This window comes from Cnephaeus nilssonii (assembly GCF_951640355.1).
Source record: "Cnephaeus nilssonii genome assembly, chromosome: 10".
Lineage (NCBI taxonomy): Eukaryota > Metazoa > Chordata > Mammalia > Chiroptera > Vespertilionidae > Cnephaeus > Cnephaeus nilssonii.
Genome location: NC_137081.1, coordinates 63,479,193 through 63,623,371, shown reverse-complemented (window position 1 = coordinate 63,623,371; position 144,179 = coordinate 63,479,193). Strand labels below are relative to the sequence as shown.

At 41.7% G+C, this 144,179-nt stretch overlaps 1 protein-coding gene across 3 annotated transcripts; it reads left to right on the top strand.

Annotated features, from left to right (window-relative positions):
- The first annotated feature begins 24,260 nt into the window (after positions 1 to 24,260).
- LYPD6 (LY6/PLAUR domain containing 6) lies at positions 24,261 to 138,459 on the top strand. Of its 3 annotated transcripts, XM_079783008.1 has the most exons (6): positions 24,266 to 24,383; positions 37,592 to 37,682; positions 114,272 to 114,460; positions 121,479 to 121,577; positions 133,657 to 133,811; positions 135,640 to 138,459. In XM_079783008.1, the coding sequence occupies exons 3-6, from the start codon at positions 114,343 to 114,345 to the stop codon at positions 135,805 to 135,807; spliced, it is 540 nt and encodes a 179-aa protein (XP_079639134.1). In that variant the 5' UTR covers positions 24,266 to 24,383; positions 37,592 to 37,682; positions 114,272 to 114,342; the 3' UTR covers positions 135,808 to 138,459. The 3 variants fall into 3 exon arrangements, with proteins under 3 accessions (XP_079639133.1, XP_079639134.1, XP_079639135.1); XM_079783007.1 differs by lacking the exon at positions 37,592 to 37,682 and having other exon boundaries at positions 24,261 to 24,383; XM_079783009.1 differs by lacking the exons at positions 24,266 to 24,383; positions 37,592 to 37,682 and having other exon boundaries at positions 114,321 to 114,460; positions 133,657 to 133,787.
- The last annotated feature ends 5,720 nt before the right edge of the window (positions 138,460 to 144,179 follow it).

The following is a 144,179-nucleotide window of genomic DNA, read 5'->3' as shown; positions in this document are numbered from 1 at the left end:
TAAATAAATCAAGAAAAGGGAATATGCAGATATCTCCCAGGATTTGTAGTTTAGCCCATCATGCCATTCTCTGGTAGATCTGAGTTCTGAGTTGAAAACAAAGCAAACCACTTGCTTGCCTGAAGACCTTTCTTCCTGCCCTCTCCTCACTCTTTATTTCTTACTGTCTTTTTGTGCACCAGTTATTGTATGCATTTTCTCCTTGTGTTTTTATGGCTGCGGGTTGCTTTCAGAGGGATACCTTAAGAGTGGGGAAATTAATGCATCAAAGGGCCTCAAGCAGAAAAATCCATCTGACCTGGTGACAGTTGGTAAGCATTAGAGAAAATCTCATTTATTTGAAAACCATAAGTTTGGCAATTTCATTTCGGCTTAACTTCGCTGTCCTTCCCGGGTTCAATCAAAGAGAGGAGGAAAAAGCAACTTCACTGAATTTGGTCAGAGAGAAACTTTGAAGCTCACAGCAAGGTTGTTTATGTAAGAAAAATATCTCATTGTTGGTCCAAATCCGACTGCCTGATGCCCTGTTGCATTTTAATGAAAACTTGAAGCCATGCCGCAGATTTTCCTTTGCAGCTGATGGATGGGGAGTGTGGCTCCATAAGAAGGCACACATTTTTTTCCGCCCTTTTCTACTTCTGGCTGCTTTATTGGGTGCTTTATCTCAACCACTTATAATTGTTTTATGATGAAGGCTGCATTCCAGCTCATCTCGAAGTAGAATGCGCTCTTCCACAGGGGCAGGGCCCAGGAAGAATGTCTTTCTCGCAGAAGGAAAAGGGGAATTTGTCAGTGATGCAAACCAGACAGGAAGGGAAGGACGGGAACTCTGGCTGTTCACAAAAGGATCCTAAGACACTGACTGAAGAGTGAGCCTGACAGATTCCATCAGCGACTGAGGCCATCTGCCTGCAATTCAGTGATCTTGTCTCTAATCACCGAGTAGATAGGCCCCGGCCAGCATGGGGCTGTGCACCCTGGGCTTTGAAGGTAGTGACAGACACTGAGGGTTTCACCAGGCAGAGTGATGGCGCCGCTTTCCTGGGAAGACCTTTGACCTGGGTCATGTTCTTTGTATCTTCAATCTCCCATCTGCCCCAAATTTAACTCTTCCAGACACGCCAGAGCAAAGATTCCATCCTGGTTAATCTAATCGATCCAGTTTCAGAACTCAGACTAGAACTAAAACATTCCATTTCTATAAGAAAGTCCATTTTAGCTTTGCTCATCTATGATGTCACCATCTTCATGGGGTATTGTATTTTCCTGAGCAGTGTTTTCTACAAAAGATTTCTAAAAGAAAAAAAAGAAAAGAAAAGATTTTGTAATAAATAAGTAAATAATCTATTGTGCAGTATCTCTGAGGCTAGATTTAATTGGAGGGAAGGGGTAAGAAATAGCCCAGTTTTATTTATTGTTAATGTCTGGTTTAAACCTAAGAGTCAATTAATTATCAATTGTAAAATTGTGTAGCTATAAGATACTTAGGCCTCATTTAGTATTTATGGTGTGCCAAAGAGTTTCAATACTTTTTTGTTCACAAAATGTTTAAAATTTGTTTGGGGAAACAAAACAATCTCAAATAGCAATTAGTGAGAAGACAATGTGATAATTAACTATATTTTATACTGTCAAAATAAAGTGCTGAAGAGTCAAGTACTCTAGAGAACAGAGCCTAGTAGAATGAGGTGTTAATTGCATGGTATAGATTAAAAAGCAGAAGCAGTTCCAGAGAGTTGACTATAGTGCAGTTTTGTTAGGAAACCATTGAGGCGGCAGTTCATGCAGCCATTTAAAACATCTTTTTCTTGGTTATATTGCATTGTTCTGAGAGTAGTTTATGATTCTTGATATCAGATCCTCTTAGTTACCCTAATGACTGGAAGAAAAGGCCTATGCTAATACGTCTACTGGTATGTGTTAGACTGAATTTGAGTGTTACTGGGTAGGTTTACCATGGGAAAAGAGGTGCTCATTTAAGCTTTTACCAGATAGCTTTTAAACCATGAACTAAACTCACTTTTCTTTTAAAAATGTTTCCTAGCTTTTCCTAAAATATCTAGCGAAGTTTATGAGAACTAGAGACAGGGAGCTTTCAAAAGAAGTAGATTTTATTTCATGGTTTCCTTTACCATCAACCACATTTCTCCTTTAAGTGGCATAAAGCTGGGATCTTCATTGCACACACTTAAAGCCCTGAGGTGTGTTAACATTTCCTCTGAGTAATAAGGATTCTTCTTCACTCCAGAGTGTTTTGGACTTGACTTTGAGGAAGTGGAAGAAAACAATGATGGCATTCTGAGTGATATCGCTTCAGGAGATCTTCCAGACCTTTGGGAGACTTCTCATTAGCGAATGCTCAGTGCTACCAACAGGACCACCAAGGACTTATAAATCTTATAATCGTCTTTTCTTAGACTATGTTGCAACTCATTCCTTTTGTCATCTATTTGATCAGGGGTTTCTTAGTAAGCTTGGGTTCGTTGTAAAGAATCTATGGTATTTCTGTAAAAGTCTTAATTAACCTTACATTTTCAACTTGTGATATGGGTGGGAACAAAGCTTCTTGGATGCTTTTCCTGATCTGAAACTGTTAAAGCACGTGCGGATTATTTGATGGGCTAACAGGGACCACCAACGTTCTTTGGATCCCACTACGAGAACTACGGCTCTAGGTCCATCAAAGGAATAGGCTGCCACGCCTGAAAGAGAACAAGATGGGGAATTGCTGCTCTGTGGATGGAAGAAGAATGAAGCCTGGCCATGGCGTGTGGTCAGTTTTCCTGAAACTGGGCAAAGGAATGAGGTGGTGGCAATACAACTATCTAGAGATGGCAGAGCCCCGGAAGGGAACGATTGTGCTGTGGAACTAGGAGCCAAGCAGCAGAGACTTGGGGGCCTCAGTAAATTTCCCTTAGCTGAGCTTGGAAAGGGTGTGAAGGATTATTCAAGGGCCTGTAAACAGTACTAATTTTTAAAAACCCCTAAAAGTCTGTGAAACAAGGAAAAACTCCATTTTCCTGGATGACAAAGATTTCATAACAAATAAATAATCTATTGTGCGGTACCTCTGAGGCTAGATCTAATTGGAGGGGAGAGAGAACTAAGAAATAGCCCAGTTTTATTTATTTTTAATGTGTTGCTTGGGGTTCTGGTAATATCCAAGAGTTGTGATGGAGCCCTGATAATCAAACTTCTCATCAACCTTGTGAAGGAGTGTTAGAAGAAAATTTCATTTTATTTCAAAAAATTATGAAACAGAAATGCTGTTGCATTCCAGAAGTCATAGCAGTTCAGATCTGTTAACAAGTCTTCAACAGATCACTGCAAAAAGACTTACTTCTGTTGGGATGTAGATTTCTCTGATCTTGAGAGTTGGCTTAACAGACAAAGCAAATGCTTGTTTTTAACCCTCACCCAAGGACATACTTGTGGATTTTAGAGAGTGGAAGGGGGAGAGAGAAGCATCGATGTGAGAGAGAAACATCTATTGTGGTTGCCTCTCAGACATTACCCAACTAGGGGCCAAACCCCCAACGTAGGTATGTGCCCTGACCAGGAATTTGAACCCGCAAACTTTTGGTACATGGGAGGACACTCAACCAAGTGAGCCATACTGACCAGTCCAGGCAAAGCAAATTTAACAAACATAAATGCAGGCCAATTAGGGATTACATAAGCCAGAGTCCCATTTGGTAAGATGGAAAAAGAAAACCTTAACTATCTAGTAAAGGTGTATTTAGTGGAACTCATCGCTATTTCTAAGCAAAGGTGACCATCAACACTGACTACATCTCTGCATTTTCAATAACTGAAAATCCAGAGAAGTAGTACACCTGAGGACTCTTGTGGATTTCCCACTTACGTTATCAATCATATTAAAATGAGCTGACAACCCACATTTAATTAAGTGCATACAGAGATATGAGTTGAGTTGTAGTCACAGGTTCCCATGTAGCATTTTAAAAAACATTAGTTTTAATTTTGTGATTATCTTTGTTAATATTTGGAACCAACCGATTCCCTTTTCCGTATCTCACATATTTCCACAGGCCCTGGGAAATCTTGAAGGCCCCGGGTGATGGTACCTCTGGTGCCTAATGGATTGAAGGCTCTGCCCAGGTGAAGAATGAGTGATCGGAGAATGCTTCCTGAGCCAACTGACTTGTCCTCCCGCTCCTCAGAAAACAGCAGGGAGGTGACCTTAAGCCAGTGTCAGAGTCTGTCACTTAACATGACACAACCCGTTCCTTTCCAGGTGAACTACAAACATATTTCATTCTAGTGGAAGGAATGTAAGCAATTTTGTTCCTAAAATATCTATAAAATGGTTAAAAAGCTTTTTTATAATGGTACAAATAAATCAAACCAGTGACTTTTTTATGGCTTCAAATGCAAAGGCATTCTTATTTGATCAGGTATATTTTATATGAATATGAAATTTCTCCTTTTATTATTATCATTTTTTAATCCTAACCCAAGGATATTTTTTTTTCAGAGAGTGAAAGGAAGAGAGGGGAGAGGGAAGGAGAGAGAGAGAGAGAGAGAGAGAGAGAGAGAGAGAGACTGATGTGAGAGAGACACATCGATTGGTTGCCTCCTGACTGTGGCCAAGGATCGACCCTGCAACCCAGGTACGTGCCCTTGACCAGAAATCGAACCCAGGACTCTTTGGTGCATAGGCCAACACTCTAACCACAGAGCACACTGGTCAGGGCTGAAATTGTTCCTTTTAATTGGCAGGTTTGAGGTTGCTTGAAATAGTGAAATACTGGCAAGAATACTGGACATGTGACGGAAAATGAATTGTGTTTTATTTCTCACACAAAGGAATTATATGAGCTTCACTGCATCTCTTGCAATCAAGTCCCCAGTTTCTTCTGTTGTGAGGTGAATGATTTGTAATGGACAGATATTTTTCTAAACTTCAGACATTCCAAAGCACTTTCATGATTTTTTTGGCCATGATTACATGATAGTAAGCCAAAAAGTTTGTGATACTTTTCTTTATATAAATTCCATTTTTATTTTAAAGATGTATTTGAGGAGACTTCTGTTTCTGGTGGAGATGGAATAACAGGAAACAGATTTACCCTCCCATCTGAAACAACTGAATACATAAACAAGTTATAGGAAGCTGACATTTTCAAGACATTGAACATCAGGGAATGAAGGCCAGTGATATCTGAGAGAGATGATATAAGTGAGGTTAGCCCTACAATTGTCCCAGGTTATTGCCTAGAAGTGTTTTCAGATGTGGCACCGGGAGGGCGAACCCTGGCAGAGCCACGTAGTCTCTCTGAGTTGAGCCAGAGGAGGCCAGCAGACTGGAGAGGAAACAGCTGCACAGAGTAAACGGGAGACGTCAGAAGTTTCCCTCCAGTATTCAGCTTAGCAGTAATTGGTGCATGCATGTGAGAAAACTACTTGAAGCTGAGAAAAGAACCATCTGGAAGTATTAGAATGAATGATCAATAAGGATCATAAAGTGCTGGGAATAGTGCCTCTTCTCACCAGTCAGACCTCATAATTCTGAAGAATCAGGTATTCAGAAGGGTATTGCCTCAGTCATGGGAAAGTTGGCCCTACATTAAACTCCACTGTGGTCTCACCTGAAAAAGCTTAAAAGCAAAACCTGATAGGATCAAACTGTACCAGGTCACTTAACTGTGTGTCCCAGAGCAAAGTTAAAGAGCTTTTATTTTAAAAATATATCCCTGCTGGTGTGACTCAGTTGGTTGGTCATTGTCCTGCGCACCAGAAGGTTGAGGGTTCAATTCTCAGTCAAGGGCAGGTGCCCAAGTTTTGGATTCGATTCCTGGTAGGGAGTGTGCAGGAGGCAGCTGTTATATCAATCTTTCACTCTCACATCCATGTTTCTCTCTCTCTCTCTCTCTCTCTCTCTCTCTCTCTCTCTCTCTCTCCATCTCTTTTCCTTTCTTTCTAAAAATCAATACATTATTATTTAAAAAATAATATCTAACACCAAACAAAATAAAATTTCCAAATCTGGTATCCATTCAAAAATTACCAGGCATTCAAAGAGGGATAACGAGAAGGGGAAAAAATAATCAAAACAACCCCAAAATGACACAGAATTTAGAATTTATAGACAAGGACATTAATCAGCTATTATAGCTATAATCCACATATTCAAAATGGTAGAGGAAAGACTAAATATTGTTAGCAGAAAAATGAAAGATATGAAAAATATGCAAATTGAATTTCTAGAGATGAAAACTAGAATGTTTGAGGTGAGAAATACACAGGGTAGAACCAATGGCAGATTAGACATTACAGAAGAAAAGATTGATGAATCTGAAGACATAGGAATAGAAACTATTCTAGCTGGAACATAGAGGAGAAAAAAAGGAAGTAATGAACAAAGTTTCAGAGGGTTATGGAAAAACTTCAAACAGTCTAATATATGTGAAAGCTGATCTGCCCAACCATTCTGGCTCAGGGGTTGAGTGTCAGCCCATGAGCCACGAGGTTACTGGTTCAATTCCCAGTCAGGGCTCATGACTGGGTTGTGGGCTCAATCCCCAGTAGGGGGCATGCAGGAGGCAGCCTATCGATAATGTTTCTCTCTCATTGATGTTTCTAACTCTCTATACTTCTCCTTTCCTCTCTCTCTAAAAATCAATAACAAATTTAAAAAAGAAAGCTGATCAAGTTGTACTAATATTAGACAAAATAGGTATTACAACAAAGAATATTACCGAGGATTTTAAAAAGTCCATTTCTTAATGATAAAAGGGTCAATTCAACAAGAGAATATATCAATCCTAAACATTTATACACCTAACTAGAGGCCCAGTGCATGATTGAATCATGCACGTGTAGGGTCCCCTACACGCTTTTGCTTTCAATCACGGGGGGAGCTGGGTGCCTGTCCGCTGGTGCACCAGGCCTTTCAGAAGCCTCCGGCGCGGTGGAGGCTTCTGAAAGGCCTGGTGCCTGAGCGGACAGGCACCCAGCTCCCATGCTTTTGCTTTTGATCACTGGTGCCTGAGTGGACAGGCACCCAGCTCCCACACTTTTGCTTTCGATCGCAGGGGAGCTGGGTGCCTGAGCGGACAGGCACCCAGCTCCCCCACTTTTGATGGTCCGCGGTGGGACGTGAGCTCACTGCCCCAGAGGCCCCTTCTGTGCCGCAGCACAGCCATGGCGCAGTCGCTGAGCTCGAGCCGCCGCTGGCGACGTGAGCTCAGTGTCCCGCCAGCCCTATCGGCCACCCCGGCCACCCTGAGTCCCGCCCCCCCGCGCCTCCTGGCCAATCGCGGGCATAGCGAAGGTACGGTCAATTTGCATATTTGTCTGTTATTAGGTAGGATAACAGAACTTCCTTCAAAATATATGAAGCCAAAACATAGAACTTTAAGAAGAAATAGACAAACCCACAATTATGGTTGCAGATTTCACCACCCTTCTCTCAATAATTGATAGATCAAGTGGGCAGAAAATCAACAAGAAAACTTACTACCACACCAAACTCACTTGACCTGATGGAGACTTATAGAACATTCCATCCATCCATTGCAGAATATACATTCTTCTCAAGGGCACCCAGAACATTTGCCAAGAGAGACCATATTCTGGGCAATAAAACAAGTCTCAATAAATTAAAAAGGATTCTGACCACAAAGGAATTAAAATAAAAATCAATAACAGGTTGATGTTTGGACAATTTCCAAATATTTGGAAAATAAATAACATTCTTCTACATTACCCATGGGCCAAAGAAGAATTCCGAAGAAAAATAAGAACGTGTTTTGACCTGAATGAAATGAAAACACAACATATTAGAAGAAATGTATAGCACTAAACCCCTACAGAAGAATAGAAGAAAGATCTCAAACAAATGACTTCAGCTTCTACCTAAGAAACTAGAAAAGGAAGATGGAATTAAACTCAGAACAAGCTAAAGAAACGATCGTGTTTTATCCTGGTAACAGTTAGCTGTGTGACCTGGGGAAGCATTTTTCCCTAGAGCTGCCTGGTTTCATCGTTTGAAAAATGAGGACGGTAAACAATATCACGGCTTACCAAAGGCTGGGTCTGCAGCACAGGAGTCACCAAGGAGCTTATGAGAAACACTAATTTCTAAGTCCTGACCCAGATCTAGGGAATCCAAATTTCTGGGCAGAGCCTAAGCACCTTTAAAACACAGAAGTGATACGATGGTTCCGAGAGCGGCAAAACCAGTGCCCTCATTGCTGTCATGCTGCTTAATGACATGAATTCTGAGGGGATGCACGCTAGGAAGGCTCAGCCTTTGACAGGAGGGCCCTCAGCTTCAGGGTGATCCCTACTCCCTGTAACTCAATTAACCAAGTCATTGTGGGAGACTGCAGGCCGTGGACACTGAGGATCTTAGCAGTGAGCAGGGTGGACTAACGATAGGGATCTTCCATTCATCGTATAATGTTACAGAAGCCGCAGGGATTTTTGGTTGCTTTCCTAGTAGGTGAGGGAGTTGACTATGACCGAGGTTGGATTCCCAGCCCTTCTAGCAACATGGGAACTCAGGCAGTGGTTTAATTTGTTTCATTTTCATTTCACTTCTGCCTATTTCTGTTCCCTAATTTACTCCCTTAATCATAAATGTCTTTATGTTTCTCTTGGAACAACGTCAACAAATTTATGCTGGCATCTTTTCGGACTGCCCTCTAAAATGAGTTTCATTTGGAGTGAATTATTCTTCCAGTCTTTTGTTTCTTGGCTGTCCTTCCAGAAATTAGTCCTTCTTCCTATGCTTTTGAATTTTGGTTTGCAAACTCATTTCTGGTATCCCCTCCAAACATTTCCCTCCCTCCCAGTTTGGTGGTTCTCTCTACCTAACCCAGCCCTTCCACTCTTAAACCAGAACTGGGTTTTACAATTCAGCTGGGATGTACTGTCGCTAGGGTCCTTTTACAGAGAGCCAGTTGGCCCAGTTCCTGTAGCATTTAGGCTTTTTCCATTGTCTCCCGAGGCTCACAGCTTCACCTGAAGTCCTAGCCCCAGTAGAGTGGAGAACCCTGTCTGCCTCTGGCATCAAACAGGAAGCCTGGCTCTGCTCCAAGTCTCATTCACATTTAGAACTCCTTGTTGTTCCACAGGGACCAACCTCCCAGTCACAGGTGCCTACTGCCAGGCCCAGACAACCCACAATTTACATCTTCCTTTTCTATCTGGTCCATAGAGATTTTATCTTATACCAGAGCCTGGTAGCATCTTCTTGGTTTTCTTTCCTTCTTTTCGTTCTTCCTCTCTCCCCGTCCCTCCCTCTCTCCCTCTCTCTTCCTGCCTTTTAAATATTTCATCTGTCACTGCTATGTGTTCAGAGCAGAAAGGTGAACTCACAGCCTTTTGATCATTATAAAAGTCTGAATTCATTTGAAATGGTAAACAAATGACATTCCTTCCAACCCCCAGTCTCAGGAGTAAGATCTACATCCTCTGCCATGATTGATTTTCATTGTTCCTCCACCTGACAGAGCCTGAGCATTTATGTCTCCTATTAACACTGTGGTATGTTTTACAAGTTGGTACTTATTGATTTGTTGGAAATGTTATGTGTATATGTTTTCCAAGATAATCTGCTAACTGCTTAAAAGCAGGGATCATTACGTATCATTAAAATATTCCCCAAATGACACATTATCTGGTAGCCAAACACCAAAAGCCTCAATAACTATGAATTATCAGATTAATTTACTCCTCCCATCTCAAATTTCCTTGATTCCTCCATCAAGTGTCCTATTAATATTAATAAAAATATTTATAAAACTATTTATATACCAAAATGTAATGTTGAAATATAAAAATGGACAGCTATATACAATTTACAAATATGTACACATTTGACATTTTTTCGGGCTCTTTTCTTTTCCTGCTATGTGCTTTGAGTATTAGTGCCTACTGACCTTTCAATTTGAGAGATATTGTACAGTTGTCTTCTATCCATTTCCCAGTGATATGAGAGAGAAATTCCCCATGGAAGGGCCTCCAGTCCTGCCCATCAGGAAGTCAGCTACCTGTGACCAGACAGCCAGTACATTCTTTCTCTGAGCAGGTGTTAACCCAGCCCAGCTAGTTAAGAGCCTGCAGGTCTCTAGTTTTGGGAGTCAAAGAGGCAGCCTGTGTGGGGTCCCTTCTCCTCCCTGACAGACCCATTTGTTGCTGGGGATACACGCCCTCCAGGAATCTTTCAGTGTTCTTCAAACAGTGGGCAGGCACAATGCACCTGACCTTGTTCAAAGGCAGGGGCTCACTGCCCCAGGCAGAGAGTGCAGAAATACAGACAATTACATCTTTCTCCAGGCTTTTTCACTTCCTTGCATGGAAAGGCTCCTATATCTGTCGACCAAAACACTTACTAGTTCTCCCCTTTTTCTCTTCACTTCAGTAAATTAACTAATATACACCATCGGTTCTTAATGATTCAGCAACAAGAATCTTCGCTTTGATAAGAGGCAGCCAGTGGGGAAAATGCAAAATTTTGTATTCTTTATACCTTAGATCATTTATTTACCTCAGAGAAGAATGTTTTCCATGCCCCCTCACTGAATCAGGAATGGACTTTGTGCAAAGCATGTTTGATCCTGCAGAAAGGCTCTTTGGAGAGTGGCATTTGTTCAAAGGGAACTAATGCCTGCAGGGTATTCTCACTGAGGTGGAGGTGGCTGGTGACAAGATGTGACATCTGTAGAAGAAATATAGTCAAGCATTTTAGCCGCCTAATACTTCTCAATAGACACAGGACTCACTCACAAAAGCAATAGTAGAGAAACTTGGCTCATGTTCAAAAAGCTATTTACTCAGAACTCTACCCAACCAATGGTACTTGCATTTTAATTATAAAATGGAGAGAGAGAGAGATGTGAAATCTGTGTGAGGCCACTTCTGCCACCACATACTCATGCACACACATGAAATTCCTAGCCTAGCGTGGCAAAGACGATCATGAAAGAAATCCATGATAAGACAAGTGTGTCCATTTGTGTGAGTAAATGAAGGATACTTTACAAAAAAAAAGGTAATTTGCTAAGTAATTGGAATGTTATCTTTAGACTCTAGGTTTCCTTTCATGTTTCAGCATAGGCTTATAAAGACAAACTAAAAAGTGACTACATTCCTAAATCCCTGTAAAATGGACTTAAAAACCGATTGGCACATTTTAACGACTTTTGTGAGTTGGGGGTGGGACAGTAGGACATGTTTTAATGTTTTTTTTCAAGTGCATACTCAAAGGTGAAAGATAGTAATGTGTTCGAAAGTAGTTGTAGAAAAGAGTACTGTTGAATATGTTTGCCAGAAGATTTCAATTCTAAAAGTGGAAAACTTGAAAGGCAGGGCCAGGGCTGCCTGACTTGGGAGGGGCCTAGAAGAATTCAGGGAAGCCCACCACCCCTCCTCCTAGTACAGGGAGTGTTAATGGGTTGAAAACATAAGAAGTTCTGTCTCCTGAGACCCCAGAATGTGGCCTTATTTGGAATTAAGGTCCTTATAATTAGTTAGAATGAGTCCATACTGGATCAGGATGAGCCCTAATCCAGTGACTGGTGTCCTGTCTTTCTAAGAAGAGAAAACAGAGGAGACGGAAGACACATGGAGGAAGCCATCGACAAGCCCAGGAACGGTAAGGTTTGCTGGCAATCACCAGAAACTAGGAGGGAGACAGGAGACGTGGAATGGACTCTCCTCTCCGAGGAGGCCTTGATTTTGGACTTCTACCTTCTGTGAGAGAGTAAGTTTCTATTGTTTTAAGCCAAGGAATTTGGAGTATTTCATTATGGAAGCCTGAGCAAACCCATGTGAGGTAACATGTCTACTAGGCTTGTGATATGTGAGTGGGGAAAAGGGCTGAGGTCTTGGCTTTAGAATGGGAGTCACTGAGCCCCTTGTTTTCAGCGTAACAGAGTTTGCTTTTTGGGTTGCAGGTTCGATTCCTTGTCAGGACATGGGCCTGGGCCTGGGTTGCAGGTTCAATCCCTGGTTGATGGTGTCAGTGAAAAGGAATTTTTGGACTGGAACCCGGATTCTTTGTCGGCCAGAATCGAAGAATGAATCCATGGACAGAAAGTGGGATAGCAAAGGTGGAGATTTATTGAAGAGCAAGTACAGACTCCCACATGGGGAGAGGGAAAGAGTCCCACAGAATGGACTCCCACGTGGGGAGGGGGAAAAGGGTTCCACTGAGTTCCTTTTCCCTACGGCTTATAAAGGCTGCAGATCCTGGTGCCTTGATATCCCCTCTGATTGGTCACTATTCCCTTAGACTGGTTACTATAGTAACTCCTGGGCTCAAAGGTAGAACCCCAACCCCTTCCTCATTGTTTTCCTATTCCCTTTGGGCTTTCTTTTCCTTCTGGATGAAGGGCTTCCTTCTCTTTATTTTGTAAATATAGACCTTTTGCTGTTCCCAGCTCCCTCATTCTATGGAAATGTACCTGTTGCAGCTTTTCAGCTTCCCCTGTTCTATGAAAATATACCTTCTGCTGCTCTGCAGCCCTGTGCTTCCTCCATGGTCCCCTTAATTTCCAAAATTCCCTAAACCTGTCCTATTTTACCCCTAAAATTCTTGTTTCGTCAGGATGCATGCAGGAGGTAACTAATCAATGTTTCTCTCACATCAATGTTTCTCTCTCTCCCTTCTTCTCTCAAAAAAATCAATTTAAAAAACTAAAAATGAAAGAAGATAACAATTTAAATAACTTTCTCTAACTTTGACAAGTATTTAAACGTGAAAGTATTCATTAAAGTTGGGTACCTGCTGGGTTTTGTGTTTAAACCTGTAATATTTAACATTGGCTACTTTCCTCCATTGGCCTCTGTACCCAGTCTTGGGTCTCTGTACAATGATTTATTTGAAGTGCTTTTAAGATAACATAGCTAACTTGACATCTTTCCAGGAATTTATGTTTATTTTCTGGATTTTTCTAGGCCTTGTCATGGTTTTTTCATCCATCTGTCACATTAATATTTTTTAGTATCTCCTTGGAATGTGAATTATTTTTGTTCTTTCTTTTAAGTTACTTCATTTCAAGGTCATTAGGGTTTTCATTTGAGTTTGTGAAAATAATATTTTTAATCCTTTGGGTGACTTGGGCAAATTGATGAAGTAAGCACAGTTTCAGTTTGTTTTTCTCTATATTCCTCCTAAATTACATTTTTAAAAACACGTTCAACCACAGGTTTCGTGGCTTCTACCAACCTCAGATTTAGGTAAAACTTGGCCTAAATTCTGCTTCTAAGAATGTACAATTACACCTTGGTGAGTTGTACTGACTTGGGTGAAGCCAGCCACTACTTTCTCTGGTAAGAAGATTGGACTGCATCAAACACCCATTTCCCCCCTTACTCACAGGACTGCTGCGCATTTCCTTCCACCAAGAAATGTCAAACCTTACCTCAAACTGGGAATAATGGGAAAAGGCAGCACATCCTCCCAGGGCCACACGGGGTAAAGCCACCCAAAGATTATCTGAGGAAATATACTTAGTTGCACTTAGCATTTATTATTGATTAAAGGCCTCATGTTAACTTATGGATTTTGCTGGTAGAAATATGAATAGTTTCTGTCCAGTGAAAAAGATAACCCTTAATTTATAGTTTATGGTTTATGAACCAGTTTTTTATCCAGCTAACTTATTCTAATATTTCTTTATTAAATTGCACACATAAACACACACACACACACTCCCACTTCTCAAATGCTCTTTGGGTTACTTTTACTGTCTTATTGGTTCCTTATTTGTTCCTTAGCAGGAATCTACAATGCCTGCACCAAAGAGGATCTCAGTGAGCTACTTTCAGGAGGCCAAGGCCTCAAGTTTGCTGGGTACAACAAGGATTTTATGAACTGAACCACCTCCTCCTAAAGGGCTTTAGGGAAAGAGTGATATTAAAGAGAGAGAGATAAAGACATCCATAGAGCCACTGTCATTTAAAAGGCCAAGTCTTCAAGTACTTCCATATGTGGACCAGGGGCTGATTAAGTGCAGTTTCCAACTTCCCATACAAATTCACTTCTGAGTTACCTGATCCTTTAGTAGGGAATTTTATGCACAACTATCAAAGCCCTTTTATTTTTTTCTGATGTTTAATGGTTATATAGTGGCCCTATCTATACCCTCTCCCACCAACAGACACACACATTGTGGAGGCTCTAGGTGAGACAAGGCTAGAGAGACAACCCCACACCCACCCCATATTGATAGCCAGAGACACAGCTGGCTATCATTAAGCAGTATAGAAGCCCTGAACCAAGACCTTTGAACTAAGTTCCCTGGTTGTCATCAAAGTTAGCAAGGACAAGATTACCTGTCACACTTGGGATCCTTAGAGATTTGGAAGGGGCACAAGGAGAGCTGACACAGCAGTCTTTTATCATCTATGTCATAGACCCTGCTCATCACCCTCTCCCACTTGCAAAAGCCTCACACATAACCCTTCCTGCTGCATACTTCCTGGAAGTAGGGTCTAGCCCTTGCTTCTACAGACTTTTCCACAGAGCAGCAATACCACCTGGCACGTCCCCATGAAAATCTGGCAAATAACATTTCCTTCATTTCATCAAACCTTATAAAGCTCCATGGAGTTGATGTAGGTTTACTGCAAAGACAGAAAAACGCATTTGAATAGAAGGGCAAGAAGCAACCCGGGGAAGGAGTGAGCTGGGCCAGTGAAACCCACAAGAGGATTGCTGGGGTATAAGAATCAGAGGACTTGGGAGGGGGAAGGCACCCTGCCTGCCAGTTAGGAGTGTTGGGCATTTGACGAGCATTTCCCAGTCCCTGGAGCCAACTGAGTACACTTGAGGGTATACCAAGCACCAAAGCCTGCAGTGTGGCTCAGCCCTCCCTACATAATGCCTAGGGAGCTCTTATAGTTATTCCCCCAGGGAACAGAAACATCTAGAGTATGTTTCCATTGGGGAATCTTTATGTAATGACTTTACTAGTACTGCTCTAAGCTGTTCTTGTATATAAATCCTGGGGATAACATGTAAACGTCTATTTAGTTGATTTAGTTTCAAAGCAGTTTTCTCATCTATTATCTCATTTAATCTTTACACCACCCTATGGTATAGGCACCTTGTTTAGTACCATTTTATAGGGGAAGAAATTAAAGTTTAGAGAAGTTAAATTACTTCCACAAATTCCAGGTGGGAGAGTTGGAGGCTTGAACTAAGACTTCCTGACCTATTTTTATTTATTATTTATGCATAATTACATACATTATATCATATATTACTTATTCATATTTTATTCAACTAGTTATCATATTTTGCTACTATTTATTTTAATGTTCAAATTGTCCCAACTTTAGCCAGTGGCAGCTCCTTTAAGCTCCTGTGTCTTTTTTGACATGTCTCTTTTCTTCTTTCAGTCTTCCTATACTTTCTATCACAACATGATGTTCCAGGCTCTTCATGTCCTTTCCATGCCCCAGCCCAGGAGCCAGCCATTTTTCTAAGGAGCCATGGGCACTTTTGTGCAGGATGGAATTTAGAAATCAAGATCTGGTGCTAGTTGTGCTGAGTGTACTTGGATGTGATTGCTTCCAGGCTATCTCAGTGAATAGAACTAAAGGGAAAAGTCTATAAGATTGGTATGAATATTTGCATCTATATCTGTATATAAAAACAAATGTATAGTCATATGCATATGTATACTTTTTATATATCTATCTAAATTTAAAAATGAGCTCATATCAATGCCACATATGCTATTTAATTACTTCAGAGTCCATTCTAGTTAATATGTTCGTTAATGTTTCCTGTCCTTTGTGGTCTGATGTTCAGTATCTTGAAAATCATTGCTTCATACAGTTAGTGTCTATTGTCTATTCCAGGGAGAGGGTAAACTCAGTCTCTTTTGTTCCATCTTAGCTGGAAGCAGAGATCTACTATTGCTTTTTTTGTTGTTGTCGTTAATCCTCACTGGAGGATATTTTTTTCCATTGATTTTTGTTTTATTATTTTTTCCCACATATTTTTTTAGAGAGGGGAAGGAGGAGGGAGAAAGCAAGGAAAGAGAGAGAGAGAGAGAGAGAGAGAGAGAGAGAGAGAGAGGCAACAATACATCAATGTGAGAGAGACACATAGATTGGTTGCTTGCCTCCCACATGTACTCAGACTGGGCCGGGGATCAAACCTGCAATCTAGGTACATGCCCTTGACTGGGAATCAAATCTGTGACCCTTCAGTGCTCATGCTGAGGCTATAACCATTGATAAATACCAGCCAGGGCTACTATTGCTTTTTGATGTGTTTTCTAATGTCTTTTTATGGATACCTTCTGCATGGGCATATTATATCATAAAGTGAGTTTGGTGTTTAATCCCTCAAGCATTCCTTTTGAAACCTCCCAAATTCCCCTGCCAACACTCTCATATTTCATATTTACTTGTTAGATTATTGATCAATGACTTTGTCCCTCACTAGACTGAAAGCTCAATGAGACATGGCATCAGCTATGTTTTTTGTTTTGCACATCATTGTCTTTCAAGCTTCTAGTATGTACCGTTTGTCCAACGGGTATTTAGTAAATGAATGAATTTGCTCTGTCAGCAAAACTCATTGCTATTCTTTTAACACAGAATTCCAGGGAACTTTCACACTTCCATATTTGATTTTTCTAGGCACTGTTACAGTGTCAGTCCTATGACACGTCTACATTTGCTCAATCTATCAGACATGGAGAATGTTGGCAAAGGAGCACTTTTGTGCTAGATTTGCAAGATTGTGACTTATGCCTTCCACTGAAGAAGAAGGACTGGCTGCTGGATCCTGGCAGCTAGGCTCCAGGTCCCTGTGACAATCAAGGATCTCCCAAGGTGGGGCAGCCAGGCCCTGCACAGAGGACACTGGGCAGCGATGTACTGCTGAAGAATTGTACAATTTTATTGGGAAATCCTGTTTTCTTGTTGAAAGTGATTTCTCACTGGGAAAAAGAGGAAGACAGGTAGTTATGACAACATCCACACGTAGTACTAGGAATGGACTATTCACAGTTGACTCTTCAAAAGACCACCAGAAAAACCTGAAGATCAAGCACAGATAAATTTATTTGTTCTATGGCAATACAGACAACACCTTCTGGACAGAATCTTAGTAGAAACTTAAAACTGGAAATTTAGGGTAGCGTATGAGATACTGAACATACAAATGGACAATGGCCAGATCATATATAACAATAGAATCCTGACCCACAACCTCTGCAGCAACCAACCCAGGAGGCCAAACCACAACCTCTGTAGCAATTGGTCCAAAATGGTCAGGACTGGTCAATGATGACAACTCCTCTAATCTTACCCTATCCCCTACAACTCTGGACCAGATGGAGAAAGCCAAAGATGCTCCTTAAACCAATCCTACAGGATGCCCTGCTTCTAGTTAGCCCACCTCCAACATCTCCATGACAACTTCCGATCAGAGCATACCCAAAGCTTTCCTTTTTATTTTTTTAATTATAAAACATTATCATTCCTCTGTCTGTACTTAGTCTCTGACAAATGCAACTGACTGGCTGACTCCCTTGCTATATAGCAAGATTTGAATAAATAGCTTCTGTTCTCATCTAGGTTCCCTTCATTTATTTCCATAGGCATTTCTGAGTTTTTTAGAGCCTGGTCTGGAATTTCAAGGCAAGTTTTGAAAGGCAGGGGCTGGTTGGAATAGGCAGAGTTTATGACATAATAGTCTTGGAAGGCACAGTGAAGTGAGATCTTGAAGTACTCACTTGATGAGAAGTTAGCCTTGAATGCAGGCAGTTGAATAGGCTCACAGTCTTGTTTTCCAGGAGCAGGGATTCCTTGGAGCAAAGAGCTAGGCTAGTTTTGTTTGCTCTCGGTGATATTTAACAGAGGGAGAGAAAGGCATGCCTAGTACCAGAATCGGTAAACACAAGGACAGGGAATTTTGTTGGTTTCAGTTCTTGGGATTGATGAGGAACAAAGTTCATTTTGAAGTCTATCCTTGCTTTTCTTATTCTTTACTCAACCTAGACAACATGGTCAGTCACTTGAATGACATTCTTGCTAGCATAAAACCTTCCTTAGCTACTGTCCTGTTATACCAGCCCTCAGAGTGCTAAATCTGGATTAATCCTACAATTTGTGATGAAATTGTTTTTCATCTTTTCTTTCAACAATTGTCTGCTGGTTGGTGGCTGTAGGACAGTGGTTGGCAAACTGCGGCTCTGTTGACTAATGAGTTTGCCGACCACTGCTGTAGGAGAAGTGAATTTAGAAGGGTGCTGAGGCCAAGTCAGGGCTCAGAAAAAAACAAGCACATGACCATTCACAATGTCTGCTATGGGCACAACTGGAGAGTGGTGAAAGTTTAACTTTTATACTTAAGTCTTTTTTTCTTTAAATATATTTTTATTGATTTCAGAGAGGAAGGGGGAGGGAGAGATAGAAACATCAATGATGAGAGAAAATCATTGATAGGCTGCCTCCTGCATGCCCATCACGGGATCAAGCCCACAACCTGGGCACGTGCCCTGACCAGGAATCGAACCATGACTTCCTGGTTCATAGGCAGACGCTCAACTGCTGAACCACACTGGCTGGGCTGTATTAAGTCTTAAACATTTATATCTCTGTTGAGTTTTGTATCCGCATATCCAACTACCCACTGGGTAACCTTATCTGGATATTCTACAACCTTCTCAATCTGCACATGTCTAAACTTAAATTGTAATTGCTCTCCTTCACTAAAGTTTATTAATCGATCCATCAGACGGGCCTGATGATTCTTGTCAGCAGTGTTCGAGGCAGCATTACCATGGTTTAGCTTAGCACTCAACTCAAGAAAAACCCTCTTTGCAACCTGGCTAAGGAAATTTGTCCTAATTGTGGAATTACAGGCATCAGCAATGGGGATAAGATGATGGAAATCTGACCTCCTAAGATCTTATTCATTTCACCTTTCTTGGCCGAGTACAGACATGAGATCAGAGGCAAAAATTTAACCGGTACTTGTTTATCTCAGGTACAGTCATAGAAGGAAATAAAACTTTGAAAACTTTTGGATTCATAATTTACAATATCCTATTTAGGTTTCATATATCTGCACATATCCCTCGACTTCCTCTCTTTCACTTCCAACATTTTCATTGTCTGATGGTCACTAGGAGATGGTCACACCTTACTTATGTGAAGAAGTACAGTGTCAATTCCAGGCAGGATGGTATCTGACTTTATGCAAAAAATGCTCCCTGATAGAAACAAGGTATAAAGCTGTCTTAACACAAGTGATGGGTCTCTACTGGCAGCCAGGATTACTGTTTTCTAGTAGAAAAAAATGGTAGGGAAAATTGAGTTCTTACAATAAATTTCATAACAGCAGCTTAGCTGTAAATGATTTTTTAAAAGTCACTTGACTGTGCAAACTAGTTAGAGCAGAAATATTTTAATGATATTTCAAGAGCTTAATGTCAACCATCAGTGCCCAATAAATGAAAATTACTTTTAGTGATACATCTGGAAATATGATGGTTTTTTGAGCCCAAATCCCTTAAGCTCTGCAAAATCTGAATTTTTATTTTTACCATGTGCTTGTTATATAAAATTCTGATATTTGTGATGGAGGAAAAGAAAATGAATTAGATAGTACTTGAGATGTTGAAAAATGAGTAAAATATTAAGCCGTTACATTTATTGTTTACTCATTGAGAGAAAGTTAATAATTTATTTAAGGGAAACAATTTTACTTAAGGAAAAGATAATATTTTAATAATCAAAAAGGGGAAAGAGGATATATTTTGAAATAGAAGCAGGATCACTGGAATGAAAAATGTAATGTGCCAAAGTAGCTACTTTGAAGGGGAAAACACTCATCTGAGTGGAAAATTTCTTTACATTTCTGTAAAATCCCAACGTTATCTTCATTCTCATCTGTTTATTCATTTAACTAATATTTATTGAGTACCCCCTCTGTGTATCGCATTGTATGAGGCATTGGCAATATGTCACAGCTTCTTCTTTCATGAACATTTAGTCAAATTGTCATTAAATTGATTAATTCATGCATTCATTATATTAGGTAAAATGAGTTTAGCTCTGGACAGGAAACTTGAAATGACAAGAGTTCAAACAATTGCCTCATGTAAATATAGATCATTCAGACCTCAAACTGTGACTCCATCATCCTGAAAATCCTTAAGTTCTTTTACCTTGCTGCTCTGCTGTTCATATTTTTTTAGGTTATTTCATACACTTAAGTTTCATAAAGTTCTAAATATATAGAATCATTACCTATATACATTAAGTAAATGCTTTGCTGTTCTTAACTAATGTATGCATTTAGCTTTTTGAGTCTGTTTCCTTTCATTTAGCATAATGCATTGAAACACATAATGTTTGTATCAACAGCTCATTCCTTTTATCTTTGAGTAGCATTCCATTTTATGGATGTACTCAGTTTGTTCATTTATTCCCCAGTGGAGAGATTTTGGGGTTTTTCAAGATTTTATTTATAAAGTTGCTATAAATATTTGTTAACAGGTTTTTGAATGAACATAGGCCTTTTATTTCACTTGGGTCAATATCTAGGCGTGGGAATATTGGACCATATGGTTAAGTGTATGTTGAAATTTATAGAAGCTGTGAAATTATTTTTAGAGTGGCTGTTCCATTTTGCATTCCCACCAGCAATGTATGAGAGTTATGGATGCACTGCATTCTCAACAGTATTTGGTATTATCATTATTTAGCCATTCTATTAAGTGTATCTCATTGTAGTTTAATTAGAATTTCATTAATTATTAATGATAATGAGCATTTTTTTCTTGTGCTATTTGTAATCTGTATATCTTTTTCGGTAACATGTTCAAATCTTTTGCTCATTGAAAAATTGTTGTCATTTGTTTTCTTATTGTTGAGTTTTGAAAGTTCTTTATACATATAGGCTATAAGTCCTATGTCAGATATATGGTTTGCAAATATTTTCTTCTAGTCTATGTTTTTCTTTTCATTCGCTCAACAATGTTTTTTACAGAGTAAACATTTTTAGTTTTGATAAAGTCCATTTTGTATATTCTTTTATGGACAGTGCTTTCTGTCTTAAAATTTGATTTTCACATGTTAAAAACTAAATTTATTTTTAAAAGAATAAATTTCTCCTAGCAACAATAGATTGTCTACAAATAGTACCTTAGCTATATTTCATAAATGTGACATCAAACAAGAAATTAGACAAAAGAACCAAATTAGTGTTATAAGGATCTAATGATATTAATTTTTAAAACATAGAACTAAATTGTTTTAGATTTTATACAACAGTAGCATGTTAATACATAAAATAAAATGCTTCAAGAGCATTTCAAATGCCCATTCATTTATTCATCTATTATTTTAAAAATTTTATTGAGCACCTACTATGAACCAGGTACTGTGTTTTAGATGGGGTACACAGATAAACATGACGGAATACAGAACTTTGGACAAGTAAATCAACAGATTATAACATAATATGATAAGAACTATGGCTGGCATATGTTCAAAGTAAACCATGCTTTTCCCATATGTAGTGGTTTCATCACACTTATCTCTGTTTACAATTATTTGGTTGTGTGATTTGATTTAATATTTGTCTCTCCCATGGTGTGCTTTAGAAATATAAATACGGTATGTTTTCTTCATTGTGGTTGGCACGTAATAGGAGTTGGGTCAATAATCGATGAATAAATGAAATGCTTGCTACTGGAGTACAGAGAGGAGGAGTTGCTAATTTTGGCCCTGTCAGTTTTGAAGACTTCATTACGAAGGTGATATTTTGCGTGAGTCTTAAGCAAAGGTGGAAATTGCTGGTAGAGTGGAACCAGTGAGGAAGAAAAGGGTGGCATCCCATTACTCTACAGTTTTAGCCCTGGAGGTGTGAAGTCACATAACTCATGTGCAAAGGACAAAGTTGCAGTGGGGAGGAAAGTGTGAAGGCAGGGGATGAAGCCAAGAGGGAAGGCTGTGGTGAGGCTGGGAAGGGAAGGGCTTGCCAACCAGGCACCAGGTTTGAACTTCATAGCAATGGAGTTGGGGGGATTGAAAGATTTTAAGCGTATACGTGCCATAACCACCTGTCATTCTTAAGGAGATACGGCAGCATTGTGGCTGACTAGACAGAAGAATGGTCAAGGCTGTTGCTGAAACCTGGGTAAGATGATGAAATGGAGGCAGTGACAGTACAGGTGTTGAGGAGGGAGAGATCTGAAAGCTATTGTAGGAGACAGAATTCAAGGGACAGAGTGGCTGATAAGATGTGAAGGGTAAAAGAGAAGGGGGATTTAATATTTTAGCTCCTCTGATGGATGCCTGAAGAGTATTGTATGTTTGGAGTGAACAGATTTTTAAAAAATTTCCTGAATAATAAGTGTTACATGTCCTTTAGAAAATATGGTAAAGAATAAAGAAGAAAACAAAAAAAATCATATTATCCTGCCACACAGAGATAATGCCTGCCAATATTTTGAGTGTATATCTTTAAAAAAAAATACATTCTTAAAAAAGAGATCCTAAGGATTCTATCTCCATTAGGAACTGAGCTTGATAAACTGCAGTAATATATTGAACTTCCTTTTGAAGCCAAATATTAAGTTTTTACTAAACTATGAGCTGAGCCAATGTAAAAAAATAAAATAATAAAATAAAGTGAACTAGGTACAAAGACAGAACTTCAGAAGAACAAATGTCTTCCGTGGCAGCAATGACACCCAGGACTGCCGCAGAGTCACTGAGAGACAGTTCCAGGTTCTGTTTGATAGATTCATGTTCAATTCCTTTAGCCCCGCAGGGAGACAGCCCCCACAGTGGTCCCCGCGTGTGTCCAAAGGTCTAAAGGAGTGTTGATTATTTTTCCCACTTGAACCCTGAGCTTGTGTAAACCTGTGCAGAGAAACCAAGTAAGAGAAAAACTTCCTGAGGTCCAGAGCTCTTCGCCAAAACTATGTTATCCGAAGCCCTTCCAAGCAGAGAGAATGGAAAGGCTTCTGTATTAATTTTAGTGCTTTCTTTGTGTGTGTGTGTGTGTGTGTGTGTGTGTGTGTGTGTGTGTGTAATGCCTTTATGTTGAGATGGAGTAGATTATGGGGAAGAGCAGAGGCAGGAAGTTTCAGAGGAGCCTTGCCCTAAAAGAAGCTCAAAGAATACAAAGTCCAAGGAGGAGACTGAGGAGCTTCCAAGATGGATAATCGTAGCCACTGGGGCGACCGTCCTAGCAAAGGCAGCCAGCCCTGCAGGCCAGGTACCTGGTGCAGGTGGGGCGGTCCCCAGTTCCTGATTCCCAGGGCACCCATGAAATCCTTCCTCTAGACCTTCCTGGGGACCTTCCCTAGTCACCCCACTCCCCGCCAACCCTGGGCAGTGCTCAGAGGGCAGTGGGTTAGGGCCATGCTCCGCTTCCCCTCTGAGGCTCTGGGTTGAAAAGTCCAGGAGAGTCCAACATGATTTACAACAAGAGAAAAATCAATGCCACATGAGAGGCTGGGAGGAGGAGAGGGCTTTACTCGGGGAAAGGGTACGGCAGAGGGTGGGGGAATTTCGTCCACCAGAACCCACAACCGATCCCCACTTCCTCACGAAGACTTGCCTCGAGCACTCTCATTCCCCTTCATGAGTCCTCTATTGCAAACCTCAGAATGGTCTAGGTCTGAGCCGGGTGCGGAGCTCCATTTGCTTCTCAGCCCCGATTCTTCAGGGCTACGGGTTTCGTGCGGCCCAGGGGGCGGCGAGGAGTAAGGTTTGGCTGGGCCATTTCCCACGGCCAGGCTTTCCGTCACTCATCTGCTAGCCCGGGTGAGACCGGCAGCGCAGGGATCGCTCACAGGAAGGAATCGCTGCAACCTGAGCAAACACTGTTCGTTTTGAACGCTCCTGGGGAACGGGATGCACGGGCAGGTCTCCAGTCCTCCGGGTTCCGCCCGCCGGACTCGGCTCCCTTACCCTGCCAGCCCGCGCGCGGAGCCGGGCGCCCCACGGGTGCCTGGCCGGCCGGTCCCGCGGGCGGGAGTTTGCAGACTTGGGGCTCCGGCGGACACTCCCGGAGTTGGGCCCCGCGCGCCGGGCCAATGAGCGTACCCCGCGGAGGGCTCGGCTCCCCCCGCGCGCGCTGATTGGTCCTTCGGCCCGTGAGACCGGGCTGGCCGGCAGCGGCCGGAGGTGGCAGCGAGTGCCCGGCGCGAGTGGGAGTGGCGCGCGCGCCCCTCGCCGCCCCCCGCCCCTCCCCGCTGCGGTCTCTCCCCCTCCTCCCTCCTCCCTCCCTGCCTCCCTCCCCGCACTCCCGGCTCCGGCCGCGCGCTGGCGGGGCTCCGCATTGCACGCTCCGTGGGCGCCGCAGTGATCGTGGGATGGGGCAGCGGGCTGCCGCTGGCGGCCGGAATCCGCACGCAGCCCGGGTGAGTAGAGGCGGGCTTCCCGGGAGAGCACAAAGGGACACGGGGTTGGTGCCAGCGGCCCGGGCTAAAGCGGAGCCGGGGCCGAGGGGGAGTGGGCTGGTCCCTGAAGCTGCCCGGTGCTAAGAACCGCCGCCCGGGACCCGCGGAGCTGGGGTCCTCGCCTCTGCCTCCTGCTCCGGCGTGTGCCCGGGAGTGGGCAGCCCGCACTGCGCGCAGCTTGGACAGGTCCAGAGGGGCGTGTGTGCGCGCGCGCGTGTGTAGTGCTGGGGCTGGGATGGAAATGTCAGGAGCTACCAAGTTCAACGCCGGAGAAATCTTCCCCCAGAGTAATTCAGCCCCTTCCCTGGGCCAAGCGTGTGTCTTCCAGGAACTCCAGCCGGAGGGAGTTCCCGGGCGGCCGAGGGGCAGCGCCCCACATGTTGCTGCCGGGCTGGCGGGGGTAGGGGTGTCGGGGCGGCGGCCGTGGCCTGGCTGAACCCACCCAGAGCCTCTGCCCAAGGTGCTGTGAGCTGGGGCGCCTCCAGCCATTGCTAGGACTGGCCTGGCCCTCGGACCACCCACCCAGGCGACTCCGCGAGGGGCAGTCCACCCAGTCAGCCAGGGCTGCGCCTGGGCTTGACTTGGCGACTTGCTTTTCTCTTCCCGAACAGCAGTCCGGTTGATTTCCATTCGGCGAAACAGTCCATTTTAGCCTAAAGCTCTCCGATGGTGTTTCTGACTCGCTCTGACTCCCACCAGTCTCATCACCTCTCCTCTCCTCCCCACTCTCCGCCCCCCAGTATCCACTCTGCTCCTCACTTCGCGATTCAAAACTTGATGTTTGAACATGATTATTCAGTCAGGTCCCTGGCATCTTAAGTATCACAATCATTTTTCATGTCCTCGGGGACTAAAGGACTTGTTTCAATTTTTTTGGTGGGGGTGGGTGGGTGGGTGAGGAGTCGAGGCGGGGAGCAGATCTTTGGTAGCGATTTGTTGGTAGAATAGCATTGACCTCCCTAAGCATATGACAAAAAGAACGTTAAGCTTCTCCCTCTGGTAACCTACCCAAGGTGTGACCTCCAAAATTCAATTTTCTTTGTGGGAGGCTAGGGAGTTCAGATTCTCCAGGGGCAAGCTTATTTCTTGTTAAATTGACTTACTGTGACATATGCTCGGTCTTGCCCTGCTCTGGCCAGCCATTGCAGATGCCATGATATTATTAGAGCAATTCCCTTAAAGCCATTACATTTTCTTTCGAGTGAAAGGACTCGAGGTAGGTGCTTAAATTTTTGGATCTGCACCTTATTTCTCTAGAAGACATTAATGGTTACTGTATATGTGCTCACGTGTACCAAGTTTGCAAAAGATATTTGTGCAATCGTCCATGAAATAGCTCAATGCACATTTATGTTAAACCCATTTAAATGTAAAACATCTATCTGTTTTCAATTTTAGTTTCCACCTTGACCAAAGGCACCAGACTGAAACAGGACTTGAAAGAGGCTTTCTTGTTTAAACAGGGGTTTTCACAGAACTTTAGGCCGGAGAGCACGCAGTAAGCTTTCTGAGCTTGCATGCACACAAAGGCTGTTAAATTTGTGAATTGGTTCTTTGGGTTAAACATATTGGAAATGCTTCCAGACAAGAAAGGTAGGTAAGATTCATAGGGCTATATTTTGAAGCTGTTGACAGTCTTTGTAAGATGAATGTTTATGTCACAGAATGCAGATAATTCCAAGCAAAACAGCATACTATATATAGTTGCATTATGCTGTACAATTTACATGGTACATTGAGATCTGCTACTAAAGTGTCTTAAGAAATCATGTTTTATCAACCCCATTTTACAGGTGGAGCAACTGAGGCTCTCAGATATTAAGTGACTTTTCAAAAGTGAATAGCAGAGTTCCAGTCAAGTTTTTTTTTCCAATTTCTTCTCTCCCTTCCTCTTCGCTCCTTCCCTTCCTTCCCTTCCTTCCTTTAGGCTGGGCTACATTGTTAGTGTCTTTCTACTTCTAATTTCTGCACCACTTTTTATTATTTAACCCATGGCTTCAGGACCATTATGTGCCATTCCCACTAAGGTGTGAGCTAATAAAGACTTAAGGAGAAAGCTAATAATGGTTTTAAGGAACTACCCTTTTCAAAGGGGTATATTATTTTCATCAATGAGTTGTTAAATATATAATTAATCAAAACACTAAAGAATGATGTATTAATGGCAGTGTTTCAGGAAATCAGGTGACTAGCAGTGGCAGAGAAGTTTGAGAAACATGTAAGTCTCCCACTTTATAAGCAGATTACTCATAAACTCTATTGACAATTATAATGAAGCCCCAACAAATGCTTATTTTATTAGGGCCATTCTTATTTTAAAAAGAATTGTCAAAACAGATTACTTAAATAAACCCAGAACTGCTCTGGGGAAAAAAAAACATACACACACCACACCCACTTATTAAAAGTCCTGAAATCCTCGTTACCTAGTGTACAAATGCAACGGAAAACATTGATTAAAGAGCAATCATGTTTTTACTTGCACAGATGGCAAGGAGCCTACAGATATCTGTCTGATTACAGTAGTTCCCCCTTATCTGCAGGGTATATGTTCCAGGACCCCCAGTGGATGCCCGAAACCACGGATAGTACTGAACCCAATATACACTATGTTTTTTTCTAAAATACATTCCTGTGATAAAGTTTAATATAGATATTAGGCATAGTAAAAGATTAACAACAATAACTAATAATAAAATAGAACAATTGTAACAATACTATATTAAAAGTTATGTGAATGGCTTTGGGACCATTATTATGCAAAGTAAGGGTTACTTGAATACATGTATCAAAGCAGTCAATTGATCTGATAATGGAGGAAACTACTAAGTGACTAATAGGCAGGGAGTATATACAGTGTGTATACACTGGACAAAGGGATGATTCATGTCCCGGGAGGGACAGTGCAGGACTGTGAGAGTTTTCATCACACTATTCAGGATGGCGCACAATTTAAAACTTATGAAATGTTTATTTATGGAATTTTCTATTTAATATTTTCCAACTGTGTTTGACCATGGGTAACTGAAACCGAGAAGAGTGAAACTGCAGATGCAGGGGAGGGGTACTGTATTTGTTCAAAACTCATCTCTTGCACATCTTTTCTTAGAAAATCATTGCTCACAGTATTTATTATTGACATTGCATATTATTTATTAAGATGATTAGAATTAATTTTGTTTGCATTAAAATAGGTGGGTATTGAGTTTACTAGTAATAAGTTCTGACTTAGTATGTGGGCTTGGGCCAAATCCTGGCTTCACATATACTAACCATGGGACTTCAGAAAGTGATTGAACCTCTCTGTGCTTCAGTTTCCTTATGTGTAAAGCATGAATAATAATGGCACATAACTCATGCAGATTTCCAATTTCTCCATGCAGCAATATTTAGTGAGCACCTGCTGTATGCCAGCATTGCTCTAGGTACTAGGAATACATAGACAAACTCTTAAGTACTGTGAAATGAGAATTGTATAAGCACTTGGCTTACATCGTGCCAAACATATACTCAGAGATAAAAAGAATATACAGTGTAAATGAATTCTGTGCTTCTGATTTTGCTGAGTAATGGCTCTACACCCAGACTTTCTCATTCAATAAACACACTGGAGGTAATAGATGAAGAAATGGCAAATGCTCAGGATATTCCAGACCTAATCAACAGACTCGAAGCAGATAAATCACCAAGACTAGATGGCAATCACCCAAGTGTGTTGAAGATACTTAGTGTGTATGTAGGTGACAGCTCTCTGGGGCATTGGCTGGCATCCTTGGGGGCTCCTGTTAGGTAAGCCTTTCAGGGAGGACCTGGAACCGTCAAACCAAATCCACCTCCCTGTGGACAGTTGGGAGATCAGTATTCAAAGCAGCATAGGTTACAGCAAATACAACTTATTTTGTAGAAAAGGGGAATAATGTATTACAGTTAAAGAAGGAAATATGTTTGAGGCTACAAAAAAAATGTGATATTTTTTAACTTTCAAAAAGTTTGACCAGGTTTCAAACCCCAGTTCTTACCATGTTAATGACCTTTTTGTCTGGCAGAGAAAGAAGAAACAAAGACTGGGAATAAATAAACACTTTCTATGTGGACAAATAGGCTCTTCCAGGAAGTAGTTAGGGAATGGTTTTCATGTAATTTTATAAAAGTTTACAGAAGATGTGCAGTTCTTATTCATAAGTGAAAACAAGGCTGATAAAGTTGAACCACCAGTATAACTTAAAAGACAACCCAAATGGGAAGAAAATTAAAGTCAAAATGGAAGATTGAAGATAAGTATACTTGGGAAAAGCAATGTCAAGCACATTTGTAGGAGATGGTTTTAAATTCTATTTCCATCAGCAGGCAACATGGCTGGATAATATTCTCTCAGTTCTCTAAATAAAAGTGTGTCTGCAAGTTAAAGTCAATATTAAGAAAAGAGTAGGATATAAAATTCTATACTAGTGTGATGCCATTTTAAAGATGAGTAATTGATCTCTACTTATCAGTACATCTATATAGAAAGAAAAGTCTACATATTAGCAGTGACTATCTCTAGGTATTATGGGATTGCAAATGTTTTTCTTGTCTTACTACCGTATTTTCCAAATTTCCTACAATGAACATGTATTGCTCTTATAAGAAAAAGCGCTATGAAAATAAGATGTATTATAACTTCTGATTTGATATAGTCTAACTATAAGAAAAGCTCATTTGCTTATCATTTCTATGCCTTCTACAAAGCTGTAGTTGAAAATGTGCTGTGTTTCCCCCTGAATTACCTATATGTAAAAGGCAGCATGTTTAAATACTTTTTATTGTATTAGGTATTAGGAAAAGGCATGCTTTCTTTAGATAGTAAGAACTGAGAAATGGAAAGGTGTTTATTTTTTCCATAGCTCTCAGAATATGAAGTGCCAAGTTAATGGAAAGATTGCTGAGTTCTTTCTATTGTATAAGCTCCATGAGGTCAGGGGCCAAATCTGTTTCTTTCCTTTCTGACTCCATAAAGCTTGCCTTGGTGCCTGGCACATAGGAGTCTCCCAATACATGCGTTGAATGTTTTTGAATTGAACGAAAGGGCTGAAAGCTCCCATAGACTTACAGAGATTTGAAATAAGAAGAGACCCTAGGGCCCATTTTATCTTCTGAAGTCCTATGGTTCACTCAGGTCTTAATTAGTTGTGATCTGTAAGTCATTGTGCCATTCCTTGTGCCACGGTAGCTGCTAGGCCACAGAAGTGGTTTGTGTTGGTCACCTAGGATCCTCTAGCTTATTCTCCAGTTTTGATCCAGGTCCTGCCACTTGATTCTATCTCTTATTTCATGTCCTTATGTTTTTGGACTGGTATATGCATACTAGTAAATGATTAACACATAATGGGTTGTTAGGTGAAATGAAAGTATTGGGTGTGAAATCTTCATCTTTTGATAGACTTTAAGAAGTCATAGATGTAAGAATTCATAAACCCAAGATTATCTTTCTATCTCTGCCATTTTTTTGAAATCATGATTTTTACTTGAATTATCAAAACAAATGCCTTCAAGTATTCTAAATGATTAAATAACAATATGGTTAATGTGTTTGAGTGGTAGGATTTTGGGTGAACATTCAAAAATATACTTCTCAATATTTTTATAACCTATAAAGCAGGAGAAATAAAGATTGGATTATTTTCATTTAATTTGTTTTCTAATTTTCCCAGTAGCAAATAGTATAATAAATTAGCAAATATATACATTATTTAAGTTTCCATCGAGACATCTAGAAATAACAGTTCCTTTCTGCTATTCAAGCAATTTAGATAATGTATATACTTACTTGCACTTATAATAATAGCATTTATTACCCTCTACTTTTATATTTATGGATTTTCATATTCTAAGGGACTCTACCTGCTTGTGAGGGATTCTGTTAATTTTTCATTGGCAGAGAGGAAATGTAGAATAAAACTTAAAAACCTGGATATCCTGGGTTGCAATTCTGGCCCCACCAGTTGCCAACTGTGTGACCTTGGACAAGTTATTTAGTTTCTTTCAGTTTAACTGGTTACCATTAACTAGCTGGGTGACCTTTAGCAAATCAATCACCCACTGTCTGGGCTTCATTTGCTTGAACTATAAAATCACGGGGTTGCCCTAATTAAACTTTAAATTCCCAGATGAATTGGAACCAATATATATTTTTTGACATTTAAAACTGCCCATTAATACTGATCTAATAAAATAGTTTTGAGCAACTGAAAGTGTGGCATAATATTGGTATTTAGACCAAACCAAGTTAAACCGACAGTGTTCTTGGCTTCTAAGACCATGAGATCTGTAATAAAAGATCTAGCACCTCTCACTAAAATTTGTTCTTGCTAAGCTGTTCTTTGACTTAATTCTCCATGCAGAACACATTTAATTTCTTAGAAGTTTTACATCTTGAAGATGCAAAAATTTACTTTCAAGTGTATAAAAATATTACCACTTAAAAATACTGACTTTAGCAGAAGCAATATTCTGTATTTATGCAGTGTCTTTTCATACAGGATCAAAGGAATAGTATTGGAAGTACATGTCTTCTCTTTTATGTATAACTTCATAGAAGGATTTGCTTTTATGGAGTTCTTATAACTCATATTCCCAGTAACCCACCCAAATGAGTTCACAGGAACTTTTGCAGCAATTCTGGCTTGGTCTTGGTCAAACGTGTCCTTGGCCAGGAGTGTCTTTCTATCTATTATTTCTCAATTGGCAATCCTTTTTATTCTTCAAGACCTAGTTCAAATGCAATTTCCCCAAAGAAGCCCTTTCTCCTGATTCCCCCATCAGTGTAAATTTTATTCGTTTACTTATACCTATATTTTGAACTGACATAATGTCTTTTTAAGTCTAGCTTATTTCTTATATGATATCTTATTTCTCTTGAATGCCAGCATGAGCATATTGTCTTGCACAGAGTAAGCCCTCATTAAATATATCGAATAGAATCACAACTTTCATAGAGAAAAAAAGATTGTAAAGATTGAGGAGAAGGGAGGGATCACAAAAGACTGGTTTAAATGAAAGGAATAGCTTTTGTATTTTATGACAACTGCCACATAATTTGAGTCTCTAGATGTCCACAAAGAACAAACAAATACCACAAGCTGGGACCATTTTCTCCAAGGCACTGCCCTGCTGTTGTTTCTTAGGAATAGAATCTCTTCTAGGTAAACCATTAATCACCATGACCTAGGACTTGGGAAAGTTAGGAATGCCATCTTCACAGGTAGAAATCAAAAGCAGGCTTCTTTACACTTTCATACTAAATGGCATGTGCTTTTAAAAGTGAATAGGTAGTTTCTACGTAGTTAGGGCTGGCGCTTTCTAAACTGAGAACTACACAAGGCTAGGTCTGCTTAATCTCTAATAGCCGGTGTTGTTCTTCCTGTGCTGCAGTCATAGATTGGAATCACAGCCAGCTGACTTGCAATGTTGTTTTGAGGAGCACCAGGTGAGATGTGACTGGCTCAGCATCGACTCCACCCAGTTCTGAGAAACAACTCAGGGTTCATGTTCTACTGTTGCCAGCGTGGTTATTCTTAGGTGTAGGCAAGCCTGGCAAGCGGAAGTCAACAGGATGAAAAAGATATTTTTCCCAGCAAAGCTACTCCAGAGGCTCAACTTCCTAAAGGGAGGATAATACATATCATATAATGGAATAGCATTTTAAAGAAAGGTACTCTTTGTAATGGTGCTTTCTTCTTGACTTGGGAACTATATAGGAGAGACCTTTGCTAGAAGGGGTAATTTTCAGCGAGGCTACACAAATTGCAGAAGTGTGGAGTGCTATAGCACCCAGAAGGCATTGAAGACAGGCAGGTAAACTCATTTCTTACAGCTTCTGAGCAGTGGTGACCTTGCATGAAGGTTTCAGATCTCTCCAGGAGAAGAGTGTACTGAATAAGTTTGAGCATGGAAAATGGCAAAGGAAAGAGAGAAGACAAGAAGGAGCAAAAAGACTTAAAATAAAGAAAAGATCACCACTTTATAATTGGGTTAAGAAAACTTTCTGATCCTGCTTCTGATCTTATCTGTGAAGCCCTAAAATAAACAGAAATACATTTGAAGAGAACTACCAGTCTCTATCTACCTTAATTATGGGCTGTGTTCCTGCCATGGCCTCCACTAAAGCCACTCCCTTGGTAAGTCATTGTCTCACTTTTAGAGTCGAAAGATCACAGGTTTCCCAGAGGGGATGGACATGCTGGCTAGTGAATGAATCCAGGCTGGTTTCATATATGTAGCTACATATATTGGTCAAGTAGGCAAGAAGGTTGAAGAATATAAGAATCCAAGGGGACTGAGACAGACACAGAGGAGGCAACTATGTTGTAGTGAGGTAAGGGTAGAAAGGAAAGATGTTGGGGTATTTGCTTATTTTTATTTCCCACTTTTAGTTTAAACTCTCATCATGCTATTCTTTGAACATCAGTTTCCTCATTTATAAAATGATTGTACAAGCTCAGCATCTCTAGAGCAGGATCTTCCAAAAGAGACACTGTTCTGTGAGATGATGAAGGAAAAAAATGTACGGTTGTCAAATATATCTGGAAATAATGGGTTAAATAATATTTTTTATTGCAAGACTTTTCAGGTCTTTTAGTACCTGAGAGATCACTCTAAACATCTGAAAGGAGGTGCACCATTCAGTGAATCCCAACCTGTTTGACAATGGAACCCATTTTGAAGGTCAAGTGTCCTGTGCAACACCAAATATCGGACGAGCTTGTGTGAGGTCCTTCTGGGTTTGAAGTTATGTGAATCCACAATTAGACCATTTGTCTGTCCCCCTGTATCTTTTCTAGCTAGCCTTGCCTCTTCTCTAGAAGAGTTTGTGTTATATATAAACCTTTCAATCAAAAATGTGCTCTGTTAGAAAATTTCTGCATCTACATTAAGAGAACAGCACTGTTGAGATAATGCAAACCTGCAAGCTATGCATTTTCCCCTCTACTTTTATATTTATTTAGATTATGCAAAGTCACATGCAGTCAAAACACAAATAATGGATTCCCAAACACACACACACACACACACACACACACACACACACACACACAATATTGAAACATTTATATTAGTAGAGGGGATAATATTTCAGAAAAGAGCAGTTTATAAAAGACCCAGATTTTATTCTGACAGGCATTCCTGAGCAAAGCAATGCAATTAATCACAGAGCTGTAACATAAAGATGAAAAGATGAATACTGAACACATACAAGTGTGCACTGTTCTTCCCTTCATCTTCAGGATTACAGATATTTTCACACCTCGCCCCACCGATACTGATCTTTGGCGCCTGCCAGATTCACCCTTTGCTCAAAGAGGAGCTGGTGTAAGCTGGGGTGTTCTGGGGAAGGGAGTGGAGGCCTGTGTAGAGGTCCAGGGCATGGCATGGCTAGGACTGGATTATGCCTCCTTCTACTGAAACAGCTTCATTTCCAGAGGCTGTTAAGGTGGGAGAATACACCGTGGTCCTCGGTAATTTTTTTTGTGTTAGAAAGAGTAAGAATTCACAATGGCTCTTTTTCATATTGTAATCATTGTAGTTTGTGAATTTTCTAAAATTAGAGTAATTGGAATCTATAGCTAACATATAGGTAATCTACAGTAGACAATTTACAGTGGACTATGGTTTGGTTTCCTTTATATGTTTTTAAGAAATAGTTTATTAGGTAAGCTTAAGATACAAAAGCCAAAATTGGAGACTAATTTCCCTTTACAAGTACATTACATTTACATATTGCTCTATGTCTAAGGTTTGGTTGTCTATCCTCCACCTATATTTAAAATATTTAAGAATCTTTGTCAACAGTTCTGTTATTTGAATCAAGGTTATTTCTGATGAGACATCAATTTTCCTATTTAGGTTTTCTTGTCTTGTTAAAAAATTGGAATTAGCTGTATACATTTATTTTATTTTTAAACCCTGAATTGAGTTTTGAAATTTGGTGGACAATTGATAGCTATTCTCCGCCCCCCCCGCCCCCCCCCCCCACTCCCCCCCCCCGTGATAAAGGACAGTGTTGGCTTGCTTCAGAAGTCTCGTTTCTCACCTCCTTGGGTTGTCTCAGTGAGGGTTCCACGCCATGCTGTGCTCGGGTTTTAATTCAGCTCTCTCATTTTTAGAGGCCACCTTTCCTACTCCCTTAAACATGTGACCAGTGCACGAGTTCACTCACTGCAAACCCTGGCATAGCCATTGCTCAGACTTACTCAGAAGTACGTTTTCCTAGTTAAAGACTAGTTGTTTGAGAGATGACAGGGGAGGGGAAAGGCTCCTCTTTTCTGTTGTATTCCCCCAATTTCCATAATTTCCTAACAATTTGTCTAGGTCCTCACCAACATTACAGCTTGTCAACCTATTGGCACAAGAACCCAAATGACTTGTTTTGTGGCTTGGCATTGACATTGATTCTATTTGCTGTAATTCACCCACCTGACAGTATTAAAGTTTCCTTTCCCATCTTTTTTGGGTAGATACTTATGTCATTTTGGGGGGAACACTTAAGAAATTGCCTCTTGGTGATTTTGAGAATTGTTCATACTTGAATAGAGATCATGAGCTTAAGTTTAGTTTTGAAATGCTTTAAAAATAGTTACATATTTTAATATTGCATCAACACTGTCTACATTTAGCATGTCCAACCGTCTGAATGACCTAATATTTTACATTTGCCAATGCAAACATGGCATTAATCAGGCAACAATTACTTTCTTTCTGGGACCTACCCAATGGCATAAAAAGGAAGGATAAGACACGGCATCTGTTCTTATGGAACTTGGAATTGGCTTCTCTCTCCTTAAATGTTTGAGGACCAACTCGTGCAAATCACATTTTAAGGTGGAAACACAGAAGTGAATGAAACAGGCAAAAATATCTGGAGATAAAGCAGTGAATAAAACTCACAAAAATCATAGAGGGGTGGAGGCAGAAAATAAGGAAATAAATAAGAAAATATGCAGTGCCCTGGCTGGTGTGATTCAGTTGGTTGGAGCATTATCCCAGGCACTGAAAGGCTGTGGGTTTGATTCCAGTCAGGGCACATACCTAGGTTGCAGGTTTGATCCCCGGTCAGGGGATTAATAGAGGCAACCCATTGCTGTTTCTCTCTCTCTCTTTCCCTTCCTCTCTCTCGCAAGTCAGTAAGCACGTCCTTGGCCGAGGATTTTAAAAAAAAAGAAAAAATGCAGTGTTAGGCGGTAATATGTGCTATGAGAAACTGAAGTGGGGAAGAGGGAGAGGGAATGTCAGAGGGGATGGGAGCCAGTTGGTAACTTTAAATGTGGTCATGGAAGACCCTACTGTGAAGGTGCCACGTGAGCACCTGGACCAGGTAAGGGAGAGAGCCATGGGGACCTCTGCAGGAAGAGCCTTCCGGGGAGACATGCAAAGGTGCGGTGGTGGCGTCATGTCTGGCTTGCTCTCAAAACAGCGAGGAGACCAGTGGCAGGAGTGGAATAAGCCAGGGGGAGAGTAGCAAAAGGTCATAAGGAGGCAGGCCACCCATCATATCAGCCTTAGAGGTTATTACAAATACCATTTCTTCTTCCCTTTCTCCATCCCTCCCTCCCTCCCTCCCTCCCTCCCTCCCTCCCTCCCTCCCTCCCTCCCTCTCCCCTTCATCTCTCCCCCCCCCCTCCTCCTCTTTCCCTCCTGCCTGCCTGCCTTTCTTCAAGTGAGTTGGGGAGCCATTGAAATAATTTGTACTGAGGAATGACATGATAAAATGTATGATTTAAAAGATCACTGGCTACTGTGAGAATAAATAATAGGAGGGAAGGGGCAAGGTTGGAAGGAGGCTGTTGCCATAATCCGGATGATGTTGGCTTAGATTGAGGGGGTGAAATGGGGCATTCCTTGTTGACTTGGAAAGAGTGGAGGAGACAGGATTTACCAAAGGGCAGGAGATGGGGCATGAATGAGAAAGCAGAGTCCAAGATGGTTTCAAGTGTTAGGGTCCCATAACGGGAAGGGTTGGTTGTCATTTACAGAGATGGAAAGGCTGAGTGGGGGCAGATGTGGAAGAGGAGCAGCTCAGCTTCAGACACCTGACATTTGAGATTAGGCTTCCAAATGGAGCTATGGAGTAGGTGGTTGGAAATATGTATGGAGTTTAGGGAGGGGATCTGGGCTGATATATAATTTTGGGAGCTTCATTATGTCTGTACAGGCCATGAAACAGGAGCCAATCCACAGGCAGGAGGAGAGGAGGTGATGGGCAGAGCAGAGGGAGGACAATTACGTGGCAGTTGTGTGGTCCTTGAACGTTTCTATAAGTGCAAAGAAGTGGGGATTTGTGGGCTAGAAGTGATGGAGCAACTTTCATGGAACTGGTCCTTGCAGGTGGGTAATATTTGGAGGGTATAGAAATAATGAGGGGAGGGCATTTGGGTTAAAGGGTACCAGGATTAAACGCTCTGCAGTCCCTTAGTAGGAAGGTAGTAGGGAAGACGTAACAAGATCCTGGTAGGTTTCTCACATGTGGAAGAGATAGGACATCTAGTCTCTGTTCATTCTGTTTCCTAGGATCGTGATACGCAAATGGTAGTGAGACTTGGGTCCCATTAAAATCTCGAACATTTTCCAACACTTTGCTAACAGCTTTTCCTCCTAATCCTTGCAGCTGGTGCTGCCTTAAATTTTGTAGTAACTTGAAACTGACATGTGGGGAATTTTAAATACATATGTTATCAAAACAGATGTTTTGCAGACTTTATAGACGATCAAGAGGTCATCTCATCTTTCAGAAAGCAGCCTGGAATTTGAATTTAGTTCTTCCCATAATTTTATGTTCTCCAAAGTAACTCTGTGGGAAATGTAAAATTTATTAGCAACTTTCTCTTACTCTTGGATTTTAGAGAAATGGCTACTTCAGTAAACCTGAGCAAAATTATATGCTGTGTTACCTACAGGCAGATTACTGAATAGCTTTACTTGTCTGGTGATAAATCTAAGGTTAATTAGTGTCCTATCCCTGGAACTCTGGGGTTATATTTCATTTTTAAAAAAACCCACTGCATTTTTTCCCCCTGAAGTCAAGTGATAATTAAAGCAAAAATGAACTTCATAAAATAATACAAAGGATGCCAACTTCAGAACAAATAGAGAAATGTTGCCTCTTGTTCCCTCTCCCCCTATTATTTTTTTACTAGATTCTAGATGAGAATCAAGTCCTGCTTTTATTCTGTGTAAAAGTTTCTCATGGAGTTGCAAAAGCCGTGGACTTTGGCAGAACTCCCTGAGGTAAGAGCAAATCATATATTTCCTTGTTCCCTTTACTTAAAGAATGCCTTTAAAACAATGTGGTGTTGATTGTTTGGCATAACCAGGTGTGACAGTTGCCCGTCCCCATTTTTTCTCTGGGTTTCAAGGAGCTACCGAGAGCAACCCCGAGGCCTCGGCAGTTTGGGGTGAGGCCCGCTAGGTGTGGGGTGGAAAGAAGTATGGTGAGCCCCATAGCACTGTCAGTAAGACTTTCTAGTCTCCTCTGTGGTGACAGAAACATTCTCTATCTGCACTGGCCAGTGTGGTGGGTATCAGCTGCATGTGGCTGCTGTGTTCTTCAAATGTGGCCAGTAAAGTTAGGGAACTGGATTTTTAATTTCATTTAATTTTAATTTACTTACATTTAAGTGGTGACATGTGACTAGTGCCCGCTGTATTGGACAGTGTGGTTTGAGCCAATGGCTTACCTTGGATTTTCTGGGACATGAGGAGGGCAGATGCCCACCCTGCCCTTACTGGGGTCTCCCCACCACACTGGTAAGCGTCCACAAACATATCCTTCATGTACAGACACAAGGCCTAAGCTGCACTATGCAATTGGAGATAAACAGGACTTTATGAAATTCCTCTCTCCTGCCCTTCACGCTATTGGGGGAAGACAACAGAAAAAGGTGGAATGATGACAAATGAGATGGAGTAATCGCTATGGCCTTAAAGACTTTTTATATTAAATAAGCATGATATTCAAAATAGACAGTTTAAATATTTGAATATTTTATTACTGACTAGCGTTCCCGTTGCAGGAAAAATCCTGCAATAGGGTTTCCTGCTGCACTCTACCCCACCCTGCCTGCTCTCCTCCCTTGTCCCCCGCCCCACGTTCTCCGCCAGCCCCCCTGCTTTTCTCCCTTCTCCACCAGCCCGCTCTCCTTCTCCCCTGGCCCCGCCTCCACTCCTCCCTGCCTCGCCTTCTCCGACAGCCTGCCCGCTCTCCTTCCTTCTCCCCCAGCCCCGCCTCTGCTCCTCCCTTCTCCCCCGGCCCCGCCTCCGCTCCTCCCTTCTCCTCCCCCTGGCTTGCTTGCTTCTCCGCAGCTTTGCTCCCTTCTGTAGCTCTTGGCTTCTTTCTACGCTGTCTTGATATGCAAATTAGCCGCCATCTTTGTTGGTGTAATCTGCATATTCATCCTGATTGGCTGGTGGGCGTGGCTTGGGCATAGTGAAGGTGCGGTCAATTTGCATATTTGTTTATTATTAGATAGGATTACAAAAGAGAATTATCCTGAGGAGTAAACTTTAGAGGCAACATTTTGTGATACTCATTTTACTAGTGTCTTGAAAGTAGGAATTCTGTGAGAGACCAATGTCTGACCCTGAGGAGGATTGCTTATTTATAAGGAGCACTCTTCAGGTTTTTATTAATTTTTGAAATTTAAGAGTGGATTATTGAAGGCCTACTGTGTGCTTTCACATAAATACCAATGGGGTGTGTGGCACTGTGCTCCAGGGAGGGGACTGTTAAGGAGAGGGACACTTAGCATGGGATATTAAAATGGCTATGATAAGGACGCTGAAAGGCAAGGAGGAAGGTTGAGGGTGTGACAGGGACAGATCATGGGCCCAGCCTCAGAATTCTCAGTTGGAATGTTGGTGTTATGGAGAATGCCACAGGCGATCAGTTTTACACCTGCAGGAGTTTGACACACTAGCAGTCTCACTGGTACTGTGAGGAACTATCCACCTCCTGAATCAGCAATGGTCCCCCTTGAACTCGCAGAGAAGGATGTTAAAAAAGATTGATATTTCTGAGGTCCTTCTGCCACTCTCAACCATAAACCTGAATGGAGCTTATGTGCCAGTGCCTCTGCCTCACTTGCCATCTACTAGTAAATGAGGAGGAAAATACTGTGCACATGGAAGAAGAAAACTAACAATAAAAAGTGCTACGAGATCTCAGATGAGTGGTGCAGACAGGAAATGTCATATCCCGCAGTTGTCTTCAAAGACATACAGGGCCGTCAGGAGGAAGGGCCATTGTACTTACTATCTGGAGCTCCAGAAGGCAAAACTGGTGGTGTTTTCTGTACTTAAAGAAATGGTCTTTGTAGGCCCATGTATGCAGAGCACTCTGGGGAGCGACAGTGATTTAGGAGAGGACCCGGTGTGCGGAAGATGAAGATGTGAGAGTGCTGGCAAGCTACTGGGAGATGCATTTCAGTGTAAAGGAGGGAAAGCTTCAGAAAACAGAAGAGGCTGCTAGGAGGGGGCTAGCCCCCTCACTGGAGTTTTCCCAGAGAGACTCCCAGGTCACTGAATGGGGAAGGGGGGACACATGCAAAGAGGGCAAGGGTCAGCAAATTGCTGATCATGGGCCCCATCCAGCTTTCTGCTTCCTTTTATAAATAAAGTTTTATTAGAATCCAGCCGTGCCTATTTCTTTAAACCTCATGAGTGGCTGCTTTCACACTACAATGGCAGAGGTGAGCAGTTGTGACAGACCCTAGGGCCAACTAAGCCTAACTTATTTACTCTCTGGCCCTTCATAGAAAAAGTATGCTGGGTCCTACAGAAGGTTGGACCCAGTGATATATAAAATCCTTTCTAGTTCTCTGAATGCAAGGGATTCAGAAGAGAAAACAGCTTCTGCTAGGAGCGGGTCATTCTACATGACAACTTGGGCATATCTCAGGGGATTAAGTCAGTGTTTCTGAATGCAGTGTACAGATTCATTCATTCATTCATTGATACTTTATGCCTCCAGCATATCGTTGGCTGATGTAGATTGTAATCCAAAACACTTCTCTGCCTGCTTTTGGTAAAGTAAGTGCAAACTCTGGAATGAGTTGTTGGCATTCTGATAATAACTTTGCTACTATGGAAATGCTCATTAAGTTCACTGTTTATAATTAAGTTTTATGGAGTTATTTTATTTTAAGTATAATGGTCTCACCTAGACACAACTTAGAATTTGTTCATGTGTTCGGCTTAATTGTCGGATGTAAGAAATGATTGTTCCAAAATGAAAACCTGGCTATATTGGCAGGAGAGGCAGCTCGCAACGTTAAGGATGGGGATGCACATTACTATTCATGCCTTTTTAATTGATTAGCCTTTAAGGCTTCTGAAAGCCTCTAAGAGTTGTTTTGTCAACATTAGACCAGCTGCTGTGTAATTATGGGAGCTCTTCTTGCAGTTAAATTCTTTTAATAACGTGTTCAATCTGCCGATGCCAAAGTGCTTTGAACCTGTGATATATATTCTACAGAGAGCTTTTGTTTTTACTTACAGATGGTTGGTGCCGTTTTCTGGGCAACTCTGTAGAATTTTCACAGAAATTTTAAAGACAAATTACTTCAAAAGGGGAGGAAAATGTATTTGAACATCAGGTTTCTCCTCCCCCTATAACATGTGACTTGAATTTTGAACTTGACTCATAGCAACCTAAATATGCTCATTAAAAAAAGAATTCTCCACCTTGAAGCCTTTTTAAGGTGCTTTTATCTGACTCTAGCTTGTAAATGAAAACTTTTTGGCCCCAGTCAGATGATGGAGAAAGCAGTGGGCTTGTGATAAAGATCACTGCTTAACCTGGTGTCAGGCTCAGAGGAGCCAGGCTCAGTGGTTTTGCCTTCTGTGCAGGGGGCTGAAGCTGTGCTTAGACACTGGAATGCCACTTTAGAGTGTGTTTTGCTTTCTTCCAAAGGGGTTTTATCCTAAGTCTGGCATGAGAAGGTGTAACTAGGGGTGGGGACTGGTGTCAGAAAGATGCAAACAGAATATCCTAGGCTTCTTCTCTCTGGTCCCCACGGCTCCCATCTCCCCCACCCGCCTAGTGCAGTATTACTGTGGACCGGTTGCACTGGTACTTAAGGCAGGTAACGAGGAGGGCGGTGGTGATGGTCGCTGTGGAGGTTGCTCCTGCTAGCTCAGGCCATCTAAGTAACTTCTTTCCTGTAGCATTTTAAGAAAGAAAGACAAAACCATTTGAACTAGAGGCACAGATCTTCCGCATCAGAGGAACAGGAGACTAGATGGGCTGCAGCTGGCTCTTTCTGGCCCCTTTCTTCAGTTTGTGTTAAGGAATGCATCTAGGTCAGTGGTCGGCAAACTCATTAGTCAACAGAGCCAAATACCAACAGTACAACGATTGAAATTTCTTTTGAGAGCCAAAAACCGACTTCTGCGCATGGGCCACGAAGTTTCAATCGCACTGTACGTGCGCGCCCGCACGTGGTATTTTGTGGAAGAACCACACTCAAGGGGCCAAAGAGCCGCATGTGGCTCGCGAGCCGCAGTTTGCCGACCACTGATCTATGTTATTGGGAAACTGAGAAGTGAGTCCCTCAACCACCTGTACTCTTCTTTTCTCTCCACTCGGTAGTGTAAGGAGGCTTGGGGAGAAATTGACCTTTAACTGTATGAAAAAGCCAGCATGCTTCATAAAAACAGGAGTATGAGTGATCTGAAAAATCTGGAGAAGGAGCTGACCCTGACAGTTAAGGCTTATATCACGGCCCGGCTAGCTGACAGTTGTGCTTCTGTGCTCACTCACTTGGATGTGCAGATTTCTTTACATGACATTCTTTACATGAGCCCTGAGAATTGAAGCATTTGGGAGGTTTGAGGGAGCATGGATATATATGTATCTTGTGTGTTATGAAGTAACCGATGCTGGTATAAAAAGAACTAGAATTTATTTAATGGAAAGTTGCCTACATTAATTATGTTTTTTTTCTTGTGGGATAAAACTTGTTCCTAGTAAATAAATTCATCATTTTAAAGTTATATTAAATATCAATTCAGAGTATTTTTAATATTTCAAGTTGGTAGAATAATCTACCCATGTGTGACCAAGAAAACTAGCTGAATCTTAGTGTTCTGTCACTAAATATCAAAACTTAATATCACTATACATTTTTTTGGTGACATCACCTTTTGCTAAGTTACATAGTTTACATTGATATGATCGTAATTAAATCTGCCTTCAAGTGTCAATTCTAATTTCTTGCATGATACCTGGTCTTCTAATTAATTTTACCATGTAAATGTTTCATATATAATGTTTATCACATTAGCATTTGATATGCTTTCTTGCAGATACTTTTAGAAAATTATAAACTTTCAAAATTTTTCTGAAGGATGCAAAATTGTTTTTGTTACTCTCCCATAATTTCACATTATCTTGAGATTACATTGAATCAGGGGGAGAAGATGTGACTTTAACCTCTGGAGCTAAGAAAAGCCCTGATATTCTTAAACCTACATACATATGTATGTATATATATCCATACATACGAGTTGTCAGTTCTCAAAGAACCCCACTATCAGCAAGACAAAGGACTTGTGCACACTTAGATGGCCAAAGGGTTATGGAGGTCTTTGTTTTTCAAATTAATCATCCTTCTAAGTCTTCTATTATATTCAAAGATACTCAGGTAAATTTTTTCTTTTTTAAATAAATATATTTTATTGATTTTTTACAGAGAGGAAGGGAGAGGGATAGAGAGTTAGAAACATCGATGAGAGAGAAACATCGATCAGTTTCCTCCTGCATACTTTCTACTGGGTATGTGCCCGCAACCAAGGTACATGCCCTTGACCGAAATCGAACCTGGGACCCTTGAGTCTGCAGGCCGACACTCTATCCACTGAACCAAACCGGTCAGGGCTAAATTTGTTCTTAAGAAATATTTAGATTCCTGTACATGTACAGCAAAAACCACACACAAATTAACTTAGGAAAATTTATTTTTAAAAGAATTATTATGCATGGAGCAGAATGGATCTTTATCTTGCCTTTAACTTATTTTTTTTAGACTCTTTAAGGATTGGCCTTTGCACTCTGGGTCTGTGTGCTAAACTCACAGGACTGCACCGCTTCTCCTGTACATGATTAAGTGTAGAGTAATTGAGGGAAGAGTCAGGCAGTGAAACTGTAGGAAGACCAGGGCTATAGCTGGGCCTTGAATGCATTTAATACTCTCTTCATCTCAATTTTTCTGAACTTGTCGGTTTCATTCTTTCTCGCTGCAACCAGGTACAGAGAAGGTGGGAAAGATAACCTCGATGTTTCTGAGATGTACACATCTTGTAGGTAGTGTGTGCATGCTACCATGTCGGATTGGCTCATGCTCTCTTTGGTCCCAGAGTCAACAATCCTGGGAAAGAGAGCTTATTGGCCCAGCTTGGGACAAATATCAACTTGAACCAATCAACTGAAGCTGAGGGTAGGACCACATTGTACTTGTCATTGGTGGCCCCTTTCCTTAGTATGAGGAGAATCAATGTGAGCTGGAAAAACTTAATTCATATGAGATGTTTTCCTTCTCTATACACGGACGGACACATCACCTTTCTCTTCCCAACCATGACTACCTGACCTCATCCAGATACCTTCTTTTTTCCTTTTACCTCTGCCTTGCATGCCATTACTTTTCATAGTTTGGTAAAGAACACAGGGCAAGACACAGTGTAGACAGGGGGGAGTTCCTGGGTCAGTGATGTAGAGCAGACCTCTTCTGGACTTTTCCCTGGAGCCCCAGAGATGCTCATCTTCCTTTTCATAATGCAGGGAGAAGTGGCAGCTTGGGAGAAGGCAAATGAAAAGGTCAAATGATGAAGCTCAAATCTGCTTTTCGCCCAGGAGACAATGCCCTTTTCTAAAGGCTAAATGTTTTCTCAGGATGAATGGGTCAGTCATGAGTCCAAAATTTCATGACCACCTTAGGAGATATTTGATTCTTTATTGGATGTGTAATATGGATAAGAGTTGAAGAAAATGTACTTTTGATTTTTCTTCATTTCCTAATTTGTTTTCATCTTCCAAATTCATTTGCACATACTTTTTAGTCTAAGGAAGTTTTCCAAACCCATTTAACTTCAAAAATGTACTGGGTTTCTACGTGTGTTCACTTAAGTAGGAGTCATTCTTTTCCCTCCAAGTTAATGGTGCTAACTCACTTATGTTCTGCTTCTGACAGCCATTCAGTAGTAATGCATCCCCAAAGGAATTGCAGTTGATTTCTAAATCTTGTATTTTCAGCTGCTGCCTACTTATCCGACTCTGATTGGCATTTAACCATTGAATTATATTTTTCTGCTATTAAAGAGAGCTTTATGAGCTTTAACTTCAAGTGCCTGTATCACAGTCTGACACCGAGTAAGCACTTTTTGCTGGAAAAGGCATTGTGTCCTAGGATCGAGGGAGGATTTGGATACACAGTTACCTGACACTCTTTCTCAGGGTTCAGTGTAGTGTGCTTTTGGGTGGCTCTGTAGGTGAACACATTATTAATGATCTCACCTGGCACATGCTAACATGCTGGCTTTATTCTTGCCATCAGTAGTGATCATATTCCCTGAGAGCTGTTTCCCTGGGCCTGTTAACTGACATGGCAATAAATACATCCCTGAAGGGTAAAACTGTAGCTGTTCCAGCACAGGTAGAACAAAGATAAATATTTCACCGTTTCATTATTACAAATTATAATCTCATGGCAGCATGTAATTCAAGGTGGTCATAGCTCAATTCTACCTTTTTTTTTTTTTTTTTTTACATGATGACCGAATAAGTAGAATTTTAAACATTTTAATCCAACAAATTTTGCGGACTATGTTCTGTGCATGGTTCATTCTTTGCCCCCTAAATCATGGAGTGCATCATATCTTAAAAACAACATTTACCTTAAGAAGTTCTTATCTTCAGTTATTGACAGTACATAAACAAAAACTGTTTTCTGGACCCATAAATGGGATTTTGAGGACAGGAATATATCTTTGCCTTAGAGAGACCAAATAATGCACTTGCTATTTCTTCTCCTTCTTTTATCATATTCATTCAGTCCACATACATCAGTTATGTACCTGGTCTGTTCTACCTCTGGAAAGTTCAAAGTTAGTAGGGATATTTCCAGTAAGGAGTTGTAGAAATCATGATAGAAGACATAGCAGGACATGAAGGAGGCAGAGGTCTATTCAGATTAGGGGAGGCTTTAACTAAAGATGACAGCTGCCGTGGGCTATCTGAGCAAGGTGGGTATACCTTGTCGGGCAAGAAGGAAGAGGAAAGAGGGTGAACCAAGTCTCAGAGCATAAAGCAGCATGGGCAATTGCAGGAAATCGTGAGTTTGAATAAGATTAAGATGAAGGCTATAATGTTTGTATAACTAGAAGTGGGTAGAATATGGGCCTAACGATATATGATATATACCATATATATATATTTTAGTTACACACACACATGTATATGTATATATACGTACACATACATATGTACATATATATACATAGGTGTGTATATGTATATGTGTATCCAATTAAGGAATATTTTATTTTAGATGCCCGTATCTTTTAGTCTTTTTGTTATTCATTCCTAAGTTTAAGAGGAGGATGAATACTCCTGTGATTCATTCTGAAGTCTAAGAATCTTGTGGGGTGGAGGAAAGGGGTGTATTAATAATCTGAAAAATGTACTAGATGATTATGCTAAGTCTCTATGTCTGCCCCACTGAGAATTACAGCTAAACTGAAAGTCTCTAAAGAGGCTTATATTATCTTCTAATATCAATGACTTCGTTAGAGTACTATCTCAATTCACTCTTCTTTAAATAAAACACTCTAAAAATTACTGACTTGCCTCCTCTCTGCCTAGGCTCTCATGATCCCCCATGTAATTTTTCACTACTGAATAAGAAAATTCATTTGTTGCCTAGTTGGCACGAACAGGTTTTAAAGTCTAATAGGAAAGGAGTATTTGGGGACAGAACATTAAAAAAGCAGCAGTTGAAACAGGAAATGGCAGATATTATCTATGGCTTCACATCTTTGATTTTCATGATACAGGTCATTTCCATGACCGGATGAGGGTGTCCAGCCAAGGGGAGGACAGTGGAGGAAGGTGTTGCTGGCGTTGTGCAGAGATTGTTAGTACCCTGTCCTCCCCTCTAAGGCTCTAGCCCTTGACAGTCAGAACCCATCAGGTTTTCTGCAGTGGCTAATGCCGAGAGTGACTGGGAGAAGGGGTTGAAACTGAGAAGAAAATAATGACTCAGATATGAATCCCATATAAGGTTAGAATGAGAAGGGAATTTAATGATTATCTAATACTTCTCACCTCACAGATAGGGAAACCATGGCACTGAGAGATTGAACAACTTGTCCAAAAGTCGCAAAGCTATTCTTCATCAGAAAAGGATGAGAGCCCAGGTCCTCTGACTTCAGATACTAGATTTTTCCAAATTCACAGACATGTTGATGTCATTTCTCATGCTTTTTTTCATTTGGCTAAACAATCAGAGTTAGCCCCATTGGAAGTTCTCATCAGCTCATCTGAAATGTATCTCTCCATGAACTGCCACCTCTTCCTGTTTTTTGGATCACTTAGTGGAATCAACATCTAGTTACTTCTAGCATCACTTTTGTCTCCCTCTTGTATTCCGTTGGCCCCTTGGTCCTGTCCATCTCACTTTAGAAGTGTGTCTGAAATCCATCTTTGTTTTCATTCCCTGCATTCCTTCCTTCACTTTGTATTTTTCCCTTTTTCTCTAGACTATTGATGTAGCTTTTGAATTAGGGTCTGCCTTCTACAATCCTTTCTCTTCATTGCCTCTGGAGTTTTCTTTGTAAAACATACACTGAGTGGCCAGATTATTATGATCTCTGAACGCATAATAATCTGGTCACTCAGTGTATATCCTATATAATAAAAGGCTAATATGAAAATTGTCCCCTCGACCAGGAGTTTGACCAGCAGGCAGGCCGGCCAACCACCCATGTCCCCTCCCCCTGGCCAGGCTGGCCAGACACCACCCATGCACGAATTCATGCACCGGGCCTCTAATACACACACATACACACACACACACACACACACACACACACACACACACACACATATATATGTATATATGTATATATGTATATATGTATATATGTATATACACACACTGAGTGGCCAGATTATTATGCGTTCAGAGATCATAATAATCTGGCCACTCAGTGTAAATCTGAATGACGGGTTCAGCAGCCTTCAGTGACTTTTCTTTCTCTAAAGTTCCCGTGCTGTAATGTGGCCCTTCATGGTATAGCCTTAATGTTCCTCTTCAATATTTTCTTACGTCTGTTTTCTCCTCCCTTTATCCCCCAGGCTCCAGTCACACCAGCCCATTCAATATTCCTAACTTTTCCATGTATTTTCCTTGGAATCCCTTATCGCCACAAGTTTAAGTATATATCATTACCCAATTCTATGTACATATCACTTTATCATGAGGCCTTCTCTTCTCTTCTTGGTTGAGATAAATATCTCTGTCCTCTGTTGCCCCAGAACACTTTGTTTATCTTCTCTAACAGCCCTGTGCTGTGTAGTCTGATGTGCACTCGCATTCATTTTCTTTTCTTTTTTTAATGTCTGCTTTACTTAATAGTCTGTGATCTCCTTGAGCTATGCAGTTGGATCAAATTCATTCTTGTATTCTTGGCACCTGTGATAGACTGAATAATGGTCCCTCAAAAGTGTCCACCCCTTAATCCCTGGAACCTGTTAATATTACCTTATATGGCAAATGGGATTAACTTAAGTATCCTGAGATAGGGTGATTATCCTGATTATCGTGGTGGGCATAATCCTATATAATAAAACCCTAATATGCAAATTGACCTAACGGTGGAACAACCAGTCGCTGTGACACGCACTGACCATCAGGGGGCAGACGCTTAACTCAGGAGCTGCCCCCAGCCCGCAGGCCCTGACCAGCGGCAGTGGTGTCCGCCAGTTGCCCCACAGATTGGCCCTGATCACTGGCCAGGCCTAGGGACCCTACCAGTGCACGAATTTCATGCGCCGGGCCTCTAGTGTAATTATAGGGTGCTTATAAAAGGGAGGCAAAAGGATGAGGGACAGGGAATGTGATATGATGAGGGAAATGGGAGAAAAGAAGGAATAATCAACAGAAACAGACATTGGAATGATGCTCTTTGAAGATGGAGGAAGGGTCCACAAGCCAAGGAATGCAGGTAGCCAGTGGAAGCTAGAAAAGTCAAGGAAATGGATTCTCTCCTAGAGCCTCTGGAAGGAATGCAGCTCTGCCAATGCTTGGTTTTAGCTCAGTGAGACCATTTCAGACTCTGACCTCCAGAACTGTGAGACCATAAGTTTGTGTCATTTTAAACTACTCAGTTTGTGGTAATTTTTTTTCCATTTTAATAAATCTTTATTGTTCAGATTATTACAGTTATTTCTCTTTTTCCCCCCATAACTCCCCTCCACCCGGTTCCCACCCCACCCTTTGCCCTTACCCCCCCACACTGTCCTCATCCATAGGTGTACGATTTTTGTCCAGTCTCTTCCCACACCCCCCACACCCCTTTCCCCCTGAGAATTGTCAGTCCACTCCCTTTCTATGCCCATGATCCTATTATATTCACCAGTTTATTCTGTTCATCAGACTTGTTATTCACTTGAGTTTTAGATTCACTTGTTGATAGATATGTATTTGTTGTTCATAATTTTTATCTTTACCTTTTTCTTCTTCTTCCTCTTCTTAAAGAATACCTTTCAGCAGTTCATATAATACTGGTTTGGTGGTGATGAACTCCTTTAGCTTTTTCTTATCTGTGAAGCTCTTTTTCTGACCTTCAATTCTGAATGATAGCTTTTCTGGGTAGAGTAATCTTGGTTGTAGGTTCTTGCTATTCATCACTTTGAATATTTCTTGCCACTCCCATCTGGCCTGCATAGTTTCTGTTGAGAAATCAGCTGACAGTAACCTTGTAGGTAACTAACTGTTTTTCTCTTGCTGCTTTTAATATTCTCTCTTTGTCTTTTGTCCTTTGTATTTTAATTATGATGTGTCTTGGTGTGGTCCTCTTTGGATTCCTTTGATTTGGGGTTCTCTGCACTTCCTGGACTTGTAAGTCTACTTCTTTCACCAGGTAGGGGATGTTTTCTGTCATTATTTCTTCAAATAGGTTTTCAGTATCTTGCTCTCTCTCTTCTTCTGGCACCTCCATAATTCAGATGTTGGTATGCTTGAAGTTGTCCCAGAGGCTCCTTAGTTTGTGGTAATTTGTTATAGCAACAATAGGAAACTAATACAGCAACTAACACAGACCTGGCAGGCAGAAGGACTCAGTCTATTTGCATCTTTAAAAAAAATGTTTTTATTGATTTTTAGGGAGAGGGATAGAGAGATAGAGACATTGATGAGAGAGGAACATTGATCAGCTGCCTCCAGCATGTCCCCTACCAGGGATGGAGCCCAGGCATATGCTTTGATCAGGAATCAAACTGGTGACCTCTGGGTTCATGGGTCGATGCTCAACCACTGAGCCACCCAGGCTGGGCTATTTGCATCTTATCTTGATTAAGCAGAGAATTGTTCCTGATCCTCAATCACTGGCTCTCCTAATTATGGTAGGTAACATTTATTGAACCTTTTGCTGTGTACCATTCACTGGGCTCAGCACTTTATACATGATCCTTAAAATCACCCTATGGTTAAGTGTTATTATTATCCCACTTGGCAGATGATACACAGAGTGTATTAATAATTTACCCAAATTAACACTACCCATAGGTGATGGCTCTGGGACTTAAGGTGAGTGTGTGGCTTCTGGGTCTTGCTTCCACCCCTTTATCTTTTCTAATCATGTACTTGTGTCACATATATAGAATTTATATATGCTATCCTAGGGTGATAATGGTGGAAAGAAACCTGGAAGAGCTAGCTTTGAGTATTGATATTTTCAATAATTAATTGGATCTGTAAATGTGGGCAAATCAGCTAACCTAGATCTGGGTGTTCATCTTTGTTGAATATGTCTTTTTCTGTTTAACTTATGAGGTTAATGTGAGGATTGAGTCATAAATCATATGTGAATGTGCTTTGAGAAGGACCAGGCAATACACATATGCTATTTATCACTATATATTTGGTTTTATGTGTATCGTCCACAGATTCCCCTGTACCAGGGTTACCTGGCTGGTTAGCTATGATGTCTGACTCATTTGGTAAGCGGATGCTTGATAGTACTTGGTAAATGCATTTGATAAAAAAAGCTCTTTTGCTTCCTTGATTATCATTCTCACATTTTGGATCAATGATACTAAAAACCTAAGAGCTCACAATTTAGTCTTCTGCATAGAATTTCACTTAAAAATATTTTTATTGATTTCAGAGAGGAAGGGAGAGAGAGAGAAAGATAGAAACATCAATGATGAGAGAGAATTATTGATTGACTGCCTCCTGAATGCCCTACACTAGAGATGGAGCCTGCAACCTGGGTATGTGTCCTGACCAGGAATTGAACCAATACCTCCTAGTTCATAGGTCAAAACTCAACCACTGAACCACGCCAGCCACACAGAGCTTCTTTTTTTTTCTTTCTTTTAAAGCTGAATCCTTCTGATTGCACTCCTGAGAGAATGTTTGTATCTTATAACCCACAGGAAAGTAAGATTTATAGAAGACTTGCAGTGAATTCAGCAGCTTTTCAGTGGTTTGGGGAGAATAAGGGAACAATTAATCCCTAGAGAATGCTTGTCATTTGTGGTGGAGAATCCTAGCTGGTGATGAGTTGCAAATCATGGAGCGTCCTGACTCAAGAAGATTGTGAGTTTTAAAAGAAAGCCCGTAAAGTGAACTTATTCTCTTTTCCAGTGTGCTGCCTTAGCCTGCAACATTACCTGTTCCTTTAAGATGCTTTAATTGCTAATTGCTTGCCATTTGATTTTGAGATTAGCGGAGATCACCAGGATAGTGGAAAGCTAAGGACTGACCTGACCAGACCTGCACTGAGTGGCAGGGTCTCAACTTTTTGAAATATTAATGAGCTGTAGGGCAGCTGGTTTTGCTCGAGATGACACCTGAGTTTTTACACCTTGTTTTGATTTATTATTTCTTTTGTTTTCCTGTTAGGTATTCCTACCCGTAACATGGGGTCTACAGAGCACAAGTGTTTTATGCAGGTTTGAAGCAACTCAAGCTGTTATCCATGGTATATGGAGGATGCCCAAACATACTAGTAAAATCATACTGTGATAGGCGGCATCCTTATGTATACATTTTTGTTCTTCTCTTTGATATTTTCCTTGGTATGGGTTCATACCCGGTAGAATCATTCAACCAAGGGTATGAACTTAAAAAAAATTAAAACTAAACTAAACAAAAATTTTTGATACATATTGACAGATTGCTTTCTCTAAAGACTATACTCTTTACACTCCCACCGGTAGTGTATGAGAATGCTGATTTCATTGCAACCTTGTGTGCTCCCTTATCTGATGCATATTTGTGGAGTTCTCCCAATCTTCCAGGGTCAGGCATTTTTCAAAGGTGCAAAAATGGCCCAAGCTGAGCATCGACCTATGAACCAAGAGGTCATGGTTCGATTCCTGGTTGGAGCACATGCCCAGGTTGCAGGCTCGATCCCCAGTGTGGGGCATGCAGGAGGCAGCTGATCAATGATTGTCTCTCATCATTGATGTTTCTATCTCTCTCTTCCTCTCTGAAATCAATAAAAATATATTTATTTTTAAAAAGTGCAAAAGTACCCCCAGTGATTCCAGGACCACTGGTTTAGTTGATGGGAGAAAGATAAGTAATTTTTTAAATATATATTTTTATGATTTTAGAGAGAGAGGAAGAGGGGGAGAGATAGATAGCTAAACATCTATCCATTGTTCCACTTATTTATGTCTTCATTAGTTGTTTCTTGTATGTGCCCTGACCAGGGATGGAACCTGCAACCTTGGCGCATAGGGGTGATGCTGTAACCAATTAAGCTGCCTGGCCAGTGCCAATGTTTTCTCTCATCACTTCTCTGTGGGCTGAATATCTCCTACTAACCCCTTAAAATAGGCTGGATCACTCTCATTGGATCATTCCTATGTTGTTGGCTTGTGTGTGTGTGTGTGTGTGTGTGTGTTTTACATAGTACTTGCTATTCCTAACTAGCAGCCTCTTCACACTCAGTCAAACACCATCTTGAAGCAATAATTCAGAGTAGTGTCAACTCTAGGCTTATCAATACAATCCTCTACCATGCGAGCGCTCTCCAGCATTCAAATAATTATGCTGATGGTGTTGCCTTTCTACTGAACAGGGAAGTGTTGTATGAATATTATCTCATTTAACTGCAATAATCATGTGAATCTGACATTTTAATTCTTTTTACAGAAAAGGAAAAGAATTCAAATAATAAGTCACTTTTACTCAAGGTGGCATAAATAGTAATTAAGTGTTAGGAGCTGACTCAACACAGGTCTTCTGACTTCAAGGTCAAAGTTTCTAATGCTGTGTTACAACCTGCCTTTGGGATTTCTCTAGTTCTGCTCCTGTTTTAATACACAAATGGATGCAGTGACTAGATTTTATTAGGGTTATTTCCTTTAGTGTCTGCAGGTTTTACCCTGCCCTCCTTATGCTCATTTTCTTCCCTATTTGCTCATCTAGAATTCTAGGCATCTCGAGTGGTGTTCCTCAACTTTTTCCATTGTGTCCCTTCACCCAGAGAAAAAATTTTAATTTAAATTCTTCCTAATGAGAGAAATTAAATCTAAGGAATAAGATCCTGTTGAGTAGGATTGAGTTTTGGTCGGCCACAAACTATTGTAATGTGTATAGTTATTTGCCTCTTAACAATCAACTTTTATTTTCATGGAGGGCTCGAAAATGCTGTTAATGGGCAAACCAAGTTAGATAACCTTAATGCTGGTTGCCAGAGAAAGTTGTAGGACTTACAGATGGAGCTGGCATATACAGGGTGTCCAAAAAAGTGTATACAGACTTTGAATGATTAAAAGGCAGTATTTATTAAAATACATTTTATTTTCAGCTGTTAAAGTGTGTATACTGGTACATTTTTTGGGACACCCTGTATGTTTAGCTAGTGGGGCAGGTACGAAACTGACGTTACTCTTTAGCTAGAGGCTATTTGGAAATCTACGAACCAGCCAGTTACTTAAAAGGAAGCGGTGCTTTAGGGAAAATTGCTAATTATTTAAAAATGCATTCTGCATGATCAAACCACCTGGAATTTCCAAACTTGCCTTTGTTTTCCATATACATATATGTCATGTAGATTCTGTCTCCCCCTCCACCCACTGCCTGCTTTTTATGAGTTCTGTATGGGCTCTTGTCTACTTGTTGTCACAGCTCCAGGCTGAACTTTTAGATTTATTAGTTTCAGATTTGTGGCAGTTACATATGTTTCCAGTGATAATTTTAAAGAAATAAATGCTGTCATGTTCAAAAACACTGCATTGGTAGATAAGGGACGCCTAATGCTGGGCTTGACTGGCTGCCACCAACTCTGACATCCTCTGACCCTTGGCATGGAAAGAATGTAAATGAGTGGGAATCAAAGGCCCCAGGTAGCTTCTGTTTGTTTTTGCAAGAGAACCAGATCTGAGTGATTTGAGTGGCTGCCAGATTTATAAACTGCAGAGCCAAGGAAAAGAACAAGGTTGGCAGGGAGGGGCCCAGGAATTGGGGGAGGTGTACTTGCAGGGGAGCAGGCCGTGGTGGAAAATGAGGCTCTCATTCATTTCTCTGGGTAGGGTTTTTTAAGATTAACATGCTAATTTCTTTAGTGAAGTCAAGCAAGATTTGAAGTCGTTTATCAAGGCTCATAGAGCGCCTATTTATAGAAGTCAGAATAAAACCAAATGAACCACGAATGCTAACATGCATCTAGCAAATGTAATAAGATTTAAAAGTTAAATAAACCAACGGGCCTCCAGTTTTCTCCAGAGCCCCTTTACAAGTTTTAACCATGTTTCCTTTCCTTCCCCTTTCATTTTACACAGTGTCTTGGGTGGATTCCTTTAGCCTCAGCTTTTAGAATACTAAAATGGTTTAAAATCTTGTGTTTAGAAGGTGTTTCATTTTTAGTTAAACATTTAGTGGATGGTGGCTTTCTTGTTTTAAATCTTCTGGAAAATGGAAGGTTTTTGTGTTCTGGGTAGCAAGGCTTTCAGTGGGGAGAAAGCAGATTGCATTAGTTATCTTTTGTTGCATAACATTCTGCTCCAAGTGGGTGACTTAAACCTGCAGGTATTTATTATCTCACACCGTCTGTAGGGTATGGCTTGGGTGGGTTTTTGTTTCAGTCTCTTCCAAGGCTGCCATCAATTGTTAGCCAGGGCTGGGATCTCATGGGAAGGCTCAGCTGGGGTAGGACCCACTTCCCAGCACAGGTGGTTGTTGAATACTTCAGTTTTTGGACGGAGGGCCTCAGTTCCTAGCTGCTTTGGAGGCTGCCCTCAATTCTTTATTATGTGGGCCTCCCCAACTTTGCAACTTGCTTCATCCAATCCATTAAGGGGTACAGTCAGCTATGAAGAGATCCCATCACCTTTGCCATCTTTTATTGGTTAGAAGCAAGTCACATGACCAGCTTACACTGAAAAGGGAGGAGTCAGCACAGGGCATTAATACCGGAAGGGGCCACTTGGAATCCTCTGCCAAAGAGATACAGGGCTCCATTCCAACCAGCCTTAGGGCCTTGTGTTCTTTGAGGGAAGGGACCTTGTCTTTTCTGAATTAAACTATTTCCAGAGCCTTTGCCAGTACTTTCCACTGAACTGGGTTCTGCAGCCCTGAGCCAGCACTGCTGGGAGCATGACAAAGCCACTCTGGAAGTAAGGACACAGAGAACCACCTCCTCCAGCTACCTCAAGCAAGAGAAAGCAAAAGCCTCAGCGCTCTATCAAAACAATGGTGGAAACACACCCTCACCTTTTCCTTTTCAAAGCTGGAACAGAAGGAAAATAATGTATTCTGGGTCAGGACAGTCTCACTTTTCTTCTCTCATTCATGTCCTGCTGGACTCTCCAGGACAAGATATCCAGAAAGCCTGCTTTGAACGGCAGGCTTTATGAATAAAAATCCAAGAAAGGCATACTTTCTTCCCTGAAGGAACTTACAGACTTGTGGAAGAGACACAGATGGAAGTGGCTGATTATGAAATGGCATCAAAGGCCTGTGATATAGTTATACAAGGGGGACTGTGAGAATAGAGACGGTAAGCCTAAAGTGTAGGTGAGTGAGCCTTAGGTGACATTCAAGGAAGGCTTCCTGGAAGAGGTGATACTGAGTTGAATTAGTTGAGTTAACCTTTGAAGAAATGTGGGCAGGCCCTGCAGAGAGGGTGGGGCATCAGGTGTAAAGGCTCATGGGCAGGGGGAAGTTTGGGATCTTAGGACACTGCAAGTTGTTTGATGTGGACAGAATTTCCAGGCCCACGGCAAGGTGGTGAAAGATGCGGCTGGCAAGGAGGCAGGAGTCTAATCATGACCAGAGTTCTTGGGTACTGTTCCAAGGAATTTGGCCTTTACCTTGAAAGAATCAGGGGATAATTAACCAGTTTTATGTTTTAGAGAGGGGTGTTAGGAGATCAGAAGGCCAAGTAGGATGAAGTGATGGGGTCTCAAATACAATGAAGTCAGAATGGAGAGGAGATGATGCATTTAAGAAATCCTAAGGGTACAGAATCATGAAGACGTGGAGACTGAATGGTCTGTGGAGGGTGTGGAGGAGGAAGAAGTGAAGCTTGCCTCAGATGTCTGACTTAGGTGACCTGGTGGGTGGTGGGGTCATTCATCAGTCTACAAAGTATTGGAAAAGCAATACATTTGAATTCAGGTTTGTAATTAGTAATTTTTAGGGACTTGTGGGACATCCAGGCAGAGATGAACAGTGTTCAGGGTGTACTGGTCAGTAGCTCTGAAAAGCGGTCTGGTCCAGTGACTTAAATTTCAGAGTGATCCTTCCAGAGGTGGCAGTTACAGCTGGGTTCATGGAGGATACCAAGAAAGAATATACAGGCTCGGGAAAGATAAGAGCTAGGGGTGGGGTCCCATGATACCTGCATTTTGGGGGGGAAGAGTAAACCTTAAGAGAAGAGGAGAAGGATGGGGTGTAGTAATCAACGTTCCTGTGGGTGCAGGCCACAGAAACCCACACAGCTGGCTCAAACAGGAAAATAAGTTTCTAGGGTTTATCAGAAGGCTGAGGAGGTATCTGAGTGCACTCGAGACTCTGGATCTAGGGACCCCAGGATGACTACGAGCAGCAAGAATCTGTCATTCTCAGTTTGTCCTATCTCAGCAAGCCTGTGTCTTTGTATCCAAATGCCATCCCTTTCTGCTGCTCTGTGCAAGTGACACACCCCATAGCTCCTGAGTTTGAACCTCCCTCAATGACATCACCAATCTGATTGGTTGCCCCTCAACCTTGGGAGAGTTATTTTAGTTTTTCTGTCTTGGGCAGGTGCCCATGAGGCCTTGCAGTACCAATATGGCTAACAAAAGCCCTCTCCTGCCAGGGTCAGCCTCTAGAGAAAGAGGCTGTGGAAAGAATCACACATACTGTGATCTGCCCCAAAGACAGCACAACTAGTAGAGACTGGGGTCAGGAGGGACAGACAAGGAGGGAGTTCCAAGGAGGAGGAAGTGGTCCATGGTGTTAGATGCCAGTGACCTCACAGAGTGGTCGAGTTTAAGAAGATTTGATGACTGAGTTGGCTAGTTATGTGAAAATAAAAGGGGAATCTTTCAGTTGGTTTTTATTTAGATTGGGAAGGCATAGATATGCTTATCTGTAGAGGAAAAGGAAGAAAGCCATTCAGTTGTTATTGAGGGATGAGTTCCTGAGGGTGTGGGAGGGGTTGCAGGTGGAGGGATGAGCCCAGAGGGGAATGGGGTCATCGCTCTCACCAAGATAGGAAGGAAAGAGGTTACAGTGTAGATCATTTGGATGGTGAGTAAAGAGGATGAGCAGCCAAGAAATTAAGTCCAGGTCCCTGTACCAGGGATGATTTATATTCTACAAAACCCCAGCTTCTTCTCTCACTCCTTAAGTATATTGAATGTCTTTGCCAACAACAGTATTTGGTATTCCATACACTAGGGGATTGACACGGAGAGCTGCAGCCAGGACGGAGTATCTTTATAGGACTCCCCACTAGGACCCAGTGTCCCTGTCCAATGCTAATGCCTCCATGTTCCTAAGTAAGAGCATCCTGTGAAGAGCAAACACTCAAAAAATGTGAGTGCAGCTAACGAAAATATGGATCAAGGGCTGGTTGCAATTGTACAGGTTAAGAAACTTGCCTTCTCCTATCTCTTCACCATGATCTTCCTCCTCACTGGGCTGACTCTTGGCTGCAAGGTTGGGATCCTATCTTAGGTGGGTTTACGGCAAGTTCCACAAGTCATTGCTACAGAACATAGCTGAGGATGCCTGGCCCTACCTGGGGCTTGCACTCCCAACCGTTGAGTTATTCACCAGAGGATCTGGAAGGTTTTCCCATGCATCTTAAGCCAGGCTAAATAAAATTTACTACCACATGAGTCAAGGGAAATTTAAATACAGCAAGGAAGAGAAAGTTGGATTTATGTCATATGTCAATCCATATTCTAAAGACATACATATTTTTTCTTCTAGGTAGTACTGTGGCTTAGTTCATCAAAAAGGATGGGTGTTGGTGATTTTACTCAAATTACTTTCTTATCCTCTGCTTCCCTCCACTCTCCTGACACTTCAGACTGCAAAGAAAGCAATTCTGTTTCTCTTTTATGTTTAGGAAGCAAAACTGGTTGTGGGAATTCCTTCATGGGAACAGTCACCAATGTTTTTTGAGTGTCTTCCATGTGCCAGGACTCGTTCCACTGAAAGTCATGCCTGCCACTTGGCTGGCATCAGCAGGTCTCACCAGCTGATAAGCTCAGCAGATGTCTAACTGGTGCCAAAGGGTGCAGAGCCCAAGACCCTCCAGTAGAGGGATGCTTGGCAAGACATTAATTTTTCCAGGCCAAGTCTCCAAGATACTCTCAGTGAATCCTAATTTTAGCTTTAGGATTTCTCTTCTTGATCCTAAGGAGAGGTATTGGACCATCAAGGAAGCAAAAACAAGTCCCTGGGCCTTTTTTCTGTTCCCTCTCCTCCCTCCCCTCACAAGCTTCAGAAATTCCAAACCCTGGGAGAGGTCTCTTTGCAGTTCAGCAAGAGGCATAATAAACTCTCAGGAGATGCATTCCAGGGGCTTGGCTTCCCTATGCTGTTTATTGGAATTGGCCCTTATTCTGGACAGAGGGACAAGACCTGGGACTGCACCTTGAAAGTAGAGATTTGATAGCCTTCCTCCAGGGTGGAATTTTAATGGTGAATGGGTGCAGGTGAGGCTTTATTTGGCTTTAAGCTGCCCCACCACAGCCCATCCTCCTTAATTCCTAATACTTGGAACACAACTCTCCCAGTAAGACCTTGAGCCTAATAAAGTCCCATTCATCTGTTTAGATTGTAACTGTACCCTTTGCTCATGTGTCACATTTTTATCACTTTGAAGTCTCCGTTTGAATGGAAAGCGTTTGAATGGAAAGAGTTCTTCCTTTGACTGAATTTGCCTAGCAGATTAGTTGTCCAGACTGGCTCAAAGCCCAAGAGTAGAAGTAGTAGTCCCTGTGTCATCCTAAGTATTGAGGGACAATTCATGGGACCAGCTTAATCTGGAGTGCTACGTGGATTTCATTCTCACTTGTTAATTAACAAGCTCTTTGGGGGAGTTGAGACCCTAGAGCTAACACCTGACTCCAGGTGACTTCAGGATGTTATTGTCTTAAAGCTGATTGAATCATTAATTTACAGGAGATTTTGAAGAGTTTAGTTAACAAATTTCATCTTTATTAACCAATTTATATGATGTTTAAGAAGAGCCCAAACTAATCCATTGTAACGAAGGCCAGAATCATGGTCACCACTGCAGAGGGTGGGGACAGAACAGGGACCTGAGTTTTCTGGAGTGTTGGGAATGTTCTGTGTCTTGCTCTGGGTGGTAGTTACACAGGGACATACATATGTAAACATTCATCAGTGAAAAAGAAAACAAATATTCGCATCTAGGAGGTATGCCATCATTCTCCAAGGTCATAGACTTTGTCATAGATCCTCCGTGCAAACCTTTGGAAGGTTGTAATATTGCGCAGTTACACGATCAGATTTGTTCTTTGAAGAGCTCCCTCTGCTTATTGCTGGAGAAAGGATGGGAAGGGACAAAAGTGAAAGCAGTGACAATGGTTTGAGACCATTGATGCAGTTCAGCAAGAGACTGTGGGCTGTTGGATTAGGTGGTGGTGGGAGAGAGAAGGAGACAGAGCGATGAGTGGGCTGCGAGAGAAGGAGGTGTTGAGGATGACTCCCAAGATTCAGGAGCAGTAGGATGGATGGAGGGCCATTGCCTGGAGATGAAGAATTCAACTGGAGACATGTTAAGTCTCAGATGCCTGTGAGCCAGCCTTATAGATGACAAGTAGGTAATTAAATAAATGCCTCTGGAGTCAGAAAATAGGTCTGGGCTGAAGTTATAAATGTGAGCATTGCTGCTGTAGGATAGCAATGGGAATGCATGAGATCACTTTGCAGACAGCGTAGAGTTGGAAGAAGAGATTCCAGGACTCTGCCCTGGGGAATTGCCACTTGTAGAGGTCAGGCAGGGGAGGAGTCAGGGCCAGAGGCTAAAATGGTGAGGCAGAAGGATAGTAAGGAGACTGCGATGCAGTGCATGGCATTTGAGGGAAGAGTGTGTCCAGAAGCTAAGGGAGGTCAACTGGATGATGTTGAAAGCCAAGTAAGTTGAGGACTGAAATTCTCATTTGGATTTAGTAGCACGGAGGCCATTAGGTCCCCTCAGATGAATAGTTTATGTGGAGCTGGGTTGGTAGAAACCACACTAGAGTGAGGCAAAGATGGATTTTTCCCCCTTGCAGCATATTTATTGCTTTAGCTGTATATTCAAAACATCAATCGTCTATGTAACATTTAATTGTGCAATAACAATTAAGTAGAAGTTTAATTCTACAGTGCAATGTAAAGGGGACTAATTGGGGCCCCAGTTTCTTAGTTGTTGTAGTCAAAGAAATTGAATTTAGAAAGTGCTATGGGAAGTTATTTTCAAGTCCATATGTTTACTCAGTAAGATTTTTAAAGAGATCATTTTCACGGTCCATTCCTGCCCCCATGCAGAAATGAACTGCATGAGGCTTGATTCATATTGCTTTAAAGGGCAAAGTACTGAGTGAACTTTCTTGGGAAATTTAGATTTTCTCCACCTGATATTGAAGCTAAGTATCCCCCTGGGCTAAATGACCAGCATCTTTTCTTAAACTTATTTCAGAAGTCTCGGTAATGGAAAGAATCCAGGGAGTCAGCGTTCATGCCGCATTATTTCAGAAGTCAAACATACTGTTTTGTTGACCTAAATGCATAGTTGAAAAAGACAGGAGAAAAATTATTATGTCCTGGTCTTCAGCGTAGGGAGTGTTTTATGAGTATGACTAAAGGCCTGGTGCATGAAAATTCGTGCACTGGAGGGGGGCGTCCCTCAGCCTGGCCTGCCCCCTCTCACAGTCCAGGAGCCCTCAGGGGCAGGAGGCGATCTGGCGATCAGGGGGAGGTGGCTTCCCCATCACTCAGCTGGCCCTGGTTACCTGAGCCTCCAGCGGCCCTGGGTGGCTGGGCAGCCACCATCCAAGGCTTGCCTGTGCTTTGGGCCGGCCCTGGGTGGCTGAGGAGCTGAGGGAACTGGGCACCACCATCTTGTGGCTGTGGGCGCTGCCATCTTTGAGGACATGGCAGTCAATTAGCATATTCCCTCCTTATTGGCTGTGGGTGCTGCCATCTTTGAGGGCGGGCAGTCAATTAGCATATTCCCTCCTTATTGGCTGTGGGCACCACCATCTTTGAGGGTGGGACTGTCAATTAGCATATTCCCTCCTTATTGGCTGTGGGTGCTGCCATCTTTAAGGGCGGGACAGTCAATTAGCATATTCCCCCCTATTGGCTGTGGGTGCTGCCATCTTTGAGGGTGGGACAGTCAATTAGCATATTCTCCTTATTGGCTGTGGGCACCATCATCTTTGCGATGGCGTGAGGGTCAAATAGCATATTACCTCTTTATTAAATAGGATGTGTTCTATTGCTTTGGTCAATAACTTTGACAAGTGCAGGGTAGAAGTGACTCTAACATCCTTGTGAGTCATGGTGACACCTGGCCTTAGACCTGCGTGCTCCACAATCCTGGGAATGGTGGCAATGATTTGAACATTACCTTGAGCCCAGGAAATAGTGGATGCCCAGGGGATATTAAACGTTGAATAATATTACACTGAATGGAAAATATGTCCCTGACAATCTCCTTTCTCTTGCTTTTCTTTCTGAGTCTCAGGCTCTTAAGAGAAATGACCTGTATTAAATTTCATATTATTCAACTGCTGAGAATTGCAAAGTCAAATCTATAGTGAGGTTCTTTATATACTAATATATATATATATATATATAGTACTGGTGTTGAGGGGGAAAGAGTTAACATCCTGCTTAATGGGAAGGTGGCTTTCACTAGATGTGGTTAATATTTTTAGGACAAATTTGATTTTACAGCATAGTCATATTTACAAAGTATTATATGTAACATATATTACACTATATATTTTTTTATTTTTTGCATGCAAGAAAATGTGCTGCAATGACCTAGGGGAGAAAATATTGAAAGAAAGCACCTCATTTCCACTATTTTCACACTTAATTAGTTTTGGCACTGTGCCAAGGTTTCAAGGGAAGTTGGTGTCCATCTTGGTCCAGGTGAACTTGAGTCTTCAAGGGTATAGGGAAACGTAGGGGTGCTTCCATGACCCATCAGAAGAGCTATTTCACACACCTCCGGGTTTGCTTTAGATTAGAATCACAAGGCCTTTGCACATCCTTCTTAGATGGGGATGGAGTTGTTGTGGATTCATTTTGGCAGTGGCCTAAACAAGACTTGCCTTCATTTGTTAAGGATTTTTCATCAGCATGAACGAGCCCTACAAGTAAGTACCCGTGTGTGGCACTGTGAATTTTGACATACAGGTAGCATCAAACCAAATTATTCTGGGATTTGTAGAGACTGAGACATGAAGCTGTTTGGATGCACATATAGGGGTGAGTGGGGAGAAACTTGAGTGAGAGGTTTCTTTTCTTCTGAAGGTAAGTTGATGAGAATGATGTCTCCTGCTTTTTGATTACCTGCTAAAGATGGGGTCCTGCTCCCTGTCTTGGTGTGATAAAAGTAAAGCCCAGGAAATTCATGTGTTCTTGGACCCTGGGGTTGCAATGATCTCAGGCAAGGTTTAGAAAGTACCTTTTCCTAAACAGAATCAGGAAAGTGGAGTTCTGCTCTTGCTATTTGCACACTCTTGTTTCCCTGCCCCTTCCATCATGCTTTCTTAAGGCCCATTGCTATAACTGGTACCAAGACAGTAGAAATTCCTTCTACTGCCATTGTTGTTCTTTAGTATTGTAGAGAGGCAAGGAGTTTGACAGATCGAGTGGGGGGCACTCCAACAAGAGAGTGTGGCTGGGATGGAGGGGAGCCCTAGGACTGAGATGTGAAAGAGTTATACAGGATATTACTAAAGAGAACAATGTCATAAATATGCAAAGCATATGGAATTGGGCATCTAGTTCCAGAAACGCTACCACTGCAAAATTACAACTGCAGCATTTTTCTCAGCACATAAGCCAAGTGTTATTTTAGCAGGAGCGGAGGCAGCTGAACTGGAGATAGTGAACACACCTAAACAAACGTGGCTCAGGATAGAGCTGCAAAAACACAAAAGGGCTGCATGCTGGCATGGAAACTGCCGCGGGGCTGAAACAACAGAAGCTGGAGTCCAGTAGTGTCTGCCTGAAATGTGTGGTTTGCTCTGGGTCTGTTTTGGAGACCCTGGAAAACAGCCCAGCAGATAAACTCTTCAGATTCCCAATCTAAAACGGGTACAAAAGAAACATCTCTCTAACTTGGCAATATGGAAGCGCTTTCTGCCTGTTGACTCACATTATGCAATCTATTTGTGTGCCCCGAAGTTCATCTGAAGACTGTTAAAATAAATAGATAGCAGTCCCTCACCCACCACCCCGACCTGGCACTTTTTTCTTCATTGCTTAGTAGGTGGGGCCCTTCTAATCTGGAAAACCCACTGGAGGGATGGTTAAGAGCACAGGCTGGAACCAGATATATCTGAACCCCCATCTGAAAAATTCTGCTAATAATAACTACTTGGCAGGGTTGTTATGATAATTAACTGCAATTAATTGTATTATTTAAATGTAATGCAAAAATGTGTTCTCATTAGATGCCATGTATCTGTAAAAGATCTAATAATAATACATTGCCAGGTGCTCACCATGTTCTCCTCCCCTTCCCCCCACGGCCCTGCTCGCTTTCTGTGCAATATCTCATTTGGGATAAGCAACTTAATCCAAGACCACACAGCTCACAGGAAGCAGAAGTGATATCTGAAATCCTTAGAAATGACAGCAGAGCCCCCGTGTAACTGTTGCTACTGCCCCTCACTTTAACTCCATTTAATTAATACAGAACAGTACCAAGTTGCCTGCTCTCTCTGGGTTCTGTACAGATTGTCCACAGTGCAGTCCCCCAACACTGGGCCTAACTGTCTCCTTTGTCCCTCTGGTGCCAGGAGACGCCGTGAAATCAGACTTCTGCTGCACCTGGTCATGCCTATACGAGCCATCCACTGCAGGATCCCACTGTCTTACTGGGTTTAGGCGGCTGCTGCTAAGAAACCTGATGATCCCTGGTTTAGGACTTTGTCTGCAAAAACGCTGAAGTCTCTTCTACTTTGAATTAAGCAACTGATTTTTTTCCTGTGGCAAAGCAGATAACCTTTTTTTTCTTCCTTTTTTTGGGAAACATGCCGAATAATGTGGCCTCTTGGGTGAGTTGGCAGGTTTTGGTGCAAGGAGACCATGCAGGAGTCTGCCTGCTTTGCTTAATGACGTGAGAAAACAGTCCTTGCCGAACAGGTCCCAGGTGGCGGGGGACGCCGTGCACAGGAGCTGCTGAATCAGATTGGGAGGGGTGCAGCCGGAGACCAGAGCTCTCCTCCCAGACGTGGGCTCTGACCTGGCGATGGCTCAGTGACTCTCACAGGCCCCGTGATAATGTACGTGTAGAAAGGCAAAGCCAGGGAAACTATGTGGGGGCCCCTCTGATCCTTTCAGTCTTGTATCATCATCTTTGTTCACTGGCTTTCTCATTGTTCTTGCCCTGGAGCCTCCCTCAGCCTCTACATTCATTCATCACACAGGCACCAAGTGTCTCCCATGCACCACACCCCAGGGCCTTACCCTGGGAATCCAGCAAACACAGTTCATTGACATTTTGCCTCTTTTTGTTATGTATCTTCTGGAGCTAGTGATGCCTAGTTTTACCTGTTCTCAGGAATGACTCTCCTAGCTATAGCTAATTCATAGTAAGAGTCAACGGAGTTTACATGATCAAATTTTTAATAACAGTATTTGTCCTGTCACTTCAATTAAGTGCTCTTGTTTTTAAGTGGTCAATTTAGCAGCAATATTTTAACTTATTGTAATATTCATTAATTTATTAACAAATATTTTAAGGTATAATATGGTTCCTGTTATCTGCAAGGTATAATATGATTCCTGCTTTTGATGAGTTTTGTGTGTTTTTTTTTGCACAGATTTTAAGTGAGAGTTTGCAGAAATTACAAGGGAAGTCTTACACTCAGCAATTTACCTTGCATTTAATGAGCCTTATTTCTTCTCCTCCAATGACATAGCCTCTTAGGTCACACTGCAGTTGCCGCATGAAACCTCCTCTGACAGCGGTGCAGTAGCCGTCTCCATCACCCAAGCCCACTCTTCCTGTTTCCAGGGCATTTCTCGCCCACCTTTACAGTGTGTTTTGTCTTGCAATGTATGTCTTACTGCCCCACCCAGGAATCTCGTGCCTACATCTCTGTTTTCTCAGCAGTGTTTTGCAAAGTGTCTTGCAGAGAATATAAATACTCAAAAAGTACTGACTGCATGATTAACTGAATTTTGTCAGAGAGTGATCCTATTTGAGGATACTGAGTATTAGCAAAAATTTTAATGGTCATCTTGGTCCAGTTGAAGAAGATATTCATTCAGAAACCTGCTCTCTAAGGGACTCTTGGGTGTTTTATGAACCAGTTTGGGTTGGTTGAGCAACCAGGAGGGTGTGTCTGTGTGGTAGAGGGGCTCCCTCAACTTGGGGCATAAGAGACGTCATCAGAGAGTAAATTCAGGCCACAGCCGGTTTGGTACCAGATGAGCAGCTGTAAATTGGGAGCCAGTGGGAGCTGAAGGACTTGCGCCCAAGAACAGGAGGAAAGTAGCTAAAGCGGAGCCTGTCAGCCACCACCCGGACCTATGCATCAGCATCTGCCTCTGGCCTTTTGTTCAAAACTGGAAGACCATTGAGAGCCCGATCCTTACAAACCACACCTTAAATGTTTGATGGTAAAGTGATGGGGATAAAATGTATCTTACCAAAGGATGCTTCATGGAGTGGAATAGGTCTCCATTTAATAATTAGTATTTGAAAAAATTCTGGATCAACCTTCTATGAGGTTCAACCAAAATCAGCAGCAGGGGAATTGATTCCCATTGATTCTCCTGCCTGGATACAGCTCACGGTGCTTCAGGTCTGTCTTCCATTTCAGGAGCGGCCCGGAGCAGGAGCCCTGCGCTGAGCTCAGCTGTGCTCCAGGCCAGCTCTGTTCCTTTAGATTTGAGGTGTGTCGTGGCCCTTTTGGGGTCAGTTGTGTTTTAGAAAAAGGGACGCTGTCTTCTTACCTACTTCAAAGTAAGGGATGACTAGATCTCTGAGATCCTTTATGACTAATTCCATAATTAATTCATTATAATTTATTAATGAGTGACTATAATTCAATTCATTAGTTCAGCAAATATTTATCAAGCATAACCTACTAAGTGCCAGGAATGCAAGCAGGGAGCAGCAAACAGAACCCCACCCTTGGGAAGCCTACCTCTACGGGATCGGGGGAGATAGACAGCAAGCAAAAGAAATGATAATGTGTAGTAGGTGAAAAGTAAGTACTGTACAGAATTACTTAGAAATAAAGCAGAGCAGGCGGATGGGGAGAGATTTGCTGTTTTCCATAAGGTCAGGGAAGGCTTTACCAGAAAGGTGGCTTTGAACAAAAACTTGATAGAAGTGAGGAAGCAAACCATATGGGTCTCAGAAAAGAGCATTCCTGACAGAGGAAGGAACAAGTACAAATGCCCGAGGCAGGAGCTTGTCACATTTGAGAAATAGCAAGAAGTGGACAGAAAGATCATGGGGGCTGCATTGTATGGTGTGGTGGAGGCCTTTGTAAGGTCTCTGGGTTTCATTCTGAGTGAGAGAAAGAGACACAGGAGTGTTATAAGCAGAGGAAAGCCATTAATTGATATCTCTTTAAAAAGAATCACTGACTGCTGTGCTGAGAAGAGACTGTAGAGGGGCAAAGTGTGGAGGCAGGGAGACCAGGTGGGATGGTATCACAGTAGTCTAGTTAAGAGGTGATGGGGCAGTGGAGTGGTGAGAAGAGGTTGGAATATAGATATCTTTTAACTATTTGAGAATGTGTAAAGTATATGTGTGAGACCAACAGTGGAGTCAAGGGTACTCCAAGCATTTTGACCTGAAAGACTGGAGAGGTGGAGAATTGATTAACAGAGGTAGGGTCCCCTTACGCTTGGAGACAGCTCAGTAATTCTGTGTTGGACCTTTTAAGTTTTCTATGTGCATTAGAACTTCACGAGGAAATGCTGAGTAGACAGTTGGATCAGATGTGTGTAGCTCAGGGGAGAGAGCTAGGCTTAAAACACAGATAGACAGTATTTAAAACCATCAGACTGGAAGAGATCAGCAAAGGATGGATGAGGATTAGGAAAGAAAAGAGGCCTAGGGACTGATCTTTGGGACTCTGAATATCATGAGTATGGGCATGAGGAGGAAACAGCAAAGGAAAGGCAAAAACACCAGCCATCAGAAAGTAAAGAAAAGCAGAACAAAGAGGTGTCCCAGCTCCAAGTAAAGAAAAGCTTATGAAGATGACGTGATGAGTTATGTCAGATGCTGGGAGTAGATCAATATGATGGCTGAGAATTGGCCATTGCATTCAGCAGCCTGGAGGTCATAGGTGGCCTCCATGATAATTGTTTTGGTGGAATAATGGAGAAAATGCTTGTTTGGAGTTTAAAACAAAGTGGAACTGCAGACAAGTATAAATGACTCTTGAAGAATTTTTGGTGTGCCGAAACCGGTTTGGCTCAGTGGATAGAGCGTCGGCCTGTTGACTGAAAGGTCCCAGGTTCGATTCCGGTCAAGGGTATGTACCTTCGTTGCGGGCACATCCCCAGTAGGGGGTGTGCAAGAGGCAGCTGATGGATGTTTCTCTCTCATCGATGTTTCTAACTCTCTATCCCTCTCTCTTCCTCTCTGTAAAAAAATCAATAAAATATTTTTTTTAAAAAAAGAATTTTTGGTGCAAAATGAAGATAAATAGGGGAACTGGAGTCAAGAGGACTCTTGGGTTATTGTTTTTGTTTCTAGTTTTAGATGGGTGAAACAGCAGTATCTTTTCTGCTGGTACTGATCTGGTAGAGCAAAAAATGAATGATACTGAGAGAATTGCTTGCATGTTATGCAGGTGGGAAAAGAGGACCTGCAGGAGAGGTTGCCCTGTTTTATGCACAGGGACATTCCATCCCTGTAGCAGAAGGAAGGCCAAGTGGACACAGATTCTGGCAGGTGGGTAGAGATGGTAGTGAGAGCATGTGGAAGTTGTTTTTTGATTTCTTCTAATTTCTCAGAAAACTGAGAGAACGGTCTCCAACAGACAGTGACACTAGTGTAGAGAATGGCAGATGCTTGAGGAAGTAGAACATTGAAGAGAAAAAAGATATAACATTACCATTCAGGAGAACAGGACCATGAATGGACTGATGTCTAATGTTGTGGATGAATTTCTAATCCTGGTAGTGGGTGTTATTATCAGTATTAACGTATATTTCTAATCCTGGTAGTGGGTGTTATTATCAGTATTAACGTATATTTATCAGTACGATTCTATTTACCAAGTGTTTTCTCATATGCTGATTATCCCAACAACACAATGGGGGGGTGGCCAAGTTGGGTGTTCTAAAATCACACAATTTGGCCCTGGCCAGTATTGCTCAGCTGGTTGGAGTGTCTTCCCATACATCGGAAGGTGGTGGGTTTGATCCTGGTCAGGCATATACCCAGGTTGCAAGTTCAATCCTTGGTTGGGGTGCATGTGGAAGGCAAGCAAATTTTTTTTCTTACATGAATGTTTCTCTTTCTCTCTCTGTTTCTCTGTTTCTTTGTCTCTCTCTTTAAAAATCAATAAAAAATTAAATCACAGTTTGAAGTCAAAGTGTGGGATTCAAATCTAGGTCTTCTGAATGGCAGTCTAGAATTCTTTTCTTCTATTAAGCTTCTCTTTTTAAATGAGTGGTAATTAGTGATGATTTTCAGGTATGACAGTACTTCACCAAATCTCTATTTATTTTTTGATGTTTTACTGCTCTGAATAGTACTGGAGAGAAAAGATCAGATTAAATATTCTTTGTCCATAACTAGTTTCATCATCTTCAATCCTAGTCCAATGTACAGCAAGTTTAATGGTGAGAAAATTCTTGCAGAACTTAAAAATTAAATTGACTTAACTTAATAGGAAAAACATAGTTTTGTTAATGGAAATTCTGGCTGCTTTCCAGATCATAAATACATCTTAAAAATACTTTTGTTAACTTGGCGAAGTTATAATTTCCTTAAGTGCAAAGTATTATTATAAATAGGAGAGAGGTGTGAAAGTATTCGTTTTACTCTGTAGTTGCATCTCATAAGATACTAATTGTGCCATGTGCATAAGAAATATTGGGATAATATATCTCTTATTTTCCTTTAAGTATCATTAGAATTTCTAAGGTAGAATTGATTATTTTCCTATTGTTATTTGTTATATTATTTCTTATTGTTATACACAATTCCTGGAGTTATGTTCCTATTGTACTTATTAGAAGTTGGTTTAATAAATTTCAACTGTTACATCTCCTTCTCAAAATGCTGACTCTTATACAACTCTTCAACATACACTACCTTCTGGATATTTGCTTACTTCTTTTTACTCACTTTTACCAGTAGACCCGATTCTGCGACCCTAAATCACTTTTATGACACTCACATTGACATTAGTCAGCATCTCATTTTGGTGTTACTGACTATATCATGAATCACTGTAGTTTCTAAATCTTCCAACAGTTTGATTCTGATCTTGTATAAGATTTAGTTAGTGTCAGAACAACTTAACTATGCACAAAATTTAGTCAGACATAAAAACTTAAAAATTGAAGTAATTTATGAATGTCTATGGAAGAGTAGTAACTACTCAAGTTGATAGCATGTTTTAATAATGTTACTTCATTAATTTAAGAAAAGGTTATGAAAATATTGTGGACTAATCTCCCTCTGGAATTCTTTAAGATAGATGAGGTTTTCTTATATTGTTAAAACTTTACACATGGTTTTTCCTGGTACATATGGCAATAACTAGAGAATTGCTGGTGATCTTTTAAAATATTCCCTAAGGAAAATGGTGAGAATAAATAACTCTGAATATCAATATCTGTTTTATAAAGACAATGTGACAATGGGTGCTCTTATGTTTTATTTTGGTAAAACATACATAACGTAAAATTGACCATTTTAAACTGTATAATTCAATGGCATTCATTATTTCCACAGTGCTGTCAAACCATCACTACTATTATGCTTCTGAAACTTTCCCATTATTCTAAGCCCGATAAGTGTTTTTTAAATTACATGAAAATATTAAGTTTTCTGTATCAGATGACTCATCTTGAATAATGCCTCAGGGTTTAGGAGGTCAGTAAATGTGTTTAGGGTAAGAAACTATCCGATATGGGTGTTTATCTGATAGCGTGCTCATTTGTCACTAGGCTGAACTCAGCCATATCTTTGGCCTCATTAATTATTGTTATAATTCAGTTTTTCAGGTAAGGTGATTGCTTTCATGAGCCTTCCCTTAAGTTTAACATCAGAGAGACTTGAGATTATGTATGTTGCCACATGTGCAGTCCTAAGATTAAAGTAAGCTCATTCTAAAGAGACCCCAAAGAAAGATGACTAGAGGAAGAAGTATAAGGAAACTAGAATGAGAGAAGCATTTGTCTTGCTCAGTCAGTATGGGTCATGGCCTTCCATGAACTATGTCAATACCATAGGAAGAATCCTGTTTGGTAAAAATACAATAAACTGAATATACATGGAGCGAATTTACAACTTTTCATTTTAAAGCATTGATGCATTTGTTTTTAGATAACAGTGGTGATGATTTCCTAGTGGATGACATAGGCCAGTAAGTAATACAACTGAGTTTCCCCACGAAGGTGTGCTTACTATGACCTACACTTCTTTCTCCAACTGTAAAACATGTATTCATCCTTAAGGATCTAAATTAAGTGTCATTTCTTTTCCGAAGCCTTCCCTAACTTCCATAGACAGTCATTGAATCTTCCTTCATGGTCCAATAGTGCTCTTCAAAAAATCCATACTGTAGTAAGCATCACATTAAATGCTCATTTTCTCCACGCTGCAAGTTTCTCGGGTGTGAGGGCTATCTCCTATTCCTACTTGTGTTACCACCACTGTTCATAGCACACAGTAGAAACCCATTAAATATTTGTTGACTGACTGAATGCAGGAGCTACTCAATCTAAGCATTCATAGTGAGGTTTTCATTTTCTGACAGCATCTCAATTATAAGATGTTCATATTTTATTTACTAAGGAAATAGGCAAAATATATAGGGTCCGGTTTTATGTGTTGAGGTAGAGAGACATTTCCATTTGCGATATACTGGTAAATGGAAGGCCAAGTATTCTGATCACCAATTCCTAGACATTTGCCTGTGACTTAGAAAACTCAACGTGGCATCCATTATAGAAATTCTTGGACGACCGTGTTGGTTTGTCATGAGAATTGAGAAAGCAGTTCTAAGGGATGTGTCTCCTTCATGTCCTCTCTGGTAGGTATGGCATCACCATTATCTGCTTTGTTCCTGTGGAAAGGCCCGACACTGGTCCCCGTCTTGGGCACTGGTCAGGGCAACATTCCACTTGACATGGAGCTTCCCACAGTTGGGTGCTGGTGTTGGTGTTGCAGCTGGCACCACAGAGGAAGTAGCCCAAAGGGAATAGCCTGTCTCGAGATAGCACCATGGTTGTCTGTGACTAGACCATGAGATATCTCTCACTCCCCACGGAGCTCTGTCCAGATGCAAACACAGCATCCCTCTACCTTCAAGTGGCTTCAGGGAACCTATTCATTCATTTTCTCTCCCTCCCCCTTGCTTCACTTTGGGTCCCTCCTTCTCCCTGAAGGGGGAGCTCATGAAGTTCTAGGAGGCAGAGTGTGACTAAGTGAGGTTGGCTATTCATAGGTGCCTCATGTTATTCACTGTGCATAAACCCAGCTGACCAACCTCACGGGCCCTCTCTGCTTGCAACTTTCAGAGCAAGACACATCTGAAAGGCACACGTCTTCTGCTCAGCCCCCAGGAAGGACACACTGAATTTATCGGAGTTTAACAGTATTAACCAGAAATAAGCCCTAGTTTGCAAAAGAAACTGGCAATTTGGATAACCAGCAACAGAGTCCTAATATCGGTCACATCTGCCTAGGGCTACCTTAGTGAGCTTCCTGTTAGAATTCAAGGACTTAAACTGGTCTTTTCAGCCAGGCAATTGGGGCGATTGATTTTCTTATACTGAAATGACCAGTGAATTCAGTGAAAGCAATTGCACTGCTTTTGTATAGATATGGAATTTTTTCTTTCCCCATGATTACTAAAGATAGAAGTCAAGCCTTCATTGTTTGTGCTCTTTACAAAACAGAAGAACTACGGGGAAGTGGGAGGGAGAGGGGGTTGATTTTTATTTGGCACTAAAAAGAAATTGTACATTTGTCTTTATGTATATGGAGCGAGAGCACGAGTAAGAGAGAAAACATGAGAAATACCTGCTTTGGAGACTGGGGTGGGGTGGGGACTTCCTTTGGACAGTTAGGGCAGCACTTGGTTCTAGAACATTGGCCACTGTTCCCAAATCCTCTATTCCCCAGGCACAACTAAATAAATACATCTTGGCAACACAGCAAGAATTTCCCCCAAAACATGTAATTAACTATTATAATTGCCTTATGTTTTCCAAAATGAAAATGTCCTTAAAACCTAAGCCATATATTTTAACCTTTTGAATCTTCTGTAAAAAGATAAATAGCATGTGGGGGAAGTTACCCCTGTGTGAAGAATGAGGACTAACCTGAACTTAGTTATAATTACAAGGAAAGGACCATCTTCAGAACAGTAATGGCAGGGTAATCGGTTTTGTTTCCGATTGCACTTACTAGTAGATTTAGAGCATTTTTGTTTCCATTACAGATGCCTAGGAATGTGCCCCTCTTCGTGAGATGGTTTCCAGATTCCTCATCTGCTGTGAGCTTTAAATTTTAATAATACTTATTGACATGGAAGGTCCTGATTGTCTGCTTCTCATTGATAACATCCTCTTGCCTTCAGCTGTGAGAAACTGTTCTCCCCAAAAGAAGCCTGATTGCAGAGTGCAGCCTTGAGGGTGGAAACAGATCTTTTATTATCAGCCTCAGAGTGGGGATTTGAATACCTGCTTCCCAGAGGGAAATTATGGCCCTTGCTTATGGACATATTCCCACCTGCTGAAAACAAGGAGGCGGGTAGCACAGGATGATGCTGGCAGTACGAAGAACCATGCCTTCTCATTTAGCAAAGAGCAATGACTCAGAAAATAGGCATTTTAGAACAGATCTGAAGGCTAATGGAATTTCTGAAAAGGGAGAGAATGGATGTAAGGCGTGCGGTCGTCAGCACTGGATGGGCGGTTCTGGCAGAACAAAACTAACATCCCTCTCTGGGTGGCAGCTGGCCGCCAGGCAGCAGATGGCTGCCTGCGATCCTCATGCACACTGGCTACCTGTTGAGTATAAACAATGACATACTGGTACATTGAGAACATGGGGAGATATATTTGTGGAGACTGGGAGTCTCTTCCAATCACCTTTGCATGTAGTCACAAAAAGGAAGGCTGATCCACCAGCATGCTGCTCCCCGTTATGAAAATATAGCACTCTGCCCCACCCCCATCAGAACTGCAGGACCATATGTCCGGGAAAGGCGAGGGGTTTCTCTGGCAATTGGCAAGACCGAAAGGTGAAACTATCGGTGCACCAGCCATGACAGTGACACTGTCCCCCCAGCAAAGCTGAGGTGCTCTTCCCGAAAGCCAGCGCCTTCCTTAGATTGAGCTTCTCTATAATTGTATTAACTCTCAGTCCCCATATGAACATCTGAACAAAATGTGTCTTCGAAATGAGTAAAATCAAGGGCAGCTTCTGTGATTGAGTGTGGATAGTAGGAGAGGGAAGCAAATGTTTTCATACTTTTAGTCTTGTGAATTGAGTCCTCTTCATGGCTCTCTCAGGCTAATGCATTCTGAGTCGTAATGGTGGCTTAGGCTTTTATATATATATAGATTTTCCATATGAACAATTGTAAACCTCCCTTTGCCCTACCCTGTATTTGATAGAGGCATTGAAGGATTTGAAGTTGAGAATCACATGTTCCTATTTTTGTTTTGGAAGGTGTTCAGTTACAAGTGGCTGAACCTAACTTAAATTACCTGATGCCAAAGAGGACTTTTCCCCTCTCACACAAGTGGGAGCTCTGAGGGGTTTGGGCTTCGGGTGCAGTGGAATCAGGGGTTAAAGTGGCATCATCAGGACTCGGTTCTCTCCTACTCTTTGTGTCTTACTCTCTCCCGTTATAAATGTCTCCCTGTGCCATTCTCTCTACGAGCCTGTGCTATTCTGCTAGATTTTCTTTCAGAACCTCTTTTATATGAATTGGCTTGATTTGCAGGAGGCCTGCTTCACATGTTCAGGGACTTCCTCAGAGTTATGTATAGATGGTAACAATATAGGGGAAAGACCTTTGAGGCAAAAGTGCTGGGGTGTTCGCTGGTTGGCTTTGGTTGGTTTGAAAGGTTTGACATGCCCTTTCCTGAGCCAACATTTGAAGCTGAGGTGAGACATGTTCCATGTAGGTCTGGGTCCGGTGCCACCCTCTTTACAGTTAACCTCCCTAAAGCTACTTGAGATAGACTTCCTGCTTGGCCCAGGAAAAAGGCAATGGGAATGTAGCAAAAATTTCTAGCTTCCACCTCCTCTACAGTATCCAGGGGAAAACAGGGAAAAGAGTAAAACTGAAATTCTCTCTTCCTTCTAAATGTTTCTACACAATGACTTCAGTTTTATTTAAATAATTAAACATGTTGAACAACCTTTCTCTCACCTTATTTTTTTCTAAAGCTGATCTACAAAGACCAAGGAGATTAAAGGTTTGAGTGAGTCTGTATGGAAATAGAGGATAGTGTAAATTGATGCTCACGGTGTACCACAGTACACAAAGGATTAACCTTGTACAGCTTCCTGAAGCATTCATTCCACAGGAATTCAGAAAACATATTGTTTTATCTGAAAACAGATGAATATGTTATGGAATACAATTGATATTTAAAAAAATAAAACATGAATCATCAAGGGAATTTCTGTTTTCTACCTTGGGCTGAATCCCAAGCTCTCTTGAATAGGTATTTGCTCTTCTTTGAAATTGGTGGGTGGCTGAAGGTTGAGAAGTACTGGGCTCCATCTTCCTGAATTCAGGAGAGCCACACATAAGGAAGTCCTTTTACATAATTGTTGTGTCAGAAGAACATATCTGGGGATTGTTTAATGCTCATGGAATTTTCACAACTCAACAGCAGGGGCGAGGGGATGGGGGCGGTGGAGGAGGCAGAGATGTGATGGGAGGGAGAAGTGAAGAAGAGTCAGGTAATTCTTGCGGAATGCTTGGGTTTCTTTTTATAAAATGATTATTAGCTGGATTTGAAATCTGTTCTTTCCATATTCTTAGCTTCACTGAGTCAAATAACTTTTCTCCTTCTTTATGTTGTTGTTTTATGAGCTGCTCAACTAAACCTGTTTTCAATAGCATACAAGTTAATGGTACCATGACTTACATTAAAAGGAAGATTAAAAATTCTCAACAACCTGGTGAACTTAATCCTTGCTAACACTAGGATTATCTCTCATCTCTCCTGGAAGGACTGCGAAAGTTCTAGAAAGTTCCTTGTCCAACAGAATGGGCTGGTACTGTACTGCACACTTTGTTAAGGTTTACAGTGGGCATTGCCAGATCAAGTTACAGCAAAGGACTTAAATGTCAGCTGTGCATTATTTTAGGAGGAGAGGAGAGTGGCTAGGAGGTAAAAAATATCCTAAGCCTCAGCTTTTAAAGACTTATGAAATTGTAGTTGCTTTGTGACATCGCATCCATCACTGTTCTTAACTTCCACTCTGATCACAATCTCCCTAACCTTTTCCTAGGAAGATCTTTCATGGCAGAAACACTGTCCTGGGTATAATAGAGAGACCAGGCCAGTTCTACAGGGTGGGGAGCAGAAGTAGGGATGGGAGGGTAGGGGAGGGTCCTCTGTCTCTGTGAATTGATTTGCTCATGTTTTCCTGGGTTTATTCATATTAAAACATCTGAAGAAGTTAAAATCTTAAGACATAAAAATGTTATAGTCACCAACAGGCATGAAGCTGGCTTCAGGGAGAGTGACCGAGTTAGGTATTTAGAGGATGAGAACCAAATAAAAGAAATATGAAAATTAGAAACAGAGAAGCCAAAATGGCCCCACGCATTAATAAATGGCCTCAGGGAACATCTGTGCTTGTCCGCCCTTGGCTTACAAACTGAATCCAGGCATATTCTCATCACAATGGCTGCATTTGAATAGCAGGAAAGGTCACTTGAATTAAGGGTTTTGACCTGTCACTGCAATGGGGCTTTCGGTTGCTATCTTTATTTTTGGTCTGTAAAGTCTTTTGTTCAATGAAAAGTTGATTTCCCTGAACCAGGCTTTGAGTGGAGGTGGACCAGCTTCATGTTTCTAATTAGTCCCTCCCCCTGCTCCCGACTGCTTGTGTCCTGTTAGGACAGGAGCCCTAAGCCCTCTCTGAGGCTGTGGTGCAGGGGATGCACTCCAGTGCTGGACTGGTGCATTTGCGTTCCTAGCATGGTGGCTTCCTCTCTGGGGATCACATTAGCAGAGCCCTGTCTTTCCCTGGCTCTTGACTATGTAGCATTTAACCTTCTAGTATTTTTCTAATTAGAATTATATATATCTAAACACTTTGGAAAGCATTATGTGCTGCTGGTTAATTAGATGCAGTTGATTATAATTATTTTGTTTTGAATTCCTTTTCAGGAGATAATCTATCCAGGTAATTCACTCAGATTTTGGATCTTGAGTAACTTTCAAAATGCTCTATATTGAAGATCCAAAAGAAGCTACGGCCAATTTTGAAAATCTTTAGCTTTGTAGCTCTACTATTTAGTCTGGCTTTCTGACCTCTGACTCTTCAGCACCTAATTACTTCATCTCTACTTTGAATAATATCTTGTCTATTCTTTCGAAAGGTAGGTAGGATACCCTTGTCCTCCGGGGGGCTGGGGGGACCCACACAATGTTGTGAAGCTGTTAGCTACGATGTGGGCTCTTGATTCTTAAGTTTGGCAAAGAAGGAATTCAGAGCCAAGAACTGTAGTGCAAGAGGAAGTTTGTTTAGCATGTGAAATGAAAGGACACTTGAAGAGAAGATTTGAGCATGCTGCTCAGAGAGCTGCCTTGACCTCTTACAGAGAAAGACACAATGGCAGCCCGGCCGGGCTTGGTCAGTGGTTGAGCATCGACTTATGAGCCGGGAGGTCACGGTTTGGTTCCCAGTCAGGGCACGTACCGAGATTGCGGGTTCGTTCCAGTGGGGTTTTGCAGGGGGCAGCCGATCAATGATTCTCTCTGACCATTGATGTTTCTAACTCTCTCTCCCTTCCTTTCTGAAATCAATAAAAAAATATTTTTTAAAAAGAGAAACAAGTGGGGGAATAAGGACACTTATGTAATACCTTAATCAATAAAGAAAAAAAGGGGGGGGGAAGGAAGACACAGAAGCAGAAGAAGTGAGCTAGCAGGGTTGCATGGACTCAGGAAACAAGTTATAGAGGCAAAAGAAGGGCTCGTAGAGCTTAGAAGAAAGCAAGCAAAGACACAGGCCTGAAGAAAGGAGTGGGCGTACTCTAGAGAGAGAGTGCATATTGAGTCCTTTGTCTTAAGGGTTTTTATCTGTTTTCTAAAAGGAGGGAATTTTAGGGGAGGTCTCAGGGGCAGATCTCAATAGAATACTCATCAGCTTTCCAGGTGTGTCCTTTCAGGGTCATAGTCTCTACCGATTGGTCGGTGCTAGAGTAGGGGATCATTGGTCATTGCATCTGGTCCTGATGTCAGCCATGGGGTTGTATTGTTTGCTTTTGCTGTTTTTCTGGGCCCGGAGCTGAAACACAATTGAGGCCTAAATATTATCTCTAGTTTGGCCAAAACTCTGTCTCTGTGGTCAATAGACCTGAGGCTTTGTTCCTAAGATTATTTGATGCTGACCAGAACCTCATTGTTCTGCGTAAGGGAGTGGTCGTGTAAGGGAGAAGGAGGCGGGTGGGTCAGGGTGCTGGATAAGGCCAGTTTGAGTCAGCTGTCTCAGTTTCCCATTCCACTTGCCAAGGAATTTTCCTAGCTACTTACTATCCTGCCTCAAAACTACATGCTGCTTCTCACTGGTATAGGAAATACAGGGAGGCCTAGCTTGTCCTCTGTTTCTATCTTCAACTCATCCAGCACTTCCGGTGGTTCCGTTTCATTGCAAATTTCCATGCTGGCTTATTCTGACTTTGCTTAGTGGCCCTCTGACCTAGTTAGAGACAGGCTACTTTTTTTTTTTTTTTTTTTACTTTCTGGAAAATTCCCTGGGACATTTCTACTTGGAATTATCTCAGCAGTGCCAAATCCCTCAGCCACAAAATACCACAGACTGGGTGTCTTTAAACAACAGAGATGTGTTTCTCAAAGTTCTTGAGGCTGGGAAGTCCAAGATCAAGATGCCAGCTGATTTGATTTCTGGTGAGGGCTCTCTTCCAGGCTTGTAGCTGGCCACCTTCTCGCTGAGTCTTCACATGGGAGAGAGAAAAGAACAAGCTCTGTGGTGTTTCTCCTTATAAGGACACTAATTCTATCAGAGAGCCTCACCTTATGGCCTCATCTAAACCTAATTACCTCCCAAAGACCCCAATCTCCCAGTGCCATCATATTGAGGTTGGGGCTTCAAAATATGAATGTGTGAGGGACACAGTATAGTCCACAGCAGAGTGTGTTATGGCAGAGAGGTTAGAACTCACAGAGGAAGCACTCGCTCCAGGGCAGTCAGAGCACAGTGTGTGGGGGTGTAAGTGGGGTGCAAAGGCACCATCTACAGGGTTGTAGGAATTAGTTTCTAGAAGGTTGCTGGGACTGAAAGTAAGAGGAGGTGGAATCTGTGAGTGCTCAGCACGTCTCAGCTTTTCTCCCAACTCCTGAGAAATTGATGTGGTGATTTTAAATTCCCAGGAGGAAAACGGAGGGCTGTGATCGCATAGTAGTGAGTGTTATTCCCATTGACATAAGCAGGATGCTGCCATATGAAGTGTTTTGTCATTTCTTTTGAGGTTATACAAAACTACTGAATATTCTTTTGAAGTCCTTGGGTCCAAATTTGATCCCCAGGGAAAGTTCCCTGTCAACGGAAAGGAGATTGCTTTATGTAGGGCCCCACTAGAAAGAATAATCCGTGCACATTGGCCCAGGCGTGCAATGAAAAGTATACAGTCTGTGTTCTTTCGATATACCCACCTGGTTCAGGTACAGCCCCGCATAAATCTTTTCTTCCAAAGTTAGGATGATGCCGTGATAAGTCTAAAAGCCCCTTTTCATGGTAATTATAATCAGGGTTCTGAATCCATCTATGCGTCTATAGCCTTTCAGTGTTACACTTAAATAGATGCCATCAGATGTATTTTGAGGCCTGATTTAGCTTCAGGAATTTCCATTTAAAACCCTTTCTCGTGTTTCTAGCATTTGTCAGCAGCAAGGCTAGTGAAGTCAGTGTGGTCATAAATGACTGTGGTGAGCAGATGAATTCAAAGCTCTTCACTGTGTGAAGATACGAGTATTTCCTCCTCACAACTACAGAAACATACATTTTGAAAATAAATAGCCTTATCCTGGCTCTGTCAGGATTTTAGAAGGTGCTAAATAACCAGGTCATGAAGAATTAAGGCTCACAGAGCTAGAGGGCCTAGAGGACAGCAGGTAGACAGAGCAGCCCACCAGGCAGGGAGCGAGCCAAGCATGGTCCTGCTCTCACTGTGTGGGCAGCTGGGGGCTGCAGACCCAGGGGTGCATTAGGGAGCTGCTTTTTTGGACACAGCATTACTTGAACATCAGAGGGTATTATGCACAAATCTGAGGAAGATTAAGGGATCTGGGTTGCACTGTACCGTAAGAGAAGATGAGATTAGCTTTCCCCAGCTAGAAAGCCTGGATGCATTTTAAAAAGTATTTTAGCCACAGGGATTTCTAAATTCTCCTGGAATCTATTACCATCTATTAGCTCCTGAGGCTTTGAAGCTCGGACTGCTAAAGATTGGGCAGTAACGGGGCGATTTGCTTTCCTTTGTGGTAGGGTTTGAATACCAAGGTGCCCAGTGAGATTGAGGGCTGCTCCATGCCTGATGCGGGTGGTAGGGAGATATTACACAAAGCCCGCTTACAAATCGGGTGGCTCGACGCCTGGAATAAAAAGTGTGGTAATCAGCTTACACTGTCACGTCTCTAGCAGGGTGACAGCAGTACCTAAGACCTACTGTTTGGGAAGTCAGAAGCAAATGTTTTCGCTTCAGCTCTTAATTCGCATGATGTCATCTCTTCTCACAGTGCAGTTGCACTGAGGAAACCAGACGATATTCTTTCCTCTCTCTGCGTGAAAGTGGTTTTAGAGCCATCAGAGATTCTATGGGCCTCCCTTTGCCCTGGGCCCCTAAGGTTGTACTTTTAGACAGAGTTGTCAACAGTGACCCCTAAATGTCTGGAATCAGGACAATAGTAGTGATCTTTAGTCTTTGTCAAGCGTGTGCGAGGGGCTTTCTATCCTCACCTATTTAAACCTCACAAAGAAGGTTTTGAAGACCCTCTGACTTGGCATTCATTTGTGATCTATTTTAAAATTATGTTATTATCTCTATGTTTGTACTTTATAATTTTGAACCATTTTTTTATAATGAAACTTGTTTTTCCCTTGGTTATATAAAGTAAAAATCATTTGAAATTCATGCCCCTGTGATAATCATGAATAACATTTAGGTGGCCATACTTTCATTTCTCTCTCTCTCTCCCCTCCCCCCTCCCCCCCTCTCTCTGTCACACACACACACACACACACACACACACACACACACACACACACATTAGATAAATTGTACATTCTGTATTTATTGTTGGGACCTTTGTTCTTCCCTCCCTTCTCATCCAGGACTGCCCCCCTCCAACATCAACTAGTACTGAATGAGTATATAACTCAATTTTTCTCACTGTGTTTCTATAACTACCACACATGTGTATAGTTATGTTTTGTTTTGTACAGGCATCCTGCAAAGCAGTGTTAGTCATGTCCTTAGGATCCAGCATCTACAGTTCTGAATGGTGGACAAGACATTCCAAAATTGTAATATATTCTCCAAATCTTACTTTTCTTGCTCAGCCGTATGCCATGGACTTCTCCACTTGAGACAGCATAGAGCTAACTCATTCTCTTTAATGACTTCATATAGAATGGGGGTAGGAGCCCCACCTATTTTGTTTTCCCAATATGCATAGTGAGTTGTGCATGTGCCATTTATCGATAAGCTGTTCTCTCCACACACATCACAGTGCTCGCTTGGTCAGATAGAGACTTCTGTTTCTGAATATTGCCATGATCAGGTGGGGTTTACTCCAGAAAGGATTCTGGGATTCATTTCTGGGCTCCCCAGTCTGTTCTGCTATTTATTCCCATGCCATGTTTTGATTTGGATGGATTTAAGTCTGGTATGATCCACCCCTCATTATTCTTTTTCAAAAATTTCTTGCCAATTTTTGTACATTTAATCTTGCCTAAAATCCTATATAATAAAAGCCTAATATGCAAATTGACCAAACAGCGAAACGACTGGTCAGCGGGGGGGGGGCAGGCCAGCGAGCGGGTGGTGCAGCTACTGGAGGTGGCGAAGGGGCGAAAGGGGGTTGGGGTGTGTGGGGCGGGGCGGGACGCTCACCAGCCGGAGCAGGCCTAAGCTGTCAGTCACACATCCCCTGAGGGCTCCTGGTCTGCAAGAAGGTACAGGCCGGGCTGAGGGGAACGCCCCCCCCCCCTCCCCGTGCATGAATTTTCATGTACTGGGCCTCTAGTTTTATTATATCCACTTTAATTGGCATTGTATTAAATGTATGTATAAAATTTGAATTTCATTTTCATGCTATTATATATTTTTAAAATTTTACTGCAAATTTGGAGAAAAGCTAAAAATTTCCAGCCACCTGATGGAACTCCTTCATTGATTCTAGTAGTTTTTACTTTAAAACTGGTATAAAGTGTCTAGGCATTGCCGAAACCGGTTTGGCTCAGTGAATAGAGCGTCGGCCTGCGGACTGAAGGGTCCCGGGTTTGATTCCGGTCAAGGGCACGTACCTTGGTTGCGGGCACATCCCCAGTGGGAGGTGTGCAGGAGGCAGCTGATCGATGTTTCTCTCTCATCGATGTTTCTAACTCTCTATCTCTCTCCCTTCCTCTCTGTAAAAAATCAATAAAATATATTTAAAAAAAAATAAAGTGTCTAGGCATATAAACATAACATTAGTATTTAAAAGGGAAATTTATATCTTTTTATTCACTCTACTTATATCAACTGTTTTCTTAATGTCACTGTTCAGTTGTAATGGTAATAGCAGGCATAGCATCTTATTCCTGGCATTTGATTGTTTGAATGATATTTGCAATTGGTTTTTAAAAAAATAGATATTTTCACATTCAAGAGGTTTATTTCTACTTATATTTTACTGGAGTTCTATTAAAAATGGCTGTAGAATTTTACCAGATGCTTTTATGGAGCCTATTGATGTAAGCAACCACTTTTCCTCCATGCATTTGTTGCTATCATGAATGATGTTAATGGTTTGCTGGTGTGGAAACTGCCTCTCTGGTGTTAACTCCACTCAATCATTGGCAATATTCACTTTGTCTACTTTTGGATTGTATTTGCTAATATATTATTTAGATTTTTGAAAATATGTATAAATGGGATTGCTCTGTAGTTTCTTTTATTGGACTTTTAAGGCTAAACCAGTTTTATAAAGTGGATTTAGGGGCTCTCTCTATGTTTCTATAGTCTTATACAACATAAATAACATATTACTATTCTTGATAAGTCATATGCTTCCTTTTTTAATGCTAGAAATTTAACCACTTTCCCAATCTCCTCTATGGTAATTGGTCTATTCAATTTTCTATGTGTCAAGTCAGTTTTCTTAATTTATATCTTGCACAAATTCATGCCAAGAACTGTAGAATGTTTTTCCTGCTTTTTCCTGCTTTTTTCTGGCTCCAGCCTTGCTCCTTTCCAGCTCCTAGGCTTTCTTTCATTCTGTACTATTATGATAGCCTTGCAGTTTGTCTCTTATTTTAGTAGTTTTAATGTTTAATTTGTATGTTCTCAATAATGGCAATATTAGCTATTTAGATTTCACAATATATTTACATGATACACTTCCCACCACTGTTTTATTTCTCTTTTTTTCCCTTTTCCTCTATCTTGAAGTCAGCTCTGACTCATTTTTGTTGCATTAGAGTCTTTCTCAATATTTTTATTGAGAAAATTATGAAGCGTGAAGTTTATTTAATTTTGAATCTTTGCATTTCTCAAGGACTTTCTTTCTAGCTGTATAAACTTGGGAAAGTTATTTAACTTCTCTGTTCCTCAGTCTCCTTATCCATAAAATGGGGTTACTGATAATAGCTACCTTATATGAATATTGTGATGATCGAATGAGTTGGTGTCAGCATTCTGGTGATCGACCACAAAACAACAATGTAAACAATTTATTATTATCTCCCATGGTTCTGTGGGTTGGTTGGGCTTAGCTGAGCAGTTCTTGTTTGGAGTTTCTCATGTGGTTGGCATCAACATAGTAGCAGGGGCTGGAATCCTCTGAAGATTCAGCTGGGCTGTATGACCTAGATGGCTTTTTCACTCACATGTCTCAGTTTTCCTTCATGTAGCCTCTCTCTCCATCAGAGTTGCCTGGATTTCTTACTTGGGGACTTGGGGCTCTGAGAGGCAGAAGATGGACACCCTTCATGATGTTTCGGCTTGGAACTGGCACAGTGACACTACCAGATTCTGTGAGATGGGAGACTAGACTCCACTTTGAGTTGGAGGAATGGTATGAGTAGAAAGGGAAGGAAGGAATTAATTGCAGCTACTTTTATAGGCAAATGATCACAATAAGGGTAATACTTAGAATAGAACCTAGCACTCAATAAGAGTGCTATAAGGGTACCATTGTTGTTATTAAATTACCTTCAATATTTCCTTTTACTCTGAAAGTCGAATGATACCTCATATGGGTACAGAATTCTAGGAATGCCATTCTTTTCTCTCAATAGAGTGCAGATGAAGTCTGATGCCAGACTAATTCTCTTTTCTTTATAGGTAACATCACTTTTGTCTAGAAGCTTTCAAGACTTTTCATTAAAATCAGAAGTGACAACTATTAACAGACTTTTAGAGGTTCTAGAAAATATAAGACAAAAGGATGGAGTAAATATTGAAAAAAGCAAAGATAAACTTTCCTTTTTGTGCTGCTGATAACTTTGAGAAAACCCTGTAGACTCTATTAATAAAAAACTAACTAACTAAATTGAGGAGGAACTATAGTAAGATGAGTGATTACAAGATATACGCATAAAATCAGCAGCTTTTCTCTGTTCGACAAGTACCAGAGTTTGCACTGATATGTGTCTTTTACAATCATTCTTAACTTGGAACCGAACAAGCTCCTCCACCTGCCGATGAAAGTTTCTGCAAGGTAGGGAACGTCTCCTCCAGTATTTCTTCAGTTTTTCCTCTCCTCCATTGGCTCCTTTTCCTCTGCATGTTATTATTGTATGTATGATTATGGTCTACTAGCTGCCTTTTTGTGGGAGATTTGTCCTTTTATTATGGGTTTTAATTGTCCTATTTTGGAAGATTATCCTGTATTTTTTTATTATTTTTAAATATATTTCTTTATTGATTTCAGAGAGGAAGGGAGAGAGATAGAAACATCAATGATGAGAGAGAATCATTGATCGGCTGCGTCCTGCATGCCCCCCACTGGGGATCGAGCCTGCAACCCAGGCATGTGCCCTTGGCCGGAATCGAACCTGGGACCCTTCAGTCCGCAGGCTGATGCTCTATCTGCTGAGCTAAGCCGGCTAGGGCTGATTATCCTTTATTTTATGATATGATGAGATGACTGGAGGTTGCTCTCACTCTCACTCTCGCGCTCTCTCCTTTTGTTTTGTCTTATGGCTGCCCTGAAAGTGCTCCCAATGGGTTTCAGAGACTGGCTGCTTTCTTCTCATCTGAACATTCTTTTTTGCTGCTGAGGAGGCTGGGTTGGTGCTGAGAGGTTTTCCTGGGGCCCTCAGCAGAGGACAGCCAGCCAGCCAGCTGGACCTGTCCCAGGCTCATGGAGTTGTTGCCGTTCAAAGTGTCCCAATAGTGTGACCTGAGCTCAGAGGGTGAATAGAGTAACAAGTAAGCCATGGAAACCAAGAGAAGAGGACCCAGCTGCCCAAGGATTATCAGCAGAATATAAGTGGTGCTGGTCAAATAGGATGGAGGAGAAAGATAATGGCTCTTTAAAAAGGGTATAAAGTAATTTCATTGCAGAAGAAATTTTTATATAATTTAAACAAAATGCTTTTTTAAATGAAACATTCAATAGATGGCAAAGATACCCAAGATATTGGTAACAGTGACTGACTCTGGGCAGGGGGCAGTGGGGTGGCTGGGGGACTAGGCTGAGAAGATGACTTTCTTTTCATTGACAAGTGGCCCTGTGTCAAAATGACACATCACCTATGTATGCAGTTATGCAGTACAATGGGGAATGAAGTGAGCTATTAAAAATATCAAGTAGAGGTGTTAGGATGGGGAGGGGGGGGTTTTCTGTTTCTGAATTATAGGAGAATATAACATTTAATTTGGAAGGAAAATGCATTTTTATTTTTATTATCTTCTAGTGAAACCACAAGAGTATTAGTAATACCTGTGACTTTATCATCAACAGAAATAAAAAATATTTTCATATAACAGAGTTGTTGCAGATATCTTGAAATATCGTTTATGCTCATCAGTGCTTGAAATTATAATCATTAGTATCACCACTAGAGCTTGATATTTAATGTTGTAATAGGAAAGCATATCTATTGCTATATCATGAATTTGTGTATTTTAGTATTTTGATATTGGTACTTAAATATAATTGCTTTTCTTTGTAATGCCATGTATTCCTTTTCATTTGTTTAAAAGTATTATTTGGGGAAAGGCTGCATAAGTTTTAGTAGACTGCTGAAGGGACCCATGTCCCAAAGAAGGTCACGAATCTACAGGATATATGGACTGTTTGGGTGAACTACTGGCCCAGACAATCCAGTGTAAAAACAATGTTTCAAATTCAGAGGGAAATATGTAAAGAAATAAAGGATCAAATCATTGGAGGGACGGTAAGAGACTTGAAGGACAGTCCCACACTTCCAAAATAGGCAGAATAAAAGGAAATCTTTCATCATAAAAAACACACAAAGCTTCCCAATAAAGGGTGGCTGGAAGCATTATGTCTGTGTTGGCTTTTGGCTTTTGTTATTGCTTTATTTGTATGTCTATTAAAGAAGAATGCAACATTGGCAAAGCTCTGTTGGACTTCAGATTTTTTATTTTCAAGTAGAATTTTATTGGTCTACCAGATCCCCCAGTCTCAGAATCACTGATGCAGGTCAGCCCCTTAGGGCCAGGTGGAGGAGCCAGTGTGATTGTCCGAGGGGAACAACCAGTTAGGGAGGAGCCAGGACTGGAGTGCCCCTGCCTCAGGTCTCTGGGCTGTTTGAAGAGGGCCCTGGTGGAGTTGGTAGTGAAGTCCCAGGACACTGGCCTGATGCTTTTATATCTGTAAGAACATTCAGTGACCGGTCCCTGCAGCAGGCAGCTGCGGCAGCATCGTCCTCTATCTGAGCACTCCTCGCTTTTTGCTCCACATCAAGGGGTAACTCGCTGTTAACATAATTTCTGGGGTAACAAAGAAACAAATTGGAAAACTCTTGCTTGATGTCCTTCCCATTTTATTTTTCAGTCCCTGTTTATGTAGCAAACGGAGAGCAACATCAGTGCTTGAGACTACTGACAGGTGTACAAGGATACAACAAAAGGCCGTGTGTGTGTGTGTGTGTGTGTGTGTGTGTGTGTGTGTGTGTGTGTGTGACTTCAGTACTTCATAGTTCTCTTTCTGGAGGAGGAGAGAGGAGGAACCCTGGGTTATATAGTCATGTGAATTTTTTTTATTACTGGTCATTGTAGTCTTATTTTATTAGATCTTAGTTAAATATATTTCAGGTAACAAGGTTGTTAATAGTGTTTGCATTTATAAAAAGTACCAGGGCAGACTTAATTGCAGGTTTTGATAAAAGTGAAGGATTCAGCATATAGTGAAAGGATGGTAGCATTTGCTCTAAGATTTGGGGCCTTCCCCAGAATATGCAAACAAAGAAATAAATACTAATGCATAAGTAGTGCTGCTTATGGGTATGAGACTCCAGGGGCTGAATTAAACAGGGATTTCCTTTTCTCAGCAACAAGAAGACTGGACGTAGGCAGTCCAGGGTGATGGGACACCTCCAAGGGACCAGTCTTGTTCCATCTTATCATTCCTCATGCTCCCCAAAATGACAGCCATGCTCCTGGGCTTCTCATCTGTATTTTAGGCAGCAAGAAGGGCGAGGGGCAAAGAAGGGAAAGCAAAAACCGAAGGGGGAGCCCACAGCTTTCCTAGAAGCCCTACTGTGGCTTCCACTGCATCCTTAGCCAGGAACGTGTCACATGATTGCCAGGGCTGTAGGGAGTTCTGGGAAGTATATTTTGAGACAGGCCAGATGCCACCTGAGTAAAATAGAACTTCTGTTTGTAACAACGAAGGAGTGGTAGGATTTGGGATATGCAACCAACAGCCTAGCACAGATCCTTCACCATACTCCTCTGTCATTATTCTAGCTGATTCCTGATCATGTGAGGTCTCCATCTGTGTCTCCTCCTCCAGGAAGGCCCCTGGGCCTGAGAGAAGTAAAGTGGACATTCTTGGAGCATTGATGCCAGGCTTTAGCCATATAGTTAATTCCTAACGTATCCATATCATCTGAAACTATCTGTTTTATATACATTACACTTGTAAGGGTTGACATCCAATTTTTACTCCCAGCTCCTAAAATAGTACTTGGCACATAGTAGGTGCTTCTTTAAAGTTTGTTGAACTAGACTGTTGAAAACTAGTTCAACTTAATGAAATTTAGGCATCTCAGAGCACTTTTAGTTGGTTGGTGTGTTTTTTTTCATCCTTTTTTCTTTTTCCCCTTTCGGAGGTATAATGTGTCCATTTATAAGTGCATCTGTTGGATACATTTTTAGATGTTTTCTATCTTGTAAAACACAACTGGTGCCAGTATAGTGTGTGTGTGTGTGTGTGTGTGTATGTATGATCAGTATCTGGATGCAGTCAAACTAGTTATTTCTCATGGCACTAAGGACTTTGACAACTGTGAACCAAGTAGGGGTTAGAGACAGTGGTCTCAGACATAGGATTCCAGTGCGGTAACAGAGGTGCAGTCTACCACCCAGGGGTCTTGGAAGACAAATGAGATTGTTGATCTGAAAAGCATTTGGAACTCTTACCTTTCCAGCAGAAAGGTGCTATGTTAATCTCTGGTACAATTAGTTAATCCTCTATTCCCCATGTCAGCGAGTTTGGGGGGTAGAGGGTTCAGATTGTCTGAAGGTCATCTGAGTCTTGATACTGGGATTGAATTACAATGCATTTTGGATGTTGGCAGGAGACCAGCCTCCTGTGTGGGTAAAATGAGGCATTGTTAATGGGAGTCAGTATTGCATAAATTAGCATTATCAGGGCTGTCTCAGCCCTATCGGAGCAGGTGACCTGGAAGGCATCTGTATTAAGTTAAGAAGGGCCAAGGTGTGTGCAACACATTTATATCTGGCTGTTCTCAAATTCCATCTTTATTATCTGTTTTGATCATAAAAAAGAGCTATATTTGGGCTCTGTGAGCTTTATCAGTGCTTTCACTGGGTTACATTTCAGCTCATGTGAAGAGTATCTCAGATCTTTAGGCAGAACTACTAGCGAAGTCATTGACCATTAAGGGTTAATAAATGAATGGTTGATCTAAGACCCGAATGTCCCAAAGTGTGGTCCCAAACCAGCAACAGCATCACCTAAGAACCTGTTAGAAATGCACATTCTCAGGCGGCCCCAGACCTACTCAATTAGAAAGTCTGAGAGTGGGCCCAGCACTCTGAGTTTTAACAAATCAAGATGTTTGCCGAGGGCCTTGTATCATGCCCCTTAGAATTCAGCAACAGGGAAAAAAACCCCAAAAACAAAAAAAGTCTTTTTTGGTAAATAGGCAAGAACTCTTTTCCCAGACAATGAGAATGACATCAACCATCCTGTTTTCATTTCTGCCTTTTCCTTCAGAAAACTTGGAGCTATGCTGACTGTTCAAACAGAGGCAATATATTAGCCTGGGATTTTTAATTTCCCTTTTCTTTCCATGAATTTTATTTGCTTCTTTTATTTAACAGCCTTACTATGAGTCTTTTGTTATAGGACTTCTCAAACCCATTTTACTAGTAGGTGGGCTGGCAGTGTAGGTAGGACATAATTTGAAATAAATTGTCTCAAAATTATTGACAATAGAAGTATTTGACTAAGAACTGTACTAGACAATGGCATATTCCTTTTTTTCTTTTAATAAATTGTATATATCTTTCTTTTTGAATGCTATACAATATTCCTTTGTGTGGTTGTACTTTAATTTATAAACCTACCTCCTATTACCAGATATTTCCTGGTAGGTCTTCATGAATATTCTCACCTATGTTATCTTGGCACACTTTTGAAATATATCTGCTAGGTAAATTATTGGAAATGGAATTTTTGGATTAAAGAGCACACACATTTTTTAAAAAAATTGATCTTCTAGGTAGCTGCTTAATTACCTTTTAAAAATGATGAACTAATTTACTTCTTTAAATGAGATTGTCTCTTTACCCAAATACTCATTACCACAGGGCATTATCAGATCAACACAATTTTCCCAGTTTTATAAATGAACAAGTTATATTGTTTTGAATCATTGTTTTTACTTGCCTTTCTTTAACTCTGATGAAGTTGAACATTTTAAAACATATTTATTAGCTAATCTTTTTTTTTTTTTTGTGAATTGCTGTTTAAAGATGATGTCTATCCATGTTTTTAATGACCTAATTCTAAGGTTTTCATACCTGGAAATCCTTTGAATCACCAGAGAAGCTTATTGAGTGTTTTTCTAGTAGTCTACTTTCTAAGATCATGTTGATGATTGGTCAGGTTGGGACTGTGGTCCATGAACATCGTAAACACAGTGTCAAGAGAGGTCTCTCAAACTAGCAGTTCTTATCTGTTTTTATGGAGTTAACAGGAAATAAATATTCAATATTGCATTGTGGGGACAATTGTAATTAGGAGCCAAAATAGTCTATCCACTTTTTCCCTCTTTTACATTAAAAATTATATGTAAAATGTTATCTCATATTAGGATCCAAACTGTCTTTTGTGCTGGGAATGAAAATGGAAGATAGAGAATTAACATTTCTATGAGAATTTCTATTGTGAATTATATACCAATTAAATTTATTTATTTCATAATCATTAACTCATCATGCTCCCCATATTGAGCCCAGAAGTCCTGAGCTGAATTTTAAAACCCATCGTAGTAACAACATATTAGGTTTCTGGTATTTTTAATTCCCCCTGCATTTCTGTTGTTTTTCACAATGTTGCATTCATCTCAAAAACTGTCTACTATGGCTTGCATTTTTCCATCTCCCTGACTTTACAAAGGATTAACATATCTTTAAGCATCACCCAACAGTTGGTTTTATCTGAAGTATTTCTCATTACTCAGTAATCCTGAACCTAACGTTCTTGCCAGGCAGCCTTTTCTTGCCCAGGTGAGGCTGGGGTAGGGGAAGAGGAGGTCAAGTTTGTGAGTCACTGGATACATTTCTACCTTATCATTCACCACAACATTATACAGGAAAATAGATGAAGAGACTAAACCAGCCCCAATTGTCTGCCATATTAAGAAACTTGATTAGAAAAAAAAAAAGGAATTGGATAAAGAAGGCTTTCGTCTTTCTACTCTGTTATAGACTTACCAACCAGTTTCTATGCCCCAATTATTTCAGTTGTTCATCTCCCGCTTATTTTGTTCTCCTTTCCCACCTCATTTCTTTGAGATTTGCACTACCCATTTGTTCTTGAAAGCAGTTAACTGTTAATCTATAACCTGGTATTAGGGCCTCCCCCTGGGGATTTACCAATTGATTGGCCTTTTAATTCAGTAGTTAAAATTCTCCCAGTACTCACTGACACAGAGCAGTTTCAATTTGTGTGTTTTAAAGTGTTGGCTAGAATCATTAGGAAAGTGAAGTTCACACATCTGCCTGAACCATACCAGGCAGTTGATTTACAGTTTGATTGTAGCTTGATTGGGGAGTAGGGAGGTGGGGCGAAGGGAAGAGGTATTTGGATCAGAACAATTGCCAAGTGCTCTCTCATTCTGGCCTCCATCCAAATGCCACATCTTACAGCATGATAACAGCACCCTCAGACCGGGTTAGTGCATATGTGCCTGCGTTGGAGACAAGACCCAAAGGGTGGTCAATTATATCTTCACAATGTATAGGTGGGTCTTCAGCAAAGCCAGGATGTACAGTCAAGTTTTCCCAGAATCGCTGCTGTTACAAACTCACACCATTAGAAATAGGACAATAATCAGTGGAATTTCTAGAGGGTAGATATTCCGTTAAGAAAATTGTGCTATACTTTTTGTTTTCTTCCCCCAAATTAATTTGTGTTTTATGTCACTATTCAGAAGAAGAAATCACTGAATATGCTACAATTTTGATTTTATTAAAATACTAGTGGCCCCGGTGCACAAATTCATACACGAGTGGGGTCCCTCTGCCTCGCCAGCGAGTGAGGCCAATGGGGGCCGTCTTGCCCAGTCCTGAGGCCAATTGGGGCTGGCCGGCTAGGGAGAGGGACCACAGGAGGTTGGCTGTGGGAGCACACTGACCACCAGGAGGCAGCTCCTGCATTGAGCATCTGCCCCCTGGTGGTCAGTGTGTGTCATAGCAACTGGTCAACTGGTCATTTAGGCTTTAATATATATACACACACACACATATATATATAGATTTACTTAGACATTTACTAAATGTTTATATATATATATATATACATACATATATATATACATATATATTTACTTAGACATTTACTAAATGTTTATATATATATATATATATATATTTTTTTTTTAAATGCTCCCTATTCATATTTCCTAATCTTCGTCTACTTTCTACAATTTTATAATGAAAATATTTATCATTCCTTAAAATCTTTCAGATAGACAGATTATGGTTTAAGGTGTTTCTTAAACTTGTTTTGGTTTATTTGTTCAAAAGATGTTAATATTCTTTAAGAAATCAAGATGCTTGCTTTTGGTAGGCAATAAATGTAGTAATACAACCTACTTCTCAAATAATACAATATTGTAATTTTAGATTTCTGTCTTTCTAATAAATATGATTTTCTTGAGGCTAAGGGCTGGCTCTTATTCAAATCTGACTCTCCCTGCTTAGCATAGGGCTTGGCCCATGTCAGGTCCTCAGTAAACATTTGTTGAACAAGATAATGAATTAGTTGCCTCTTTGGTGAGGTTAATACAGTCTGCAATAGCATAGGGTTATGAAATACCCTATGGTCAGAGAGGAAAAAATTCAAGATATAATGATTCAGTCTCTTAAAAGAGCAAGGAGCACAACCTCTTCGAGGCATCACCATGTACAGAGCCTCCAGCATTCAGCCCTCCATGGTGCATTCCGTGGGGGTCATGGTCAAGGACTTTGGAGTGTGTTAGAATGGTGGGCACAAGCTGGCAGGTCTGAACCACAGCATCATTGGGTAGGTTTTGTGTGCTCTCCTGTTGGATTGTGTTTTAATTTTGAATCAGTTTATAACATTTAAAATGCAACAATTTCACAATAAAAATTTGGATTTCTGAGGTTTCTTAAAAACTCAACAGATCTCTCCTCAGCAGCCATCATGGCAGCATTTCTCTGGAGCCAGGTAGTGACTGCTCCTTATAGATGGACACACTCTAGACTCTGTCACTGTCTAGTGGGAGAGATGCTTTGTGGGACACATGCCTGTGGGATAAACATATGAACCCCACAGCTCGTTATAGGACATGGAACAATCTATGCTCCATAGGCAGGTCCCCCTGAACTGGCCATGCAGAAACAGAAATGGTGATATTTTCCCAGGTCAGTGTTTATACTGGCCCCAGACCTAGAGATAAAGTAGAGGGAGAAGGGCATTTGAGACAGGGAGTAGGGTAGCTTTCCTAGACTTGGTGCAGAAAGAAGCCCTTTAGTGGTGGCTGGGGAGCACACCGCAGGCAGGGGGTAGCTGGGAGGAAGGAGGGGATGAGCCTAGAGAGATGGTAGAGGAAGCTTATGAAGGACTGTGAAGCAGATGCTGAGACAGGATTAGATGTGCAAGACACTTGTTGCACGTCTATGAGGGAAATGGGGATGGAGTGGGGTGGCTGGGAGACTGTCAGACTACAATGCAGAGGAAGGGAGGGAGAGAAGGAGGGGGAAGATTGGGGAGAAGGGTCATAGATTGCAGTGCATTTCCAATAACGTTTAGCAAGGAAGAAGGGGAATCCTTGACACAAAGTCGCCTATCACAGGACCTTGTCTTCCCAGAATGAGCCAGCTTTGTTATCGGTGACATGCTCAGGCACTGGCTTGGCTCTGCCTTTTGGAAGTGTAGCCTCAGTGTGAATGTGGTGATGGGTTTTGGAGCACAGTAGCTGGGGTCATAGGTTAATTGGGCTCCCCACAGTCAGAAATCCCGAGGCTTATTCTCATAGCTACTACAGTCTGCCCTTTGTGCCACATAGACCTTCTCCATACAAGTTCAAGGCGTAGCACCTCCATGGTTCCTGGGGGCCAGTCTTCCCGATAGGGAACTCAGAAGACGAAGGTTAGTGGGACAAACTATATTCCATCCTCACTGCAGTTGATTTGGGGGCTGCAACTGCGACTCATCCTCCTTCCTATAATATCCATTCTGAGTTGCTCACATCCTTGATGATTACCTTGGTAGGTCTTCATGTTTTACGCAAGGGTATGATCCCAATCTTCTTTCCTGGGGTCAGTGGTGTCTGGAACCTTGGTAATCACACCCTTCACAGGCCGGGATTGCTGCGTGTGTCTGTTCATAGTCACAGTGGGGTAAGGGAGTACCAGGAAGCACCCACGAGGATCACCCAGGTTTCATATGGATCTCTCCCTGCCTTCACCGTGTCAAAGCAGCCCTGCCTCTTCCTTTTACTTAGGGCCAGTTATCCCTGCAAGTATCGTGTTCTGTTGGTCCTTAGACTCAGAGTCCAAGCTACCTTGGTGGCAGCTGAAACCCACAGTTCAGTAGGAGCTTTGCTGGGTCCTTTGGCAAGAGTGAGTTTTCTTGGAGACCAGGACCTCCAAACTCACAGAGCTCAGAGTTGCATGGGTGGGAAGCACAGGCTCCCCTGGTGGGTCTTTGGGGGTGATGATAAGTGAGGCCACTCCTGCTTCTACCCCTTGGCTTTTGGACACGTGTATTCCTCCTAATTGGGACACGCACCATATGGAGGGTTGTGATCTCCTGCATGTGCTGCATCCTGAAGGATGGCACCCCAGCCTTCAGAGCATTGCCTCTGAGCTGGTCCCTGCTGACCCTTTAGAAGGCCATTCCAGCATCTGGCGAGGTCAGCTGCTTCTGGGTGGTGCAGTATGTGATACAACAGTGGGTCCCATGTTGTTGGGCCCAGTGCTGTACCTGCTTTCTGAAGTGGGTCCTGGTCAGATGCTGTGCTTGTGCAGGATCCCATGCCTGTGGATGAGATATTCCATAAGCCTCTAGATTACTGTGCTGGCTATGAATGGCTTATGACTGAGCTGGTCCAACAGAACCAACAGAATGGGTTCATAATGGGCAGTTCTGGATACACGATCACTCGTTATCACATAGCAAACATTCTATATTTAGTAGGACTCCGTACAATGCCAGGGGCTGTTTTTCAAAAAGGGTCAACTTCTCTACTTTCTCCAGAATCCCAGGAGCCTATTTTCCCTGGGACTCCCTATATCTCTGTACTGTCTTGTATATACCAATAAAGATTTTAAACTGTTCCGTATGGTCAGTGGGAACCATTCACAGTTTCTAACTATAAAGTTATAAGAGTAGATATCTGTTTTCAAACCTGTAAGACAGAAAGATTGGGGGGCGGGGGGAAACGGGAGGCAGGCAGACCAGTTTGGAAGCCAGTGTAATAGTCCAGGCAAAAATTAAGGACCTGAATAGTTCTGATCATAGGCATGACGAAGATGGAGCTGATTGGAACGATATTTACAAAGCAGGATCAGTAAAACTGGGGAAATTGCATGTCCGGGGGGAAAAACTGCTGGGACAGTTTTGGGGTTTGGGCATCTGCTGAGTAAGCAAAACATATTTTTATGTGTTGGCATTTTTGCTGTTGCATTTTAGAGGAAAGAGTCCCCAGGGACTATACCACTAAAAGAAACTTGAACTGTGCTGAGCCAAACACGTTAAGGAGCTACCCTTAATCAGCTGGATCTCAAACCGAACCCCAATATTAATTTTTGTTGAATCAATTTTTTTTCTTCCAGAAATAACTGAGCTGGGATTAACTAGAAATATATTGAGCCAGAATATAAAATATTCTTTTCATCTCTTTTGTTAACTCTGTAACCCCAGTACCTAGAACAGTACCCAATACAATACATATTAGGCACAGTAAATATTTATTAAATGAATGAATTCTCTCAATGAAACCAATAATTCATTTGGAGTTTATGGTCTCTTTGCCATATTTACAGAAGCAGTTGTTACTGGGAAATGTTGAGCTTGCAGTGTAAATGAAGGTGGGAAAAGATAAGCCTTGTTCACAAGTCTCATGATAAGAGGAGATGGGTTGTATTGAGTCCTGGGAAACTCAGATGTTCCTGCTTTTACTGGGATTTGATAATTTTGGCTTCATTAAATACTACAGGAGAAGAGGACCAAGAGGGATACTTTTCTTTCCCTCTTGATTCCAAATGGAGAAAAACAAAGAATCCTGGGAAACTCTTACCTTATCTGTTTGTGACCCAATTATAAGGAAGGGAGACTAGTCTCTCAGCATTCTTCCTGGTCCACCCAGTGCATGCCAGGGTCCTTTCATTCCCTTTCCCCCCACACCTAGGAGTTTATTCTAAGAAAATAATAGGGAATAAACCATGTGATGAAGTACCAAAGATGCTACTCACAGCATAAGTTAGAATATAAAAATTTGGAACCATCTGAAATGGGTAATAATAGGGGATTGAAATAGGGAGACATAGCCCCTTAGAATCGCCTACATTTTAATCTGTAAGGATAAGATTTGATTGATAAAGCGAACTGAGTTAGAGACCAGCTCCCAGCATGTAATGGAAATACTTCTTTCCTCTAATTCTTGTAAGACTTGCAGTTTGTCACACCTCCATCTGCAATTTTGCCATTGACCTTAATGACTTGAAAAGGCACCAGTAGATTCAGAGAAGGCTTGGGGAGTGGGTGGTTGGCAGAGTCTTCCAGAGCACCCGGTATCCAGGGCTCATGTGCTTCCTTTATACTTCGTAAAGCTTAAATGACCACTTTCCCCTAACGTGACACAGTCTTGATATATCAGGATACACTGAGCAAGCCAGCCCCCTCTCAAAGGCAGCTCTTTTACTCTAAGTTACAGATGGCTCTTTGAAGCTTAGGGTCTGATGTCAGGCCTCCTAAACTCACATGTCCACTCTCACACTTTCTACCCAGGTGACCTTGGAGCAACTGACCAATCCCTTTTCTTCCCTAGTTTAGTCATCTATAAAATTGGGGTTTAAAAAAATTCTTTCCTCATAAGATAATTGACAGAATCAAATATAAAGCATATGGAACAATTCTTGTCACATAATAAACTAATATTTTTAGCCACCAGCTAAAAACAAAATAATGATAGGGGTAGAGTGGTTCTTTGTGGTGCTCCTGAAATTATGACACCTACATCAATTTCATTTCTTTTTTTATCTCTGGTTGTCCCTGTCTCAGTAATCAGGCCAGGAGTGCCTTCCATCTAAGTAGTTGTGTGGTTATATTCTGAGTTGATTTCATTGACAGTGATATATTGGTATTTAGCTGCATAATAATAATTCTGTTTCACCCTAGCCTTAATTGGTTTTAAAGTCAAATTTCAGTGACTGTTTTTCATTTATTTATTATTGATTTAGAACAGCATTATTCAACACTGCAGCCACTGTCCACATGTAGCTACTTAGTCTCAATTATAATGAAATACAATTAAATTCAGTTCCTCAGCCACACATTTCAGTTGCTCAGTAGCTACGTGTGGACAGTGCCAGTATTGAACATTTCCATCACCGCAGAAGACCTGACGTAGGCCCCTGATTTGGCTGTTTTGTGTACATGGAATCATTATAGCCTTTATTATCACTACTTACTAAATTCCTGTGCACACACAGGCTGGCTGGAAACTTCGAATTCCTGTAAGCATGGGGACAGGAACTGGAGCAACCAGTCATCGCGTCAAATCCCAATTCTCTCAATATCTCTGATCCAGCTCTGTTGGATAATTCTGAACACTCTATGCTCAGTTTTGTATTCCCATTCATACAAAAAAGACCTGGGAGGATACAATCCAACTGCACAAAGTGTATGGTTCTGACGTTGAAACTATGCTATCCTAACTTTACAGAGTGAAATCAGGATGAATGTATTACCACCTTGTTTTCCCCCCTGACTACATTACTTACATTTGTTCTCTTTAGCCTCATTCGCAGCCCCGCTTTCCTTCTATGAATAATATCAGAACACATAACTAGAAAGTCAGAGAAGATGGAAAATTGGCCACTTCTAAAGAGATGGGGGTCACTTAATAATCAAATCTTAGCCTCATAATCATCATCACTCTCAATGGAAACATTGAAGTGGGGTCCCCATGAATTGCAGGCAGCTCTGTGTGTAGGTGCAGAAGAGGAGACTGAACCACAGGGGAGTTTTGTTGCTCAAGTTCACAGGGTTCTGTGGAGCAGAGCAAGAACTTAAGCTCAAGTCTGCCAAAGTTATTCTCTTAGCACTCCATCCTGCCTCTGAAAATGTTGGCATATCTGTTTCCTTTCTCAAAAACTCGCCCATCTCTCCACCGACCTTCTGAGTAATAGCTGTGAGTGCGTGTTTGTCCATGGAGAGGCCTCAAGAAATTTTTTTCTTCTGTTGTAAAAATTAAGAGTGCTAGGTCAAAAAGCCGGAGCGCATTTCACCCTGGAGCATTTGAAGGGCAACATGGGACAATCACTTCATTAAGAGGATGAAAACCATGTTGGGGAAGTTATTACCGAAGAAGCCAGGAGAATCTCGCCAGGTTTAGAGCCAGAGCTTTGTAAAAACTAAGTGGGAAGCTGTGGTCTTTGTACAGGTCATGGCCAGCCTGCTTTCTTCCTCTAAATAACCCAAGGAGCCCAGGAAGGATGGAGGGATAAGTGACACTGATCGCGCTGGACTACAATAGTCCCTTCATCGAGAGCTACGGGGAGCTTTCCGCGGGGTTTGCCAACAGAATGCATTTGGGGGCTGTTTCCTTCCGTCAGCAACTTGCAGAGCATGATAAAGTTCCCCAAACTTTGCTGCAAATTAGAATCAGCCCGAGGGTTTCAAAAACCCCAGTACCAAAGTCACACTCCATTCCTGTGAAATCGTCACGGGTGAGAGCAGCATCAGTAGTTGGTAGGAGCCCAGGTGGTACAATGTGCAGCAAATTTGAAACCTGGGCCCTTTTGGGGGGAACCTCCTTCTCTCTCTTACCCTTATGTTTCCTCTCTCCTTTTAGCATCCTCTCTCCTTTTAGCATCCTTTCCCCCTGCTCTTCCTTTTTTCAGGTTTCCACGCAAACTGTTGTTCCCTACTGCTGCCCAGCACATGACCTCCTGGAAAGTACCAGGAAGCCCTCTTCCTATCCTGCCTAAAACAAAAGCAAAATGACACCAGGTCCAGGTGGTCCTCGCTGGCCTCTTCCCTCCAGCAGGAGATGCTGTTCAGGTCTCTGTGTCCTTCTAGCTGTCACTGAGGGCCCTGAAAGCTTTGCTGGCTGGCTCTTCCCCCATCACCCCATCCACGCGATGCTCTATGCCTCCCAGGTCAGAGCTTCCCTGGGCATCTGCAGGTGTGTCCTCGGCAACTGCCAGTTCTGTAGATTTAAAAATGTGTGTCTACATTTCTTGGTGCCCCAGCTTTGTCCCCTGTAAAGTGGGGTACTACTAAATTTACTTCGCGGGAGTGTTGAGATTGAAGCACTGAGAGAGTGCTAGCACATGCTGGGTGGATCCATATGAACCACCATTTCTGTAGGTCAAAAGTGGTCTAATAGTGGCTATTTCATACTCTAGGTAGTGGCCAATAAATGTTAGTCATTACCATTATTTTTCCATTTTATTTAACTGTGTTTAATTTTATTTCTTTTTAAAGATATTGCATGGGCTGTAGGTATAGGAGCTTAATCCTAATTTTCTATCTGTGTATATGTAAGCATTATCCTAATATATAAAAACCCTGGGTCCGTCACATCCACAATGACCGGAGACTCACTGAGGGGAGGCGGGGCCGGAACTCACACTCACAACCGCACACACACAGACACACACAGCACTCACCACCTCACAGCCTTTTCTCCCTTTCTTTTCCTCCCTCCCAGCTTGCTCCTGGAGCCTCTCTCAGAATGAAGAAACAAAAAAGACTGGGCGTGAAGAGGCCTGGATGGAAGGGAGGGCAAAGGGTGGAGCGACCCCCACTGGCCCCGCCCCCTCCCAGCCAGGAAAAAGGAAGATGGACAGAGCGAGGCAGGGAGGCCTGGAGGAATGCTGAGAAAAACATAGAGAGACAGACTGGGCAAGATCAGAAACAGGGGAGGGCAGTTAGGGGTGATCAGGCAGGCAGAGACAGTTGAGGGCGAGATCAGTCCGGTAGGGGAGAGCATTTGAGGCAAGATTAGGCTGGCAGGGGAGGGTAGTTAGGGGTGACCAGGCTGGCAGGCAGGTGAGCGGTTAGGAGCCAGTGGTCCCAGATTGCGAGAGGGATATCCAACTGCCAGCAGTCGGACATTCCCCAAAGGGTCTCCGATTGGAGAGGGTGCAGGCTGGGCTGAGGGAACTGCCCCCCCCCACCCCATGCACAAATTTCGTGCACTGGGCCACTAGTAATTATCATAATTAGAATTCATTGACAATGGGGGTAAGAGAGGTTCTGTCTGTGAGACTGTTTCCCTTTAAAGGAGAAAACATTTTTCAAATTTGAGAAATTCTGCCCAGTCTGCTTCATTTAATTCACCTGCCCTGTGTTTTTATCCACACCGCAGGATCTTAGCTTGGGATCAGCTAGAAAATCTGACAAACAAGCTGGGCTTTTGATTTCTCCTAATAGAACATGCACTCCGCAGGTGCCTTTTGAAGACCCGTCTCACCTCCTGGAGGGCAGACAGTGCTGAACAAGTGTCTTCGCCTCAATGAGTGACTGACGCCTTCCCAGGCCACTCAGGCGGATTTGGAGAATTCTATTAGCTAGCAGGCACGTTCTAAGTCTGGTTCAAAATGCTCTGTGTGTGTGTTCACCCTTTAGTCCTCACAAGAGTCCTATCACGCAAACGTTACGATTTTCCCCATTTTGCGGATGAAGAAACTGAGGCACAGAGAGGTGAGGAGACCTGCCCAAGGTTAGTCAGCTATCGCAGCAGAGTCAGAACTGTAGCCTGGCTGGCTCCAGAGCCTGTGCCCTTGGGGACTGCTCCACGCTGCTCTCCAGGCATATCTACCTGCTTCCTCACAGCCATCCCAGGAGGCAGGGAAGGGCCTGGGTTCTGCCTGGCTCTGGAGCCAGCACGTAAGGTCCTCTGTGCTCTGTTACCAGGGCCTGGTTAGCCCTGCTTCTGCCTGGTGTGGCTCCATTGCTTCTGCCTGGCATGGCCTCCTTTCCAGTCCCAGAGCCTCCACCCCCTCTTTGGGTTTAAGATGAAATGGTTTCTCTGGCTCTTCTTAAAATAATTTTTAAAACCACAGGTTATCTAAAGCTAGGGCCTTTCTCTTGACCTTAAGGGCTCTGGGGGCGCCCTAGCACTCTGTTCCTGAGTGGTTTGGCCCCAGGCAGTGCTGGGGGCGGGCCCAGGGGAATGCAGTTATTTGGTCGGTTGGTTCTTTTCTCCAGCTCTAATGCCACTTCCCCAGTTTGAGAAAACCTGTCCTGTGTTTGAGTGCTGGCTTTCCCTCCTTTCCATGAAAAGTAGAATGACAGTATGTACTTTTATTTATTGACCAAACTCCTCTCAGAGGAAAAATAAGAACATTATTGCTAATAGTAAAAACTGTTTTTGCATTACCCTGGCCAGGATGGTTGATCAGGGTGATTAGGGAGGAGCCCTCCTTAAGGAAAAGAACACATACATTACAATCCTAAAATTAGGAACAGGGCCTGGGCACTGGCCCATGCAATCAGGGACCCTGAAGTTTACCCTTCACTAACTTCAGGATAAGTCCACTCTGGCTGTGACACTTTGGGATTTTTGTTGTTGTTAATCCTCACCAGCGGATATTTTGTCTATTGACTTTTAGAGAGAGTGGAAGGTAGGGAAAGAAAGAAACATCGATGTGAGAGAGACACGTCCATTGGTTGCCTCCTGCACATGCTCCGACCAGGGCTGGGGATTGAACCTATAATTCAGGTACCTGTCCTTAACTGGGAATGTAACCTGAGACCTTTGGATCCTTGGGCCGACACTCTAACCACTAAACACACTGGCCAGGGTACACTGGGATTTTAACATCTTTTGTTTTCCATAATCCCTCTCATTTCCGGGTCCTATTATACTATACCTTTTTTTTTATTATTTGTTTGAACCTGGACCTTTATCTTGATCTTTATAAAATGTAGTAATGGGTCAAACCTCTGTCCATTTCTTCCATTCTTTCTTCTTCCAGATGAGCTGCCCTGTGATAGGGAAGAATATGTCCCTCTTGTGGAGTTTGATTGGTAACACCTGTTATCTCCTGCCCAGAGGGCCTTTGCAGGGTTGGTATAGTTGTTTTGTCACCTGGTTCCTCTGCCTGGCATCTTACAGATATGTGTCTTTGGTTGAATGACAGCAGGTTAACCTCACACCATGGTTACACTTGACTAAATGGCTCAAAGATGCATCATCTCTCCTGACAACCCTTTCTCCCATGTACCTAGCAGCCTTTGTGAGGATTTATAAGACTTGCCTTTATGATTTTACTAATGGAATTCAACAATTTGGTTATTAAGCCAAAACTGTTAACAACATGTATAATATAGCATTATCTATACTTACCTCATAGAGGGTGGTGAATGAATGAGTGAACAAATGAAGTAGAAACAAGGACATTGAGGATTAGAAATAGGAAAACTCAGTAATAAAAAGGGAGGGGGAGGAATCTCACGTGGCTCTTTCAGTATCAGTGGTCAGGAGTCAGTTTGCATACCTATGTTTCCTTATCCACAAGAGACTAAACAGTATTTTTTTTTCTTAAGAAGGCAATTAATTTAGATGCAAAAACAAAAAGTTTCTATTATCAAGAATAATCTGCTTTTATTAATAACTCCTATATATTTTTCTGCCTGGATAGATACTATGTAAGATCTTATTATATTTTGTTTTGCTACAACAATAGACTTTAACCATTATTTATGAGACTTGTAAGTGAAGATGGTACATTACAAAGGAAGAACTACTTCAATGAAACAGAGTTAGGAGGGCATCCACACATTCTTTTGCCTTCAGATCCAGAGTGAGGAAATTTTTCCTTCCTTGAAATCATTTTGCTAATTTGAAAAGTCAAGGTATAGTTTAGACTGTGAGTTTAGCAGATCCCCATACCCTTTCACAAGTGAAGCTGTGATGGTCTTGGAGCTGTTAGGGGATGTATTGTGTGTAGCACAAGGTATTGGTTGATCAGAAATATGGAGAATGAGTGCATGGAAAGATTTGTTTTTATTAAATGAGAAACATTGGTTAAGATTTAGTGGTTGCCTACTAAGGAACCCAGTGATTTGAAAAAAAATATAACCATAGCATTTTTACATAAGCCATTCTTTTGATGTTGGTTATTTTTGTACTTTTTCTTACAATAAGAGAGAGCACATGTTGACTCTCCTACCCTATAAGAAATTCTGAAAGGGCTCTACACACCTATCAAATGAGCAAGTACATTTACATGTGGAATCTAATGAATAAAATAAACAAACAAAATAGAATCAGACATATAGATATAGAGAGCAGACTAGCAGCTGTTAGAGGGGCGGGGGTTGGGTGCTCAGTGAAAAAGGTGAAGGGATTAAGCCCAAAACAAAACAAACCTCAGAGACAAAGACAATGGTATGGTGATTACTAGAGAGAAAGGAGGTAGAAAAGGGTAAAGGGGGAATGGTGATAAAGGAGACTTGACTTGGGGTGGTGAACACACAATACAATGTATAGATAATGTATTATAGAATTGTATACCTGAAACCTATGTAATATTATTAACCTACGTCTTCCCAATAAATTCAATAAGAATTTTACAAACTTGGTTAAAATAGTACAGAGTATCTCCATGGATTCACAGCAGGTAGTGTCTGCTTTATGATTGATTATTGCTGGCACATTTTTTGTTTCTGGAATTTCGGAAACACCCTAAATTAGCAGAGGAAGGATAAAGGCACCACTCTAAATACAGAGTGGACCACCTCTGCGCAGTACAAAAGTAACTCTTCTTTGATCAAAAGATGGAAGACATGTGCCTAGTGATCTGAATGTTACATCTGGAACAGGGTTATTTTGAACATGAGATTACATCTGAGATTTAATTCATTTATCACTATTGTATTGTTTCTGAGTACATTTTGTACTTCCACATATTAGGAAGGCCAGTAAGATGAAAATTCCTAGAAAAAAAAATAAATGAAGACATGCCATTCTTAAAAATATAGAAGTGTTTAATTAAAGGCACAAAAGCAAAATTTTCTCCAAACTGCCACTCCCTTCCAAGTAAATAAAAAATTGCAGGCTACAACCAAAATGTGCCCAGAGTTTCTTTCCTGCCTAGAGAGTTCTTTGACTTTGTCCCCTTATGGCTGTTTGCCATTCAAAATGCCTTCTTGTCAGTTCTAGAGAACCTTCAAATTGATAGAGGAAACAACAAGCATATAGCCTGCAAGCAGAAGAGAGTTAATACAACATCTTTCAGAAATGCGAATATACCGCTAGGCATACTCAGCCAAACATCCTTCAGGAATTGAAACATTTTTGATGCAATTGACCTTTAAATAAGATGGGGACAAGGTAGAAAGGCAGCTCTTTCCTGTAACTCCAGCCTTGCCACGGGGTTCCAGAAAAAGAAATACATTTTTTAAGCATGGATTTTAATGCAGATAGATCCTCAGTTCAGGTTGAGAATGTGTGAACATCTATCTCCCTGTAGGTCATGGAAATAAAAAACCAATGTCCACAAAGTCCGAAAGAGGTAATCTCTGACTAGTTCTCTATTACTGACATTTTAAAACCAATGCTAACCTTTTAGTGGATAACCATTTAAGAAGTCTTAATGCAAAGCTTATTTATTACAAAGGAAAAATAGGCTAGTGTGTGGACCCTTTTGGAAGACTCTTGAATTGGTCAGAGCTTGTAGTTACAAGGGACAAAAAATCACCTCAAATTAGCTTGGGCTAAATGGGTATATATTATAAGGAGACTGAGGCTTCTAAGGGAAGAGTTAAAAATTGGTCAAAAAGGCAAGGGTTACACATAGCTGGGGCTCATCATCTCTCATCTCTGTTTAGCTTGGCCAGCAAGCTTCATTCTCTTCTTTCTCCTCCACATGGGGAGCAGTGTCATATACATCTACCTGAGTTTCACTTCTTGGGGATTTTTGTACCAAAGAAGGCTGTTTGTTTGTTGTTGTTGTTTTTCCAATTCTGGCTTGAAAAATACCCAGGAAGAACTCTGATTGGCCTGGCTCAGATTAGATGTCCAATCACAGTGACCATGTAAGCACGTGGTGCTCTCTAATTGTAAGAAGTGATGAGTGTCAGTAGAAGAGCCATGCCATAAGAAGGATTCCAAATGCCCACCCAAACTATTGTTTCAAGTGTATATATACTGAGTGGCCAGATTATTATGATCTCTGAACGCATAATAATCTGGCCACTCAGTGTATATAATAAAAGGCTAATATGCAAATTGTCCCCTTGACCAGGAGTTCGACCAGTAGGCAGGCCGGCCAACCGCCCATGTTCCCTCCCCTTGGCCAGGCTGGCCGGACCCCATCCATGCATGAGTTCATGTACCAGGCCTCTAATATATATATGGGTTCAGAGATCATAATAATCTGGCCACTCAGTGTGTGTATATATATATATATTTTTTTTCTTTTTAAAAAATATATTTTTATTGATTTCAGAGAGTAAGGGAGAGATAGAAACATCAATAATGAGAGAGAATCATTGATTGGCTGCCTCCTGCATGCCTCCTATTGGGGATCAAGCCCACAACCCGGGCATGTGCCCTTGACTGGAATTGAACCTGAGACCCTTCAGTCTGCAGGCTGATGAAGTCTGATGCTCTATCCGTTGAGCCAAACCAGGTAGGGCTCAACTGTGTATTTTGATTTGCAAAGTTGTAATGGAGCAGTATCCTATTTTTAGAGAAGGAAATCATGTCAATCATGCTAATTTCTGGAATTTGCAAAGATATTCATCTGAGCTACCATTAGCTTCATTGTGCATTTGCAGGCTAATGAGGTTATTCCAAACTGTATTATTTATTGTAGTGGGCATCTGTGTAATGTTGCTAGTCCAACATATAGTCCTTCTTTTTCAGGTGACAAAACCTACATTTTATTTTGGGAAACCAATACCTTCTCTGTTCTCAAAGCATGTGATTTCCATGATGAACTTGTCCCAGTGACATGCTCATGACCCAGCTCTGTCTGGCCAATGCACTTCCACATTTCCCTGGCAAGTTATGATCCAAGGACGGACTGCCCTACTTTTTTAGGCTTTTTCTGGATCAGTAACAGTCCAGGAATGCTTCTGAAGCAGCTGGTCACAGATTGGGAAGACCTGGATGAGAGTAATGGAAAAAGAGAGGACAAAGCAGGGTTGAGAGATGGAAATTCCTAATAACAGGGTTAAAAGTCCCGCTGTGTCCAAACTGGACAGTTAGGTGAGATAGTACAATTTTTCTCCCTCCCTTCTTCCCCACAGTTTTGGTTACAGCCTGTTTGATGTAGATTTCTGTACCTTGCATTCAATGTGAAAACGAATAATTCCTCGTTAGCTCTCCTGCTCCAGTTCCTGGTGATCCAGATACATATTGCTGCATCACAAATCACCACAAAACTTAGTGGTGTGAGGCCGTAACAATCATTTATCCCTCGTGGTTTCTATGGGTCAGGAATGTGGAAAGGGTTTAGTTTGGTGGTTCTCGCTTGGCGTCTCAATGCAGCTACATTCAGACCGTGGCTGGAACTGGCATAGAGGGGAGGAGACAGGGCTGGAGCAACTGAAGCTGGAAAGGAAGCTCTCTGTTTTGTAGGAGCCTCAGTAGCTGTGTGTGCACTGCTTGGGCTTCCTCACAGCATGGCACTCAGAGCACCCGAACTGCTTACCTGGCCCAGAGTGAGTGTTCCAGAGCACTGGGTAGAAGTTAATCACCTTCTATGGACTAGCTTTGAAAGACACACAGTGTCATTTCCATTGGTCAAGAAGGTTGGCCCAGAATCAAGGGGAGGGGACGTGAACCCCACTTCTCATTGGAGACTTGTCAACAAATTTACAGACATTGTTTAATACTACCACATGTTATAAGCAATTCCCAAACTGTGAGAAGGTGCTAGGATCAGAACGATGTATTTAAGTAGATTTAGTTTCGTGAAGACATACTTTATTTGATACTTTCGGAAGATGAATTGACGTTTTCAGGTTATTAAGTAAAGTCGCTATCAAGTCTAGTCTGTATATATTAAAAATCAAATCAAGACTTGTCACTGATGTTTTGGGCTTCAGAATTCCATTTTTCTCTTGTGTTGGGCATTTCAGATTTTAATATGAATATAATTGAAAAGTATTTAGATTTTCATTAGTTCTCTACTTCACAATTACTTATAAATTGATTTAGTTCTGAGATGTTTTATTTAATAATTGGTACCTCAATCAATGTAGCTTCCAGGAGTGCTTAATTGTCTTCTAGTATCCAGTCTAAGGAATTAAGAGTATTTATTTTATGGACTCTATATGGATGTGGATTTGTAAAACTCGACCAGGGTTGTGGTCCTATCACTTTGCCTCTCTGACAACTATAGAAATCCTCTTTTATACTACCTAGTACCAGGGAGTCAAAAACAGAATGCAACTCTTTTCAACTTTCTCTCAAGTGGAGGAAGTCTAATAGATCTCGAACTTTATTTTTTTTTTCTGTTTCAGAATGTAACAAGTAATCCATTGGAATAAAACCAGCAGTTGAGTAACTCATGCAAAGGTAATTTAGAGCACAAATTAAATCTGTCAGAGTGGTATTAGATTTGCAAAAGCTCATAAATAACAAATGAAAGGTCACAGAGCTGTGAAAATGAGAATGTACTTGTTCATAAAGAGAGCTGTAGTCAGGAGCGGAATCCTCAGTGCATATTCAAATAGCAGCACATAAAATGGAAATAGATGCAACAGCCTTTCTAAATGTCTAGAGCAGTCCAAAGGCACAGTAGATTCCAGGGATAAGCATCAAAGTTCTAGAAAAGACCACTCATATTATCAGAGCATGTCCAGCATCGTATTGATGATGTTTAGAGAGTAAAGCTCCACCAACTATTGAGAATAAATACAGAAAAGATACAGCCCCCTCAGCAGAGCCCGTATTCAGTAATAGGCTCATTGTGAATGCATGTCACTCATTTTTCATTTTTCAGTTCCTAGAAAATACTAATAGAGTGGGTAGTGATTCATGATTTACTGCAGGAATGTAAGCAGTTGGTGATATTAATAATCAGTCCTGTCTGTCCAGTTTTTCTCATGGGAAAGAGCAGTGGAAAACCTAGACCTGGCTACTGCACAATACACATGTTCTTTTACTCTGAGTTGTACGTAGATCCTTCTTTTTAGTGCTTGACTTTTATAAGGGAGTAAAAGCTTTATAAAAAGTAATGTATGGGCCTCATCAAAATTAAAAATTTTGTGTGCCAAAGGACACCATCAAGAAAGTGAAAGGTCAACAAGAAGAATGGGAGAGAAGATTTGCAAATCATATATCTGAAAAGGGTCCAGAGTCCAGAATATAGAAAGAATTCTTACAACTCAACAATAAAAGGATAATACCTCAATAGACATTACTCCAAAGAAAATATACAAATGGCCAGTAAGCACATGAAGAGATGATCAGCACCATTAGTCATGTGGGAAATGCAAATTAAAACCACAATGAGATACCACATCATACTCACTAAGACGAATATAATTTTTTTTTAATTAAAATAAGTGCTGGTAAAGATGGAGAAATTGGAGCACAGAGATGGGAATGTGAAAGGGTGCAGCTACTGTGAAAGACTGGCAGTACTTCAAAAAAATTAAACATAGAGTTACCATAAGACTCAACAATTCCACTCTTAGGTATATAGCCCAGAAGATTGAAAATATATGTCTACACAAAAACATGTACATGAATGTTAATAACAGTTTTATTCACAATAACCCCAAAGTGTAAACCACCTAAATGTCTATCAACCAATCAATAGATAAGTACATGTATATAAATACAATGAAATATAATTCAGCCATAAATAGAATTCATTCTATAACACGGATGAACCTTGAAAACATTATGCTAAGTGAAAGAAGCCAGACACAGAAGGTTATGTGTTTTATGACTCCATTTACATAAAATGTTCCCAACAAGCAAATTCATAGAGACAGAAAGTAGATTAGTGGTTGCCAGAGAGTAGGGAGAAGATGGAATTGGGAGTGACTGCTAATGGGTGCAACATTTTATTTTGGAGGCGATGGAAATGTTCTGGATTAGGTGATGGTTGCACAATATTATGAATATACCCCAAACACTGAACTGTATTATTTTAAAACTAGAGGCCTGATGCACGAAGATTCGTGCAAGAATGGGCCTTCCTTCCCCTGGCTGCCAGCACCGCTTTCGTTCCGGCCGCAGCCGCCTTTTCGCTCCAGCCTGGAGCCGCCTTTCTGCCTTCCCACGCTGCCCAGAGGCCTGGAGTGGCTGGGGGTGGGGCGGGACGCTTGCCATGGTGACGATGCAGGCATTCCGCACTGCCCCAAGCCACTCGACACCTGTGTATGCAAATTAACCCACCACCTTTGTTGGGTTAATTTGCATAGTCGCTCCTGATTGGCTGGTGGGCATCGTGAAGGTATGGTCAATTTGCATCTCGCTCTTTTATTTGTGTAGATGGTGAATTTTACATCTGTAAAAATGTATACAATAAAAATAACAAACCCTAAAAAAGAGCAATGTTATTTACGAGGATTAATAACACATTCAAATGGAAGGGAGTGAGTTCTTTGTGGAGTGAACCTTGACCAACGGGGAACAAGAGACCGGAAGCAATCGGGCAGATAAATCCTTCCTCTTTTCTCCTTCCATGAACTCTACTGAGGTGCAGGTCATCCTTGCAGTCCTGTCTCTATGTGGCCTGTGAACTGTGAGCAGCATAGTAACCTAGGATTAGGACCACATTGTTTTATGTTGTCCAGTTTCATATTCTCCCCAGCCCACCTCTCTCTCCCTCCCACATTCCCTCCTTCCCTTCATCCTCAATTTCCTGGGCTTGCTCCTCCCAGATAAAGTCTGAGCACCTTTACTCCTGGCCCTAGATTCTGCTTCGAGGGGCACCTGGGCTAAGACGCTAAGGGAAGGGCATGGTAGGAGAGGACAGTCTGTGAAATGCGGGTTCTATTACTGGAGAAGAGACGAACATTTTTGAGGTTATTTTCATTGGCTGTAGGTAAAAAGCTGACTTTCCTTTGTAGATTAAAAAGTGAAATTATTTTGTCAAACTTATTCTTTGAGAAGCACTGTATTTTAAACAACTGTTTTCCTCTTTATAAAAGCAAGACATACTCATTGAAATGTTTTAAGCATGCGAATTGAACACAAAGAATGACATTAAACATATGCAAACTGAGCAAAAGAAACATCCAAAATCCTATGCCATTTTGTTGTTTGTCCTTTCAGTCTCTTTTCTATTCATACATAAACCTAGAAATACTTTTTTTTTCTAAAGAAAGAATAATTTCCTGAAGAAAATGTGTTGTGATGATAGTGACTCAATTACTTTAAGACTTTGGAAATTCTCCATTAAAACAAATAAAATTCATGGTTAAAAAAAGTAGTTGAGCCCTGGCCGGTTTGGCTCAGTGGTTTGAGGGTGGGCCCACAGACTGAAGGGTTGTGGGTTCAATTCCCAGTCAAGGGCATGTACCTCAGCAGGTTTGATCCCCAGCCCTGGTTAGGGCACATGTGCAGGAGGCAACCAGTCAGTCGATGTGTCTCTCTCACATCGATGTTTCTCTCTCTCTCTCTCTCTCTCTCTCTCTCTCCCCCCCCCCCCCACCTTCTCGCTTTCTGTTTCTCTTTCTCCCTTTCACTCCCTCTAAATATCAATGGAAAAAATATCTTCAGGTGAGGATTTAAAAAAAAGTAGTTGAATCTCCTAAATTTGAAAACTTGTGCTAAACAATTCAGGCCTGAAGAATTAAGCTTGCCCTTTCCTATAGTAAGTAGAGTTGATCTCTTTTAATGAATGAAATGACTGCTTTAGCTTAACCCATGATCCTTCCCCATGAGTCCCGTGTGCGAGCGTGTGCACACAGCACACGGGGCGACTGGAGCCTTGGAAGGGTTGCAGGTAATGTGCTCTCACCTGTGCTCTCTCAACATCTTTTATAAAGTAAAATCCAACAGGAGCAGATGTGTAAGGATCATGGGCTGGAACAAAGGCCTGGGAGGGTAGCCGGCGTGAGGTATGGGGGAGAATGTAGAAGGGCCGCATCCACCTGTTTGCTTCATTGATGAGGGATGGCAGGAAGTCACCTGGGTCTGCGTGAGCCTCGGCATATGAAAATCCTGGTGGCAGGAGGTAGCCTCCTTCTCTCCTCCACTGGCCTTGTCCCTTCCTGGCTGGCCATGGGGCAGATGTCAGGATGGATTGTTATTTGTCATACTTAGTAGTTTTGGGAATTATGTTCTTTTTTTTCTGATTTAAGGAAAGAGAGCTATGTATTGAACCACAGTTAATGGTTCAATTCATATAGAAAAGTATATTGACTGAATTTGAACAAAACAATAATAGTAAAAATATGACATGGAATTTACTGTGTGACAGGTGTTATTTTTAGTGCTTTACGTGTGGTAACTCATTTTTTCTTTATTGATGAAGGTATTACATATGTGGCCTTATCTCCCCCTTTCCCCCCACCCTCCCCCCACTCATGCCCTCACCCCCCTGGTGTCTGTGTCCTGTGGTAACTCATTTAATTCTCATTTTGAAGATGAGAAAACTGAGGTACGGAGTGGTTAAGTAACTCTCTCAAGGTTGCACAGCAGGAAAATGTTGGAGTAAGGTTTCAAACCCGGGCATTTAGGTTTTCACGTCTGTATGTTACTCACGCACAGCCAAACATGCTGCAAAAGGGAGGCTCGTGGCTGGGTAGCCAGGCAGCAGAGGCTGCACTAAGGTAAATTTCAGATGGCATTAAGTAATGCATAACTCTTAGTGAAAGTACTGGGCAGAGGGAGATTTTTAAATCAATAATCAGAAGGAATACTGCGGTTAAAAAATGCTCTAATAAAAATGTGCCACTTGCAATGTTTGATATAGTGAAGCACTGGTGTGGACATTCAGTTTCACATTAAAAAGAACTTAGGTTGGCAACTAGTTGATGTTTAATGTTAAATTATATCACAATAAAACCAGATAGCTCCCTCACACTGAGCCTGCTGCAGGCAGTGAGGAGGGGGTGTTGGTGTGCGGTGGGATCGCCGTGGGACGCTGCCCAGATGTGTCCCTCAGGTGCAGCCTCGCCTGACCAGATGGACGCACAGTGACCCACCACTGCATTCATTCAGAGGAGACAGTGTTTTTCTCTGTCACTCAGCGAGGGGAGGGTAGCATTGATATCTGTTTCCTCATCATATTGTTCAACTAAGTGGCTAGCACGGGGCCTGGCACTCACATGTACTAAGGGAACTGGCAGCCCGTTCTCTTCCTGAATGCAAATTTGCGGGGGGAGCCAAACTGTAAACATGCCATGAGCATGAAATTGGCCCGGCTGGCATCATCACACTGCGACAGGGTGGTAAGGGCTCTCTCTACTCTTATTTCTCTAACAAATTGTCTGTTTCTTAAAACAAAAGGACACACCAATCCATCTGGAGTTAATTTTAGTGTATTGTGCGTTATTTGATTTCAGTTCGTCTTTTCCACAGTATTTAATCAAGTTATCATAATTCTTTCCATTTAATATTTTTCTCTTCTGTAATTTTGAAAAATTGCTTATATTATGGAAATAGTTGGATCTATTTCTGAGCTCCTTGGAGTGTTCCATTCTCCGTGTTCATTTTTGTACTTTTTATTCTTCTGCTTTGATTAATATTACTACATAGTATGTTCTAATATCTGATTAGTTCATAATTGATTTTCTCTATTGAATTTGTTTTGTAGTACATTTACTCTTGGTCTAATTTTAGAATTATTTTGTTATGCTATGTTTTTTTTTAGTTTATGATATTTATTGGGATGACATTGGTTAATAAGATCATATAGGTTTCTTGTTATGCTATTTTAAAAAGCTCATTGGTATTAACATTTGTAAACAAAATGTCCAAATCATGTGTTTTTTAGCATGTTAAAAATAAAGTGACTTTCTAACTTGACCACTTGCATGGACAGTAGAATGCTGGTATTTGGGAAATAGAAGGTGACTATAGGAAAGCAATAAGTTGGCAAGCGAATAGCACATATAAATTGAGATATATATCTACATCTAAGTAAGCTGGGCAATTCAACCTAGTAGAAGGTTTTCCTGTCCCCAGTTTTAATTGAAAAGAACAGAATCAGAATAGAGGACAGAATGATGATTGCTTAGGGCTACAGTGATACCTTGATCTCATTTCAGCAGTTTTTGTGTACACACAACAAAACAATCTTTTGAAGAACACAGTATCACCTAGTGTTTAAAAATGTGGACTCAATGATCAGACTGCCTGGATCTGAATCACCTCCTCTATTTGCTGGACTTTGGTTTACTGCAATTGGATTATAATAGTAATTAGTATATGTGTATATGTATATATGACTTCATATATCTATATAGATATAGACATAGACATAGATAGATATATATTATCCAAAAAGTGTATACACACTTTGAATAATGATAAAGGCAGCATTTATTAAAATACATTTCATTTTCAAAATTGAGCTATCAGCTGTTAAAATGTGTTTACATTTTTTTGGGACGCCCTGTATATGACTTCAGCAGCACCTGGCCAACGATGCTACTTATGTGAAGGGGATTTTGAGCTAGAAAGGCACTTTTTGGTTTGGAAGAGGCCCATTTGCGTTCATTTCTTTATTCCCCAGATCTGAAAGCCTGCCCTGTGCAGGTTTGCACGGGCACCGTGACCCAGTAAGGCTGCACTCCCGTCCTTGGCCTGCACCATTATCAGGGAAACGCTTCTGCGCTTTTGTACCTGACTTATTTATTGTTGCATTCTGGCAGCCATCCCCTGGCCTCCTGGCAAAAAATAGCTGGATTTCATTAAAATTCAATCTCTCTTGATAGCATCTCTGCTGGATATTAGAGGGGACTGCTACCAGTGGAGCTTGAGCGACCTGATTCAGAAGAGATTTGGGCTGGCATTTTCTAAGTGCTCTAAAATTACCGTCTTTAAAGTTTCTCTCCGCGTCTGCCCACTTCCTTGTGCCCTGGGCTCCCTGCCCTCCTGATGCTCTGCTCCCAACAAGAAACCTCGGCCAAGTCCTGTGGCTCTTTCAAGTTGGACACTGAGATGACTCTTGCTTCATATTTCAGGTGCCAGTGCTCTCCCGTGGTCCCGAGTCCCCGCTCCCGGGTGCCCTGTATGAGTGACGCCTGGGCCTGCCATGGAGCCTGGCCCTGCCCTGGCCTGGCTCCTGCTGCTGAGCCTGCTGGCCGATTGTCTGAAAGCTGCACAGTCCCGAGACTTCACAGTGAAAGACATTATCTACCTCCACCCTTCAAGTAAGACTCTGTTCTCTTTGCTGCAGAAATGTCACCCGACTGCAAGTAAGACTTGAGTTAAAAAATGGCAGGGAGCCCTTGCTGGTTTAGCTCAGTGGATAGGGCGTCGGCCTGGTTTTGATTCCAGTCAAGGGCATGAGCCTTGGTTGTAGGCTCGATCCCAGGTCCTGGTTGGGGAGCGTGCGGGAGGCAACCGATTGATATGTCTCTCTCACATCGATGTTTCTCTCTCTCTGACTCTCCCCCTCCCTTCCACTCTCTCTAAAAATCAATGGGAAAATATCCTCAGGTGAGGATTAATGAAAACAATAATAATAATAATAAAATAAAAATAGAAATGGCTGGGAGAAGGCAGCCTGCGGTACAGGGGAACCTCTGATGATTTAATTGGGGTGCAGTGCTACCAAAGATGCCGTGTGTTTTATCCTCACCTTTTCCTAGCATGTTTGTTTTTTATTTTAAGGCAAATCATCAGGCTCGTTTTCTCTGTCCCCGGCACCATCGCTCTGATTCCAAACACCCTTCCCTTTGACTCATGCCAGCCGGTTATCAAAGTGAAATCCGTGTCCCAGGAGGAATGTGTTTGTAAAAGATCAGCCCTTTGTAGGGAAGATAATAGCCGGTCCTGTCTGTGCATCTCATTCTCAGTTTCAATGTAATTATCTGCCACAGCTTCCTGTGCCCGCTCCCTTTCGGTTTCCTGTGTTTAAGACTTATCTAGAGAGTGCATCATAATGCAGATGCACGGTCCCTTCCCTGGAGTGTCTGATGGCGTATCTGGCCGGGGCTGTCCTGTGCTTTCTGGCTTTTAGCAGGAATATCAGGTGCCGCTGCTGCTGATATTCTAAGGATCACACTTGGATCCCACAGCACTTGCACCTCCTCTCTTAGTTGGATCTTCTCTGTATTGTCCCTGTGGTGGTGAGAGCTGCGTATATTGTGTATGTTTTGACCTTCAGCATTTGCCCTGAGGTACATTCCTCTTTTGAAATAGTCTGTTCCACCTACATTCTTTGTGTGTATCCTGTGTGTCAGAACTGTGATAGGCATGAAAGACATAAAGGCAAATAAAGCTTAGTCCTTGCTTTTGAGGATCTTAGACTCTACACAGTGGAGGCTGCTCCTCAGACTCCTTTAATATCATCATCCAGTTGGACTACTAAACTGCATGGTCTGGTCTGGATGAGGGGTGGGCCGTCCAGTCAGCCCGCCCATGGGTCAGCAACTAGCTCAGCTGCCTCGTAGCCTTCTGACTTGAAATAAATACCCTCACTTTGTTACGATTAAACCTAAGAATGCATGCAAAGCATTTAGCACGGAATGTAGTAAATGCCTAATAAATGTTAGGGAAATCTTTTAAAATGTTAATTTTCACATTTCTAAAGTGGATAAAATCATACATATCCTGTCATATTGTTTTGTGGACTTAATATCTGTAAACAATATCTGTAAAATGCTGAGCACATATACACTGAGTGGCCAGATTATTATGATCTCTGAACGCATAATAATCTGGCCACTCGGTGTGTGTGTGTGTGTGTGTGTGTGTATAGATTTCAGTCTCTTAGGTTTGAGTGCCTCTGGGCGGTTCTTTGTCCACTTCAGTGACAGACTCAGAAGTCACTGGACCACAAAACAGGTCCACACTTGGCTTTCTCTGAGGCCGATTGTACACAGGGTGGGGAGGGAAATCGAGGGGATTGGATTTAGCTGAACACAAACAAAACAAACACACATCCCGTTTCTGCCTCAGTGGTATAGTGGGTCCTGTCTGATTGAGTGGGCCCCTGTTTCAAAGTCAATTGCAAAATGGGATCTTTTCAGGATGACCTATGTTAATTAAATAGAGCCATAGCTTAATTAAGTAGAACTCACCATATAGAAAGAATCGGTAATTTTTTCTGACATGATTTTTAAAGATGGAGGACAGAAGAAGCCGTTCCTAAGCTAGATTGTGCGTAGACAGGTCACTAGCAGGTCTGGGCTCAACTCTGTTGTGGAGTCTCTGTAACTGGTCCTGGGGGTAAAGGTTCTTGCTGGGTTGAAGTTTCCATCCATGGGTCCTACTTGGCTAGAATTTTGTTTACCCTGCCCACGTTAAAGCACAGTTAACTTCCCATTTCTGTGCACTAGGTCAGAGGTGTATGGTGTTTGTTTGCTTGTTTTTATACGTTTTTTAAATGGCCGTGGTCCTCTGCCCTGAACAACACCCACTAGACCATGCTTCGGTGGAGCGATCTCTCTACGAATAAGCAGGTTTCTGTAGAACACAGACTACAACGTATACATGAGGCAGTGTGGGATTATTTCGATCTGGAAGTATTAATATAATAGACTCACTATGTAGATGGAGGCACACACAGTTTTCTTGAGGTCAGTAAGCCAGCCAGAGTTCATTACTGTTAGATACAGCTCAGAACCCACGAGGCAGAAATGCCGCGATGCTGGAGACACACGTTTACCACACCAGGCAAACATGAACTCATTTCTGCTGGGCCCGAACAGCCCTCAGAGATAATAAGTGGGTGGCACTGGAACCCGGGCTGGGAATGCTCAGCCTCTGTGACTAATCTCCTTTGCTCTCCGATTCCCTGATCTTTGAAGCTTCTAAGCCCTTAAGAGAAATAAACTTTATGGCTTTCAAATTTGAGGTGCTGTCCTCAATAACATTCTTTTCCATAATCTGAATTTTATTTTATTTTTCATGTGAGAAATGATGAATGTCTTCCCAACTGATGATTAAAGTACCAAAACCTAATAAATCCTTTAAAACAAGAGTTAGTGTTAAGAGAAATGGATAGGAGATGGCAGAATTTAACGTCCAAAGTGACATCAGCTGTTCTTGGCCTCCATCCCTTTGCTTGTAATAGCAATCTTTCCTGAGATTCTCGCCTTTCCACTGGTTGCATATTCTGAGTCTTTCCTGTGGACCAAAGCACTGAATCCCTGCAGGGGGTTTCTTATGCCGATATAGAGAACCAACTAATTTTTCCCCCCATAATTCTGTACTGCATAAGCCTTAAGGAGTAAGGACGCTTTCTAGAAAGGCAGCACAAAATACATTTCTATTAGAAATTTGTTCACGGTATTAAAATACTGACAACAATTTGTAGGCAAGTGGTCTGAGAAGTAGATCGATTTATTAGATTTCTAAAAATTTTGTGTTTGCTTCTAGTTTCCAAAAACAATGGGAATTAATTTGCCAAGAATTAAAAAAAAAGGTTGGCTGCATTCCACAGAAGCATGCATTTTAAAACAAGATTCTCTTCTCACCACCGTTTTTTGGTAACTGAAGGCCTTTGTCCAGGCAAAAGTTCCAGGAGATGGAAACAAAGAGGAAATCTTTCCCGATGCCTTACAAATGAATTATGGTCGGTTGAACTATGGCTGACCATGGGAGTTAATGGACAGATTATGTTACAGGAAGTAACTGGGCACTTCAGCGTTTCTTTTTTTTTTCCTTTACAATCACCTTCTCTTGAGGGACCAAGGACTTATGCCCTGAACTACAGAGTACTAAGCTTATTAACTCTGTGATCAAGAGCCAAATTAGATTCATTCACAGCTGGTACCACAACAGTTTGAAACTCTACTTGCTCTGCAATGCTTTGAAGTAACAAAGAAAAAATAGAACATCTCTTAGGAATCTCTTTCCAGTCCTTTTATAAAAAAACTTATCAGATGCAGTATCAGTTAGCCAGTTACTGGAGATAGTTGTTCAACTGTAGACCTATTTTTGGCTAAATATTTCCAGTGGGAAGAATTTAACCATTGCTTGGTATTGTGCTATAATTATCAACTTAAAGCTGAGTCGGTCTGCAGAGATCTGTCACTGAAGAGGGTTTGGTTATTCACTGATCAGTACCATCTGCTGAGCTGTAAATTCAAGTTCCCATAAGCAAATATTAGCATGTGCTTGTTGACAATGAGCACAGATATGAAGTTGTAGATTTAAAAAGAAAACTTACTACTGAAAATGAGATTGTTTGGTTAATTGTCAGTGATACATGCTGATAAACACATTCAGAGATAAAGTGATTTGAAACAAAGCTTCATTATGCCACCTTAGTGTTTTAGTTCCTGTTCCTGTTTAAACTTTGATCTACTTTAAGTTAATTTCAGAGTTCCGTACTACTTGTATAAGAAATGACAGTATTTAATTAAACATGTCACTAGTCTTGCAAAAGATAATTTTGAAGAGTCTATTAAATAATCCCAAATTTGGGAGCACTGTAGCTTATTAGTGCTAGGTTCTCAAAAAGTTTATGTGTGGAATGGTTGGAGTGTCAATCTTCACTCAGAGTTCTTAATTTATCTCTTTGATGGGAAAGTTCCCAGGAAAATTAACCCAACATTCCAGCTGAAAGTTCTACTGGCTGTAGCAACATTCAGGTAAAATTGGACCCTCTAGTGAGTTAAACATGCCAGCTAAAGTGCTGTGGCTCTTTTCAGTCATGAACCTTGACCAATATGATCATTTTTTTTAGAAATGCTGTCATTTGACAAACAGTTTACACCTGTTTTCCAAAACTCCTACTCTGCTAATCCTACTTCAAAATTTAAAAACTGCTTTAAACTTTTACTTTTTTAAAGTATGTTTTCATTTGTTTCAGAGAGAGGGAGAAAGAGAGAGAACCATCAATGATAAGAGAGAATCATTGATTGCCTGTCTCCACCACACCCCCTATAAAATGTCTATGAGAATATTTGAATGGCTTTGGAATATGACAACCTGTTTGTTTTAAATTCTTCAGGCATGTACTTTGCTACACTAGACTCTTTCAACTTAAATGTAACCCACCTATCTAGGTAGTGGGATTTGCAGATATAAAACTTACTTGTGTGTAGTTTTACAAAATTGTTTACTTCTGTTTTATTATAATTATACCTAGGGAGAGGATGTCTCCTTCCAGTGAAATTTCCTCCTTGGGAATGAAGTGGTTGGATGGCTATGTCTAAGTGGCTTTCCATCCTCGTTTTCTAAGACGATCCATGTGCAAACTATCATTCTGTTAATGAATTTGAGTCATCATCTACTTGGAAGAACATAGAACTCTCACATGAGCCCATAAAAAGGTCCAGGTACCTGCCTTTTTGAAAAGACAGTTTATTACTTTTGATCTTGCTGTTTTCAGAGGCAGCTCTGTGAACTGTTGCAAGCAAGTGCAAGGATGGGCAGCTGTTCTAGGCAAGGTGAAAATCAAAGTTATATCTGGCCCATAATTCTGGCCTTAAGCGGCTGCCGCCTCCTTCATTTATTTTTGATAACATACTTAATTGGTTCCATGTGGGTAAAGCAATTTACCCTGAGATGATTATTTCCGCCAGTGGGATATGCAGGCTCAGGCATCTGCGAGAGAGAACAGTTGGCTTCTACAGATGAAGTGTTTGAGTGTTTGCAGCTTTCAAAGAGCCCAGGTAATTTTACAAATTAAACACACACACACATTCACAAGTTCTGTTTATGAAAGGCAAAACTCTAAGCAGAAAGGCAAAGTAAGCAAATGATTAGAACTGAGCAGCAAGTAATAGCACATCAGCAGATGGGACAGAGATAACCTGGCCTGATATTCCCTTTGCATCTTCATCCTTAAATGCTAATGAGGCCCCGGGGAGCCAGCACTCTATAGAGCATGACTCTCATGGGACACCCACCCCCACCCCCAGCATAAATACAAGGCAGAGAATACAAGTAACTGGAGGACAGAAGAAGCAACTCAGGGGTGAGGAGAGGAGGGGCTTCAGGATGGAGCTAGGAGCCTAGAGTGCATCTGCATCCCCAGGGGCTCCCAGTATGTTGCCCCATGGACGTTGGACCTGGGCCTGAGAGTCCCCCTTCCCCGCCCCCCCACCCCCGCCCAAAAGAGGGTCCCCTCTTCATAGGCAGCAAATATTTTAGCATTGTAGATGCCTTTCTTCCCATCCCCAGGGATTCTTAACCATGTCGGGTCTGAGCAGATGAAAATATTACAGGGAACTAAAGAAACTGCCACCTTTGCAGGTACAAAATGGTCAAACATCAGGAAAGTTTTTATGATTGAACCTAATATTTGTATGTACTTGTTGACCTGTCGACATAAGTTGGCACATAAAAGTAAGTCGTTGGAAATTCAGAGTGCCTTTTGTAGTTGAAAAATTTATTGAGATAATTGTAGATTAAGCAGTTGTAAGAAATAATATAGAGTGATCCTAGGTATACTTTACCCAGTTTCCCCCAATGGGAACATTTTAAAAACTGTAGCCTAGTATCACAACCAGGTTATTGATATTGATACACCTATCCACTGGTCTTACTCAGACTTCCCCAGTTTTATTTGTGTACATTTTGTGTGTGTGTGTGTGTGTGTATTGAATTCTGCATAATTTTATCACATGTGCAGGTTTGTGTATTTACAGCCAAGTCAAGACACTCAATAGTTTCAATAGCACAATGATTCCTCTTGGCCTCACACCAAGCTCCCTCTAAACCTGTCCCTACCCTGGCAACCACTAATCTTTCCTCCATTTTTAAAATTTCCTCATTTTAAAATGTTACATATAGTAAATGTTACATATAATATATAACATTTATGGGGATTGATTATTTTTCACTCAGCATAATTCCCTGGAAATCCATCCAAGTTGATGAATGTATTAATAGTTCATTTTTATAGCTGACTGGTTTTCTATAGCATGGATGTACCACAGTTTGTTTAACCTTCGCCTGAAGGACATCTGGATTGATTCCAGATTTGTCTTTTAGAAATAAAGTTGCTGTGAATATTTGTGTACAAATTTTTGTGAGAATGTGTTTCCTTTTCTCAGAGAAATATGACCAAGCGTGCAATTGCTGAGTCATATGTTACTTGCATGTTGACTTTTTAAAGAAACTGTCAGGATGTCTTGAGATGGATAAAATAAAATAAAATAAATTAAAAAATCAAATTTAAATTAAAAAAAGTGAAAATGTCTAACTTCACAATGCAGGATTCTGTGCTTAGTCTAAAGCATTACTCTTTCCTCTTGATCCTTTTTGCAGCCACACCATATCCTGGTGGATTTAAGTGTTTTACCTGTGAAAAGGCAGCGGACAATTATGAGTGCAACCGGTGGGCTCCAGACATCTACTGTCCTCGAGGTAAGCTCTCAGTAGACAGATTGGGGTCCCAAGGGCTGACCAGGAGTGGACAGGCCTGTTTCTCTTGATACATGCATAGAAGGAAGCATGCTCATAATCTCAGTTGATTCTCTTGTGTAAGGCTATTTCGATTGCTTATACTACACCCATAACTTACATCAAAAACTCTCGAGTCATAAACTGCTCCGTGGGGTTGCCCCTTTTCTCACAAAGAGTCGTTGGAGCTCCAGGAAAGGTGAGTGATACTCACCCCAGGCCCAGTCACATGCAGGACGGAAGAGAACAACCAGCCTCTAACCCACTCTTTGCAGCATTAGTCATTGCATAGTAACTTCCTTTATGCAAAGTATGAATTGATGTTCATATAAAGATTCCATTTATTGCATATCTTGCCAGAGGCTTTTGTCCTGAGACTGCCTGAAAGCGAGAATTCTAAATGTCATCCTTGCATAAATGAAAACCCGGAGCTTTTTAAAGTCTTCCGTTCTCTTTGAAGGATGAGATGGATCCCCGATGGAAGCATGAAATTTTGACCCAAAGGCCCATTTTAAAATAAAGTAGATGCTTCATAATCATATTTCTTTTATCCTGTTGAATTAAAGAGATGGTTATATTTGGCTACAGAGTCATGTTAATTGGCTAGTTTATTTTTGGAAGAAAGTCTATTCATTTGAAGGGGAGATGACAAGGACAGGGCATTTTATTGATAAATGTTTGAGCAATTAGTTCAGTGGGCTTTGCTGCTGATTGAATTCAGTTGTTAAAATGACTGACCACACCAACACCACATGTGCTATTTTTTAACATAGGACAAGCGTTCTCATGCTCACCCCAGTGAAAGACACTCTGTTTCTCTCGGAGCACTGGGCATTGGGAGAGCCTGCACCAATTAAGAGACAAGTGTCAGCTACCTAAACCAGTACTATTTATCCTATGGGTCTCCACCTAGACTGCCCCATAGGAACTCCTGTGAGTCTTTTCAAAATCACTGCGGTTCTCACACTTCAGCATGACCATCATTCCCTGGAAGGCTTATTAAAACACTGGCTGGTAGCTCAGTTGTTTAGAGAGTTGTCTTGATATACCAAGGTTGCAGGTTTGATCCCTAGTCAGGGCACATACAAGAATAAACCAATGAATGTATTAAAAAAATTAATGTTTCTCTCTATCTCCCCTCCTTTCTCTCTCTTTAAAATCAAGCAATAAAAAAAAATAAAGGCATTAAGAATTAAAATACACAAATTTCTGGCCCCTACCCCTGTTCTTCCTTCCTTCCAAGTTTCTGATTCAGGAGTCTTGGATGAAGTCTGAGAATTTGCATTTCTAAAGAGTACCAGGTGATGCAGAAGCTGCTGGGCTCCAGACCACACATGAAGAACCACAGCTCCACACACATTGAGCCAGCATCCCTGCACAGAGTATTTAGATATCCCCCGTAATTCTAGTGGACAGCCAGGAGCAAGAACCACTGGGAGCTCCTCTCCCCACGAGTGAAAAGTGTAATGTAGTGTTGTCATCTCTAGATGCCTCTTGTTTACTTTGCACTAGAGATGCTAATGGGAAAGACCACAGGGAAGAGGAAAACATGGCGACACTAAAGACTGGCTTAATCACAAGCCAGCTGTCCAGCCATCCGGGTGATCACAGATGAGCCCTGCCGCGCTGCCTTCTGCAGTCTCACTCATTGCAGACGGAGCCAGTGTTCTCTAACATCCCACCGCAGAAGGAGCGCTTGGGTAGGCTGCCGAGGGACCTGGCAAAGCCACTGCTTCTCAAACTGGGCAACACATTCCAATCACGGGGTAAAATTTTAAAAATACTGATGCCCACGTCATTCCTAGAGATGTACATTTAAATGGTATAGAGTGTGCCTGAGCATAAGGAGTTTTAGAAGCTCCCCCGTGGTTCTCAGATGTAGTAACATCTGAGAACCACCAGTGACTCTGGACTCAAACCGGATGGTTTGCTTGTGTAGCCAATAACTTTTGGGTTGGTTCCTGTTGGGACAAAGCTGGCTGATTAGCTTTGGCCACAGTTGCCAGTGCTCAGTACGGCTGTACAGAACATGGGACAGTGCTTCTCTCATTATCGCCTTAGCAGAGATGAGGAGAAGAAAAGGAGGGACTGTGGACTGCGGCTAGCTCAGGCTCAGAGAGACCCAGCCCAAGTCTGATGGTGTGCAAGTATGGCCCTGTCACAAAGAGAAAAGCAGGTGACTGGTGGCAATCTGCTCGAATTCCCCACAGGAAAAGAAGAAGGTCCCTCTTTATATTTCTTCTGAGGACAAAAATCTATCCTTCCAAAATACAGATACCCAAAATATCATTGACACAATTTCTCCTTTCCCCCCTTTTTTTCCTACTTTTATCTTTTTGTCCATTAATTTATAGGGATAAATGGAAAATGACACCTTGAGGTTCAGGACACAGGCCCTTGGGGGATTATGCAACGAAAGATAGGAATGGGGTTTCTTCTTTCAAGGAGCATGCAGTTCAGCTGGGGAGATAAGATCTGAACATCTCAAATGTCAGAAATAGCAGGACAAAGGCGAGTGCCAATGAAACATGGCATTCAATGCTGGGGAGTTAAAAGGGAGATTTGCTCTTTGGGGCTGACGTGGCAAGTGAGAAAGTCATGGGCTCGGAAGATGGGCAGTGGAGGGAGAAGGTGGAAGAGGACATGTCTTCTGGGAAGTCACTCAGAGCAAAGGCGTGGAGACCGGATGCCCCAAGTGAGCTCGGTGGACAGGGAGAGAACTCAGCTGGGTATAGCAACTAGTTTATATCAGACAATAGTAGGAACAAGTAGGGGAGCCAGGTTAATTTTGGGGACCTTGAACATCAGGTAAGGAGTGGGTACTAAAGCCACACCCAGCTTACTTTTTTTTTTTTTTAATCCTCATCCGATGATATTTTTCCATTAATTTTTAGAGAGAGTGAAAGAGAGGGGGAAAGACAGAGAGAAACATCGATGTGAGAGAAACACATCGATTGATTGCCTCCCACATGTGCCCTAACCAGAGCCCAGGCCAGGGAGGAGCCTGCAACCAGGGTATGTGCCCTTGACTAGAATCAAACCTGGGACCTTTCTGTCCACAGGCTGACGCTCTATCCACTGAGCTAAACTGGCCAGGGCACCAGCTTACTTCTTAACCAGCCCCACTGCCATAAGCCATTTATCCTTTCCTCTGGGTTTTCTCCAAATTTTTCTTCCAGTGAAAATGCCATTGCTATTATTAGATTAAAATAGAAAATGTGTCTAATTACTAGAAAATATGGATTAACCCTAGATTTGTGTTGTTGTTTTTCCCCTATTAATTATGACTTTGAAGCAGCTACAGGACTACCAACAGGTTTAGTAAGGGCAGCTCAGTAGCTGCCATGAAAAAAGCATACCAGCTTTTTGCAGCATTCCTGTTGTTTGTTTATTTTATGGCATGCCTAACTAGGTTTTAATTATTACATGATGTGAAAATAACTTGTTGAAAGTGAAAAAATAATTTATGTTAGCATTTAATCTTATCTCTATGGGATAAGCCCACATCCCAAATTGCTTAGGGGAACGCCTGAGTTTCAAGAACACTGGAAAGCCACACTCAGCCATGTGAATGTGTGTAGGACAGATTGTGTTTCAGCAGCTGAGGTAAAGCTTGCTTACTGATTCAGCAGACGGGTTGGGAAGCATCATTTGGTCAAATAAACATCAAGAAAGCCTTGCCCTAACTAGAATCACTGTGACAGGCAGTGGTGGCATCAGCCAGCCCCCTCCAGCCAACTCAGGCTCCCTGTCACTCCTAACTCTCCAAATGTGTGTTCTGTAAGTACTTCCTCCTCTGTCACTTTGTTATTGCCTCTGGCACTTACAGATTCCTGGTACCACACTCCCTCCCTAGACATGAGAACTTGAGACGCCCTTCATAACCAATCACATTCCCTCACTTCGATAGCCTTCTGTTTAGTCTTTGGCCCCTGAGCACTTCCTTTGCAATAACCTCAATTTCATCAACTGCTCATTATAAATCTGTGCAGTTTCCTTGACTTTGTGAACTGGCATGGGAAAGGATCTTGAAATCATATCCTATGAGGGACCAGTTGAAAAAACTGGTAAAGGAAAACAGGCGTTGAATGTCACGTTCTCAGGTCCACGTGATCTCTTGCCTTGACTTTTTTTCTGTGTTGTACCAGGTAAGATGAAAAGCTCCTTGAGAGAAAGGGACCATATAAGTGTCTAAGAGTCTCTGGAATTAAATGTCAAGTAAAAACCATCACAATTTTTTTTAAAAGGCTTGCTCTGTGTAGGCTACCTAAGGCACAAGGACTTCATGTTCCTTTTTAATTATGAAGTGCAGCTGTCTCCCTCCAAGGCAAATTCTTCATTTGGAATTATTGCTGATATAAAATCAGACCGAGAGAAATCTTGAGATGGAGGGTCACGTATCCTTTTGCTTCCAGCTTCTATGCTGCTCACTGTTTTTTTGTTTTTTGAAAGTGAAGAAAAACGTGGGTATGCCCCTTGATGAGTCTTGAAATATCCATTATCTGGAATAAGCAGGAATATAAACGTGATACTAGCTCCACTGAAGACAGGCCCATGGTTACACATTTTTAGGAAAGAGTCTTTGTTGTTGACTTTTCCAGGCTGAGACAAACAGCCTTTTTGTTTAATTTTACCCAAGGGTAGAATTTGTCTCTGGTGCACTCAGAATATAGACCTTCAAGGTTTTCACCATGCTTCAGGGTCTCTATTTCAGCTCCAAACCCCAGGAGGACCCCAGGCCTTGCATCTTTTACAGTTTATATATTAACACCCCCATCTCATCCAGGTAGAAAAATCAGCATTGGTCCCTGGAATTTCTCTTACTTTCTGGAGCCTTCATTTGTACATTTACAGAAGCTATTGGTTATATGTTATTCAGCACACTTGCTGCTATGTAATGAGATGCTGTTCAGATTATCTGTCTTGTCATATCAGCAAATGGAAGTCTCAGACTTCCTCCTTTTTATAAAGTTAAAATTTTTATTAAAGTTTAACATACATACCAGAAAGTGAATAGATCACAAGTGCAGAGCTCATTGAATTTTCACAAAATGAACATGCTGTGTTTGCCACCCATGTTAAGCAGTTGAACCCCAGAAGGCCATTGGAGTCCCTGAGGCTTTAACCACACCTCCCAAAGGTTACACAATTGTGACTACTATCCTTGAGCTTTGTGTGAATGGAATCATACAGAACCTACTCCTTTCTTTCCCACATTATATATGTGAAATGCATTCCTGTCTCATGAGCAGCAAAGTCATTCTTTCTCACAGATGTAGATTACTCTATGTATGTACCAACCTTCATCCATCCTACTGTTGATGGACATTTGGAGTGTTTCCAGTTTTGAATATGATGAGCATTCTTGCCCATGCCTTTTGGTATACACCTGCGTCATTTCTGCTGGGCCTATCCCAGGAGGTGGGGTTCCTGGGTATGGAGCGTGTATGCTGTGGCTATACTCGTTCCTGCCTAACAGTTTGCCAGAGCGGCTGTACCAATTTACGCTCTCCCAGCAGTGCCTGCAGGTGCCAGTTGCTGCACAGCCTTGCCAACCTTCAGTATTGACAGAAACAGTAGAAGCTAGAAGTTAATGGAATGACATTTTAAAAGTGCTGAAAGTAAATAGCTGCCAACCTGGAATTCTAAACTGAGACTGTCAGCCTCGCTTCTCTGCATTTCCTTTTTCTCCTGGCTGCCCTGCTAGCTCTGGATTCCTGCGTGTGCCTCCCAGTTCCCTTGAGACTGACAAAAGCTCTGCTCAGCTTTTCTGCCCCTTTGCTGCGTTTTCTGCTTGGCTACTCAGCCTCTGTTCCCGGGCAGGTGCCTCAAGGGGAGAACAGGTATAGAATGTCAGGCTCAACTCAATGTGTTCTTCATTTTGCTGGTGCCTTACTCTTCAAATCCTATCTGCCTCGGTAGCTCTCCTATGCTTTCACGCAGATTTTGGGTGTTATTTTTATTTCATCCAGCTATTTTAATTTTCCTGTTTTTGTTGTTGTTAAGAAGGGACAAGCTAATTCATCTAAGCTGGCACTGTAATTTTCAGATTTATTCTTTAATTAGAATTTTTCAAGTAATTTTTAAACCAAATGTTCTATCAACCTTAAATTTTTCTTGTAATCTGAGAGCATCAGATTTACTCCAATTCATAGAGTTTTCATCAGGTGTTTTATGCTAATACTGTTGTCTCAGGAAGCATCCATTTGATGCTTTTGTCTTATAATTGTTATTTTAACTACTGGCCACTGTAAAGGTCCAGTTTCTCCAACTGTGGCTGAAAGTTCTACCCAATGCAATAAGGCAAGAAAATGACATAAAAGGCATACAGATTGGAAATAAAGAAATAAAACTGCCTCTTATCACACATGGCCTGACTTCTGAGGAGTTGTTGATATTTCTCCTTAGAAAATCAAGTCACTCTCAAGAACAGTATAGCATTTTCTTAAACAGCTACACATGCAATGGCCATACAATCAGTAATTCCACTTCTCCAATTTATCCCAGAGAATTGAAAACTTATGTTCACATAAAAACCTCTACACAAATGTTGATAGCAGCTTTATTAATAATATCCACAACCTAGATATCCTTTCAATGGTGAATGTTTAAACCAATTTTGGTATATCCATAGCATGGAATACTACTCAGCAATAAAAATTAACAAACTGTTAATTAACAACATGGATAATTTTCAAGTGAATTAGGCTGAGTGAAAATCCCTAGTCCCAAAAGTTTACACACTGTTTGATTCCATTTATATAACATCCTTGAAATGATGACGTTATAGAAGGAGCACAGACTAGTTGCTGCCAAGGGTTCAGGCGGGGGTGAGGTCAGAAGATAGAGGATGTGAACATAAAAATTCAACATGAGGGATCCTTGTGGAGATAGAACGTTCTGTATCTTTCCGGCATCAATTTCAGTGTTCTGAGCAGGACATTATACTGTAGTGTTGCAATGTGTTACCATGCTGGGGAAACTGAATAACAGGCACATGGGATCACTCTGTATTATTTCTTACAAATACGCGAGAATTTACAATTATCTCAAAACCTAAAGTTGAAACAACAAACAAAATTAACCAGTAATATATATATGCCAGTGTGCCAATGTTGAGAAACCTTGATCTAGAAGGAAAGACAGACATACCAAATAAGGAAGCTAAGGAAGGGCTGTGAGCCTGTGGTTGTGGGGGCAGGGAGGGGAGGAATCAAGGCTGGTTTCACAGAATACATGTCATTTGGTTTGAGCGTCAAAGAATATCAGGTTTCTAGGAGCAGAAGAAAGGAAAACATTTTCTGTTGTGAAGAATAGTCAAGTTGTGTCATGGTGTCTCAGGGTATCTAGTGAGCAATGATGAGGTGGTCTGGGGCCTACATCAAGGAGTTACTGCAGTTCTTGAGTGATAATAAGTGCTGAGCTTCAGGTGCCAAGCTCTGAGTTATACATGTAACGGATGCCTCCAGCAGGGAAGCACAGTTACTCCTATACTCGAGACAGAGCTTCAAGGATAGAGAGTATGCAATGGAGTAGGCCAAATAAACCCAGTGGGAAGCAGTCAGGGCTCCTTGACACTTAGAGTCCCTCATGACTTTAAGCTTTTGCACTCAGATGTCGCGTGTGACTCGACACGGTTAGCATTAGAATAAAGGAATCGAGAAAAAAGCAAGCGAGTGCAAAGGGTTAAGTGTTGTTCACGCTTTCCTAGGCAGTGAGTGGCACAGTCTGACCTTCGTTTCAATAGTCTATCTGGGGGTTGACTGTCTGGCACCTGCATTAGATAGGAGAGAGATTGGAGCCAAAGAAGACAGGAAATGAAAGAGGCCCTGTATTGGGGAAATGGAACACACAAGATTAGATGGATAATGGAGACATTTCAGAGGACTTGGAGACACCCAGTTTGGCAAGAGAGGTCTGAGCTGGTTCTGAAGTTTCTAGTCCAAGATAGAGGTGCCACTTCTCAGGATGTCCCTTCCAGAAATAGAAATGTAGGAAGATAAACAGATCCAAGAGGGAACGTGGTGATGTGATTGATTTGGGAGGTGGGAGGTGTGAGGTGCACAGGGCTGCTGGCAATTTCCAGGAACTAGTTAGAAACTTGGTTCTACAACCCAGGAGAGAGAATCAGACTGAAGATATGTCGTGAGAGGTTGGATGAGATTACTTGAGTGACAGAAGCTTCCAGAACTGAACTTGGGAGAATATCAACACTCAGGTTAGAGAAGTTAGGAATGAAGAGAACAGAAATGCAGGAGAAAATCTAGAAGAAAAAACTTTGAAGTCCGGGGTGGGAAATCACAGAGGAAATTATACACAGCAGAACCTGGAACCGCACAGAAATTCTGAGGGATCAGACAGGGGAGAAGAGTGTTGAATCGACACTTGGGTGAACCAACTTTCACAGAGGGGCCTGGATGGAGCACTGAGGGATGTGAAGGGCTGTGTACACAAGAAGAATCCAGCGGGAAGGAGTGTGCTGCAGGGGCTGTCAGCCTTTATTTTTCAATATAATCCTATATAATAAAAAGCTAATATGCAAATCGACCAAAGGGCGGACCAACTGGTTGCTATGATGCGCACTGACCACCAGGGGGAAGACGCTCAATGCAAGAGCTGCCCCCTGGTGGTCAGTGTGCTCCCACAGGGGGAGTGCCGCTCAGCCAGAAGCCAGGCTCACGGTGAGCGCAGCAGCCGTGGTGGGAGCCACTGCCGGCTTAGGCTTGGTCCCCATGGGGAGTGGGCCTAAGCCGTCAGTCAGACATCCCCTCAGGGCTCCCGGACTGCAAGAGGGCACAAGCTGGGCCAAGGGACAAACCTCCCCCCCCCAGTGCATGAATTTTGTGCACCGGTCTCTAATTGATATTATGATTCAAGTTATTTTTCTCCCATTAACTTTCTTACACCTGGTGAATTGTTCTGTAGCATCACTTTCATAATTATATATGTTTTAAAGAAACCATAACTAGCAGAGCAACAGTGGCAAAAAGACCTTTTACCAGAGAGTTGGTCATTTTTAATATCTAATTTTAATACAAATCATTTTATGTATATTTTGTTTAGATACAGTTTCTGTTATTGGAAACTGCATGTTGATGAGTAAGTGGAAATTTACATTTTCATTTTGAACCTTTTTTAAGTTTCAGAGCCAGGTTAGGGAATGTGTGCATGTCTATATGTGTGAATTTCATGAAAATTATATTTTGTGCCTTCCAGTAGTTGATTAAGCTTCTTACTCTGTTCTGATTTTGCTTGAATGCCTGTGAATCTCACAGTAAAAGACTTTTGTTTCACAACCTCTGGGAATACCATGCAGTGCAGAATATGAGGTTTTTAGAGGCCCAAACTAACTTGGTAGAAATTCAAATCCATCTTTTATCTTTTAGATAAAAGCCTTTGAAATCCTTTTAGTGTGAAGTTATCAGCAGGCTTGATTCTCATATAACCTCATTACTAACCCAAGGATTATTCAAAATGCATGGAGAGCAATGCTCTGTGGCTGAAACTCGGTTTTCATCAACTCTATGGTCCAGAGATAAGCCCCATGTGGTCCACCTGGTTCTGGTTGGGAAATTCTGCCTGTCCTGCCCCCATCCCCCCTAGAAGATCAAGTACAAATTCAAGGCTCTCATAAGTTGTGCACGAAAGATAACTGTTCGGCTCTATTTGAGCATTGCCCAAACTTATTTAACCACAGAACCTTTTCCATATTAACATTTTATAGCTCACCTAGGGGTTTTGTGAGATAAGAAGTGGAATGGATATTTTTAAGGGATTGATGCCTCAGATCCGAAGTCTGTACTGCTGGAAGTAATGGGGTGTCCTCAACATATCTTTGTGTCATGGATTGGACTTGGTGAAGTGTGAGAAAAATTTCTTATCCACCTTCCTCACTGCTCATCTTTCTCCCCCCAGAATTTCTGGAATTGGCTTATTAGGTACTGGGCTTTTGCATATTTTCCTGAAAAAGAAAAAAAAAAGAAGAAGAAGAAAGCTTCATCAATTGTTTTTAATCTCATTCAGTGGAATAAGATTCCAGTTAAGAAATTAAAATAGAATTTGTTGTGGATATAAACATATGAACAAAAGGTCATTATATGAGGTTCACCAGTTGTTATTCTCAGGTTTAGTTAAAACAAGATAATTCCCTGTTTGGGGGACAAATGTAGGTTCCAGAACTGAGACCATTTGATGATTTACTTATTCCATCAGGGATGATCTTATCTGCTCAGATTTACATTTGAGCAATAAAACCTCTGGCAGCTGCTGCTGGCTGTCTCGTGAAGAGGAGGCAGAGATAAGAACATGCCATTTTTATGGCTTTCTTGAACATCTGAAGTTGGGGGTGAAGGTGGGAAAGGTTTACCTATGGAGGCCATAAATGACCGAGTCTGATACCAGGGAGGTAAACCAGTCCTTTTTGGAAGAGCTGGTAAATCTCTCAGATAACGGGCCTCCATATGTTAAAACCTGTCAGAGGCTTTAAAAAAATCAAGGGACAGTTGCCACCCCCTCTTCATCAGGAAAACAGTCATTTCAATTTTAAAATATTATGGGCTTTCAACTTTTCTTATGAGCTCATAAGGTAACTTACCCCACCCTCTAGGATCCTGAGCAAGGTAGGGTCTGCCTGGTGACTTGATTCTGGCTGACAACATTCTGGTCAGGGTGCAGTTTGGGGACAGCACTTAGGGGAGGGCCTGGACACAGTCTCAGCCCATGGACACAGACAGACCAAGAGTGTAGCCATTGCCCAAGTCGCTGCCCTTAGCAAGACTCATCGGAGGCCACTCAGGTTCCTGACAGGTGCGGGCATCAAGGACGATTATTCAAACCCCTGAATTCATGACTCCCAGGCTGTGACAGTGTGGTCTGTGTGAGCTCATTCTCAGAGTCTAAAATTATTCAGCTTTCTTCTGTGGACATGAGTACTTTGGTTAAAAGCTGCCAAGATTATGACAGAATCTGGTGGGGGGGAATTTTTATTGCCTAATAAATAACATCATAGAAGGTCATAATTCCATATTAGCCACTAAATATCTAAAATGGTTAAAGTATGCAAAGTTAGGTCCAAGATATGGATGAAAAACAGCTCAGTGACATTTCTTGAGAATTATTCATTTTCCTTTTCAATCTGAAAATGGAACGGGAACATTCAACTAAATCCCAGGCTTAGAAAGCTGAGCATCGCCTGGAGGACTTAAAGAATTACATTGGCAAAGCCATTTTTCTTTGGACTTTAAATTACAAATTAAAAAAAACACACACTTCTCCATGGAATTTTGGGAGAAATCTCAAGTTTTCAGATGTTTAAGACTTAAACAGACCTGTAAAAACTCACATCGTGGTCTTTCTTTGCCTGCCATCGTGGACAGACACAGATCTGCTGGGGAGAGACAGTGCTCCTCAATTTTGGAGCATCTTCATTGGTGGGTCAGTTGTCTTCTTCAATGAATTCTACGATCCTGCAGTGCTCCTAGGCAAGACCTTCTTTCTTTTGGATAAAGTCATTGCTCTAGATACAATGAATCTATTTTTCATCTTTCTGCCCTTACTAGGGAAGAGCTGTTTCACACACACACACACACACACACACACCAGCCTCTGCTATAGTCTTTTCTCTCCTTGAAGACCTTTTACCTACCTAACTTCTTGTCTTTTAACCCCATGTTCTTTGAACGTTTTTACCCCTTCCTCTCCCTGAAAATTGCTATGACTCTCACATCCTCAGTCATCCCTCCAAACCTCTCCTTCCCTAAAACTAAACATCAATCCAGTGTACAGTTTGTTGAAAGGCATGGAGTGATGCCACTAGGTCATGGCTCATGGGGATTGCAATGGGCAGAGACCTCCTCCTCCTAGCAGGGCTCAGTGGATCTCCAAGGACATCTCTGGGATTGGACATAAACCCAACACAGTGCACATCCCATGTGCTGTTAGATCCTTTTAGCGCTTATAGGGCTGACACTCCTGTTGTTTCCCTCTCGGGCAGGTTGGGCTAACATTTCTCTGTCCATTAAAACATAGTTTTTGTTGTTGACAGAGACCAGATACTGCTACACTCAGCACACAATGGAAGTCACGGGAAACAGCATCTCCGTCACCAAACGCTGCGTTCCGCTGGAAGAGTGCTTGTCCACTGGCTGCAGAGACTCCGAGCATGAAGGCCACAAGGTCTGGCAACAAAGCACATGCCGGGTCAGCAGAGTCAGCCTTTCTCCTCTTCAGATGTCCTCCAGTGCTCATGAGCAAAGTCTCACTTCCCATGGAGGCTGGCTTTTGACTGTCCTGACAGCATTAGAAGATGCTTCCTGTCCGGTTTTCTCTAAAAGAATAAAGATTTATACCAGGGTATAGGATAAATGATGTAAACACAACACCAAGAGGGTATTGAAAATTATCGCAAGCCCTTTCTTCACTCAAGAAAGTAATAAAACTGCCAGAAGGAAAAGGACCAAGGGACCAATTATGTCCTCATGGCAAAGCACTGCCGGTGCAGCAACAACTCATCAGCTGTGGGTGGCCAAGGCAGTTTAGCTTTGATAGCTTTCTGTAAAGTGGGGCCATGCCTCTTGCAGAATGCTGATTTGGGGAAGGTATGCGTTGGCTCCTGAGTCATTTCAGAAGGGAGTGAGAGAACCTTTTCCTTGTGGGGTTGCTCCCCTGAACTCCATCTGGTGCCTGTACCGAAGCACTCAGGCTCAAACCAACTTTGAGGGCAGTCTTGAAAGAGAAAATAACGAATCAGAGGAAGGCCACCTGGTGCGGGTGGGGTGGGGAATACCCCTGACTCCCTTGCTGGTGGTTCAGAGCTGAGCTTGTATGTCAGGACTTGGCCTTTATTTTTTCGCCTCAGGCTGCCTTCCTGGGGGTTGAGAGCAGTGCCGGCTCTGATAACCAGCAATGGTACTGTTCGTGGGGGCTTCTTTCTCTTAAGACTTGTCAAACACTAAGAATTAAATTTTAAAGTATAATCTGCTTACCAGCTCCTGGTTTGCAATGTGAAGGTAAACCCAAGAGTTTTACTTGACCCTTTAGCAGGCTGGACCTGGTTCTCTGGCATCATTGTGGGTAGTTCACCAAGGAGGAAGTTATAGATCAGAGAAGTGACATCATGTGCTCAGGCCACACAGCTAGTGATCAATAGAGTCAGAAACCCAACTCACTTCTGACCCGTTTCTCTCTTGGACTTTAAAACATCTCCCAGCCCCTATCAGTGGTGAGCAGACTGAAATCTCTGCAGGGAGTGACAGAATATGACCCATCACAGAGTCTTCAGGCATTACTGTGGAGGCGGACCACTTGCAAATCTTGTTAAGATGCAGATTGTCGTTTGCTAAGTCCAGGGCTAGCTTGAGATTCTGCGTCTCTAATGAGCTCCCAGTTGATGCTGAAGCTTCTGGTGTGTACTCAGTGTAGCTATGGCCTGAAGTAACTTCTGTCGATAATTCTTTGGGTTTATTTCCGTCTCATGATCCACAAGGAAAGCTGTATGAAGCATCAATTGCATAAATGAAAACCCTTCAAACCTTAACTCACCTACCAGAATGGAGAGAATGATGCAGACAATTCTGATGAAAGTAAATATTTAAGTTAAAATTACCTGGGTTGTTCTCCCTTCACTTTCCCTGTGAAAACTTGGCAAGTGGAAGTTGCCCTCGTCACAGTTTCCTCAAGTGGTCAGAAGGAGCCTCTTTGGGAAAGGTAGGATAAGTATTATTGATAATCCCCACTTCAGAGAGGGACTAGCCAAGGTCTAGGGAATGTGTAAAACTGGAGTGACCACAGGGTGCTATGTCAAAAGCAGGACCCATGTCCCTTGAAGCTTCGTTGGGGCCTTTCGTTTTGACCACACTGCTTCCAGATGACATCTCATCGCAGCCCCTGCGATGCAGGCTGGTGTCTCCTTTGTAGAGCAGGTCATTTCCGTCTGAGTCTCATGGTGAAGGAGACAGTCCCTTCAAGAATCCCTGCCTCCTTCCAAGACCTGCCAGCTTCTCATCACCCTTCTTTTTCTTCTTTCCAGGTCTGCACTTCCTGTTGTGAAGGGAATATCTGTAACTTGCCGCTCCCCCGAAATGAAACTGATGCCACATTTGCCACAAAGTCACCCATAAACCAGACAAATGGGCAGCCACACTGTGTGTCAGTGATAGTGTCCTGCTTGTGGGTGTGGCTGGGACTCACCTTATAGCAGCTCAAAGGCACGATGTGTGGTAGCAATCCGTGGGGATCTCAACGGCCCGCAGTCATGCATGAGTCATTGGCCTGGCAACAGTGCACACGTGAAACCACAGTACTCAAGGATGTCTTCCTAGTCAAGCATCTCCACTTCCCATGAGGAACAAGCATTGCTTCAGTCCAAGACCTCATCAAAGCCAGCCTGCCCCTAAAATAGACCGAGTTCTATACCATAAACCGTTGTTTTCACCCCAAGAAATAGTTCTGCATTTATTGAGTTTTGGCTCTTAATTTGGAAGACATGCATGAGCCACAGGAGATCCTGGGCCCCTCTGAGATGTTAGGCAACGTGAATAGCTGTGCGTTTTTTCAGGAGAAAGTTAAAAGGACTATTGGTTTAAATATAACCATGAAATTCACTTATAGCTCTAGAATTTTAAAATTTTAATTGCAAAATGAATGGACTGTTTCCTCGGAGATTCCTACTGAGTCCCTAGAAAAGAAGTGAACAATTTGTCCTATTTAATTTTTCCAACATTCTTCTCCTAATGGCGGGGATCATATTCCCTCTGCTCTGTGTGGGAGATAAAAAGGCAATCATAAAAGTTTGCTCTATGGGGAGGAGGGCTAGAAAAGGATTTTTCCTAATTTAATGGAATTCGCATCCGTAAAGTGGGCATTTATCCCTTCGTATCATTGGGGAGATTGGCTTGACTTAGCACCTTCTTATGCTCTACTCGATCCTGGTTCTTCCTGGGCCGATGGGTGTCCCACGGCAGGATGGGGTATTCTCTCCAGGCATGGGGTTCTATTCAGGCAGAGAGAGGACTTAAAAATGAAAGGAAGGAGAATGTCTGGAGGTTGGTCCTCCTTCATTGTGAGGATCCAGTGAGTGGCTCAGCCAGATCTTCCTCCATCAGCAAGTCATGCTTCCCAAGAGCTCTCCCCGCTCTTCCTCTTTCAAATCCCCAGTGACTTTAGGGGGAAGGTCTACATTGAATTGTCTGGAGATTCATAGGGAAAGAAGACATGATATCCTAGGATGAGAAGTAGGTGAACCAGTGGGATGGTAGTGAGACTAGTAAGGAGACCTAGTGGGAAGTTTTTATTTCTTTTAGCTGATTGCTTTTGAGGTAGACAATAAAAACTTCACCATCCTTCCTATATTTTTGGCACCCCAAGTTACAATTTTTTCTTCTTCCTTGTAAATCATTTATACAATATTTATTTTTGTATGGCATAACTAGAAACTAAAATATATTGTAAAAGATTCTTTATTCTGAACAGAATGATCAAATCAGAATACTTATTTTTCAACAGTGGTAGAGCTTGTAATATATGTATTGAACATTATCTATAATACTTGCACCAGTGTTGAAAAAAGCTACTTATGTTGTGAGCAAGAGTAATGTGTTCGCTTTGAGGTTTTGTGTTTGCTCATGGTTTCCTGTGCTGTGGTCCTAGAAGCGTTTGGGTGGTGACCATCACTGGTATGCATTTCTCTGCAGGGTTGTGGGGCGTATTTGCATTAAATTCGGTGGAGCCATTGCGGATAAAGTTGTCAGGGTCCATCTGCTCTGGACAGGAAAATGTTTCTGGCTCATAAAATGAGACCTCCTCAGGGACCAATATGAACTGACAGTGGTTAACTCTGATACACAATCATCTAAATTGCATCAAATGGCCTTAAATCAGAGTTTGGCAGGTTTATCAATAAGTTGCTTATAATTGGGGTGGGGGATTAGAGGGAGAGGGAGCAAAACATTTATTAAGCACCTCTTATGTGCCAGGCACTATGCTAAGCACTTTACATAAATTAGATCATATAATTCCTACAAGAACCATGTAAGGAAAATTATTATTACTTACACTTTAGAGCTGAAGGTACTGTGATTCTAAGAAGCTCAATAACATGAAGCCTTTTCCTTCTGATTTAGGGCATACGGATGAGGAGGGATTGAAGCGGAAGGGAGGGTGGAATTACCATCCCTAGGAAAACTTGCAGGCCTGACTTCCTGGGAATTGGCCATCTTACCATGCATAGTTTGTCCAGTCCTGCCTCTGCAGGGTCCCATTTGCATGTGTCCCCAGATGTTTTTTCTTTGGGTGGGGGGTGAAGGGATGGTTTCCTCATTCATTCCTCTCGCTAAAAGAGGAAACAGGTTGATCCTACATATTAAGATGCTCTAAGACAATGAAAATTGGATGCTGTACATATCTACATATACATTTTGTGCATGGTCACTTCCACTGACACCTTCCAAGTACTGCATGAGATTTCAATAGGAGACAAAAGTCCAAAAGTTGGTTCTTCATGAGAAAATGGGCACTCCAAAGCCTCCCTGGCTGGTGCACAGGCCCAGGTCCACAATGACATCTGCCACCCAGAGGATCACTGCAAACTCCACACAGATGTGGCTGTGTGCACCCTGTATGCCTGTCAGAATGGCTGGTGTTTTATTCTCTCACAAGAAAGTGATTTGCTTGCCATCCTCAACCTCAAGGAGCCACAGAAGGGCCGTTTATGGGGAAGGCCCAGGACTGATCATCCATCTGACTTTCTACCCCATTAAGCCTTCCGTTAAATCCCACCACTGATGATGGCTTGAAGTGCAAAGAGCCGTGATGTGTATATGAACATATGTGCCACTTATTTATTTTTAGACTCCCCACAGCATTCATGTCAATATGGGATAAATGCCTAAATTTTGTAAATATTGTACATTTTGTAAATCAAGGAATAAAGGTTTTAAGTGTATCGCTCCAGGCTCTTCCGTGCAAATGCACATGTCAATCAATGATTCAGGCATCCAGGTTATGTACCAGGAATTGCACATAGCGCCATAGGGAACTTTCTTCCAGAAGCTCACCTTCTAGTTGAAGGACAAGAAATGCATGCATGAAAAGATACAAGACAGTTTACTCATGCCAAATGATTCTTAAACACAGTAAGTGCTGCAGAAGATCCAAGAAAGAAAGATTACCAGACTTTTCAATCAGGTCTGCAGTTCTCCCAGAACATTTCTTTGTTAAATCAGGAAATACAAAAAGATTGTGTGTGTGTGTGTGTGTGTGTGTGTGTGTGTGTGTGTGTGTGTATCACCCCCACTAACAATTTCTAAATCTTGTTCTCTTCTTGGAGTGAATTATGTTGATGATGATACAATAGAAAGCATTTTCCCTTGATGGTTTCTTCTGCAACAGGAAACAAATGTTTGAATAGCATAGATGTCATTTTCATATATACAATGAATTTATTGTAATTTTCACAGTAAAATGGTAGACATTGAAAGGGACCTTGAAAAACTAACTTGTTTGTGATTTCTGATTATTCTTTAACACCCTGTATTTTGAAATTTCTAAGAAAAAGTAAATATTTCCCAAAGTTAAAGGTTTTCTCTTAGGTTCTGGATCAGTGACAAGGTTCATGCTCTAAAGTGATATTCGTATTTCAATGAGGATAGTTGTTATCACTAACCTTTATGAATAACTCTGTGTGTTCAATGGGCACAGCACCTCACGTAGACTGTGCTTTTAGAAAATCTGATTTTGAAAACATAGACTTACACAGTAGCCCAATTGGGGGGTTTAAAGGGAGCCTGCACTTCATAAAGGCACTTTATATCTCTTTGCCAACAAACACATAAGATTTTATCTACAAATGAGACCCAAGGCACACCAGGTATCAAAAACCAGATGTGGTGCCTTGGCTACATTATGGTGGATTTGATCTGAAATACCTAAAGTGCTTTCACAAGAGTTTTTAATAAATGACTTTAACTTGCCTATTAGGGGTGAAATATTGAAAGTTGAGCATCTGTTATTAATCCACATGGTAACTGGGAGATTTAACCTTAGCTATTCAGCCATTTTTCTAAACTCACATAGCAACTTGAAACAGTACCATGGCATGAATATGAAGCATCGTGACTTTAGCCTGGAGTATTCTCCCCTGAGTCTACAGGAAAACAGGTGCTGATACTTCTTTAAATATAAAAATGTCTAACTTAAATTTGGTGTTACACAATCAGTGCAGATTTCCAAAATGACTTTCTAATCAAGACTTCATTCTCAGCTGTTATTCTCTTTAGCCAATTTTAGTTTTATGCTTTTTCCCATTAGAAAATGACTATTGTCTTGCTATTTTTAATTCCATTGCAATTGCTGGAATTGGATGGGGGAAGGGGATATCTATGTAAGTCCATTTTAAGCTGACTAGAGACCTAAAATCCAGAGGCTGAGAAATGGTTTCTGTAGAGGAACCTTTTTACACTCCTCATAGCAACCCCTGATTCTTGTATGATTTCAGTCTGAAAGCACTTTGATATACATTGCAGTTGATCAACATGATCCCTTTTACAGCTTTCGCAGCCAACCAGAGCTCTGACATGGTTAAGGGAGGTCCCACTGGTCGTTTACACTATAACTTTGATTCCTGATCCGCAACTTTGTTCCACGCACACTTGTCACCAGAATGACATTAATTTTGTTTTAACTAAAAAGCCCTTTCTTAGGTCCCAAAATCAGAGGTAAATGGGACCTTAGAAAATATTTAGTACACTCCCTTTCTTTTTTATATATTTTTATTGATTCAGAGCAGAAGAGAGAGGGAGAGAGAGAGATAGAAACATCAAGGAAGAGAGAGAATCATTGATTGGCTGCCCCAGGAAACTCAGACCATTTGTCTCTGAGAAAGCCACATTGCTTGTGCTAAAGAAAAGAGAAAACTCGTCAAAATGTCCCTTCATTGATGCTTGAAGCAGTTCAGACACAGGTTATGGAAAATAGTTTAGAGGTCTCCTCTTCCTTCACACTCACTGTGGGGTTGGCAGTACCATGAGGACTCTCCACACAGGGCAGGACAGAGAACAGGTGTGGAGAGGGCAAACAAGAAAGTGAGCTAGCCTGATTGAAACATAGATTATTCATTCTAACTTGAGAAGAAAAATAGTTGGTGGAAATAATCATTTTCAAAATCATGTCCTTAGAAAGCAGAATGATATATCTAAATTAGGGGTGATTACTTACTCAGAAACAGCTTTCTCAGGTTTTATGGCAAGTCTGGTGTCAAAAACCAGCTTCAAAAGCCATATTGAGGCCTGGAATTGAGCCTCCATTGGGGAAAGTGTGTATAAAAAGCAACTCTGTTGAGTTTAGGCAAAGTGAACAAAATATCACCAGAATATAACCATGCTGCAAAAGAAAGTCATACCCTCAATTATCCATTCAACTTTGAGAATTCAAAATCAACTTACTGTGTGACCCCTATTCTCTCTTCAAAGAAGCGTGACTGTTGGTGTCACGAGGAGTCTGCACCCAGAGTGTGAGCATACCCCACACCCTGTCTGCCTGCTCCCTGGTATTCACTGGGCCATGGCTACTGGTCCTGTTTCAAGGCTGCCCACCGGCTTGACTGTGCCTCTCCCAGCAATAAAACAGGACTGAGTGAGCAACGAGGAGCCACATCCCACAGTGGCATGTGAAGACGGGTTGTCTGAGGAAAGGGATTGTGCTTGAGAGGTTTTGCATTGAGGTGCTTGCGTGGAAAAGAGTTGAATAGATCTCAGTGGTCTGGAAGAACACATTTGGGTTCCCTCGTGACTCACTCAGCCTGGCTTGGCCCTGAACATGTCAGAACTTGGCTTATCCCCACCTTGAAGTCTTTCTAAACACTCAAAGGGTTGGGCCCATCCCTGACTTTAATATCATATTTAATTAATTAATGACCCTGTGTATGTTTTGCCACTAACCTAAATACCAAGTGTGCTGTGCAGAGACGCACCCTCCTTGATGCAAGAGACCAACACGAAATGTGAGATCCAGACCTCCCAGAAACTCACTTTCTTCAAAGTCAAATAATCTACAGAACTGAAAGGTCTATTTGCAGTAGTAAAAGTCTAGAAAAGATTAGGCCAGGGTAGGATAGAACATGTTAAGAACAGACAACATGAGTATCTAGTCAAACTAGCTGGCCCATTGCCATCTTCATTTTATATGAAGGGGCCAGTGAGGGCCTCCCTGTTTACCCACCTCAGGTGCCCCCAACTACTCAGGCAGCCTACTAGGAATCTGATTTGCACAAGTGCTCCCAGGTAGACAAATACTGCCTTAAATTCACAGAAGCCAGGAACTCACTCTTTGGTACGCAGAAGTGAATATTTGACTCAGTCTGGAAATGCTTTGAACAAGTCTGAATACTTCTGTTTTGATAGTTTCAGCCTCGTGTCTGGGCAGTTTATTCCTGATACTTGACACAAAGAGAATGATATAGTTGAAAGAATAGAGCAAAGAGAGCAGGTTGCATGGAAGATTGTAGATCACTGCGGATAACACACTCTTCTAGCATTGGGAACCATGGAGAAAGTGATCAGTAAGAGAGAAGCTGAGGATGCACCACCCACTGCCCCACAGCTGGAGAACAACAAAGGCCTCCGCAGGGAGGCAAGGGTAGATAGGTGGTTCGGACTCCCGTAAATGAACTAGGCAAGAATTTAAGACCCAAATTACTGAGATTAGCAAACATTTCACAAAAAGAACCGCAAGAATCTGTTCAAACTTAGACAAATGCAAAATTTCAATTCCTCAGACTTGCTGGAAGCAGCAATGCCTGGCAGTACTTTCCTCAAGAGCATGGAGTTGAGGCAAATAAGTGCTTGTGCCCTAATTTGGCACCCTCACCCTGAGATCTCAGATCTGCTATCCTGAGACCAACCCCAGTGCACCAACATCTCCCAGGGTTCCTTAGCAGTGGCTCTCAATGCTAGGTACACATTAGAATCACTTGGGGGCTGGAGACTTTTCTAAAACTAATCATTATAAGATACCATGTGCAGCAATTCTAATCTAGTTGGTCTTGGGTGCTTTAAAACACCCCAGATAATTAGTAAACTCTTCCTGCTCCAGGTTATTCTACTGGGCAGCTATTAGCCAACAGACATAAAAAGCTAATCACCCATCATGGATAATAAATAATAATCACAGAAGCAAACTTAGTGAAGACCATACCAGAAAAATAAATCATAGACTTGTCCACTGGCACCCAACTTTCAAGTCATAGTCATCTATAGCTAAGTACTATTGACCTCATAGCTTTCCTAAAATTTAATGTCCATGACCCTTCATTGACCATCCCCTCCCTACCAGCTAACGTTTTTCACTTGTCAAACACCTGCTCATTTTTCACATTTTGGATTAAACGCAACTTCCCTGGGGAGTCTTCCCTCAACCTCTCAAATAAAATGAGCCCTCCTTCTATTAAGTGCTATAGAACTTTAAACTTTTCCCTCAGGACACTTTACTCACTTATAATTATTTAATCAGTTATTACTATGACTCCCCACTACATTGTAAGCTCCACAAAGATGAGTAATATCTCCTTTTTATCCTGTTAAGGATGGTAGGCAGTCAGAAGGCAATCTGAGGCAGAATTCCTTCCTTCACATGGAACCTCAGTCTTTTTTCTTCAACCGATTGGATGAGGCTCGTCCACATTATGGAGGGTGATCTGTTTTACTCAAAGTCAACTGTTTCCAATATTCATCACATCTAAAAATGCCTTCACAGCAACATCCAGACTGATGTTTGACCAAACAGCTGGGCACCATAGCCTAGGCAAGTTCACAGAAAGTTACCATCGCAATTAGTAACTTGTCAGTGCTCTTCACACTGATCTATAGATTCATTGTAATCCAAATTAAAATTCAAGAAGGCTTTTCTTTCCATGAAAAAAAAGGCAATTGACAGGTTGATTCCAAAATTCATATGGAAGTGCAAAGGAACTAGAATAGTCAAAACAACTTTGAAAAAGAAGATCAAAGTTGAAGGATTTTAAGAGTTACTAGGAAGCCCTGGTGATCAAGACACTGTGGTATTAGTGAAAGGATAGACACATAAATCAATGGGATAGAATGTAGTCTAAAAATTGATTCACACAAATTGGACAATTGATTTTTTTTTAAAAAAAAGGTGCAATGGCAATTCAGTGGAGAAAAAGTAGTCTTTTCAACAAATTATGCTGAAACAACTGGATATCTATAAGTAGAATTCTAAACTTGTTCCATATTTTGCAACATATTTTTATTTTTTTAAATATTTTTATTGATTTCAGAGAGAAAGGAAGAGGGAGAGGGAGAGAGAGATAGAAACATCAATGATGAGAGAGAATCATTGATAAGCTGCCTCCTGCATGCCCCCTACTGGGGATCGAGCCTGCAACCCGGGCATGTGCCCTTGACTGGAATTGAACTTAGGACCCTTCAGTCCGCATGTCGACACTCTATCCACTGAGCCAAACCAGCTAGGGCTGCAACATATTTTTAAAAAAATAGCATAAAATAGATCATAGATCTAAATGTAAAACCTAAAACTATTACACTTTTAAAAGAA

Excerpts from the sequence above, each read along its gene's own strand:
- LYPD6 (XM_079783007.1), top strand. The coding sequence starts at position 114,343 with ATGGAGCCTGGCCCTGCCCTGGCCTGGCTCCTGCTGCTGAGCCTGCTG. Across the intron at positions 121,578-133,656 it reads AGACATCTACTGTCCTCGAG|AGACCAGATACTGCTACACT; the intron begins GTAAGCTCTCAG and ends TGTTGTTGACAG. Across the intron at positions 133,812-135,639 it reads GGCAACAAAGCACATGCCGG|GTCTGCACTTCCTGTTGTGA; the intron begins GTCAGCAGAGTC and ends TCTTCTTTCCAG.